Below are 144,179 nucleotides of genomic sequence, written 5' to 3'. Positions count from 1 at the left end.
AATTCTAATGTACTAATTAGTTTCTCTGTGCCACAGGATACATATCTTATCAAGCATTAAAAAGAATAACATAATCTTTATTAGGTTTGTTTAGGGAAAAAAAAATCACAAAAATGTTAAAGTGGTCTTCACAGATCTCTAGCACTTTGTGGCAGATTTCACCACCCCTTGAAGCTATTGTATTACTGTGTTTACCTATTCAAAGGAAAACCTTACTGCTACAACTAATGGAAGTTTAATCATACAGTAATTAATTACCAGTATGCCTGATCTTCCTTGGTGTATTGGCTAGGTTACCTCAGTATTTAATAATGACTAGTGGAGTCATTACTTTTAAATACTTTGGGCTAGATTCACAAAGAGATACCACGGTGTATCTCCTGATACGCCGTCGTATCTCTGACTTCGGCCCGTCGTATCTATGCGAATGATTCATAGATATGCCTAAGATCCGACAGGTGTAACACCGTCGGATCTTAACTGCAATTAAAAAATGGCCGCGGGGGCGTTCTCGCTGATTTACACTGAGAAATATGTAAATCAGCGAGATACGGCAATTCACGAAGTACGCGGACCCGACGCAGTGTTGTTACGACGTTTCCGTAGCGGTTTTCCCGGCGTATACTTACCCCTGCTTCTATGAGGCGCAGCCAATGTTAAGTATAGCCGTCGTTCCCGCGTCGATTTTTGTTTTTTTTTACGTCGTTTGCGTAAGTCGTTCTCGAATACGGATGGACGTCATTTACGTAAGCGTCGAAACCACTGACGTCCTAGCGACGTCATTGGGAGCAATGCATGCCGGGAAATTTCGTGGACTGCGCATGCGCATTTAAATCGGCGCGGGGACGCGCCTGATTTAAATAGTACACTCCCCCTAGCCGCGGAATTTTAATTCCGCCGGGGGATTTACGATCCGCCGCCGCAAGTTTGGAGGTAAGTTGTTTGTGAATTACCCACTTGCCTCTCAAAGTTGCGGCAGCGGATCTTAAATCACATAGATCACGCGGATCTAAAGATCCGCTGATCTATGTGAATCTAGCCCTTTGCTTGTAAACATATGTCTTCCAACTTATTGTGTTTTTTTAAAATTCTTCCTTGCTTTAAATTATTGCGTTTTTTAATATAAGCATGGGACTAGCCATATTCAGTATTGTATTGCAAAAAAATGTTATTGGGCAACTCCACTTTCTTGGGAAAAAAATGCCAAATAAAAAAAATAATAATATAGCGTATACAATTGCGACACAAGTCATATTGAAATTGAATGTTATTAACTTTTCAATTTGCAGCACTGTCATTGTTTGTAAAATGCAATGGACAATGACTATCTGGGGTTTTCTGTACACAAAATGTCCTGCTTGTATGATTGGCTCACTGATTTTCCCAGAAGTCTACACTAAGATACAAGCTATGATTAAGCACCATATCTGGTGTGAAACGCATTAGCTGTCTACATATGATGCTTTGATTTCTACTTTTTACAAAATAAAGATGAATATTTGGAGTGCGGCTATCCAGCATCATTTTTTTGTCTCTATGCTAAGATACAAGTCAGATTTCAGGCATCCCCCTATAACAAAAAAAATTTTTTTTTGGTGAGATACTCCCAATAGGAAATCACGTCTAAAGGGATGCAGATGGCAATTTTCCTCATTAGAGCCCTGCAGGTGCAGCAGCTGATTGATAATTATAAAACCACTCCCATTACATTAATTTGGCACATGGACACAGACAAACACACCGTGATTTCTTCAGAAAAACAAACGGTAGGAATCTGCAATACAGATTGTTAAAATCCTTGCAATGTACATAGAGCACCCAGAGGGGAATGTTTTTTTTCCCAACAAAAGTTGAGTTACTCTTTGAAGCAACAATTATAGCACTTTGTAAAATTCTGATTTCCAGGTTTCCTTGTAGTGTTTGACTGCTACTGCTGGTAAGTCATGCTTTGTACTGTAACACCTACTAACCATCATACCTTTCTCTAATGACAGCATAAGTTGAACTTGCTAACTGATGTTATTTCATTTTATTTTGCCATAAGTGTTTTATACAATGTACAAAGATAAAAGGTTTCTTAACCCCTTCAGCTCCACAAGTGGCTTAATGTACAGAATAATATCTCTTTGAATCAGTGGCGGTGCGTCCATAGAGGGCGCACCGCCACTGATTACAATACATAGATTCATGCATTGCATGAATCTATGTATTGTTGCCGCAGCCGCCGAATATTCAGTGGTGAGCGCCGACCATCTGAATAACGGCAGTTTGTTGGCATGGCACAGTGGCTGCGTTTGATGGCATGGCACACTGGTGACAATTGATGGCACAGTGGCTGTGTTTGATGGCATGGCACAGTGGTGACAATTGATGGCACAGTGGCTGCGTTTGATGGCATGGCACAGTGACTGCGTTTAATGGCATGGCACAGTGGTGACAATTGATGGCACAGTGGCTGCATTTGATGGGCCCAGTGGCTGCATTTGATGGGCCCAGTGGCTGCATTTAATGGGCACAGTGGCTGAATTTGATGGGCCCAGTGGCTGCATTTGATGGGCACAGTGGCTGCATTTGATGGGCCCAGTGGCTGCATTTGATGGGCACAGTGAGGCTGCAATTGTTTGTTTTTTGTTTTTGTTTTTTCGTTTGCGCCCCCCCCAAAAAATTTGGAGCACCAGCCGCCACTGCTTTCAATACTTGAAACATTACACATCCGAAGTATAATAAATGAAAAATTATCTGCAATTCATTAAATAAACATGATATATACAGTATATTACCAAAAGTATTGGAACACCTGCCTTTACACACATATGAACTTTAATGGCATCCCAGTCTTAGGTCGTATGACTAAAACCTGCACAAAGCAAGGGCCATAAAGACATGGATGAGAGGGTTTGGGGAGGAAGAACTTGACTGATCTCAAACCCGATAGAACACCTTTAGATAAGTATTTTAACCATCCCAGAACAATTATTGCCAAATCCCTGTGTACATAGAAAAATTGGGACTTTAAATTGGCAACTAGACTATAGATTATATAGAAATCGTTTTATTTATAAATGAAAAAAATAAAAAATCAACACAAGATGATTACTAAAACATATATTGACATAAAACACAACTACGACACATTTTTTACATCACAAAAGATGTATAGGAGTATTTCCTCCATAAAAAATATAGCCAATCTTTGTTTCTCTACAGACGGATTTCAGTGACTGCAGTTTTTTTTTATCTGCATAATCCCTCCCTAATCCCTCCTAAGGGAACACGTGGCTGAATCCTTATATATTTTATATAACACATTGTTGAACAAATCCTTTAATACTTCTTATTCATCCACTTGGTCCAGGTAATTCCCCCCCCCCTTTTTTTTTCTTACCAATTACACAATTGATATTCACTTAGTTCCCTTTGTAACACACAATCGGTCAGTTTTGTATATCATATTTTATCACAACACACACATACAATACACCCTATATCTATTCGGTCTACACACACCTGAGCACCATTTCATCAATCACCACATATTGTGCTGTTCATATCTGCACATCCCTTTCTCAATTTTTTTATTTATTTATTTTTCATCTTTCCTTTCACATTCCCACTTGATTCAACACCATTCTGGTTTTTGCACCTCACTCCCACTTATGCAACCATTCACACAACACAACCCCATTACCCACACATAGTTAATCCCACTTATCACTCATTTTTCACCTTTCCTTTTGGGCCCGTCCTGGGCGTTATATATATATGTGTGTATGTATATATATATATATATGTATGTATATATACTTTTCATCTAACATTAATACTTTTTTGATTAACATATTTATGTTTATTTTTTTATAATTTTTCTACATGGTTTTTGGTGTCACCCCTTTGGTGGATAGTCCTCTTCCATTTTTGGTTGGCCCTGCGCCCCTTGGCCCCTCCCTGCCCATCGGCCATCGGTGGCTGTTGCCTTGCCCCCCTTTTGTCCCGGGGTCCTGCCTGTCGTCCCTTCCTTCGCCTGCCCTTCCCCCATTTTTGGCTGTGGGGCTGCAGGTTACGGCCTCTTATAGGCCAGGGGGTGATGTATTCCTCGCCCTGCAATCTTTTTGGTCTTCCCATTCATCTGACCATCCTCCTATCTGGATGGGCTATCTAAGGGTTGTTCCTCGGCATTTGGTTACTGGATGACTGCCGTCCTTGACCTCTGACCATCACCTGGGTATGTATAACTTGGCAATGATGATATTATATGTCATGTGTGTACTGTTTGCAAAGAACGTGTGTATAATGCCTAATATATACGTATTTTATTGTAGCACTTATGGTCGCAAACCTCGTTGCCCCTGAAGAAGACGGCAACTTTTGTAAAAGGTCGAAACGCATTGGGACCTTGCGTCTTTAGTAATCATTTTCATGTTGCATTAACCATAAATGGTTACTTTTTGTATGTATTCGCCCTTGTTTTATGTTTCCTCTTGGAGCTCATGTCCTGATTCTAATCAGGTTTTTTGCTATATATCTTTTTGATACCATTTGAACATAAATAAACTTTATACTTTTATACAAATGTTTCACCCATTGTTATCATTTTGATCTTTTGCTGCAATTCAAAGTCCCTAGGGGTACTTTTTCTTTTTTCTAAATTCTATCAGGGGTGTGCAGCGTTTTTTCCACAGTTGGTATCGCTTTTCCTTTGCAAGCAATACACTTTAACCTTGTAGTTTTACAACCAGCCTTCAGGACAATATTAGGGAAATTCAATGATTGTTCACAGCTATGTGACTGATGTGGGAATACTAAGTCCTGGCAATCGTAATAGCCCCTGTGCTAGAATACTTTAAATGTTCATTTTGCATTAAAACTTTCTAAAGGGATTTCTAAATATACAGTATATTACACATTGACTGGAACCAACTCCATGTAATCCATCATTGTCTTTTTCTCCATTGGGGTTTTTGTTACTTTTAGGTTTTGTCTCAGTAGAAGAAAATGTCCTTGGTAATAAACTAATCTTTTGGAAAGTATTTTAGCTGTTCCTCCATTTATTCCTGATAATGCATTAAGCCAAGGTTACTCCAATAACCAACTTCTTTTGTTCATTCCTACAAGTGTAAGTCTCCCCCTACATTATCTGGTCTAGTTAATAAATGCAGGCTATTTCTGCTAAGCCCTTTTCCATTTATGTAGCTGGCATTTTTGCTAAAATGTACATCAGTAAGTAGCATGACAGCACTGTGCTTCTTATGTGTCCTTTAAAGGACAGATGTTACAAATGGAAAAAACTCAACTTTGATATAGAATTTTTTTCAAAATGTGCCTAAATCCTTTTATCACTTATCCTAAAAGGGAAATGTGAACATGTCTCTGTAGCAGCATTATCCTGGTCTGAAAAGCAAAAAGAAGCATTCATTGTATTGATGGCATACAAATACAGAATATATGGGACATAAATGCATAAAAACCTTTGTAGTTCTTTTGATACAGCAAATATTGATAATGGTAAAGCAAATTAGAAAAAAGACCATTACCAGAATCTATACTGGAATCCAGTCATGGCACATTCCATTCTGCTGTATTTTTTACTGAGGTTGATTTGCTAAAACTGGGGAGTCCGAAATCTGGTGCAGGTCTGCATGACAGTCAGTTAGCTTCTAACTTCAGTTTGTTCAATTAAGCTTTAACAAAAAAAAACTGGAAGGTGAATGGTTTCTATGCAGAGCTAAATCTGAATTTGCAATCTTCATCTTTAGTAAATCTCCCCACTACACCAGCTTTTTTCAACCAGAGTGTCTACAAACCTTGGGGTGCCTTGGAAAAATGGCTAGAAACTGCCCAAAAATTGTACACAAGCCAGCAGGTGGATCAAGCCTGCCTATCAGTTACATAAAGTCACAGGTTTTCACTGTGCACCATTTTAACCTTCTACCCGCCAGTGTCCTTACAACCAATGACCTCATCGGTTGATAAGCAGAGCATTGGGCACCTTCCCAGCACCCTTGTTTGCCCCCTCCTCTGCCCCTCTCCATCAGCACTGGGGTCACATTATCTGAGTGAGGGAGAAGAGAGGGAGAAGTGAAACATTGAAAGTCAGTAAAATTGAGAACGTCATCTGTGACGAAACGTCACCTGGAAAGCACACAGTGACACCACCACACCGCTCTTAGAGGAAGAGCTTCTGTACTTGCCAGCCGGCTAATTTATATGGTTTTAAACTTTGTGTTATTGTAAGTACAATACAAGAAAAAAGATTGTACTACACTAGGTAGTGACATGGCGGACTTTCAAAGGCAATCACAGGGACATTTTTCGTTATAAAAAATATAAATTTAATTACAAAAATACAAAAATACAAATAAATTTCAATAAAATATGTTGAAAAGAGTACATAAATACATATTCATAAGCAATATTTTCTTTCTTCTCGCCGACGCGTTTCGCCTTACGGCTTCTTCAGGACGAGTTTTGAGAGAGATTTTGTGACAATAAAGTATTGCTAATTGCATATGTCAATTGAGTTGATGGCCATCCACATGCATCAAGGACCATTGGAATCACAGGTGAAGAAATACCGTGTGATATGTTGGTAAGCCCAATGGGAGGAGAAAAGAAAATCTCCTAGTGATGACAGGAGACCACAGTGATAATAAATTGCGGGTTCTGAAAAATAAAAACAGAAGAACGAACCGGGACCAGTAAGGCAAAAGGCAGGTGGAGGGAGCCTGGAGGAAAAATAGATCCAAACACAGGGCAGCCACACTGCACTGTCCAATAGAGGGCAGACCGGAGGGTTGGAAGCCTTGCAGCCGTGGAGGTTTCGTATGTCCCGGGGGGGTAGCAGCCTGTGCTCCTACCAACATATCACACGGTATTTCTTCACCTGTGATTCCAATGGTCCTTGATGCAACTCAATTGACATATGCAATTAGCAATACTTTATTGTCACAAAATCTCTCTCAAAACTCGTCCTGAAGAAGCCGTAAGGCGAAACGCGTCGGCGAGACGAAAGAAAATATTGCTTATGAATATGTATTTATGTACTCTTTTCAACATATTTTATTGAAATTTATTTGTATTTTTGTATTTTTGTAATTAAATTTATATTTTTTATAACGAAAAATGTCCCTGTGATTGCCTTTGAAAGTCCGCCATGTCACTACCTAGTGTAGTACAATCTTTTTTCTTGAACTACTATTTCGGATGTGGGCAAATGTGAGTGCCTATATGTTATTCCCCTCCCCCTTTTTGTGGATTGTAAGTACAATACTTTTACTTTTATTAAACTAGTCTTGACGTTATTACCCTATGGTCCCTCTCCTTCCTTTTACATTGTTCCAAACGCAATACGGAGCTTGTGCTGCAGCCAAGGAGTTTATGATACGCTGGAGAAGTGTCCTGGGGGTCTGGTCAGTGTCCTGTTATTGCTACCCTGCACGCAAGTTAAAGGCCGCGGCTGGGTTATAGCCAAATGCACGTTTTTCCCTTCTTCTGGTAAGCAGCCATTTGTTCTACGGTGGTGAGCACTTCTTTTGTATCAAGCACTGTGGTGTCACTATACAAGGCATATGGACTAATATGGAACCATGGTCGTTTTGACACATTGATTTTTATTGGTGTATGCTACACACTGAATTTTTATGTCATACAGACTATGATGTACCAACATTTGATGTCATCCTAAGGACTGATGTGACTTTTTATTTTATTGGCGCAGCTTTTCTCGTTTTTATTGGCTCTAATTTGCTATTATTTGCTGTGTGTATCCCAATAGTGCTGCTGCCTTTGTTTTTTGTTTTTTATTTCTTTTGTCTAAGCGCAGTTTTCTTTCTGTTTACAATTGAAAGTCAGTACCAGTGTGCAAAGATGTTTTCTTTGGAAGAATAAATCACCGCTAATGTTGGGTGTCCTACACGTATGGGTGTTGCTGCATTATGTACAACTATTAATTTTTGTTTTTTAGAATGGAGCGCCTTGAGATTGTGTGGAATTGTAAAGGGTGCCTTGACTGAAAAAAGGTTGCAAATCGTTGCTCTACACTTTTACATCTATATTCACTGTACTGTATATCATATACTTGTCATTGTCTAGTTTTCACTCCCAGACTCACCATAGATTACACTAATTAATTGTCACATATCTTTCTGTGTCCAGCAATTAAAGTCTACACCTTAGAATTAACAATGATTTTTTTTCTGCTAATATCACCCACCAGTAATCCACTAACAAAGCGTACATAAAGTATACATATGTGTGGGTGTGTACATATATGAAATTTATTGGAAACACAGCTAAATTCAGTATCAATAACAGCTCCTGTTTGCTGTGCACCTGCAATCAATGCAAATCAATGTGGATGGAGTTTAAGTGATATCAGCAGAAAGTCAAACAATTTCTTGCAAAGTAGTTACGACCATGAAAACTCTGACATCTGTGATTTTATTGAGCATAAACATACATATTACACAGGACATTATTTACCACTAGGCACAGTAGGGGTCGATTTACTAAAACTGGAAAAACTGGTGGAGCTCTGCATAGAAACCAACCAGCTTCCGTTTTTTTTTTTTTTTTGTCAAAGCTTAATTGAACAAACTGAAGCTGATTAGCTACCATACACAGCTACACCATATTTTGCACTCTCAAGTTTTAGTAAATCAACCAAAATAGCACTTGCCTATAGGTATCAAAAGCAAAAAGGTGACTACTAGAAAATGCATAGATGTGAATATTTACTGTATGATTATTGGCAACACATTTTTCCACCATCAGTAGCAAAATAGTCATCTCATATTAGGCCATATACACATTATCACAATTAGGACCAGGCCTAAGCAAAGGCAAATGAGGCACCCACTCATCTGCAGCCAGGATTTGCTGTCCATTCAGTAGCCATCAACTGGCTTTAATTAAACTGATGTAATATATATATATATATATATATATATATATATATATATATATATATATATATATATATATATATATATATATAGATATATATATATATATATATATATATATATATATATATATATATATATATTTAGCAGTCTGCAATATAAAAGCTTCTGCTGGATGTCTGTCTTGCTCTGGGCATGAGTGCTGCATGTCTCCTAGACGCAAGCTCTAGTGTTGTGTCTACGACCCTTCTCTGCTTGGCCATACACAAAATACACTGTTATACTTTTAAAACTGTACAAATGCATTCATTGATAAATCCTAGGCTAGGGGCAAAGAGGTGACCCAGATGTAGTGTGGAAATTGTTTGTAAAGCCAAAACTTTTTTCAGTTTTCAATACAAGACTGGAAAGGGCATAATCTGGTGGAGCTCTATCTAGAGACCAATCAGCTTCCAGGTTTTATTGTCAAGACTTAGTTGAATAAGCTGAAGTTAGAAGCTGATTGGCTACCATGCACAGCTGCACCAGATTCTGAGTGTTTCCATTTTAGTAAATCTTTCCCAATGTGAGAGAAAATCTATATGAAGTAAGGTGAACTCCCCTCTAAGGCTAGGTTCACACTGCTGCGCTGCAAATTTGTTCCGTTTTTTGTCCTGTGTGAGGTGCGAATTTACCACAAATTTACATCGATTTTACCGCAAATTTCAGGAGTTGAACATAGATGCGATTGATGTTCTAGCCAATGGAATCATAATGTTAAAAAAAAAGGTGTTAACTTCCTGTGTACTTCCTGTTTTTTTGTGGAGAGTAGTGTGGTGAAATTCACACATATGTGAACCATCAATGCGATTCCAGAATGATTTACATTGAAGTCTATTGAGCTGAATTCGCATTGCACGCAGATCAAACTCGCACAGGACCCTTTTTGCACGCAGCTTAGATTCGCACCGCACTGATGTGAACGGCACTAATGTAAAACAATGTTATTTAAATGACTTGCGAATTTCAGCGATCGCAACGGCTCAAATTCGCAAAAGAATTTGCAGCAGTGTGAACCTAGCCTTAGACAGTTTCCACATGTACAGTGATCCCCTTTGGAAGATTTATCCTCACCAAGTTCTGGTGAAAAGTGTAGAATTATGTATTTCCCATCACATTTTGTTTCAGTGAACCCCACAATGGGGAACACTGATAATAACAACAATACAAACTTGACAAGGGTTCTAATCCTTCCACCTAAAACTAAAACAAAGTTTTGTCTGTACATATGCATTAACTGCAGTAAACAAAAGTTATTTCACCCAAGTGCTAAACAAAAATGGCTTAAGACTAGCTCTAAACATAATGTACACATGGAAATGCTTTACACACAGCAAACACTGGGGGAGATTTACTAAAACTGGAGCACTCAGAATATGGTGCAGCTCTGCATGGTAACCAATCAGTTTCTAACTTCAGCCTGTTCAATTAAAGGGGTTGTAAAGGAAATAATTTTTTTTTCTCTAAATAGCTTCCTTTACCTTAGTGCAGTCCTCCTTCACTTACCTCATCCTTCAATTTTGCTTTTAAATGTCCTTATTTCTTCTGAGAAATTCTCACTTCCTGTTCTTCTGTCTGTAACTACACACCGTAATGTGAGGCTTTCTCCATGGTGTGAAGAAAGCCTCTTGAGGTGGGAGGGGGCGAGCAGGCAAGTCAGGACACTCTCTACTTTGCAGATAGAGAAAGGAGCTGTGTGTTAATGGGCGTCCTGACACTCCTGCTCGCCCCCTCCCCCCTCAAGAGGCTTTCTCCACACCAGGAAGATAGCCTTGCATTACGGTGTTTAGTTACAGACAGAAGAACAGGAAGTGAGGATTTCTCAGAAGAAATAAGGACATTTAAAAGCAAAATGGAAGGATGAGGTAAGTGATGGAGCACTGAACTAAGGTAAAGGAAGCTATTTAGGGAAAAAAAATGTTTTTCCTTTACAACCCCTTTAAGCTTTGGCAATAAAACCTGGAAGCTGATTGGTTTCTATGCAGAGCTGCACCATATTTTGCAGTATCCAGATATTGTATAAAGATTTTACTACAACCACTAGATTGATGTCTGTATTTACCTTGGCCTTATTTAGCCTTCCTGCTAAAGTTTTTTTGCAGATGCATACTTTGTCTGTTGTAAAAAAAAATGATGTTTGTTTTATTAGATCATTTTTCAAGTTAGATTTGCAATGAAATGACCAGTTTTCCTTATATTCATCTAAAGAATCTTAGAGATACACACGATCTGATTTTCCGTGGACAAAGCGCAGGACTTTCGTCCGAAGAGCGTTGGCCATGAATTGGTTTTGCATATAAATGGCAACACAATTTTTGGCCAACAAACACAAAACAACGTTGTTTTTCAGCTCTTTAATGCCACCCTTTGGGCAACTTCTGCTAATGTTGTGTTATGGTTAGCATTGCTTCTGAGCATGCGTGTTGGTACCTTTGGAGTTTTGTCCGACGGACTTCTCTACACACAATGGGATAATCCGACAACACACATTTGTTGTCGGGAAAGTTTAAAGCATGCTATGCAATATTTGTTGGCGTAAAATCCGACAACAATTGTCCAATGGAGTATACAAACGGTTGGATTTTGGGACAACAGCCTGTCATCACTAGTGTTGAGCAGAATACGCCATATTCGATTTCGCGATATATCACGAATATATAGCCGAATATTCGAGAAATATTCGCTAAATTCGAATATTCGTGATATTTTATCGAAATGAAATTTTTGCGAAATTTTGCTATTGCGAATGCGAAAATAATTGCGAAATTTTGACAACAGCGGAAGGAGCACTCTGATTGGCTCAGAAAATTTGTGATATTTTGCACTCTGATTGGCTCAGAATATTCGTGATATTGTATCGAAATTTCGCAAAATGCGAATGCGATATTGATGGCGAAATTTCGACAACAGCGGAAGGAGCACTCTGATTGGCTCAGAATATTCGTGATATTTTGTACTCTGAATGACTCAGAATATTCGTGATATTGTATCGAAATTTCGCAAAATGCGAATGCGATATTGATGGCGAAATTTCGACAACAGCGGAAGGAGCACTCTGATTGGCTCAGAATATTCGTGATATTTTGCACTCTGATTGGCTCAGAATATTCGTGATATTGTATCGAAATTTCGCAAAATGCGAATGCGATATTGATGGCGGAATTTCGACAACAGCGCTAGGAGCACTCTGATTGGCTCAGAATATTCATGATATTGTATCGAAATTTCGCAAAATGCGAATGCGATATTGATTGCGGAATTTCGACAACTGCTGGCTCTGATGCAAAAGAAGGGCGGAGAAAATAATCGCGCAATATTCCTATTGCCGAATAATCGCAATGCGAATTTTCGGCAATATAAAATGATGGCTTCAGCTACTCGGCCCAAGCTCTCTAATCATACCAGCAATGCTTTTAGACGTCGATGGAGATCTCTAGGATGTGATCTGTTCTAAAAATAAAATTGAATCGAATATTCGGAATAGCCATATTCGAGCCGAATATTCGCAATACGAATATTCGTGAGCAACACTAGTCATCACACAATTCCCACCGGAAAATCCGATCGTGTGTATGAGGCTTAACATTCACCAAACATCAACAGTAGGTGAATCTCCCCAGTGCATGTGTTTTAATGACAGGGATTGATTTACCATCTATAAATGTTTGTAGAAAGTCAAATTGACTGCAATTTACCCTTTAGGCCTCGTACACACGACCGAGTTTCTCGGCAAAAACCAGCAGGAAACTTGCTGGGAGATATTTTTTTGCCGAGGAAACCGGTCGTGTGTACATTTTCGTCGAGGAAACTGTCGAGAAACTCGACGAGCCAAAAAGAGAGCAAGTTCTCTATTTCCTTGATGGGAATGAAGAAAATTGGCTTGTCAAAGTTTCTCGACAGCCTAACAAGGAACTCGACGAGGAAAACGATGTGTTTCGCCCGTCGAGTTTCTCGGTCGTGTGTACGAGGCTTTATTGTTCTGGGTGAGAAAGCTACAGTGTATATGTTTGTTTAGACGAGGATGAGCCTTAGAACGCATGTCAACAAAAATCATACTCCTGTTGCAGGGGATGCCAAACAACTGATTTGTATCTTGGGGAAGACTTCAGAGGGCCAATTATAAAAGTCAGAAATTATATTTATGTGGTCATTCTGTATATAAACAGTGTTTGTAATGCCTTTAGATTGGCCATATTGCAAGAAAGCAACATTTGAATTTTGGAAGGTTTTAGAAAATGACTGTGTATACAGATTAAAACGGGGAAGTCGTTTTAAAAAACGATTAAATCACAAACTGTCTTGTGCAGCAATTGTATATGTTACATTTTTTTTTTACTTTCCATTAAACTCTGTTTTGATAAGATATTAGCCACACTAGGAATCTTTTGCTTTCAATGAGTCAGATGACTGACAGGTTTGTATTTTGAGAAGCAGGGAGGTATAACCATTACTAGCACAGCAAAGTAGGAAGCGGATTATTAAATGGCTCCCAGGGGCATATCCATGAAAAATAATGCCTTCCGCAAGCACTAAAATTGCACCCTTGTCCAAACATCTGTCACCCATATTTGACATAGCTTTACCATAAAATCAACTCAAAAATGCAAATCAAACATGTTAATCGTTTAATTAACCCCTTCCTGCGTTCCCAGAGTTCCTTTAAATGGGCTCGTACACCTGGTGCCTAGTCATTTTCTTAAAAAAAGCTGGTCCCACCAGTTTCCAATCATTAGTACAGACCAAGAGCTGTCGTTGACAGCTGTGTCTTTGTGCTGGGAGTGCACATTGAGTGCACTCTCGCACAGTAACCTCTGCGGCATGTGGGCACTAAAGCCCATCCTCTTTGCCACTACACACATGCGTTATGCGGGTAGCAAAAGTTCAACATCATATACATAGCAGATAATGGTGGATTCACTAACCCAGTGTGCTGTAAGTTCAGTCTTATCCACCGTTGCTTGTGTGTAAGTGCAGATTCCAGCCATTAGCCTTAGCAATGTTGGTACTGCATTGCTGTGAATGTACTCTCCCTTGTCTCTGCAGTCTCAGGAGACCCAATCACATTAGGAGCCCTTTTTACATCAGATCCCCCCCTTTACATCAGAGTCCCTCTTCACATTTGGAGCCCCCTTCAAATCAATATCTTGAGAGCATCCATACATCGGAGTCCCCTTATATCAGGGTCCTCACATCAGAGTCCTTAGCATCCCCCTCTGAGTATCCTCAGAGCCTCTTTGCAATAAATTCCCTAGAGCCCCCCATATCAGAGTCCTTAGAACCCAATTCACATCAGAGCCCTTTTACATCAATTTAAAATGTCCATAGAGCCCCTTTACATCAGAATCCTCCAATCCCCTTTACATCAGTGTCCTCAGAGCCCCCTCCTATCAGTGTCCTCAGAGCTCCCTCACATCAGTGTCCTCAGAGCCCCCTCACATCAGTGTCCTCAGAGCCCCCTCACATCAGTGTTTTTTTAGAGCCCCCTCACATCAGTGTCCTCAGAGCCCCCTCACACCAGTGTCCTCAGAGCCCCGTCACACCAGTGTCCTCAGAGCCCCATCACATCAGTGTCCTCAGAGCCCCATCACATCAGTGTCCTCAGAGCCCCCTTCCATTAGTGTCCCCAGAACCTCCTCACATCAGTATCCTCAGAGTCCCCTCACATCAGTATCCTCAGAGCCCCATCACACCAGTGTCCTCAGAGCCCCCTCACATCAGTGTCCTCAGAGCCCTGTCACTCCAGTGTCCTCAGAGTTCTCCAACACCAGAGTCATCAACCCACCCTCACAACTCTAGTACAACTGACAAATGGCAAGTGTCTGTGCACATGAGATACCTTCTATATGGCAGGTGGATAGGGCTGATTCAGGAACAACTGTACCTTTTACACAAACAGCAGTCTGCTGCTGTAAAGTAAGGTCATAAAAATACATAATTATAATTATAAAAATTTGTTATCGTGGTAAAAGTTACACATATAATTTATTTAGTGCAATATAGTTTTGTACAATATGTTTATGAGCCAAATTCTTGTTAGTTAACAATAACATTTTGCATGTCACAGTTTCATTGTTAGACTGTTGCAATAGTCCTGTACTGTAATAATACTGTAGGGAAAGCAAAAGGAAATTAAACTTTTATCAAAATTCTTTTTTTCCCCTAATGCCCCGGTCACACCAATTGCAACAATGAAATCATGCTACTTCACTTGAAGTAACACAATTTCAAAGTAGCATTGCAGTGCTACTTCACGTGCGACTTGGAAGACATCTGTGCGACTTCATGCTCAGATGTCTATGCAAGTCACACCTGAACTTGCAAAAAATAATGCAAGAACTACTTTCAAAATTGCACAGAATTAACCACTTTCAATGCGGACAATAGGGTGTGACTTGTCATGCGAATTTAAACTGTCAGTGTGACTAGGAGCTTAAAGTAATTTTTCAGCCTAATTTTGTATAATGTAATGTCTAACGCAGATTGTATTACAGTTCTCCTTTCATCTAGATCTGGGGTAGGCAACCTGGGGCCCTCCAACTTTCGCAGAACTACAAGTCCTATCATGCTTCTAGGAGTAATTGTAAATGCCAGCCTTGCAATGCCTCATGGGAAATGTAGTTCCACAACAGCTGGAGGTCCCCAGGCTGCCTACCCCAGATCTAGATGATCTGGTCCCCCGGTGCTTGGCCTGCTCTCCATTTCTAGGGTGGCTCCTTCCACTCATAGCGTTGTATTTTAGCCACCCTAACAATTCTGAGCTGGGATACACATTTGAGGTCACGTAATGCATCCTGGGACATTCAGTCCCAATGAATATATCCTGGCAAATGGTTGAGTATGCTTGCCTGCTCCCTGACAGGAAGTTTCGGGAAGTTCAACACAGGACAGTGGAGGATGCATGGGCATGATAGAGAAAAATACGTTGTTATAACCTAAGCAGAATACAAATGATTACTTTGTTCTGCTAATTTAATCAATACTGATTGGTTTATTAAAAAAAAAAAAAAAATTGCAAAAGGTTTGTAAAAACATACAGCCACAACCTTGGTTGGTTGGTTGCCTGGTTATTGTGAGGAGAATGATGTCAAACATTTTTCATTTGTTCATGAATACTGTATTTGTCTGATGGTGCAGTACTTTTGCAAAGAAAAACATGGAAATACTATAAAACATTTGTACAAACCATAACACTCCCATTCCCACAAGGTGATAGTGAGTGTATTTTAAGTTTGGGTGCCACAAGGGATTTGGATGCATATTTTGGAAGTGTGATACCGTATTTTCCGGCGTATAAGACGACTTTCTGGATGCAAAAAAATGCATCCAAAGTCGGGGGTCGTCTTATACGCCGGGTACAGTCTAAGTACTCACTTTTTTCCCCAGCGCTGACAGACCCCCATGCTGCGATCGCGATCGAGAATGATTTCAAAGCCGCGCCTTCACTGCAGAGTGTTCTGTGATAGGATGAACAAAAATCTTCCCAGCAACGCCTCTGTTCTTTGTTCCTCCTATCACAGATGCCTTCTCATCCTCGGACGAGATGAGAAGACGTCCGTGATAGGCGGGAAACATAACAGAGGCGCTGCTGGGAAGATTTTTGTTCATCCTATCACAGAACACTCTGCAGTGAAGGCGCGGCTTTGAAATCATTCACGATCGCGATCGCAGCATGGGGGACTGTCAGCGCTGGGGAAAAAAGTGAGTGTTAATGCACTGGGGGGGGCAACAAGTTCAGGCACAGTGGGGGCAAGTGATGGCAATGTGGGGGCATGTAATGGCACAATGGCAATGTGGGGGCATGTAATTGCACAGTGGCACAGTCTGGGCATGTAATGTAATGGCACAGTCTGGGCATGTAATGTAATGGCACAGTGAGTAATGTAATGGCACAGTCTGGGCATGTAATGTAATGGCACAGTGAGTAATGTAATGGCACAGTCTGGGCATGTAATGTAATGGCACAGTGAGTAATGTAATGGCACAGTCTGGGCATGTAATGTAATGGCACAGTGAGTAATGTAATGGCACAGTCTGGGCATGTAATGGCACAGTGAGTAATGTAATGGCACAGTCTGGGCATGTAATGTAATGGCACAGTGAGGCATGTAATGTAATGGCACAGTGAGGCATGTAATGTAATGTAATGGCACAGTGAGATTTGAAAAAGCCTGTTTCTGTCAGCGGTTCTGGCTCCCCCTCAGCTTCCAGAAAGACAGTAAGAAGGGGGTAGTCTTATACAGTGAGTATATCCCAAAATCAAAAATTTTCCTGGAAAATTAGGGGGTCGTCTTATACGCCGGGTCGTCTTATACGCCGGAAAATACGGTATATGTGATAATTTTATTGTTATATATATTTATTTGCATATGCACTTCGGTGTGGATATATATATATATATATATATATATACTGTATATATAATGTGACAGGAAGTCAGGTAAATCTGTGGGTGTTGTCACAGACGGGACATACATTTCTGCCTTGTTTAGACAATACACCAATTGTTATTAGGCATCGGCTGCAAAAGTAGCCAGAAAAGGTCTAAGGGCGTTGGAAAACTTCCGCTGTTCAGAATGAGGCAATTGAGGCCTCTATAAGTAATCCAGATGATTACCACTGAATTGCTGCATCCTGAAGCTTTGTGAGTAAGGATAGCAGTGTACTGAAAGTCTTCTGCGGAGGTGAGAAGGTGATTGATTTTTCTGTGTGATAAAAATCAAAAGACTATTGTTTTTCTGCTGTATGACCAGCAGTGTCTGCCCAGCACTAGGCTGTGCCAGACTCCATAGATGGGTTCCTGTGTGGTGAAGATAGACGCCCCAAGTGGCCAGGGTTTATTTTATGTTTGCTTTTGTTTATGCTGTTTGGATGCTTGCACTTGTTTCCAGCAAGATGGAAGAATAAACCAAAATCTTTGTTTTCAACCGTCTTCGACTGCCTGTATAAATTCAGTGTGTAGTGAACCCATCCAAGGGGTCACACACCCCGCTACCGAGCTAACCCCTTACAATATATATATATATATATATATATATATAGAGAGAGAGAGAGAGAGAGAGAGAGAGAGATGCATATATATATATAGATAGATAGATAGATCACATTCAAACAGTCCAGACATGTATGTGATATTGTGATGTAATAGTGACTGAACATAAACGTGCTGTTTGAAATGCTATGTGCTGAAAATCCATTCTTGTATCGATCAATATATACAGTATATTCTGTACCAGCCTGTTTTTATTCAAGGGATTGGTTCATTATTTTGATCAATGTAAGCTGAGAAACTTAAAAGGACTGTGTACAGACTTTTCCTAAAGCACATGATGTTCTGAAAGAGTAGATCCTGCAAGCCCTCCTGCATGGCTAATATTCAAATGCTAATGTGCGCACAGTTTTCAGTGCAATCATGTGCTCATTAAATTTTATATTAAACAGAGAAATGAAATGGGTGAAGCCTTGAAGCTTATTTTTTTCCCTCAGACCAGACATGTAGAGCTGAAAACATCCTTCATCAAAATGTTCTCATCCTCCTTCCATATGCAATCAGACTTGAAAGGATCTTTAAATATATATGCCAGTTTTGAAGGCTATTCAAATTGCTACTAGCCACAAAGCCACTGTATTTTTATTTAATTTTTTTCATTCTAAATGTCATGTTAACTCTGAAAACTGTCATTTAACCAGTTTGCAGCTGTGATTCATCTTTTATGTACACTAGCAAAGACTGACTTAGGATCAGTAAGTGCATCACTGCACTAATTATCTGAGAGCTCTAATTTAAGATGTACACAATAATGACACACATTGGAATTGTAAGGAAATGTTACATTTGGTTTCAACCTAAAGGAATACACTGTTTACAAAGGGCTCATTATTTTAGTCTGTAATGGATGCATGTGTTAGTTGCCATAACAATTAATATTTGTTAGATTATTATTATTAACCACTTAACCCCCGGACTATATTGCTGGTCGAAGACCAGAGCACTTTTTGCGATTCCGCACTGCGTCGCTTTAACTGACAATTGCGCGGTCATGCGACGTGGCTCACAAACAAAATTGGCGTCCTTTTTTTCCCACAAATAGAGCTTTCTTTTGGTGGCATTTGATCACCTCTGCAGTTTTTAGTTTTTGCGATATAAACAAAAATAGAGCGGCGATTTTGAAAAAAAATAATATTTTTTACTTTGTGCTATAATAAATATCTCCCAAAAATATATTAAAAAAAACTATTTGTTTCCTCAGTTTAGGCCGATACGTATTCGTCTACATATTTTTCATAAAAAAAAATCGCAATAAGCGTTTATTGATTGGTTTGCGCAAAAGTTATAGCGTTTACAAAATAGGGGGTATTTTTATGGCATTTTTATTAATATTTGTTTTACTAGTAATGGTGTCGATCAGCGATTTTTTTTTCGGTACTGCGACATTATGGCTGACACTTCGGACACTTTTGACACATTTTTGGGACCATTGGCATTTTTATAGCAATCAGTGCTATAAAAATGCATTGGATTACTATAAAAATGCCACTGGCAGTGAAGGGGTTAACACTAGGTGGTGGGGAAGGGGTTAAGTATGTCCCTGGGTGTGTTCTAACTGTAGGGGGGTGCCCTCACTAGGGGAAATGACCGATCTTCTGTTTATACATTGTATGAACAGAAAATCAGCATTTCCCTCCCTGACAGGACCGGGAGCTGGGTGTTTACACACACAGCTCCCAGTCCCCGCTAGTGACCAGCGCGAGAGCCGACGTAGAGCTACGGGCTCTCGTGCAGGGGAGCCAACCTGCCGCCGTAAAACGACGGCGGCAGGTCGGCAAGTAGTTAATATTGTTTGTGCTTTGCTTTAAGGGGTTAGGATGACCTTGCTAATGAGAGTTTACAGCACTTTACAACACTGTAGCTGCTGACTTTTAATAAGGACACTTACCTGTCCTAGGCTCCCGCGATGTCAGCCCCCCCAAGGGCCGATCGCTCGATCCTGGCAGCTCCCGGTGCCACCACCCTTACTGCGCATGAACGAGTCTCGCTGCCTTTTTGTGAATGGGCGGCTGCTTTCTGGGATACACACAGTTCCCAGAAGGCAGCGCTCCCCATTCAACAGAAGACAACGCGGGGAGGGTGAAGGAGAAGACCTGCAGCGGTATTGGAAGAGGCAGATTAGGAACTTCCGCCTAGCAACTGCCATTTCTGGTAAGTAAAACATTTTTTTTTCTATTTTTTGGTGTATTTTTTTTTTTTTTGGAGTTGAACTTCACTTTAGGTCATGAGACCATCTCTCTCCCTTCCCTCGCTCTCAGTATTAAAAACAGTCAGACAGATAGGTTGAAATATAGATAGACTGGTATAGAATATTGTGTATAACAAACATATAAAGCAGGTTTTCCAGTGGATACGGAAGTTGGTCAAAGGCAAATCAAGGCAAAATGGAAATCAGTAAAACAAAAACAGTGCAGCATATTAATATCGATAAAAAGGTAAACAATATGCACCAATGGCAAAATATTGTAAAAAATAATAAAGGAATTAAGAATACTGTCTATTCAACTCAAGCAGAATAAAAAGCTCTACTACAATTTGGTGATGGAAATTAAATTCCCTGCCAAGGACATATTATTAATTAGTATTCCAGTAAAAGTATTAAAATATTATTTTCGGGAAAGCATAAAATTCTTAGCTGTCTTCCATATTATTGTACCGCATAACAGATGGCATCTTTGAGAGGAAAGATGGCTCCCAGCAGACCTCATTTTGAGTAGAGATCACTGGTAGAGGCCTGCAATTACCTATTCCTCAATCTGTCACCTGAGTACCCTGAAAATCTATGCAAACTCTACCCAAGTAAGCTCACCAACATTTGTGTCAGGCCCCGTACACACGTCCGAGGAACTCGACGTGGCAAACACATCGAGTTCCTCGTCGAGTTCTGTGTTGAAGCCGCCGAGGATCTCGGCAGGCCAACTTTCCTCATTGAACAACGAGGAAATAGAGAACATGTTCTCTATTTGGCCCGACGAGTTCCTCGTCGGCTTCCTCGGTGAAAACTGTACACACGACCGAGTTTCTCGGCAGAATCCAGCTCCGATCGAGTTTCTGGCTGAATTCTGCCGAGAAACTCGGTCGTGTGTACGGGGCCTGAGAGTTCTCTGGCTAAGGTCTGGCTCATGAAACACCACACTTTAATTTGTAGGAGGCAAGGAGGGTTTATCAAATGTTCCCCCAAAACTTGAGAGCTACATTAGCAGATCTTGTGGAGTGGGAACCTTGGCAAGGTAGTTACCTTAAGGTACTTGCTACACAGCTTGACAGTTAAATAGGTAGGCTTGTAATGAGTACATGTCTACTGTGAGAGATACAGTGCCTTGAAAAGGTATTCATATGCCTTGACATTTTCAAAATGTTGTAATGTTACAACCAAAAACGTAAATGTATTTTATTGGGATTTTATGTGATAGACCAACACAAAGTGGCACATAATTATGAAGTGTAAGGAAAATTAAAAATGGTTTTCATATTTTTTTTACAAATAAATATGTAAAAAGTGTGGCATGCATTGGTATTCAGCCCCCTTTTACTTTGATACCCCAAACTAAAATTGGGTGGAACCAATTGCCTTCAGAAGTCTCCTAATTAGTAACTAGAAACCACCTGTGTATAATTCATTATCAGTATAAATACAGCTGTTCTGTGAAGCCCTCAGGGGTTTGTTAGAGAAACTTAGTGGACAAACAGCACCATAAAGGCCTAGGAACATACCAGACAGGTCAAAGTTAAAGTTGTGGAGAAGTTTAAAGCTTGGTTAGGTTATAAAAAAAACATCCCAAGATTTGAACATCTCACGGAGCACTGTTCAATCAATCATCCGAAAATAAAAAGAGTATGGCACAACTGCAAACCTACCAAGACATGGCCGTCCACCTTAACCGATAGGCCGGGCAAGGAGAGCATTAATCAGAGAAGCAGGCAAGAGGCCCATGGTAACTCTGGAGGAGCTGCAGAGATCCACAGCTCAGGTGGGAGAATCTGTCCACAGGACAACTATTAGTTATCCACTCCACAAATCTGCCCTTTGTGGAAGAGTGACAAGAAGAAAGGCATTGTTGAAAGAAAGCCATAAGAAGTATTGTTTGCAGTTTGCGAGAAGTCATATGGAGGACACAGCAAACATTTGGACGAAGGTGCTCAGGTCAAATGAGACCAAAATATTAATTTTTTTGACTAAAAGCAGAACGCTATGTGTGGCGAAAAACTAACACTGTACTTCACCCTGAACACACCATCCCCACTGTGAAACATGTTGGTGGCAGCATCATGTTGTGGGGATTCTTTTCTTCAGCAGGGAGAGGAAAGCTGGCCAGAGTCGATGGTAAGATGGATGGAGCCGTATACAGGGCAATCTTAGGAAAAAAACTGTTAGTCGGCAAAATACTTGAGACTGGGGCGGAAGTTCACATTCCAGCAAAAAAACGACCCTAAAATACAGTCAGAGCTAAAATGGAATGGTTTGATCATTGGTCATTTCCATCCAATATGACAGAGCTTGAGCTATTTTGCAAAGAAGAATGGGCAAAAATGTCACTCTCTAGATGTACAAAGCTGGTAGAGACATACTCAAAAAGACTTGCAGCTGTAATTGCATGGAAAATGTGGTTCTACAAAGTATCGACTCAGGGGGGCTGAATACATATGTACGCCACACATTTCACATATTTATTTGTTAAACATTTTGAAAACCATTTATCAGTTTCCTTCCACTTTACAATTACGTGCCACGTTGTGTTGGTCTATCACATAAAATCCCAATAAAATACATTTACGTTTTTGGTTGCAACATGACAAAATGTGGAAAATTTCAAAGGGTATGAATACATTTTCAAGGCACTGTACTAAGACCCCTTTCACACTGGGGCGGTTTGCAGGCGCTATTGCGCCAACAATAGTACCTGCAAACTGACCTGAAAAAGCGGCTGCTGTTTCTTCAGTGTGAAAGCCTGAGGGCTTTCACACTGGAGCTGTGCGCTAGTAGGACCGCTCCAAAAGTCCTGCTAGCCGCATCTTTGGAGCGGTGTGTTTACCGCTCCTCCACCGCTCCTTCCCATTGAAGGCAATGGAAAACCACGGCTATACCACCGGCAATGCGCCTCTTTTATCTTTATTGGTCTATTAAATATACCACTAATTTTCTGTTCAATAAGTGTAAAACACTAACCTGATGATTCTGTCAGAGGTGTATTAAGGACTTTCAAAGCTTTATTTCTGAAGAATTGAAGTGCTGTTTTCAACTTTGTTCAACTACATTTCATCTCCTCTTTGAATAGCTCTGTTTTTAAGTTGCCTTACAGACTGCACCAATCAACTTCATTCATAATCTAGTGAAAATCTATGCTATAATTTTATTAAATGAATTTTGCATATAAATAGCCACACATGAAATTAATGAATCTATTAGGCTATTGTGAATTGATCCTCTTTTTTTCAGCGAGGGGTCTAGGTGAGGTGTGAAGAAGGTTGGGCTAGTAAATAATAAAGTAGAAGTAGAAGTAGAAAACCCCCTTAAAGGGACTTTCGGAGCCCATCATTTTATATGTTGTGCAGATAGTGGTAGAAAATGACAAAAATGTAATAATTAAAATCTAGAATCCAATGTTTATTCAACAATATAGTTAAAAGGTAAATTGCAGCTGGTGTATTGTCATATCAACAAACAAGCGTGATATTGTAGAACATTATTCACTTATTGATTCTTTCCTTGTTTGTTGTTAATACAATACACCAGCCGAACATTTACCTTTTAACTATATTGTTGAATAAAACATTGGATTTTAGATATTAATTATTGCTTTTTTTTGTCATTTTCTACCACTATACACAACTATAACTACAACTATAACCTAAACCGCGGCTGCTGTTTTTCTGTTTCTCCAGTGTGAAAGCCCAAGGGCTTTCACACTGGAGCGGTGCGCTAGTAGGACCACTCCAAGTCCTGCAACATCATCTAGCAGGCAGTGCACACATTTGGAGCACTCCTCTTTCTTCCTCTTTTGTTAAATGCACCTACCACAAGAGAAAAATAAATAAAAAACATAGGAGAAAACTAGCATCCATTTACATATTTTTTTCTTTGAATTGCTTTAACCACTTCAGCTCTGTAAAGGTTTTTCCCCCTTCTTGACCAGGCCATTGTTTGCGATGCGGTACGGCTTTAACTGACAATTGCGCGGTCGTGCGAGACTGTACCTAAATAAAATTGATGTCCGTTTTTTTCCCACAAATAGAGCTTTCTTTTTGTGGTATTTGATCACCTCTGCTGTTTCTATTTTTTGCACCATAAGAAACTTTCTGCTATAAAACATATCCCAATTTATACAAAAAAAATAGAATTTCTTCATAAATTTAGGCCAATATTTATTCTGCTATGTGTTTTTGGTGAAAATAAATCCCAATAAGTGTATATTGATTGTTTTGAGCAAAGGTTATCACGTCTACAAACTATAGAATAGGTTTATGGACGTTTTATTTATTTTTATATTTTTTACTAGTCAAGTCTGACACTAAGTGAAATTTTTTGGGGACCAGTGACACAAATACAGTGATCAGTGCTAAAAAAAAATGCACTGTCACTGTACAAATGTTACCGGCAGGGAAGGGAATACCATCAGGGACAATCAAAGGGTTGAATGTGCTCCCTATGAGTGCTTTCTAACTGTAGGGGGAGTGCTTTGACTAAAGGAAAACTGAAATCCGTGTTTATGCTTAGCAGAAATACAAGATCTTAATTTTCCTCTCTGGCAGAACGGCAATCTGCCTTGTTTACCACCGTTATGCCTCTCTACGAACGATCACTGGGTTCTCCAGAGCCAAAGAAGAAGATCCCATACAGGTATGTGATTTTGCGCTTAAGGGCCGCCTTGTCGCAGTATATGTACATGGGGCGGACCTTAAGTGGTTAATTTGGGTTTTTAGACTGATCAGATTTTGGTATTTCTATAACTGTTTGCATTCACAGCATTGCTGTAAAATAAAATGAAATGCAGAGACACAGGTTTTCTCTTAGATGAGCTAGTCTTCTTTAGGCAAACACATTGGTGATTTAAAGCACCTTTTAACCACTTTAGGACCTCTCACAGTACATTGTACTGTGGACGGGCGGCTCCTACAGACACTGTGACATACCTATACATTCCGAGTACATGGTGCGTACATCAGCAGGTCCTAGCCAATGATTCATTGCTGAGACGTGCTGATCGGCTGTGTCCAATCACAGCCCAGAACCCTGTTTTGACAAACAGCACATGGGGCTCTGTACAGAGGGAACAATCTCTTTGTTTCTTCTCCCTGAAAAACAGGGTGAAGGAACAAAGAGATTTTTTGTAAAAAGTAGCACATTATACATACATTAACACTTTTTGGGCACACACTTAACCCTGAGATGTTAATCCCTTCCTAGCCAGTGTCATTAGTACAGTGACAGTGTATCGTATTATCACTGATCATTGTATCAGTGTCACTGGTGATGTCCATGTCCATTAGTGTCAGATTGCCTTATTATTTATATATATATATATATATAAAAAAAAAACAGTGGTGATCAAATAGCACCAAAAGGAAGCTCTATTTGTGTAAAAAGAATTATATAAATGTAATTTGCATACAGCGTTGCAATTACCAGTTAAAGTAGCAAAGTGCTAAACAGCAAAAAATGGCCTGGTCATGAAGGGGGTAAAACCTTCCATAGCTCAAGTGGTTAAAATAGAAACATTAATTCAAGGGTCAATCTGAGTTGTATGTAGAGCAAGATCCGGCAACCTATGGCCGGTGGGCTGCTGCTAAATGTCTGGCCCGACATTTTTTGTAGAGCTGGCGAATGGCTTTCTTGGGATTACAACCAATGCGACTAATCAGTTACCCCAAGCCCCCTCCGGGAAGTACAAACGACCATCCGGCACGTGCATCAGCTGGCCAGAGACCCGAATGAACCCGGAATAGGCTTCGATCAGGTCTCAGATCTAGTAACCCGGAAGCAATGTCATGACATCACTTCCGGTTTACAGAAGACTTAAACCTGCAAAGATTAAAAAAAAAATTACAGTATTCAAGACAGCCAAACTTGGCATTTTGAATGCTTTTAAGTGCAAAAGAGGAATTAGGGATCTCTCCATAAAGAGTACCTATTACTGTCGCAAGGGATATTTACATTCCTTGTGACAGCAAGAAAAGTAATCAGAAAAAAAACGAAATAAATTAGGGGACAGTGTAAAAAATTTAATAAATTAATAAGAAAAAAAAATAATAATTTAAAGTTCCCATCCCTCCGTGCTCATGTGCAGAAGCGAACGCATACGCAATTCACGCCCGCAAATTTAAACCACACATGTGAGATATCGCTGCGATTGTTAGAGCTAGAAAAAAAATTCTAGTACTAGATCTCCTCTGCAACTCTAAACTGGAAACCTGTAGACATTTTTAAAACATCGCCTATGGAGATTTTTAAGTACCGTGGTTTAAAGCATGACATGTTAGGCATCTTATTATTATCTTAACTTATTAGCAGAAGAATGTGGCCCTCCATGCATTTACATATATTGAATCCGGCCCTTGGAAGTGGAAAAAGGTTGCTGACCCCTGATGGTGGTTGAATAAGTCTTACTATATGTGAAAAAGGTGATTGGTGTGTCCTCTATTGGATCTGGCACCTCAGCCCTATAAAATGGTATAGGGTTGTGAAGAATGAGGGGATTATAGCGGTGCCTAAAAAAGTCACAAAAAGATATTCAAAAACCAAAATGAATGCAACATTTTATTAACTAAATAATTTGATTAAAAGCATAAACAGTAGACTAGAAATGACACTGATTATCACAGTATCCTGACATGTTTCGGCAAATCATTGCCTTCTTCTTCATTTTGGTTTTTGAATATCTTTTTGTGACTTTTTAAGGCACCGCTATTATCCCCTCTTTCTTTACAACCCTAAGGCCCCGTACACACCATAGAATCCATCCGCAGATAAATACCAGCAAATGGGTTTCAGCGGATAGATCCTATGGTGTGTACACGCCAGCGGATCTTTTTCCGCGGATAAATCTCCCCTGGGATGGATTCCAGCAGATTGGATATTTGCTGACATGCACAACATATCCATCTGCTGGAATCCATCCCAACGGATGGATCCGCTGGTCTGTACAGACTCACCGAATCTATCCGTCCGAAGGGATCCCCCGCATGCGTCGTAATGATTTGACGCATGCGTGGAATTCCTTATATGACAGCGTCGCGCACGTCGCCGCGTCATAATCGCGGCGACGGCGCGACACGTCATCGCCAGAGGATTTCGGCGCGGATTTCAATGCGATGGTGTGTACACACCATCGCATGAAAATCCGCCGAAATCCACAAGAGGATTTATCCGCGGAAACGGTCCGCTGGACCGTATTCGCGGATAAATTCTATCGTGTGTATGGGGCCTTAGTCTTACTATATGATTGAATTCTCCTGCAGCGAGATCTCCTTGCTTTAAATTCCAACTCTGTCGCTGTACACCTGGGAGTTTTGGGCCTTCTTGCTGGATAGAGCAGGGTCCCTTCACGATGGCCACAGCATGGTACAGACCCGCAAACACTCCAATAACTGTGAAAAACTGAATTATTTGGATAGACTGCAACTTTAAAACATGCTCAAAACAAGTATTGACCCCACCCTGCATCCACTTGGTTCATTTTTTTCCTCACTTAACAGAAGGCATGTAGAGATTTATCCCTTTTTTATTTCCCTGGACTGCATTTCCAGATTTTTTTGTCATGTTTCTCCCCAAGTTTGGAGTAAATAAGGGGCTGGCGGGGATCTTCATATGGGGCTGTAGACTTTTTAGGGGCTATCTTTTTCAGTATTTCAGTCATAATTTGTAACCATAAGTAACATTTCCATGTGCAGTATCTACCAGTAAGTAATTAATGTGAACAGGAGAGGAGAACTAAAATCCAAGAGTGAATCACACACCACTATTTGCACATAAACATTAGCCTCCAAAATAATGGAATGAACCCTGCTTTGTTAGCCAACGACATGTTCCCTCTGACTACCATGTAACATTTTGAGGTATTATGGATACTAAAATAATTTTTTTTCTTAAAAACAAGCTTCCTAAAAAAAATATTTTTAGTTTTGGAAAGAGGAAAGAAGCGTTATGCCCGTACACACGTACAGGTTTCCTGGTGGACTTTTTACCACTGGGAAACCCGAGAACCAGCTCAGCAGCTTTTTCCCCTCAGGCCCCGTACACACGACCGAGGAACTCGACGTGCCAAACACATCGAGTTCCTCGTCGAGTTCAGTGTGGAAGCCGCCGAGGAACTCGGCGGGCCGACTTTTGCCATTGAACAACGAGGAAATAGAGAACATGTTCTCTATTTCCTCGCCGAGGTCCTCGTCGGCTTCCTCGGCCGAAAGTGTACACACGGCCGGGTTTCTCGGCAGAATTCAGCTCTGAACCGAGTTTCTGGCTGAATTCTGCCGAGAAACTCGGTCGTGTGTACGGGGCCTTATACACGACTGGTTTTGCTGGCAGGAAAACTGCCGTGAGAGCTTTGGCCGGCAAACCCGGCTATGTTTATGCTCCACCGCAGTGTTTCCCATAGGAAAACTGCCGGGAATTGCGTTGGTTTTCCTGTCAGGAAAACTGCCATGGAGCATACACATGGCCAGTTTTTCCGGCCAAAAACTGTCATGGCAGTTTTCCCGATGGGAAAACTGGTCGTGTGTACGAGGCATTAGAGTTTTGCAGGTTTTTATTGTCCCGTACTTTTGTTTACAGGAGACCTTCTGCAGAAAAAAAATGTTTTGCTGGAGTTGGGCTTTAAGCTGCTAATATCTGTTATAGCCTGTGAAATTTTAATAAAGACATCTTTGTGACAAATTTTGATGCAAAAAAATGGGAAAGAGTTGAAAAACAGGGGAACAGGGAGCAGGAAACCAGAGCAGGGACATAGAAGTGCAGTGTCTGGAAAAGAGGAGGAAAACAAACTGGAAGGTGAGTGGTGTTTGGGTGCAAATGAGCATTGAGGTGTCAGGGATAGAAGAGGCAGGGATAGAGGAGGGGAGTGAAGAAAGGGTCAGAGCAGTGCACACTGGGAGAGAGTGGAAAGGAAATTCAGGGACATGGGAATTGTTTGCAAGGTTAAAGAAAAGACAGATGAAAACGAAGAAGGGGGAGGAGGGAAGAGTTGGTCAAATCAGTGCAAAGATAAACTAGAAGAAATTATAGAGAGGAGAGCCCAGCAGTGTCTGGACCTGGAGAGCAGTCGTTACTTGGGATGAGGTTTGTTCCATTGCAGGTTTAGACCAGAGATTTCCATGTTCGATGTTTGTGAACCAAAAAAAAAATGTGTCTGGTTTGCCAGCCCGATCATCCTGCAGAAGCAGCAGGATGTTATTAATTTATTGACAGGATTACTACAGACATTGGCACTATCCCGCAGCATGTTGGCTTGTAGGTTGTGTTGCAATGCCGTATCGCGTGTTGCAACATGCAGCAGTTAAATAAAAGTAGTGCATGTCCTAACTTTTTCAGTGCACCCCTTCGCAAAGTGACGTGCATTACAAATTTGTTTACCTATTTGCTTGCCTCGAGACCCTAAACCAAAAAAAAAGCCAGAGGGATGAGAGCCCAGATACCCATAGCATGCTAAAACTTTTATTAGTTGCCACCTTTTTACGAAGTTGCTAGCTGGTGAAATATTTTTCCCTGGAGGGGGACGTTGGCTTGTCCCCATTTCACATTAAGGACTCATTTACACTTGCTTCAAAATGTGGCATTTGACATGCTTTTTTTAAAGAACTCTTAATGCCAATCAAAGCACCTCTCACAAAAAAATATTGGCTACCTTACAGTCCTGTTCCTGCATGTCGGTTTCTTGGTGTTTCTAACCATCTCCAAAGCCTCCATAGAAGATTGTTAGCAGCACCTGCAGCATTAGAGGGGCATTTATGCAGAGTGAGGCTGGGTTCACACTACTACACTACTTTCATCCTACTTTGCTCTGCTACATTGGTCCTACATTTATCCTACATTGGTCCTACATCCATCCTACTTTCATGAACAGGATACTACTTTGGTCCGACTTCAATGATATTCAATGGGCCTGAAGTAGGATCAATGTAGGACCAAAAGTAGTACAGGGAGCATTTTCAAAGTCGGACCGACTTGTGTAGGACGCTACAAGACGCTCTCATAGGGAAACATTGAACACAGAGCAAAGTAGGATGAAAGTAGTGTAGTAGTGTGAACCCAGCCTTAGGCTGGGTTCACACTACTACACTACTTTCATCCTACTTTGCTCTGCTACATTGGTCCTACATTTATCCTACATTGATCCTACATCCATCCTACTTTCATGAACAGGATACTACTTTGGTCCGACTTCAATGATATTCAATGGGCCTGAAGTAGGATCAATGTAGGACCAAAAGTAGTACAGGGAGCATTTTCAAAGTCGGACCGACTTGTGTAGGACGCTACAAGACGCTCTCATAGGGAAACATTGAACACAGAGCAAAGTAGGATGAAAGTAGTGTAGTAGTGTGAACCCAGCCTTAGGCTGGGTTCACACTACTACACTACTTTCATCCTACTTTGCTCTGCTACATTGGTCCTACATTTATCCTACATTGATCCTACATCCATCCTACTTTCATGAACAGGATACTACTTTGGTCCGACTTCAATGATATTCAATGGGCCTGAAGTAGGATCAATGTAGGACCAAAAGTAGTACAGGGAGCATTTTCAAAGTCAGACCGACTTGTGTAGGACGCTACAAGACGCTCTCATAGGGAAACATTGAACACAGAGCAAAGTAGGATGAAAGTAGTGTAGTAGTGTGAACCCAGCCTTAGGCTGGGTTCACACTACTACACTACTTTGATCCTACTTTGCTCTGCTACATTGGTCCTACACTGATCCTACATTGGTCCTACATTGATCCTACATTGGTCCTACATCCATCCTACTTTCATGAACAGGATACTACTTTGATCCGACTTTGTGATAGTCTGACTTGTTCTTTAACCAATCAAAACAATCCCAGAGTGAGATAAATTCCTTTTACTGCTGCTGTAATCACAAGTCGGATGTCAAAAGTCGGATGGTTAGGACAAGGCTCCTACTTTGATCCTACTTTAATGATATTCAATGGGCTGATGTAGGATCAAAGTAGGACCAAAGTAGTACAGGGAGTAGTTTCAAAGTCGGACCGACTTGTGTCGGACCAGTTAAGACAGCTCTCATAGGGAAACATTGATTTTCACACGTCATGCTACATGAGCTCCCAATGTAGGACCGTTGTAGGACAAGTGTGAACCCAGCCTCAGCTTTGCTTTGGTTTGGTGGTACTGGAGGATATCAATAAACACTGATTAGGATACCTATGGACTTTTTAGGCACTAAATAAAGAAAAAGTTAAAATTCAACAACTTGTTATTTACATATAAATCTTAAAATCCAAACTAACATATGCTTTAAGATCTTTATTTTTTTATATTTTTTTATATTATTTTTAATAATGATCTTGATGCATAGGTTAGTTTGGATTTTAAGATTTATATGTGAATACAATTTGGAAAATAAAAATAAAATCCATGGGTATTTCAACCAATGTTTATTGATATCCTCCAATACCTCCAAAACAAAGCAAAGCTAACTCTGCATAAATGCCCCTCTAATGCTGCAGGTGCTGCTAACAAGCATTGTGAAGGGGCACATGTTCAATATTATTGGGTCTCCACAATACCACCCTGTGGCTACCCATTTAACAGGATTGAAATATCCCAGGATGCAGTCACTTCCGGTTCTGGAATCTCACAAAAGTGACCACTAATATGTTTGTAAATATTTTATTATATCTTTTCATGTGACAACACTGAAGAAATTACACTTTGCTACAATGTAAAGTAGTGATTGTACAGCTTGTATAACAGTGTAAATTTGCTGTCTCCTAAAAATAACACGCAACCATTAATGTCTAAACCGCTGGCAACAAAAGTGAGTACACCCCTAAATGAAAATGTCCAAATTGTGCCCAATTAGCCATTTTCCCTCCCCAGTGTCATGTGACTCGTTAGTGTTATAAGGTCTCAGGTTTAAATGGGGAGCAGGTGTGTTAAATTTGGTGTTATACTTCACATTCCCATCGCACACATTCCTGGATAAGCTCTTGGGTTTGGGTGCTCGTAGCAACAACCAGCTGGATACTGGTGCACGTTACAGTAGAAATATTTGCCAGCACACCATGGAACGACGTAAATAGTGTCCAAACGGATGATTTATTGCATGATCCCAACACAAAGAGAGTGCAACGTTTCGGAGCCTCGCAGGGCCCCTTCGTCAGGTATGTGACGGGGGGAGGGTCATGGTCTGGGGCTGCATGAGTGCTGCCGCCACTGGGGAGCTACAGTTCATTGAGGGAACCATGAATGCCAACATGTACTGTGACATACTAAAACCGAGCATGATCCCCTCCCTTAGGAGACTAGGCTGCAGGGCAGTATACCAACATGATAACGACCCCAAACACCCATGACCACTGCCTTGCTAAAGAGGCTGAGGGTAAAGGTGATGGACTGGCCAAGCTTGTCTTCAGACCTAAACCCTATTGAGCATCTGTGGGGCATCCTCAAATGGAAGGTGGAGGAGCGCAAGGTCTCTGACATCCACCAGCTCCGTGATGTCATCATGGAAGAGGACTCCAGTGGCAACCTGTGAAGCTCTGGTGAACTCTATGCCCAAGAGGGTTAAGGCAGTGCCGCTCACTTTTGTGAGATACAGTATAGTCTTGCAGTGTCTGGTGTAGACATCACATCGCAATATGGGAACACTGTGACGGAAGGTGAGTGAGGACCGGAGGGAGGGAAATAAGCGGCAGAGGATTAGCAGAGTTGGGGGCCCGGAGTGGGAGAAACTAGATGTCACAGGGAGGTAAGCAGAGACTGGAGAGAGAGATGGGGGATCAGCAAACCAAAGGATCAGCAGAGCTGGGGGTTACTACTGAGTGGGGGATCAGCAGAGATGGGGGGCTACTACTGATTGGGGTTCAGCAGAGCCTGGGGTAATCAAAGCCCTCCTAAAGAAACCCAACCTCGACCCCAAAGACCCAAACCACCGCAGACCGATAACAAGCCTTAAGACCATCTTCAAGATTATTGAGGAAGCAGTAGTACATCAACTACAACTCCATTTAGACATCCACAAACCCACTACAATCAGGCTTCCGCCCAGGCCATGGCACAGAAACGGCACTTCTCAAAATATGGGATGACACTCTCGAAGCAGCAGATGACGGAGAATCGTGTCTACTGGTACTGCTGGACCTCAGTGCAGCATTCGATACAGATCACAAAACTCTACTCATTCTTCTTAAAGAAGTAGCCAGAGTCACAGACTCAGTCAGGAATACGCACCATTTCCTGCGGAGCCCCTCAAGGATCACCCGTCACCTGTGCTTTTCAACATCTACCTCCGCCCACTCCTCAAAATCATGAGCAAACAGGACCTGTGCTACCACTCCTACGCTGATGACACTCAACTTTACTTTCGCATCACCAAAAAAACCCGAACAATATCACGGATTAGAAAAATGCCTCACATTGTTCGATGATTGGATGACTGAGAGCTCCTTCAAACTCAATGGATCCAAAACAGAACTTCTCCACGCAAACCGAAAGACGAAAGCTAGGACCTCATGGACACCACCCACCATCCTTGGACAGATCATCACCCCAAGCACCAAAGTCAAAAGCCTCAGAGTCTTCTTTGGCTCAGAGATGTCGATGGATGCACAAATAGGATCAGTAGTCAGTAGATCCCACTATCTTCTCCGCCTACTGCGTAGACTCATCCGCTTCATCCCGGAAGAAGATACATCGGTAGTAGTCGGAACAATCATCAATTCTCGACTACGCAAACTCCCTCTATTAGGACTACCTAAACAGAAAAGGAACAATTGCAAAAAAGAAGCAATTGATGGTCGGAATTTGAAGGCAAGACGGAAGTATATAAAAAATATAAATTTATTACAAAAATAGAATTTTAACAAAAAACAATAGAGATAATAAAACCATATAAATAGAATAATATATATGGACAATATCCTCTGTCTACGCGTTTTGCCATTGGGCTTCCTCAGGACGAGCAGAAGAGATTTAACAATGTAAAGATATATTTCAAAATCTATAGCCCCATAGTGGATATAGCCATCCAGGGTATCTGCAGAGCATTCCACAAAAGCATATAGAAATATAAAAAAAGGGATGTAGAAAGGTCCAAAAGTATCGGAGAGTCTCCAAAATCCGTAGCCAAGATTGGTTGAGCCTACAATAGGAGTCCAAATAAACCAGGAAAAAGGGGGAGCAGAGAGCGTCACCAGTACATATACATGGAGCAGACCAAATCTGAAAGAAATCCAGGTAAAAGTTTGTGGACCGGTGCAAAACACGATGTGTCGTGGACAGGCAATTATATAGCATGTATCCAGATACTGTTTGTGTAAATACCAAACAGAACAGACAATATAGTCTATGAAGCCACACACCCTTGTAGGTCCATACAGCAAAGAGTGCCCCGTGGTAATAGCCCGTGAATTTTGCCCCTGTACAAATCATTAGTAAGACCTCATCTGGAATATGCAGTTCAGTTTTGGGCACCAGTTCTCAAAAAGGATATCGGAGAACTGGAGAAAGTGCAGAGAAGGGCAACCAAACTGATAAGAGGCACGGAGGAGCTCAGCTATGAGAAAAGCTTAGAAGAACTAAATGTATTCACTCTTAAGAAGAGGAGAATAAGGGGGATATGATCAACATGTACAAATATATAAGGGGTCCATATAGTGAACTTGGTGTTGAGTTATTCACTTTACGGTCAAAACTGAGGACAAGGTTTCATCTCCAAATACGGAAAGGTTTCTTCACAGTAAGAGCTGTGAAAATGTGGAATAGACTTCCTCCAGACATGGTTCTGGCCAGCTCAGTAGATTGCTTTAAGAAAGGCCTGGATTATTTCCTAAATGTACATAATATAACTGAGTACTAAGATTTGTAGGTAAAGTTGATCCAGGGTAAATCCGATTGCCTCTTGGGGGATCAGGAAGGAATTTTTTTCCCTGCTGTAGCAAATTGGATCATGCTCTGCTGTTTTTTTTTTGCCTTCCTCTGGATCAACTGTGGGTATGGAGTTGGGTGTATGGGATTGTACTGTGTTTTTTATTTTGTTTGTTTATTTTTTTGTGGTTGAACTGGATGGACTTGTGTCTTTTTTCAACCTGACTAACTATGTAACTATACAGAGGATATTGTCCATATATATTATTCTATTTATATTGTTTTATTATCTCTATTGTTTTTTGTTAAAATTCTATTTTTGTAATAAATTTATATTTTTTATATACTTCCGTCTTGCCTTCAAAGTCCGACCATCAATTGCTTCTTTTTAGCAATTGTTCCTTTTCTGTTTACAATATTTACGGATGTGGCTAATGTGAGTGCTCTCCCCGTCCCTGTTTCCCCTTCTGTGTTTTTTTATTCATTAGGACTACCTAAATACCAGATTTCGCACCTACAAGTCGTCCAGAACACGGCAGCCAGACTGGTAACGGGGGGAAAAAACCCTGGGAATCAATCACCCTGTCCCTGAAGACCCTCCATTGGCTCGCCGTAAAGGATCGGTGACATTCAAGACCCTCTGCCTCACCCACAAATATACACAAGGAAAGGCCCCTCAATACTTATGCGGAAAAAAAAAATGACACCACCAATCGCATTCTTCGATCAGCTAACCAAAACCTCCTCCACTTTCCCAAATCCCACTACAAATCTAGCGGAGAACGAAGATTTTCAGTCCAAGGACCACGGCTATTGAACGCTCTTCCCACAAATATCTGCATGGAAGAAAACCATCGGGCCTTCAGGAAAAAACTTAACACTCTCATCTTCTGAAGAACGTCACCGGATGGAAATAATCGCCTTGAGGCGATTTATTTTGCATTTGTAGCCCTATACAAGTTAAGCCCCATACACACTATCAGTTTTCCTGATGGTTTTCTCTTCAGGTTTACCAAAACCATCTAATATGAGGTCAAACCTTAAGCGTTTCAATTTGAATGCAATCAGGCAGGTCCTTGTACTACATGGTTTTGGTAAACCTGAAGAGAAAACCAGCAAGAAAACTGATAGTGTGTATGGGGCTTTACTCACTCACTCACTCACTCTGGGGTACTACTGAATGAGGTGTCAGCAGAGCAGGGGGTACTACTGAGCAAGGCATCTGCTAAGCGGGGTACTAATGAGCTGGAGATCTGCTGAACAAGGGTGCTAAAGAGCTGGGGGTCTGCTAAGCAGGGGTAGTACTAAGCTGGGGATACTATTGGATAGGGGTTCTACTCAGTTTCTTTAAAAATAATAGAAAAAAACACACAGAGGCCATATGCCAAGCTTCAAAAAAGCATCACAGTAGTATCAAAAACACATTACAAATGCATATTGAAGCAGTAGGCACTTTAATGTGTGTTAAAATCAAAGCAAGTGTAAATGAGCCCGTATGTAAACCCTAAGGCCCCGTACTCACGACCAAACATGTCTGCTGAAACTGGTCCGCAGGCCAGTTTCAGCAGACATGTTTGGTCGTGTGTGGGCGCGAGCGGGCCGAATTCCAGCAAACATTTGCCCGCCGGGCCTTTTCCCAGCGGACAAATATTCCTGGACTTGTTTTAAAACAGTCCGCTGGAATCCTGCCCGCTCGGACATGTACGGTCGTCAGTACAGACCTACCGTACATGTCCAGGCGCCCGCCGTCCCTCGCATGCGTCGAATGACTTCGACGCATGCGTGGAAGCATTTTAAAGGCAGGCCGCCCACGTCGCTGCGTCATTGTCGCGGCGACACCGCGTCATCGACGCGGCGACACCGCGGACACGCCCCGCGTATTGTTTACGTGCGGACTTCTGTACGATGGTGTGTACAACCATCGTACAGAAGCCCTCTGGCAGACATGTATGGTGAAAACGGTCCGACGGACCGCTTTCACCATACATGTTTGGTCGTGAGTACCCGGCCTTCGGCTTCATTTCCATGGACGTTTTAACAGCCACTTTTTTAACCTTTTTTTACAGCTTAAAACCACCTGTCTATGTTTTTTTTTTTTTTTTGAGCTGGAGCTCAAAAACGCAGCGGTAGCGGTTTTAGCGTTTTTGCGCGTTTTTTAACGCCTGCCGTTATTACAGCTCTAACGCTGGAGCTTCAGAACGCACTGGTCCTGGGTTTTTTTTTGCAGCTTAAAAACGGCTCAGCCATCTACAGCTCAAAAACTTCATGGTGGGCATGAGGCCCTAGACTAACATGGAGAGCCGTTTTTAAGCTGCAAAAAACGCTCAGAAAAGTGACTGTAAAAACGTCCATGGAAATGAAGCCTAAAAATGAACTTCTCCTATTTGTTCCATTTTGGTTTGCTAAATACACAATTGAAAGTGTTTTATATCTGTTTGATATGCAGAAAATAACTGGAAGGAAGGTGGCAGCACACAACATTTCTGGCACATCAACAGTTATTTTCTGTACGTTGTGTTTAAAAGGATAGAACTTAAAGTGTTACTAAACCCAGGACACTGCATTCAATATATATGGTCTCCCACAGTAAACAGGACACGGACATGCAAATATTATAGTATATTTAAACTGCTAAATACCTTTTCTCATAAGCAGAATATAGCAGTCTTGTGACTTCTATTAGTGTCTGGCCGAGCACTTGTTAAAGCTTGTAAGGGTTGTAGGAGTTTTTTATTCTGCTCCTACTGTACTATGAGGCTGCAGAACCCCTGACTTTCCATCTGGACAGTGCTGAATGAATGAATGAATGAATGAAAAACTTATAAAGCGCGGCGCATGCGAACTGAATCGCTTCTGGGCGCTAGTTGTTCGTGTCTCATGACATCAAAAGAGCAGAGTTTTGATTCGTCTTCTGAAAGTCAGGTGGTTTTCCTCCAACCGAATGCTGGTTGGTAAAGCGTTCCATAGTCTAGGACCCTGAAAAGCAAACCTTCTTTCTCCTTTGGACTTGTATTTGGTTTTTGGTACCCTGACCAGATTTTGGTCGGTGGATCGCAGAACGCGATTCGAATTGTGAGGTTCTATCTTGTCGCAAAGATATTGCGGAGCCTTCCCATGGATGCACTTATGTGTCAGGCAGAGTGCTTTAAATGCAATTCTGTCTTTTACTGGCAGCCAGTGAAGGGTTCTCAACGAAGGTGAGATTGATTCCCATTTTTTTTTCCCAGTCACAAGTCTGGCGGCCGTGTTTTGTACGACTTGCAGACGAGAGATTTGGTACTTTGGGAGTCCGAGGTAAAGGGCATTTGCATAGTCCAGTCTGGAATTCACGATTGTTCCCACCACGACTGCTACGTCTTCTTTGGGGATAAATGGAATAAGTCTGCGTAGTAGGCGCAACAGATGGTGCGCTCCGCTGACTACTGACCCTATTTGTGCGTCCATTGTCATGAAGGTGTCGAAGATGACCCCGAGACTTTTGACTTTGGAGCTAGGGGTGATGATTTGGCCCAGAATGGGCGGGGGTGTCCAGGTTGTTGCCAGTTGACTCTTTCGGCTGGCGTGAAACATAAGGAGTTCTGTTTTTGAACTGTTGAGTTTAAGATAACTCTTAGTCATCCAGTTTTCTATCAAAGAGAGACATTTCTCTAAACTGAGATGATGATCCTTTTTGTTGCAGATGCGAAAATACAGTTGCGTATCGTCTGCATAAGAGTGATAGAGTAGTTCTTGGCTACTGATAATATCAAAGAGAGGGCGAAGATAGATGTTGAAAAGCACCGGTGACAGGGGGGATCCTTGGGGGACTCCACATGACACCGTGCGCTTTTCCGACGTGAAACAACCCAATTTAACTGTTTGTGATCGGTTTTCAAGAAAGGAAGAAAACCATGGTAAATCACCTTCTGCGACTTCTGCTACCTTGGCTAGTCGCATCAGTAACAGTTTGTGGTCTACCGTGTCAAAGGCTGCGCTTAGGTCCAGCAGAATCAGGAGACAAGATTCTCCTTCGTCTGCGGCCTCGAGGGCATCGTCCCATATTTTGAGTAAGGCCGTTTCTGTCCCGTGTCCGGGACGGAAGCCTGATTGTAATGGATCCAGTAGATTGTGGGTATCTAGATGCTGTTGCAGCTGTTGTACCACTACTTTCTCCATTATCTTGGAGAGAACATTTAGGCCTGTTATGGGACGGCGGTGAGTTGGGTCCTTGGGATCCAGGTTAGGTTTTTTCAAGATGGGCTGGATTGTGCCCTCTTTCAACAGGGATGGCACTGTGCCTTCCTTAAATGACTGGTTTATAAGCTGTGTGATGGGTGGTGCCAGGATGTCGGCACATTCCTTCAGCAGTTTGGTGGGGATGATATCATTGGGCGATGTGCTGTTCCGCAAAGCACCAATGATATTTTTTGTGGTATCGATGGAGATCGGTTCCAGAGTGAACTTTGTTGATTGTAGAGCGTTTCTGTGGGTGTTTTGTGGTTGATTGACGGTGGGGTTGAGTGCTGATTGGCCCTGTGCTGATTACATGCACCCACCAACAAAAAAAACCCCTCTAGCAATACACACCAAACGGAGTATGTGCAGAGTGCCCCCGAATGCTCTGTACTATGATCAGATAAATTGCGGACAGTAAAAGAAGGGGAGGGTCAGAGAAGACAGGATCAAACAGCCTTTTTACACAATGCGGAGGATTAACCCCTTAGGCTCCACAGCGAGTACAACAAGCATGCTGTACTGCAAATACGGACCGATTTTACTCTTGCAGGTTTAATAACACTCTAAGGCAGTGTTTCTCAACTCCAGTCCTCAAGGCGCCCCAACAGGTCATGTTTTCAGGCTTTCCATTATTTTGCACAGGTGATTTGATCAGTTTCACTGCCTTAGTAATTACCACAGCTGTTTCATCTGAGAGAAATCCTGAAAACATGACCTGTTGGGGCGCCTTGAGGACTGGAGTTGAGAAACACTGCTCTAAGGTAATGTCCATGTATTTCACAGATTACTATGGTTTTCTTTTTTATTTTACCTTGACATACTCTTTTGCATAGTCACTGGAGTGTGTAGGCCTAGTGTCTTTTAACCAAATAAAGATATTTTCGTTGGCTTCAAAACCTTGATATAAAAATGAAGTCATAGGTGTAAGCTAAAATAGATTCTACAATAGGAATAAAAATTGAATGAAATGGAAACAGACAATAGGAGCTAAGTGAATGCATATCAAGTGCTCCTCAAGTGCTGCCATCTATTCAAATTAAGATGATTACTGCCTTTTATAAGCATCTGCGAGATGTTGACACACAGGGAATGCTGTGTGCTGTATCTAATTTAGCGCGACCTTGAAAGACATCACTAAAATACTAAAAGACACTTGTGTGTATTGGGCTGATAGGTAATGCTTTCTCTGCTCCCCACTCTGAAAAAAATGTAATAAAGATTACATGCTAGAGTACACAATCACAATACAATCACAGTTTAGAATTAAAAAATGGACTCTGCCAGCATAGAGTATTTATGTTCTCCTGCTGTACATAAGGGATTTCTTCTTACAAGCCAAAAACATCTTGTAAAGGCAGGTGTCTCAATACTTTTGGTAATATAGTGTATTTTGGGGCAGAAACTGAATAAATTGATCTGTCCTATAAAATACTGCATATTAGGTTGGCACTGAACGTGAACAAAATATAAAAAGCATGTCAAGATTTTTTACCTTGCCATATGTTCTTAAAGTATATGACTAGCGTAAACCTTTTTTGTTTTAGATTGAGTGGGGAAGGATTAGAACCACTGTCAAGTTTATATTACAGGGCAGAGAGTGTTTTTTTATTGTTCAAGTTTTAAAGTGTTATTGTAAATGCATTTTTTATATTAATATACCCTGTTAAGTAGATTTTACACTATGTGGAGTACACACAATAGGCTAACCAGAGGACAACGGTCTGAAGGACCGTTGTCATAGGTTAACCGATGAAGCTGACTGATGGTCCGTCGCGCCTACACACCATCAGTTAAAAAAACGATCGTGTCAGAACGCGGTGACCTAAAACACAACGACGTGCTGAAAAAAACGAAGTTCAATGCTTCCAAGCATGCGTCGACTTGATTCTGTGCATGCGTGGATATTTAACCGATGGTCGTGCCTACTAACGATCGTTTTTTTCCCATCGGTTAGGAATCCATAGGTTAATTTTAAAGCAAGTTGGCTTTTTTTAACCTATGGCTAAATAACCTATGAGGCCTACACACGATCGGTTTGGACCGATGAAAACGGTCCATCAGACCGTTGTGCTCTGGTTAACCTATCGCGTGTACGAGGCCTTAAGGATTACTGTTATCTTGAGAGAGGGCCAGCAGATCTGTGATGATCTTTACAGTCTTTTATCCATGGGTTCTTTATGACTTCTCTTTAGTTATAAGGTTATTTACAGCTCTTAAGCTTGCATTTTTACCAATATGGTGGTGGTTTGATGCATGGGTTCCTAAAACGCATATATACATATATTTTGGCGGGATGATTTTGATATGAACACTAAATAGAGGACTTATCTCATTACGTGGACTTTCACATACAATTTTTGTTCATGTATTATATGTATGTGTGATTATTATTATACACATATTTGGAATTGTCTATAATTTTTTAGCGCAGCTCAATGTGTTGAAATTGGAGAACTACTGTGACAAATATCTCATAGTAGAGCTGCTGCTTCATATTGTTGTTCACTGTATGATTGATTTATTTTTTTACTTTTTTATACACAAGTGCAGTTTCTGTGTTTTTAAATTATGGAAGATTATATTATTCTGTCTCCCCACAATGTAAAGTACAGTAGATTCACCCTATTTGTCCTAGTGACCATTGTGATGGGAAATCAAAACATTTTACAGCTGTTACTAGACCAGGAACCTTCTAATGGGGGCATCTGTTCCAGTGATAATTTTTTGAGGTAGGAATTCTCCTTATTAGGAAGGGATCTGCTCTCAGGCTCCGTACACACGTCCGAGGAACTCGACGTGCCAAACACATCGAGTTCGTCGTCGAGTTCTGTGTTGAAGCCGCCGAGGATCTCGGCGGGCCAACTTTCCTCATTGAACAACGAGGAAATAGAGAACATGTTCTCTATTTGGCCCGACGAGTTCCTCGTCGGCTTCCTCGGTGAAAAGTGTACAGACGACCGAGTTTCTCTGCAGAATCCTGCTCCGATCGAGTTTCTGGCTGAATTCTGCTGAGAAACTCGGTCGTGTGTACGGGGCCTTACTTCCTGTTGCTTTTCTTGGACAGAAAGTGACAATTCCCCAACAGTACTGATAGGGGTTTTAATGCTTTTATACTCTATCCAAAGCTAAAATATAGCAAGGTCAACTTACTCAGTAAGCCTAAAGCCCTGTACACACGATCAGACCTTTGACCGACCAAACTCACATTGGAATTCCAACATAATTCCATCAGAGTAAAAGAGAACATGTTCTCTATCTATGGAATTCTTCGGAATATCCAATGGAAAAACTCCAATGGGCATACACAAGGTCGGAATTTCCGATGGACAAAAGTCCGATCGCGTGTACGAGTCATAAGGTTACACTGCTCCGATCAGATTTTGATCTGACCTTTATGCCACGTACACACCATCACTTTATGTGATGAAAAAAAACGAAGTTTTTAAAAACGTCAATTAAAATGACCGTGTGTGGGGGAAAACGTCGTTTTATGTCTTGTGAAAAACGACAAAAAAAATTGAAGCATGCTTAAATTTTTTGTGTCGTTTTTCAAAACGTCGTTTTTGGTTTCACAAAAAATCACTGTGTGTAGCAAAAAACAATGTTTTTAAACCCGCGCATGCCCAGAAGCTAGTTATGAAGCGAGCTTCAATGGAAAAGAGTGGTGAACGTAACCTCGCTTTGCTAGAGCATTGTGAAAAAACGATGGTGTGTAGGCAACGTCGTTTTTGAAAATTGAAGTTTCAAAAACGTTGTTTTTTACTTCACAAAAAAATCGTTTTTTTCCATCACATAAAGTGATGGTGTGTACGCGGCATTAGTGCAATTATGTGATGCAACTTGGATGTTCCTTGAATATGATTTGCATATTTTATGGGGCCAGAATCGTTCTGGAACCATACCAAAGTAGCACAGGTCCCTTTTCCGAAATCACGCTGTGCTACATTAATGTGAACAGGTACCATTAAAAACAATCATGATTTCCATTGTCATGTGATTCTGTGTGACTCAGATTGCACCTGAAATTGCACTAATGTGAACCAGGCCCTAGGACCCCCTCCCTATGTTAGGCTAGGTTCACATCTATGTGGCTGTGCGAGACACGTTTGCGCAGGAATGGCAACCTATTCATTTGAAAGGGCTGCTGTGCCTGTGTTTCATGCAGAAAAAAGGTTCCTGGACAATTTTTAACCACAGTTTGAGGAAAATCGCATGGTTATTTTGCATCAAGCAGTTTTCCGGTAACTAAAAATGCACTCCGGTTTTAGATACGTGGGGATGCCGTTCAAAATGAATGGCGGGTGGCTGCGGGTGCGGGAACTTGTGCGATTTTCCCACCTAGCCTTAATGTACAAAAATAATAATATACAATAAAGACAAATTAAACAAAATAACAATAAATAAATAAATAACAATAACAACAAAACATTAAAAAAATATAAACATGTGGGGAGATATATATCTTTCACTTGGCTACCACTCATAGTGCCTGGTAAAAGGGGGATGTCATCATCCTTCCAGGGAGATCCTGGGGAATGCCAAGAAACCCAAATATCATGAAAAGACACTATAGCACTGCAATGTAGTGTCATCTTGCAAGATTTGGGGCACTTGCCATTCCCCCAGCTCTTGTTGGGAGGATGATGACATCACCACCCACTGAAGGAAAGAGAAGGGAATGTTATAGAAATATTGGGTATATAAAAAAAAACTTATACTCACCTAGGTGGATACAGCATCAATCCGATGCTGCATCTGTCCCTCACCACTTCTGCAATAAGAACTTAGCAATCAATCACAGCTGACTGCTCTGTTCTCCCCTCCACTCTGAGCAGATTGTCAGTCATCAGCTCTCTGCTTTGCCTCTCCAGCACTCCCTGGAGCGGTGGGCTGCAAGGGAGAGGGTGCAGCTGGCTCAGTCTCCCAGCGGCGCAGCTGAGAGGCTGAGCAGGCTGCCAGTCCAGGCATGTTGGTGGATCCTGACTGTAAAGTCTGCATATTTTCCCAGGCTGAACCAGCTGAGTGACGTCAGCCCACAGCAGGCTTTAGCCCGCTGTCGGCTGAAAATGGGTCACAGGAGTGCAGAACGAACTGCACTTCTGTGATCCATAAGAGAAGTAGGGCCAAAAAAAGCTTAGTTCATACTACTTCTTTAAAGGGGTTGTAAAGGTACAATTTTTTCCCCCTAAATAGCTTCCTTTACCCTAGTGCAGTCCTCCTTCACTTACCTCATCCTTCCATTTTGCTTTTAAATGTCCTTATTTCTTCTGAGAAATCCTCACTTCCTGTTCTTCTGTCTGTAACCCAACACCGTAATGCAAGACTTTCTCCCTGGAGTGGAGTGTCATGCTCGCTCCCTCCCTTGGACTACAGAAGAGTCAGGACGCCCACTAACACACAGCTCCTTTATCTGCAACGTAGAGAGCGTCCTAACTCTCCTGTAGTCCAAGGGAGGGGGCGAGCACGACACTCCACACCAGGGAGAAAGCCTTGCATTACCGTGTGTAGTTACAGACAGAAGAACAGGAAGTGAGGATTTCTCAGAAGAAATAAGGACATTTAAAAGCAAAATGGAAGGATGAGGTGAGTGAAGGAGGACTGCACTAAGGTAAAGGAAGCTATTTAGGGAAAAATAATTGTACCTTTACAACCACTTTAAAGAAGTAGTATGGACAAAGCTTTTTTTGGCCCTACTTCTCTTATGGGAAAAATAATTGTACCTTTACAACGCTTTTAAGTATATTTAACCATAAAATGACTTTATATATCCCACGGATGCTTTTACTTTCCTGAAATGAAAGGCCAGTTTTAACAACCCCTGCCATGTTTAGTAGTTTTTTTCAGGAATAGCCAGTGATATTTTTTATACACTCAGAATACACTTAACTCACTTTTAAGTGATTTTTATTTTACAATTGTTCCACACTATAATTCATTATTATTTCCACTGTTATATTTCGTCAGTTATCCAACACAGATCACATCGAACACAAATGAGGTCTAAAGTTTGAGTCACAGCGGACCACATCTCCACATAAAGACAAATCTTCAATGTTGTGTCGACCTGCCAGGAAAAGAGACAAAGATAAACAGCACAGCAAACATGTACCTGCAATGCACTGCTTGCCTATTAAATATTAACGGCTTCAATTACATTTACATAAACTGGGCAGCCGTGGACAGAACTTCCACTGCTGCATTTTGGCGCTGCTGTCATGGAAAGAAGCCGAAAAAATCATGCGTCTAGAATGGACAATGAAGCAATCTCAATCTCCTCTCTATGGTGACCTGAAGACGATCGCTCATCAGTCTGGAGACATGATTGTAACACGACATTCGGTGGCCAATACTGCTTTTCTTCCATGTCTTCCAATGTAAACACTTGTGAACATCATAAATAAATTATGTCTTCCTGTCAATCACATTCTTTAACTGAAGCTGAAGTAGAAAAGGACAAATAGATGAATGATAATGTACAGCATTGAGGAGATGGCATAGCGATCTTTTTTCTTAAATATATTCATATATTTATTCATTTTCTCGATGAGGTGGTTCCCTTCCTAGAAGTCTGTTTTAGCTGGGGGTTTCATGTCAGCCGTCAGATACAGGTGGGGTGACCCAGCCGTACTTCTCATGGGTCTTCACCAAACTCTTGAATGTTGCTTCTGCTTCCTTTCGGCTAAAGGCCTTTTTAGATTTTCCAGCTTTCCTGCAGATACGACCCTAGGGAAAAGAATGAAGAATCTCTTTAAAAACTACAAAACTCAGTAACAGAACAGTAATAAATCATCTTCTTTTATGTAACAGTAATAACTATCCTTCAGAGAAATGCCGCTGAAAATCTAGGTTGTTATGAATGTGATTATTTCCTGGCAGTCATTATGAACCATCGTACTTTCATGACATTTAAAGATGATAGGCATAATTTGAAAATTGTACAAGAAGTGGATAATCCAATATATTATCTGCATGTGCTTACAACAAGCCAAACTGTACTAAGTAAATACCTAAAAAAGGAAAAGTCATACTTTAGCGCACACATGGAGCATCATCTAGTTTCGTAGCTGCTAGTTGATAAAAAAAATCCTCCTTTGGTATCTTAACTGGTTGCCGACCAGCCGCCGCTCCCCTGCGCGAGAGCACGTAGCTATACGTCGGCTCTCGCGCAGGCCACTAGGGGCGCGTCCCCCCGCTCCCCCGAACTCCTGTGCGTGTGCCTGGTGGGCGCGATCGCCGCCGGGCACACGGGATCACTCATTACAGAGCGAGGACCTGGAGCTGTGTGTGTAAACACACAGCTCCCGGTCCTGTCAGGGAGAGAAATGCTGATCTTCTGTTCATACAATGTATGAACAGAAGATCAGTAATTTCCCCATGTCAGTCCACCCCCCCACAGTTAGAACACACCCAGGGAACATACTTAACCCCTTCCCCGCCCCCTAGTGTTAACCCCTTCACTGCCAGTGGCATTTTTATAGTAATCAAATGCATTTTTATAGCACTGATCGCTTTAAAAATGCCAATGGTCTCAAGAGAGTGTCAAAATTGTCCGCCATAATGTCGCAGTACCGGAAAAATCACCGCCATTACTAGTAAAAAAAAAATATTAATAAAAATACCATAAAAATACCCCCTATTTTGTAAACGCTATAACTTTTGCGCAAACCAATCAATAAACGCTTATTGCGATTTTTTTTTACAAAAAATATGTAGAAGAATACGTATCGGCCTAAACTGAGGAAAATTTTTTTTTTTAATATATTTTTGGGGGATATTTATTATAGCAAAAAGTTAAAAATATTCATTTTTTTCAAAATTGATGCTCTATTTTTGTTTATAGCGCAAAAACTAAAAAACGCAGATGCCGAATCGCAAAAAGTGTGCCTGGTCTTTGACCAGCAATATGGCTCGGGGGGTTAAGTGGTTAAATAATGACATCACACCCAAGATCCTAAAAAAAATGTATCTTGATTTTTTTTAGCTCTATTAAGGGTAAATAGACTGGCCGACAGAATCCTCCATCCTCTCCACTGACATCAATGAAGGGCACTATTCCTCTCAATAAAACCAAAAATGGGGCCAATTGACACCAATGATGGGGCCCAATCCACCCCCCCCCCCCACTGACACCAATGATAACCCGCAATGACTTCCACGAAAACAAAGTATAGGGCATTATTTTTTTCCGCGCTTATTTTAGGACCTTTTATACTTCCTATGGCCACAGTCTGGCCCCCCTAAAAACTGGCCCTTTGTTTAGAAAGTTTGGAGACCTCTGCTATAGTGTGTTATAAGGTTTCATCTGTAACCCTTTCCAGATAGCACACAGCTAAATCGTTCTCACCATGAAAATGACATATATTCATGTATATTTACCATATGATTCACCTTTGGGTTGATATATAGCAAATCAGCCTTAGAAAGCAAGCAAACATTAGCTCATTACTATAGGCTTGAATAAATCTCTTCACCGAAAAGCATTGGGAAACAACAAGAAAGGAGCACACAGAGACGCTGCATGTGCAGCTTACAAGAATATAGAACTCAACAGGGAAATAAATACTTCCATTTTTTTCATCCATTTATGCTTCCATATGAAATTGTGCCATTGAAGAGGAAATCTACCATGAACCTACAATAGAACATTATACCACAGTTTAGAAATATGCAAGTAGCTTTTTAAAAGAAGAATATCGCTACAGGCCATACGTGATACTAAGGCATTAGAAGTGTATATAATGTTACAGTCTAAAGTTACATCTTTGTAGGTTTATGGAAGAGGGGTGTTATTTTTTTAAAGAAGACCCTTAGGCCCCTTTCACACAGGGCGGATCCGCTCAGCGGTGTCCGCCAGCTCAGCAGGAGATCGCTTTGTTGATCTCTGCTGAGCCGGCGGATGACAGGACCATCTCTGCTCACTGAGCAGGGACGGACCTGTCAGAGCCCACTGATCTCTATGGGGAGATCGGACAGCATGTCTGTTTTCATCAGATCTCATCCGATAAGACAGATGGCAGAAGTACCGCCATACGTCTGCCTTGGGCGGATTGGTGTCAGTGGACACATCTATGCTGACATCAGCCCGCCCATATGAGTGAATCGATAGCCCCCTCGGATTCGCCTGAAAAACGGACAGGAGGATCCGAGCAGGCTTATCATGTGAAAAGGGCCTTAAAGCTAACCTTTGTTTGGATCTCATTCTATAGCCCCATACACACTATTAGATTTTCCGCAGATTTTTGTCTTCAGATTTACCAAAAACATGTAGTGCAAGGGCCTGCCCAATTGCATACATATTGAAACACTTAAGGTTTGACCTCCATATTATATCGTTTTGGTAAATCTAAAGACAAAAATCTTCATAAAATGTAATAGTGTGTATGGGGCTTAAGATAGCAAGATGATAAAGCAGAATACAGCTACAAATGGAACTGACCCCTTACCAGGCCACTCCTATAACATTCGATCCATATCCAAAATGGTCTGCTATTGTATTCCAAAGTATACTAGCAAGTATACTAAATGGGATTAGTTCATATTTTGGTATTAAAGCTGAACTCCAGAAATGATCTTTATTGCATATTTACATTTTTACAGTTTAACCATTGTAAGTATGCATATCTCATACCTGAGAGGCAGCTGACAATTATTGTAGCAGTTGCCATTGCTACACTTACACTTTTTCACTGCGTTTTCTCTGATATATTACCACCCGCCCAACTTAGACCTCATTTTTGTACATGCTTTATTTTGTTGAGCTAATTTTATAGCTTGTTGGCCGTGTATGTTACCAGCAGGGCCGGACTTACCATTGGGCTTGACTGGGCTCAAACCCATGGGCACCGCCCAATAGGGGGCCCCTGACGTTTACGTTTTTTCAATAATATGCCAGTCATTTAAAGTGGTTGTAATGTAAACCCTCATACATAACATTGTCTTAAAAAATAGCCCACGACACAGGCAGCTGATCATTTGCATGACGTCACCGTGCTTGCGTACATTAGCCCTTCTAAACCGGCATTTAAAGCTTGCCGGAATGCAGTCTGTGAGAACTTCCCCTCTGTCCGGCACAGGGGAGAAGTCTTGTGGTGTTTAGCTCCTTCCTCTCTTCCTGATACTCACCCATGTGAATAAAGAAGACGTCACAAAAGGGGAGTGAAAGAAAACAGCAGCCGCAGACACAGCAACGAATGGTTACGGCGCAACGGCGCATGCACAAGATTACTGACAGGGACACAGTAAGGGCGGAAGCGACGTCATCATTTGAATCACATAACAGCAGTACGAATGGTGCTTGAGATACCCGGAAATACAGAGAAAGAAACTATCCTAAATTGTATTTTTGAAATATTCTTGGTTTGTATTGCAACTTATGGTTCAAAAAAGGAATAAAAAATAAATAAATAAAAATAGTCACTCGCTTAGCACTGCTGCCATTCACAGAACACCTTTTTTTTTTATCAAAAATCAAGGCATTTTCTGAGATGGAAAAGAGGTGACCTCAAAATCTTCACCTTTTCCAATCAGAGAATGCATAAACTCACTGGTAACTTTATTAGGTACACCTGTTTAATTGCTTGGTAACACAAATTGCCAATCAAATGGCAGCAACTCAATGCATTTAGCTATCTTTTTTTTATAATCAATAAATTTTTTTTTTATTTAACATATTCCATACAGCATTGTACATTTTTGTGTTCCATAACTTACTTACTACACAAATAACTTAAACATTGCATGGAAAATCTAACATTTTCGTATCCAAAAACTTGTCAATTATTCTACCCCCCCCCCAAAAAAAAAGAAAGATAAAAAAGGAAAGAAAAAAAAATTGAAAAATGTTTTGAAGTATAATCCTCTTCACCCCTCGCTGCATTGGCCTATGTCTGCTCTGTCCCTACACCCTCCATCTCTTCTGCTTGAATCGTGTGTCCTTCTATACCCCGCGAAAAAAAAAAAAAAGGAAGTGGCATAAAAAATAAATAACAAAAAAAGTGGCATAGAAAAAAAAAGACCACCATCCAACTTCCACAAGACCACTGTTGGCCTTTGTGTCTGTTCTTATTTTGTGAAAAAAAGGACAAATTTGAATGATAAATACATAATAATTGTTGACCTAGTGACTAGTGTTTAGTTATTAGTCTCTCGTGTTTATGTGTGTCGGCCCTCTTGGCCTTTCTCCCAACTAGTGTAATATAGTGCAATTAATAATAATAATAAAAAAAAGAGAGAGTTTTACCCCTAAAAAATAAAGAGAGGGGTAATCCCCTCATTTACTTCCGTGTAGTTTATTTGTCCTTCCCCCCTCTAAAAAAAAACCTCATAAGAGGCCTAGTGGACATGGTGTTGACATGTATATATATATATATATATATATATATATATATATATATATATATATATATATATATATATATAATTGTACCTTATGATGAAGAGAGTCTCTTCAACTATATTTACTTTCTAGTAGTCCTTTTGATTTACTTCCCACTTTGAATGAGGTACCCATCTCCATACTCCCTCCCCCCCAAAGTGATACTAGTGAGCTGGGAGAGAAAAGCAAAAAATATATTTTTTTTTTATATATATTTTCTTAGTGACCGTGTTCCACCTCTATCCTTGTTCAACTTTAGTCCCTCCTCTCCTATATTCCACCTACTCCATTTACCAACCCCAAGTCCCTCCCTACTACCCCTGTTTCACCGTGGTTGCACTCCCTCTCTCTCTCCTAGTTTGGGGCGGACATCCTACTCCACACTATCAAGGCTATAAAAAAGATAAAAAAGGAGGGCCCTCCAAGGGAGATCAGTAAGGAGGAAAGATAAAAAAAAAAATAGAGAATCTAGATAATTCCTCTCTGGTCAATGATCTAACTCTTTATTCTTTCATACTTTGATCCATATACAACTACCCTGGGGATCTCACATATCTGTAACATCCCCTATTTTCCCATTCCATTTCTCTTGTCCCTAGCCCATTTCAGGTGCATATTGTATCCAGCCTGCCCACGTCATCTAAAATTCCCCTTTTTTGTCCTTCACTACTTGAATCCACCTTTCGGCTTCCATTATCCGATTAACCTCCTGCTAGTGTTGGGCAGATGATCTGTTTCCAGAATCTGAGGATTAATAATTTTGCTGCATTTAGCAAGTGTGGTACAATACTCTTCCTGTATGTTTTAACCTCCCTGGCGGTATGATTCTTTCTGAAAAAACATGCTGAAAGCGGTACAATTATTTGCAAGGAAATTTGGTGTTTTATACTGTAGGCCTGTGATTTTTAGGAATAACTCACTTAAATCTGACCAAACAAGAGTCTAGTAGGCATCCCGGGTATGACATTTTTTTAAAAACAAAATTTTAAATTATAATATAATAAATAATTATAAATAATTATAGCAAGTAATAATATAATTAAAAAAAAATATTCAATAATGTAATTAACTCAAAATCACTGAAATTTGCTCAGTTGCAGAATTGTTGCTGTCATTATTTTATTTTTTTATGACGAATTTCCCCGCAAATCGCTATCGCACAATTCTGCAAGTGATTATAATTTATTATCGCTGTTTTCTAGCTGATCTAAAACCATTTTTGACATAAAAAGACACTTTTGGTTGCTATGGACAATCTACAGTTTCCAGGCAGAAAGAACAGTTTTTATTATATAAAATGACATGTAGGACACTGGGCAGACCACTAGGGACAAGGGGTGTGTGTTTTTTTTACATACAGTACTGTAATCTATAAGATTACAGTATACTGTATGTATAGTGTTTGTTTACTTTTTTGAATTTGGCGCCGATCTCCGCTTCCGTGCGTCGTAACGTCGCAGGGAACGGAGATCGGCGGCACAGGAGGACGCTGTGTGAATCGAGCGAGGTCCCGCTCGCTCACACAGCGTGGTGACATCGCTGGATCCAGGACAAGGTAAGCCAGCGCAAGCTGCAGGCTCTGCATATCTACCCCGAGCGTGACTCAGGGTTACCGATTTTGGTAGAAAAAATCAACCCCGAGTCACGCTCGGGGATACCGCCAGGAGGGTTAATAGGGCCAGGCGTTCCATGGAATAGGAAACATAGGGGCGTAAACTCCATAGGTGTAGGGGTCAGTCTCTCAATCCACGGTGCAATTGCTTCCCAGAATATTTTAATTCTGGGGCACTCCCACCACAAGTGGAGATATGTGCCCCTTTGCTCACACCCTTTCCAACACCGGGCATCTGCTGCTGGGTACATCTGGTTTAACCTTACTGGTGTCCTATACCACCTTGTCATAAATTTATAGGCCATTTCCTGAACATGCAAGCTTATAGTAGTGGAGTAAGTTGATTTAATCATTTTTTAAATTTGTTCATCTGATAGCATCATATTTAATTTTCTTTCCCATTCCCTAATGAAGTATGGTACTTTATTCTGTTGGGAGCCTTGTATCAGTCTGTACATCTGAGACAACAAGTGCCTTGCATCCCCCAAGTGCACACATTGATCCTCGAACACCGTAGTGGAGCTTAATGATCTCAGTGGGGGTTTCATCTTGTTGAGGAATCCTGTCATTTGATAATATCTCCATCTTGCTAAGGGTATATTCCCTAAAGCTGTGACCAGGTCCGGATAGGCTGCTAGGGTTCCCTGCGAAGTGAACCTACCACATGTGACATCTCCCCCTGGCCCAATGCCCCCAAGAATCCCCCCCGCTCCCCCGGCGGGAACCATGGGAATCCCTCCACTGGAGCCAGGAGGGACACCCGGGGTGAGTATTCTCCCATTTTATTCAACCTGTCCCATATTGACAAGGGCCCAGATTCAAGAAGCACATGGTTGCGCGGCGCAAGGGCTTACTTGCTCCGGTGTAACGAGTGCTCCTGATTCAGGAACCTCGTTACACCGACTGCAGCCTAGGATGTGACAGACATAAGCCTCCTTATGCCTTCACATCCCAGGCTGCATTCTTGCGTTGGCCGCTAGGGGGCGCGGCCATTGTGTTCGGCGTATAGTATGCAAATTGCATACTACCACCGATTCACAAAAGTTGCGCGGGCCCTGCGCACGCAAGGTACGGAGTTTCCGTACGGCCACTTTAGCATAAGGCTGCTCCTGCTAATAGCAGGCGCAGCCAATGCTAAAGTATAGCTGCGCTTCCCGCTCGTGAAATTTAAATTTCACGTCGTTTACGTAAGTGAACCGTGAATGGCGCTGGACGCCATTCACGTTCACTTAGAAGCAAATGACGTCCTTGCGACGTCATTTGCCGCAATGCACGTCGGGAAAGTTTCCCGACGGAGCATGCGCTGTTCGCTCGGCGCGGGAGCGCGCCTAATTTAAATGATTCCCGCCCCCGGCGGGATCATTTACATTAGGCGCCCTTACGCAGGGCTATTTAGCATATCGCCCGCGCAATTTACGGAGCAACTGCTCCGTGAATCGCGGGCAAAGCGCAATATTTGCGTGGGCGCAGAGAAAAATTTTTGCTCTTTGCCCACGCAAATATTGCGCGATTCTACCTGAATCTGGGCCAAGGTGTTCAGGGTCAAGGGAGATGTCCACTTCGCAAGTCCCCTTTGACATACTCGGAATCCAAGGGGCCCCTGCCAAGTTCCTCCCCGCTATTGTCTTTTCTAGTGGGACCCACCTTTCATTAGCTGAGTCGTGGCACCAGTTCAAGATTCGAACCAACGACATTGCCTTGTAATATACTCATATGTCTGGCAGACCCATTCCTCCCTCTACCTTACTTCTACGCAGGATGTCATAGACCAGCCTTGGTTGCTTGTCATTCCACACAAAAGCCTTCCGTATTTGTTTAAAAAAAAGTTTCTGGTACTTTAATTGGGACTGTATGTAATATGTATATAATTCTGGGTAATATACACATTTTAATAGCACTCACTCTTCCAAACCATGTCAGATATGACGACACTGGAGAAATGACACTTTGCTACAAAGTAGTGAGTGTACAGCTTGTATAACAGTGTGAATTTGCTGTCCCCTCAAAATAACACAACACACAGCCATTAATGTCTAAACCGCTGGAAACAAAATTGAGTACACCCCTAAGTAAAAATTTCCAAATTGGGCCCAATTAGCCCTTTTCCTTCCCCCGTGTCATGTGACTCATTAGTGTTACAAGGTCCTGGGTGTGAATGGGGAGCAGGTGTGTTAAATGGTTAACTGGTGTTATCGCTCTCACTTTCACATACTGGTCACTGGAATTTCAACATGGCACCTCATGGCAAACAACGCTCTAATGATTTGAAAAGAAAAATTGTTGTTCTACATAAAGATGGCCACGACCCTGAAACTGAGCTGCAGCACTGTGGCCAAGACTATATAGCGGTTAACAGGACAGGTTCCACTCAGAACAGGCCTCGCCATGGTCGACCAAAGAACTTGAGTGCATGTAATCAGCGTTATATCTAGAGGTTGTGTGAATGCCAACATGTACTGTGACATACTGAAGCAGAGCATGATCCCCTCCCTTCGGAGGCTGGGCCACAGGGCAGTATTCCAACATCCCCAAACACACCTCCAAGACGACCTCTGCCTTGCTAAAAGAAGCTGAGGGTAAATGTGATGGACTGGCCAAGCATGTCTCCAGACCTAAACCCTATCCTCAAACAGAAGGTGGAGGAGCACAAGGTCTCCAACATCCACCAGCTCCGTGATGCCATCATGGAGGAGTGGAAGAGGACTCCAGTGGCAACCTGTGAAGCTCTGGTGAACTTCATGCCCAAAAGGGTTAAGGCAGTGCTGGAAAATAATGGTGACCACACAAAATATTGACACTTTGGGCCCAATTTGGACATTTTCACTTAGGGGTGTACTCACTTTTGTTGCCAGCGGTTTAGACATTAATGGCTGTGTGTTGAGTTATTTTGAGGGGACAGCAAATTTACACTGTTATACAAGCTGTACACTCACAACTTTACATTGTAGCAAAGTGTCATTTCTTCAGTGTTGTCCCGTGAAAAGCTATAATAAAATATTTACAAAAATGTGAGGGTGTACTAACTTTTGTAAGATACTGTATATCATCACTTCTGTGAGTGTTTTTAACCTTTGCTTATCTAATAAACACAGTTACTGCATTAAGAAGTACCTTCTTTCTTTCATTCATTATGAGATATGCATACTTACAATGTTTCAAGCTGGACCGTTGTATGTATGCAATGAAGATCATACCTGGAGAGTTCTGGTTTAAGTCTTCCTGGAAATACGTAGGCTGGTGACGTTGTGCCAAATCATCATGGAAAAACCCAGAGACTCACAGACCGTGCTCTAATCACTTCCCAGTAGTACACTTTCAATCAGCCTATTCTAAAACTGCATTTTTTGATATGTATCATACTGCTGCTTTTCTACGAATAAGGTCCAGTACATAGATATATAAACTTTGAACATCTTAACTTTCCATTTATGGCATTTTTTGTTAGTGGCACTAATGAAAGTATATCTTAAACACATGATAGGAAACAATTCTTAGATGTTAGGGATGATTTCTTCTATAAATAACTGTGTGTAGGATGTGTGGACTAGATGTTGCTGTAGCGAGACATAATTACTGAATCTGCTGCTCATCTGTGCTCTCAGGTCTACCGGCTCAGCTCTGGTAACATGCAGCACTTTATAAAAAGAAGACAGACTTAACAGAAAGAAGTCCTATCTAATAAAACATTAGAACACTGTGTTACCACATTTAATAAAAAATTGTCCTTGAACATCTACAGAAGTGATTTACAGAAATGTGCTTCCTTTGCTCAAACAAAAGCAGTGCAAAACTCATATTGCAATGTGACAATCAGACCACCATTTAAAGAGGAAGTAAACCCTCTTAAAATAATCCGGAAAAAAAACCACCTGTAAGAGAAATACATAATGAGCTAGTATGCATAGCATACTAGCTCATTATGAATTACTTACCTGAGATCAAAGCCCCTGACGATGTCCTCGATCACCTCCTCCGCAATCTCTCCCGGAGTGAATTCCAGGTATCGGCGATGTGACTGGCCGAAGCAGCGATGACGTCACGGCACGATTGCCTTCACTAACGGCATGCACAGTGCGCCTGCGCCATTGTCCCTTTTTTGGAAAACCTACACGGTTAAGGAGATATTTCTTGGACCTACAGGTAAGCCTTAATCTAGGCTTACCTGTAGGTTAAAGTGGTCTGTAAAGCCTCGTACACACGATCAGTCCATCCGATGAGAACGGTCTGAAGGACCGTTGTCATCGGTTACCCGATGAAATTGACTAATGGTCTGTCGCGGCCACACACTATCGGTTAAATAACCGATCGTGTCAGAACGTGGTGACGTAAAACACAACGACGTGCTGAAAAAAATGAAGTTCAATGCTTCCTAGCATGCGTCGACTTGATTCTGAGCATGCGTGGATTTTTAACCGATGGTTGTGCCTACTAACGATCGGTTTTGACCTATCGGTTAGGAATCCATCGGTTAAATTTAAAGCATGTTGGCTTTTTTTTAACCGATGGTTAAATAACCTATGGGGCCCACACACGATCGGTTTTGACCGATAAAAATGGTCCATCAGACTGTTGTCCTCTGGTTAACCTATCGTGTGTACGAGGCCTAAGGGTTTACAACCACTTTAAAGAGACACTGCCATTAGGGCAATTTCACACTGTGGCATCGGCAGCAAAGCTTTACTGTTGTTTTAGCGGCACGTTGAGGGCGCTTTTAACCCATTTTGGCCACTAGCAGGGGTTAAAAGCTCCCCATTAGCGGCTGAAAAAGGGTTTAAAGCACCCGCAAAGCGCTGCTGCCGAGGCGCTTTTGCAGGGGCACTTTAGGAGCGGTAAATCTATCCTTTAACCATTAAAGGGGTTGTAAAGGTACATTTTTTCCCCCTAAATAGCTTCCTTTACCTTAGTGCAGTCCTCCCTCACTTACCTCATCCTTTGATTTTGCTTTTGAATGTCCTTATTTCTTCTGAGAAATCCTCACTTCCTGTTCTTCTGTCTGTAACTCAAAACAGTAATGCAAGGCTTTCTCCCTCGAGTAGGAGTGTCAGGACGCCCACTAACACACAGCTCTTTTCTTTATCTGCAATGCAGAGAGCGTCCTGACTCTCCTGCTTGCCCTCTCCCCCCTCAAGGGAGGGGGCGAGCACGACACTCCACACCAGGGTGAAAGCCTTGCATTACTGTGTGGAGTTACAGGCAGAAGAACAGGAAGTGAGGATTTCTCAGAAGAAATAAGGACATTTAAAAGCAAAATGGAAGGATGAGGTAAGTGAAGGAGGACTGCACTAAGGAAAAGGAAGCTATTTAGGAAATAAAAATTGTACCTTTACAAGCCATTTAAGGCCTCATGTACACTGCTGCTGATAAACGGTCGTTTAGGAGCAGTTGGGCATTTTTTTCTGCTGCCCCTGAACTCTCCTCTATGTTATCTTATCAGTACATGTACACAGAGTAGGGTGACCACATTTCCAAACTACCATTCAGGGACACCCTCCCTTCCGAAAAATCAGCTTGTGCTGTAACGAATCACAGCACAGTTATTGAACACAAGAGGCGGGATTTATGATTTCTCCAATCACAGCCAGGGGGCGGGATTGTGCTTCCCCAGGCATTCCCGGCCAGGACAAGTACTGTTAGTGAGTAAAGCGGTGATGTGGTGGTCTTTTTTGGGAGCATCAGATTGGTCCGGGCAGGGGGGGTGGTTGTTGTGTCAGTTTTATTCCGGGACACTGTATTGTCCTGGAATTAATGTGCCTGGGACAGACCTGCAAAATGTGGGACTGTCCAGGGCAATCCGGGACATGTGGTCACCCTAACACAGGGTAATTTATAGTCGTTTCCAGGCAGTTGAGGTTAGAAGCATTTTTTGCAAATGCGGCTAAACGCGGCATGTAAACGCGGCACAGCAAACATTTTTAAACATCTGTTACTAGCTGTCAAGTTCCATCATTCAGGAGAGGTTTTAAATCGTCCTATATACATGAAGCCTAACACTGGTAACCCATTAAATTTATACGGACCTTGTCATAATGTTCAATAATGTTGTCCAATTTTAAGTTAAGTATGTATTTTAATTGTTATTCACCAACATCATCATACATAGCTGTATCTACGGGCACAGCTTGTATCATACCATACTCTGACTCCAAATGCAATTCTGGCCTTTTAATTATTTTCAAACACCCACATAAGAGTAATGGAATATTTCCACAAAATCAGAAAACCATCTGGAGATATTGCAAGAAACTGAGTAATGAAAAGCTGCCGGAAATTTGATCTAGGTTTTCCTAAATTGTGAAAGTGCTTTAAAAAAAAAAAAAAAAAAAACTTGTTTTATAAAAATGTGTTCATTAGAAATGACATTGAATAATAAAAGTTCAAGAGCAGTGTTACTTTGATGGTCATTTACCAAAACATTCACTTTCTACCTTTAGCCAAAAGTATTGCAACTGACTGATTTACTGAAAGAATAGAACGCATACACTTAGAAAATTGAATGTTCATGTATCTTAAAGTGGATGTAAACCTCACATATACCCACGTGCCCATTTGCAATTTTTTACATTTACGTTCCGCTTTAAGCAGCTTAAGTTGTTTTAGAAGTGTGCTAGCACCCAGTACCAGTAATGATTGCCCTGACCCCCTCAAAAATGTATTTTAAATAACAACTACTGATTACTTTCCAGTTACTAATAGCTACTAATCACATTTCAGTTTAAATAGGATCACTCTCTATAATTTACAACAGGGGTCTCCAAACTTTCTAGAGAAAGGGCCAGTTTACTGTCCTTCAGACTTTGGGGGGGCCGGACTGTGCCCTGTGAAAGTAAACAATGCCCAATCTTTGGTATTAGCAGGAGAAATAGTTGGTGTCAGTGGGAGGCATAGTGGCCCATTCTTGTTGTCAGAGGAAGGAATAATGCCCCATTGTTGGAGTCATTGGAAGGAATAGTGCCCCATTGTTGGTATCAGTGGGAGGAATAATGCCACATCCTTGGTGTCAGTGGAAGAAAGAGTGCCCAAATGTTGATGTCAGTGGAACAAAGAGTGCCCAAATGTTGGTGTCAGAGGCAGGAAAAATGCCTCAAGGGCCGGATAAAGGGGCCGCAGTTTGGAGACCACCGATTTACAACAATAAAGTAGGAATAAAGATAAATCTTTTTTTTTATTTTGGATAGAGGAAGGGAGGATTATAACCCCTGTCGGTTTTTCTTCCTTGCCATCTGTGTACCATTGGCGAGGTTTCCGTTCTTGTCCCATAGCCAAAACAGTAAGTAAGGAGACATCCCTCCAAAGTGTGTGAATTCCTGGTTGTCACCAGGGTCACAAGAACTAGTGTCCCCCACTGGAAGATTTCCCCTCGATTACCGTTCTGGTGACTGCTCACACTTTGGGATTTCCATTCACTCTTATGCCGCGTACAGACGATCGGACATTCCGAAAAACCGTGGATGTTTTTCCGACGGATGTTGGCTCAAACTTGTCTTGTATACATGCAGTCACACAAATGTTGACGGAAATTCCGAACGTCAAGAACGTGACGTACAAGACGTACGTCGAGCCGAGAAAAATGAAGTTCAACAGGCAGTGTGGCTCTTCTGCTTGATTCCGAGCACGCGTGGAATTTTGTGCGTCGGAATTTCCATCAACAAAACTTGTTGTCGGAAAATTTGAGAACCAACTCTCAAATTTTTGTTGTCGTAAATTCCGACAGCAAATGTCCGATGGAGCCTACACAAGGTCGGAATTTCCGACAACAAGCTCCCATCGTACATTTGTTGTTGGAAATTACGATCGTGTGTACGCGGCACTACAACAGTAAACAGGAGAGAAAGAGAAAGGCTGAATATCCCGAATGGGGGCACAGAGGTTAGCTGTTGGAATCCCTCTGCGCTTTATCCAAAACTAAAAAAAAAGGTTTGCTTGCCTTATACTTTATACTTTGCCGACTATAGCCCAAAAAACACAAAGATACTAATTATGTCCTAGTAGATGAAAACAGCAAACGTGGCCTTTTGCCATAGATCTTGTAAAAATAGTTCTCTTAAAAGTATATTTTTTTACTTTTGCACAGTGAGTAAAATCCATTGTTGTTTTGTTTTTAATGTGATTTAACGCCAACATTCATTCTGTAGAAGGTGGACTATTTGCGGTATGGTAATTCTATCCACTTGAATTACATTCATGTGCAGTTAAGCATTTGATATTGAATATTTGAGATTTGTACTGCCAGGCACTTCCTTTTGCCTACGGCATCTGTATTAGTTTCTTTTGACAAGATCATGAAACATCTTTGTAGCAACACAAAGATTCTCTTGGGGTTATGGTGCCATTCACGCCATGTTATTCTTTGAGTTAAGTCTCCCCTTGCCATCCATTCATCTGTCATAGAATTACATTTCTTGTATTAAGTAATGACATCCCTTTTACTTGATACACTGTGCCAGAAGTTCAATAGATAATGGCTGCATTTAAAAAAAAACATGGCTTGGGAAAATTCACATTAAAAATGTGTTCAACTATATTAGTCTTGAGGTATGTAAATCAGTCTTGCAACTAGTGTGTTTGCTTACATTGTTTTACACATCAGCTTCCTGCAATTTTCTGCAGAGCCAATTCTTGGAAGGGCTGGGGCCCTAGACGCCAATCAGGGAGGATGGACCCTAGACTTCAATCAGGGGGGCGGACCCTAGACTTCAACAGGGGGGATGGGCCCTAGACACCAATCAGGGGGTAGACCCTAGACTCCAATCAGGGGGTGGACCCTAGACTCCAATCAGGGGGTGGACCCTAGACTTCAAACAGGGGGTGGAGCCTAGACTCCAATCAGGAAGGGTGGGCCCTCGACTCCAATCAGCCTCTTCTGAAATACACAGTGTTGTCAATCTAAAACCATGAAGATGCTTATTGACCAAACCTTGCACCCAGTACCAGGGGGGAATGATCTGATATATTCCTAGGGGCATACGAAATTGAGACCGTCCTGTCTTGTGCCCCTGCATTCCCCAAGCAAAGATCTATGCGAGACAGGCAGTGATAGGTGGCTGAGTAGCATGAATACACCAGTACCCCAGGATTCCTCTCCCTCCAAATGTCCCGTAGGCCCAGCTCTTCAATCAGTTTGGCGAAAGGAGTCAAACCCCCTGTACTAGCCCCCCTCACCGACCTGTGAGAAAATCTATCCAGACACCTATCGAGCACATTGTTGTAGTCCCCCAGTACCCATATAGGAACATTAGAATGCGGAGCTATAAACTGGGAAAGCTTAACCAAGCACTCGGAAGTGTATGGGGGGGGTATATAAACATTAGCAATGATACAGCAAATTCCCATTATTTTACATAGCAGAAACACATATCGCCCCTGGTCATCGATAACCGACTGTATCAACTCAAAGGGAGTAGTATTGGCTATCAGAATGCTAACACCTCTGGAAAATGTAGAGTGGGTGGAGTGAAACTAAGTGTGGTACGAGCCTCTTTTAAGTGCAGCTAGAGTGCCCGGCTGCAGGTGAGTTTCCTGCAGACAAACAACCGCCGCCGCATGTTTCTTCAGAGCTGTAAACATGGCCACCCTCTTCACACCGTCACTCAGCCCCCGTACATTCCAAGAGACAAAGTTCAACACAGATGCCATGATTGAAGTGAACATCTAAATAATATACAAGGCACTTTAAGAACATGTAATGTAACAGAGTAGCATATGGCCCAAGGCTCAAAGGTACCTTCCCTTTGTGCCACGACTTCCTATCACTATTCCAGCAGTAAATATACAACCCAGCACAGGTAAACAATAACATACCACCCACAGTTCTCGTGTGTAGAAGTCCATGAATATGACATGTCACAGGCACACCTTTTCCCGAGTCCTCGGGTAGGTACTGGCAGCAGGCTGAAAAGAACACAAAATCAAAAGGGGACAAGAAAAACAGAAAAAAAATGTAAAAAATAGGAAAAACAAGGGAAGGGGGCAGCGAAAACAAAACACAGCTTTGCTGCACAAACTGATCCTCGCAGGACAAGTGGGGAACTGGGGGGGCCCCAACGTCTCGGTACAAAGCAACGATCGAAGGGACTTGCATCTTTGTCTCTCACATCAGGACGCAACAAAACAGTTTCTTCCAGAGTTCCGACAGTCCGCCTGATCAGGAACTGTAAAACATAACAAGCTATAGATGTGAACCCCCTCTTGCATCTTGACCATTAACAGGGAAAGCTCTGGACAACAATGGTGAGGCAGGCGAAGCTCAGCGGACAGGAGGGGGCGCCCCTCTTAGTGAATGTTCCATTCTATCTAGCCAAGCAGATGCCGCGGCGGGGTTTTCAAAAAAGTGGGTTTCGTTGTTGGCAACAATGCGCAATTTAGCAGGGTAGAGCATAGCATATACCACTTCATACTTCCTGAGACGCCTTTTAACATCCGTGAACTGGGCCCGCCGACGTTGTACCTCCGCAGAGAAATCGGGATAAAAGGATATCCTAGTATTATCTATTTTCATAAGGTCGCCCTTGGTTCTAGCGCACTGTAGAATGGCATCTCGATCTTTAAAGTTCAGGAGTTTAAAGAGAAATGGGCGGGGGGGTGCACCAGGCCTCGGAGGCCTAGCTGGGACTCTATGAGCCCTTTCCACAGCAAACATTTTTGAAAAGGTCTGGTCTCCAAATGTATCGGTCAGCCAGCCTTCAATGAAGGCCACTGGGTTTTTGCCTTCTGCTTTTTCTGGGATCCCTACCGCCCTTATGTTGTTCCTCCTCAATCTATTTTCCATGTCCTCTAAACGGGCAGTATGACCAGAAGATTGGGACTGTAAGTGGTGCATTTCCCTCAGTAATGGCGCCACATCGTCCTCCACATTGCTCATCCTCCCCTCTAAATCGGCGGTGCGGTCACGGAGCTTTTGCATGTCATGTCTAAGCAGATTAACTTCCAGTTTCACCCCCTTAATTTCCGTGGTCAAAGCAGTGATGGCCACTTTGCAGGATGTAACTGCTGACAATACATCCCTCAGTGTGGGTTCTGCCGTAGGCCCTGAGGGGCCTGGCTCCTCGGTGGTAGCAGGGAGGGGGGCCTGTGTACTCACTGCGTCCCACATGGCGGCATCCGCGGTATCCTCGGACCAGATCAGCCCAGAGGTCTCCATGTCCTCGCGCTCCGATCGGTCTGCGTGTAGTTGGTCCGACCGAGGAGGGGGATCCTTAGTCCCCGGCTTGGTGAATAGCCGTATAGCCGCCTCCTTAGCCGAGCGCGTGGAGCGGGCGCCATCTTGCGCCGCATGGTCCGCCGTGTTCGGGAGATCTTTTCCCCTCCGGGACATGTCTGCGTGTCGTCTCCGGTTCTCCACAGGATATCAGACCTGCTTGGGTCCAAGGGAGTAAGGCAGCAAAGTTTGCGGGGTTGTAGGATGAGTGTAGCAGGATTAATTACAGGATACTCGGCGGAGCTAGAGCTCGGTGCGTCCTACTCCATCAGCTGCAAGCCACGCCCCCCATGAAGATGCTTATTGGAGGGGAGTTGAGGGATTACTTTATCAGTAAGCTGCTGCTCCTTTATTGTCCAATCACCCGACTGAGGGTGTATTATGGACCAAGCTTTATATATAGTAGGCTAAAGCCTGGTACACATTAACAGTTCCAGTTGGAGCTGCTGTAATAACCATCCAACATTAGTACAGCGATCGTTCCTGCTGACCTGTTGTGTTCTGACAGGGGGACAGCCCCACCAGAACACTCCAGTTAGCGCCCTCTGCCATTGGCTTAGAGTGCTGACCAGGAGTCTGTCAGCTGCTGGTTTTCTGTCAGACAGACTGACATACACACAAGCCGAATGCCAGGCAGTATTTTCTGAACCGGCAAATGTCTCCAGACATTCGGCCCATGTGTGCTTAAAGGGGTTGTAAACCCTTGTGCTTGTTCACCTTAATGCATCCTATGCATTAAGATGAAAAAACTTATGTCACTGACCAGCCCCCCACCCCTTATCTGAGCTCGTTCGTTTCCACGCCGGAGACCCGCAAACCCTCTCTGGCCAGGGTTTCGGCTCCTGATTGGATAGATTGATAGCAGCACAGCCATTGTCTCCCACTGCTGTCAATCAAATCCAATGATGTGGGCGCCGGGGAGCGGGGCCAAGTCCGACATTTTGTGTCTATGGACGCAAATGCTGGACTCAAAGCGCACCAACGCGGTAACCCCCAGGGAGAGCACGTCCCCTAGGGGGTTTATCGTTGCAGGGAGGAGCAGCGAGAGCCGCTGGGGGACCCCAGAAAATGAGGATCGGGGCCACTCTGTGCAAAACGAACTGCACAGTGGAGGTAAGTATGATATGTTTGTTATTTAAAAAAAAACAAGGGTTTACAACCACTTTAACTGCAGTGGAGGATAAGGACCTGGCTATGCAGTCTACCAAGGGTATAGGACAATTTTACTATACCCATTTTAACTGGATTTAACTGCTTGCCTGGAATTTGCCTGTCGTTTTAGAACAAAACATGTTATAAAAACTCTATAAAAGGTACTTTTTTAGTTATTCAGGTTTTAAATAAATTTACAGTGGTGATGTTAAAAGAAACCTTTATTGGATGAATATTGTAGGCTGTCTTTGCATATGTTCCTTTGCAAATAATAACTGCCTGCCGCTGACTTCAGTACTCAATGATCCAGAACAAGTAAAGAGTAAGTCAAAGCTCCTAATCTATATAAATGTTCCAGGTCTCAGAAAGCATTGAATTTGGATAAACATGACAGCCAGACAATAAACATTTTCAGAAGGACAGATCATCCAATACAGCGTATATATTTACTCTGTCTCCCAGATCAGTAAATTCCAACATCCCAAAACAAATCCATCTCTTATGCAATTTTTCATCCACCTCGTATAAAGTATTAGGCTGGGTTCACACTAGAACAAGCAGCGGCTCACAGCAGGAGTCTTGTGCGTCTCCATTCACCGTTTCAGGTCCGATTTCAGCCCAAATTTTGGACTGAAATTGGACCTGAAATGGACCAAAAGACGCACAAGGCTCCTGTGCAATTCTGCTGGTCAAAGTCTCTCCTGCTATGCGAATTGGACACGGGGAAAACCCACATCCAATTCGCATAAGTGTGAACCCAGCCTTAGTCTTAATCTTCCAATACCAGACAACCCACGACATTGTAAATGCAGGAAGATGATAGCCATAAGAAATAAAGAAATGCCTGATTTCAAACAGCAAACTAAAATGTATGCAAATACTGTACTCTGTTTTCTAGAATTGTGAAGTAATATGATATTCAAAATGATACTGTATAATACCTTAGTAATACTACAGAAACTCAACTGTTTTACAGATAAAAAAAAACACACGACAGCTGCCTGCCTTTTTAATGTTATTTATTTAGTTAGAAGTCATTGACTGACATTTAAGTAAGATGTTGCAGCTGTGATACATTCCTTGATAAGTACTTTTTCCACAGTCTCTCACAAAGCAAATGATCTTACTATTCACTGGAGATTTACCAGGACAATCCAGGTTAATGCACTTTTACTTTGCTGCACATTGCCAGCAACAGCCATTAGCAAGAGGGATTTCTTGTAAGCAGTGAACTAAATGGTGTCGGGCCAGGGACCTCATAACATTCACTGCATGATCGAAGTTAGCACTAGCAGGACAAAGGTAACATCAAGTATGTAAATAGCATTGTTTGTCATGTTTATCCTTCACCAATATGGTTGCTCAAGAGCAGCGGTCTCCAAACTGCGGTCCGGGGGCCGAATGCGGCCCTTTGTTTGCTTTTATCCGGCCCTTGGGGCAGTATTTTATTAATGGATACCAACGCAGGGGCACAGTTCCTCCCAAAGACACCAACAATGGGGCCCATTCCTTTGAATGACACCAACAATGAGGCCCAATGACACCAATGATCGGCACTATTCCTCCCAATGACACCAACGATGGGGCACAGCCCCCCCAATGACCTCAACAATAGGGCACTATTGCTTTTACCAACACCAAAAATGGGGCATTGTTTACTCCAACTGATGCTGGGACAATTTCTATGATGGCCACAGTCCAGCCCCCCCTATAGTCTGAAGGACAGTAAACTGGCCCTTTATTTAGAAAGTTTGGAGACCTCTGCTCTAGAGCATTAGTGCTCAACCTGTTGCCCTCCAGCTGTTGCAAAACTACAAGTCCCATCATGCCTCTGCCTTTGGGAGTCATGCTTGTACCTGTTAGGCCGCGTACACACGGTCAGACAAAACCGATGAGAATGGACTGAGGTTCAGCTTCATCGGTCCAAACCGACCGTGTGAATAGCCCATCGGTCTGTTTTCCTTCGGTCCAAAATGTTAAAACATGCTTTAAAATCGAACCGATGGCCCGCTGCCCGATCGGTCCAAACCGATGGTTAGTACAGAAAGCATCGGTTCAAAACCCGCGCATGCTCAGAATCAAGTCGACGCATGCTTGGAAGCATTGAACTTCCTTTTATTCAGCACGCCGTGTGTTTGACGTCACCGCGTTCTGACCCAATCGTTTTTTGGAACGATGGTGTGTAAGCACATCAGACCATCAGGCCACTTTAGCGGTGAACCGATGGAAATGGCCTGTCGGACCATTCTCATCGGTTTGGAACGACCGTGTGTACGCGGCCTTAGACTTGCAATGCGTCATGGGACTTGCAGTTCTGAAACAGCTGGAGGGTCACAGGTTGAGCACCCATACTCCAGAGTGTGCATGCATTCAAAGTGCATCAACACTTATACTCTTTGTGACTTAAAAGTATAATTTCTGACAGATGATCCCACATGCTGTACTAATGCAGCCCACACGATTGAGGTTGAGTATTTCAAGTTGTTCATATTTTTTAAAGAACACCCAGGTTCACAAGCACCTTTTTTTTTGGTATGGCATGGCAAAAAGTAAGTTCCTAATATAAAATAACGAATTACAATCATATTCTGATGCAAGGCCATTTCTCATAACAACTGGTGTTAAATCGGCACTTTGCCCAACTTTAATAGCCTTGAATGGAACCTAATCCCCTGTGTTGCTGCTCTCTCAAGCTCCTTTTTCTATTTACGTCTCACCATAGGTTTTAAAAGTCCTGAACCAACATCCCAAATTTAGAAGCAATATTAACCACTTAAGGACCCCTTCACGCTGATATACGTCGGCAGAATGGCACGGCTGGGCACAATCCCGTACCTGTATGTGTCTCTTTAAGTCCAGCCGTGGTCCGAAGCTCCATGACCGTGCCCGCGGGACCCGATCGCTGCTGGTGTCCCCCGATCGGTCACCGGAGCTGAAGAACGAGGAGAGGTGTGTGTAAACACACCTTCCCCGTTCTTCATTGTGGCAGTGTCAGTGATCGTCTGTTCCTTGATATAGGGAAAGACGATCACTGATGTCCTACGTCCAGCCCCGCCCAGTTAGAAACACATATGAGGTCACACTTAACCCCTACAGTGCCCCCTAGTAGTTAACTCCTAAACTGCAATTGTCATTTTCACAGTAAACAGTGCATTTTTATAGCACGTTTTGCTGTGAAAATGACAATGGTCCCAAAAATGTGTCAAAATTGTCCGATGTATCTGCCATAAGGTCGCAGTCATGAAAAAAATCACTGATCGCCACCATTAGTAGTAAAAAAAAAATATTAATAAAAATTCAATAAAACTATTCACTACTTTTGTAAATGCTATAAATTTTGCGCAAACCAATCGATAAACGCTTATTGCGTGTTTTTTTTTACCAAAAATAGGTAGAAGAATACGTATCGGCCTAAACTGAGAAAAAATATGTGTTTTTATATATTTTTGGGGGATATTTATTATAGCAAAAAGTAAAAAATATAGATTTTTTTTCAAAATTGTCGCACTATTTTTGTTTATAGAGCAAAAAATAAAAACCGCAGAGGTGAACAAATACCACCAAAACAAAGCTCTACTTGTGGGAAAAAAAGGACGCCAATTTTGTTTGGGAGCCACGTGGCACGACCACGCAATTGTCAGTTAAAACAACGCAGTGCCGAATCGCAAAAAGGGGCAAGGTCCCGGATTGCATAATGGTCCGGGTCTTAAGTCGTTAATGGCTTTAAACTCTATCTTTATGTCTTGCGTCACTTCAACCAATGTCTGACATCACAGTATTTCTGTAAGTTATTTTGTTTTATTGTTTTTATTAATGACACTTGTAAAGTGACAACACAAAAAGAAAAAAAAAAGAAAGAAAAAAAAAAAGTAAGAAAAAACATAAAGAGTCACACAACAGCACAAGTGGTCAGCGTTGCCCTGACTAACCATAGAGGAATAGCTCAGGAGAAGAGCCAACTACATTTCCACATAAAGAATTATTTTCTTTTTTCAATAGAGTTATATGCAACCGACTATGGCATTCAGATATACAATCAACTCTTCACAAATAAATGCCCAAATTATAAACCTGAGGCGTTGCATGCAGTTTTATGGTATTGATAAACAATTGAACCACATATTCAAAGAAAGACAGCTCTCACTCAGGCCCCGTACACACGACCGAGTTTCTCGGCAGAATTCAGCCAGAAACTCGATCGGAGCTGAATTCTTCCGAGAAACCCGGCCGTGTGTACACTTTCGGCCGAGGAAGCCGACGAGTTCCTCGTCGAGCCAAATAGAGAACATGTTCTCTATTTCCTCATTGTTCAATGAGGAAAGTTGGCTCGCCGAGATCCTCGGCGGCTTCACACAGAACTCGACGAGCAAAACTATGAGTTTTGCCCATTGAGTTCCTCGGACGTGTGTACGGGGCCTCAGATGCAGTAGATGCATCATTCATCCATCCTCCCCACGCTTTGTCAAATTCTGCCGGTACCCCTCTACTAGCATACGTAGCCTTATAAAGATGTGGGGCTTTGTTTATTAGAGCCTTCAAGGCTGTGATGGTTGCAGCATTAAATTTTTTTCAATAAACAATAATACGTTTTCTGGCATAACAGAACAAGGTTAGGAGAGTTCATATAACCTTTGTAGGGGCTAAGGGGGCAACCACTTTAGATTATGAAGTACCTCCCCCGTCGGCGCCATCTCTCCATGAGTCACTTCCGCATATTGTGGCTCCGGCGCTGTGACTGACCGGAGCCGCGATGACGTCACTCCCGTGCATGCGCACGGGTGGCGCCACTAACGGCATGATCGCCGTTAGTAACGGCACGCTTATGTGCGCCGTAGACATTGGTGCCTTTCTTTTGCAAATATCTCCTAAACCGTGTAGGTTTAGGAGATATTTGTTGCAACTACAGGTAAGCCTTAATCTAGGCTTACCTGTAGGTCAAAGTGGTCTGTAAGGGTTTACAACCACTTTAAGGACACTTTTTTATTTTACTGGAGTTTGGCTTTGAGGTGAACTAATCCCATAGACAAATATTAAATCACTGAAAATATAAATGGTGGGGCATGTAGTATTGGAGCTGCAAACACAAGAATTGATGCTGAATAGGCCGATCTACTGTTTCCCACATGCAAGGAGCAGGTCTCACTAATTTCTGCTTATTTATGTCCTTCTTTCAGTTATTTCAAATGTGGGCAGTATGGTAACTAACTGCAGGTAATCTGAAAAACATTTTCAGCATTGTGCAGTTTCATATGGCTGTCATGAAGTGGAGATAGGGGTAATCCTGGGTCATATAGAAGCGTGATCAAGAATCACTCATCATAATGTTCTAATATTCTATAACATAATGATGTGTTCTTTTTTAATGGGAACGATGCTTTCATATGGAAACACAACTCAAATTTTTCACCTACATAAGAGAGATGAAATGTGCTTCCCGTGTGCAAAAAAGGCAGCTGTTTGATTATTCCAAGAATACCACTATTTAGGAACGTTGACCAAATGAAGACACAAACCAAGTGCACAAGGAATAAACAATTTTGGATGTTCTCTAGTATAAGGAGTTATGTTTCTAGCTCACATTTATCTTCCAATTTTATGGTGTTTTGATGTTCTTTTCTATTCTGCAATGATATACATCATACATTATATACTATGTCTATTGTACACTGCTGGGTTCATTCTAGGGTTGCACCGATACCACTTTTTTAAGACCGAGTACAGATACTTTTTTTCAAGTACTTACCGAGGACTGTCAGTAGTTTAATTTTTTACAATTTTATTTTTACAATTAATTATTTTTATTATTTTTTTACAAGTTATCTTTTTTTTTTTTTACAATGCTTTCTTTTTTTGGGGAAGGGTGGACTGTGTCAGTGTTTTTATTATTTTTACAATTTTACCTTTTAAATATTTATTACAATTTTATCAGCCCTGTTGGGGGGGTGGGGGGGTGGTGAGATATCAGGGGTCTGACATCTCCCTTTTGAGACAGGGGACTGAGGACACAGATTCCTCAGTCCTTTTCTTAGCAGCCTCAGCTGCACTGAAAATGAAGGAACAAGAGAGTCTCCTCCCCATTTATAAACTGAGACATTGTAAACACAGTCTACTCTGCTCAGTTATGAATGGACAGAGTCAGTGATCACAGAAATGACAGATTTACCGGCTCCTTACTCTGCTCTCCACCCTGACAAATCCGGGATGGGGGGGAACGGAAAAGCACGGAGGACATGGAGGGGGACCAGAGGAGAATGGAGGACATGGAGGGGGACCAGAGGAGAACGGAGGACATGGAGGGGGGCCAGAGGAGAATGAAGGACATGGAGGGGGACCGGATGAGATTGGAGGACATGGAGGAGCACAGAGGAGGACAGAGAGGGGGGCCAGAGGAGCACAAAGAGAAGGACACGGGACAGTCAGGGATGATCAGTTTGGCGGTGGGGGGAGTTACATGCACTGATCTCCCTGTGTAGATTTCAATAAAGCAGCTGAAAGCCGCAGGGGGGGGGGGAAGCAGCAGCTGTCAGCTGCTTTACTGAAATCTATACAGGGAGATTGGTACTTGGAACTCCCCCCACCGCTGCACCGATCACCCCTGACTGCCCAGGTATCAGGTCAAGCATGGGAGCATTTGCACGAGTGCAAGTACTTGTGCAAATGCTCGGTGCCAGCATTGATACTAGTATCGGTGCAACACTAGTTCATTCACACTGAGAAATCAGTGCAGAACGCTGCAATGAGGTTTAAACTAATGGGATCTATCAGGACATTTTCAGTCTTAGTAAAATGGAGATTTTACCTTGGGAGGTGTGTCATGTATTAGACCCATTAGTACTGGCAGGGCTGCTGCTTACGCTCTTTCACGCAGCTGAGGTTCTCCCAAGGGTGCTTTGCTGGCCTGAGGGGCCAGACAGACCTAGCAGCTTTGGAAGTGATATACTGTCTATTGGCTGACATGGTCAATTTGGTTATGTACTAAATGTTACTCTTATCGCTAACAAAAAACAAATAAAATCACACAAAAAAAAATAGTTACCAACAATTCATCCTATATTCTCCACACACTGAAAATACATCTTTTCATCCTTTTTTGTGTGTGAAACTTGTCACTTAAAGATACACAGACATTTAATGAATCGTGGTGGAAATAAGAAACACTCTTATGTTAAATATTCTCATAAAACACACACAAGGCCAGTAGTAGCACCCAGAAGATTAAACAAAACTATCACTTGGGGCACAAGGACAGGCATCAATGAGCAAAATCAGAAAAATGATTCCAAACTAAACAAAACTAAATTTACTTTATATTTTTGAAAATGCAACCAATTTTATGAGGTTCATCTATAAAAGAAGCCAATATTTTTCTGCTTTTCCTCGTGGGAACATGGATACATCCTATAGTTTTCCATCAGTATCAAACTACAAAATTCCTCATGGAAGATCAGATCATTCCAAACTTCTTTATTTTCTCTAGAGATAGCATCTCACAATGTAATGCTTTGACAGTTGAGATGTACCCACCTGATTTGTGGGATGAAATGAGTGGGGCGCCTAACTTATAGAAAACTCAAAATACGAATACAGTAAAACCTTGGTTTGAGAGCGTTTTGCAAGTCAAGCTAAATTTGGACTTGATATAAGAGTAGCGTCATCAGGCCCGGATTTACTCCCTTTGCCGCCCCAAGGCCAGGTCCTTCAATGCCGCCCCTGCCTGCGCAGTACAGCAGGGGGGACATTATCCGCCGGGGGACTTTTTCTTTTTTCGGCAGGACACTGAGAAGCGGGGGGGGGGGGGAGGGTGTTGCTGCCGAAAATGAATGACAAAATTACATTGAGAACCGGGAGGGGGGTTGCTGCTGCCAAGAACTATCTTCCCTTCCCAGAGGGGTACCCTTTATTCGACTCTCAGGAAGCAGATCCATCTGTTGTCCTCTGCTTAGTGTTGTAGAGTCTGGCAGGTTATCAATGACCTGGTTAGGGGCTAATTATTTAGATAAGGGAATGGGTTTAAAGGCACTACTAGTTATGCTACAGTACAAAAACAAAAAACAACACATTATTAAAGGGGTTGTAAAGGTTAGTTTTTTATTTTCTAAATAGGTTCCTTTAACCACTTTACTACCGGCCGCCTTTAATTGACGGCGGTACTATAGTGCTCTTGTTCTGGGAGGATGTCATATGATGTCCTCGCCTTGCAGAGTCACTAGGGGGCATGCGCGCACCTGCCGCGTTACTGGGAACCCGATGCGCGTGCCCGGCGGCCGCGATGTCCGCCGGGCACCCCCGATTGCCCAGTTACTGAGCAGGACCGATCTCTGTGTGTAAACACAGAGATCCATGTCCTGTCAGGGAAAGGAGACCGTTGCTGTGTCGATTGTATATAGGGACACAGATCGGTCACCTTCCCAGTCAGTCCCCTTCCCCTACAGTTAGAATCACTTACTAGGGTACACATTTAAGCCCTTAAACGGCCCTAGTGTTAACCCCTTCCCTGCCAGTCACATTTACACAGTAATCAGTGCATATTTATAGCACTGTTCGCTGTGTAAATGTGAATGGTCCCAAAACTGCAATATCGCAGTCAAAATCGCCACCATTACTAGTAAATAAAATAAAAAATGCTATAAATCTATCCCCTATTTTGTAGCCGCTATAACTTTTGCGCAAACCAATCAATATACGCTTATTGTGATTTTTTTTTACCAAAAATATGTAGAAGAATACATATCGGACAAAACTGAGGAAAATATTTTTTTAATATATATTTATTATAGCAAAAAGTAAAAAATATTGCTTTTTTTTAAATTGTCGCTCTTCTTTTTTTTATAGCGGAAAAAAAATAAAACCACAGAGGTGATCAAATACCACCAATAGAAAGCTCTATTTGTGGGGAAAAAATTATTAAAATTTCATTTTGGTAAAGTGTAGCATGACCGTGCAATTGTCATTCAAATTGTGACAGCGCTGAAAGCTGAAAAATGGCTTGGGCAGGTAGGGGGTGAAAGTGCCCTGTATTGAGGTGGTTAAGCTAGTCTATTGTTGGTTCACTTACCTTTTCCTTCGATTTCCTTTCTAAATGTTTTTTTTTCTTTGTTTTCTTTGTCTGAATTTCTCACTTCCTGTTCCTCCTCAGTAAGGTGTTCAGTAAGCTGTTCTAAATGACTTTCCACCGCTCGGATGATGGTGGAAAGCTTACTGAGGAGAAACAGGAAGTGAGAAATTCAGACAAAGAAAAAAAACATTTAGAAGGGAAATCGTAAGAGAACCAACAATGCACTAGCTTAAAGGAACCTATTTAGAAAATAAAAAACGAACCTTTACAACCCCTTTAATATAGAACCTTAAACTCTTACGAAATTCAGACAACCATTGATGGCAAATAAAGTGTTATTATTGTACTTAGTGATACAGGTACCTAAAAAAAAATGTGTTGTTGTTATTGTTACATTTTTAAATACCTGTTTCTTATTTTTCCTGATAAAATAAAATTGTTGTACAGATTTATAGGTGTCCATTTAGGTGGCTATTTATATATCATATAATGAAATCAACATTTCTAGAAAACAACTGCTGTTGACTGATTCAGTTACACAACAATCTACCTAGAGAATGTATATTGATGTCTTCCTATGAAGCTGTTAAACGTAAGCAAAAAAAAAAGGGTAAGCTCCAATAAAAACAATGTATAATGCCTTGTACACGCAAGCGTAAGCTTTTCATTGGATATTCCATCCGTGTGTATGCCCCATCAGACTTTTTCCGTTGGAAATTAAGACGAAATTAGATAGAGAACATGTTCTCAATTTTTCCGATGAAAAAAATTTCTAGTGGAATTTCCGTTCGTCTGCATGCAATTCCGACAGACTAGAAACTATGCATGCTCAGAATCAAGTTGATGCATGCTCGGAAGCATTGAACTTAATTTTTCTCAGCTCGTCATAGTGTTGTACGTCACCGCGTTCTTGACAGTCAGAATTTGGTGTGACCGTGTGTATGCAAGAATTCCGTCTGAACTCCGTTGGAAAAACCATTGGGAGTTTATTCTGACGGGAAAACCGGTCGTGTGTACAGGACATTAGGCTTTTTGTCTTTAGTTGCAGCTGGTGATATGACAGTAAAGCCAACCATAGATGGATCTCAGCGGGTTAAGTAGAGACTAGCTAACATTTGATTAATCTATGGGCAGGCTGGTTGTACTAAAGTCAATCCATTGATCGGCTTCAGTACAATCAGCCTGTCAGATTTTTCGCATTGGATCTGCTATCAGTGATCATTGTGTTCTGCTGGCAGGAAAGGCTCCTCGCAACTGACCCTTCCCCCGCCTTTTCACCAAGTAGCAGAACTCAAGAGTGCTAAAGGAGTGATTCATCTATCAGCACTGGCCCAGATTCAGGTACATTTGGGCTTTATTTGCGGAGGCACAGGCAACGATTTTGCCCTGCGCCCCCGCAAATATTTTGCGCTGCCCTCAATTCACGGAGCAGTAGCTCCGTAAATTGCGAGGGCGCACCGGCAAAATTGCCCGGCGTAAGCGCGCGCAATGTAAATGATCCCGCCAGGGGGCGGGAATCATTTAAATTAGGCGCGCTCCCGCGCCGAGCGTAGAGCTCATGCTCCGTCGGGAAACTTTCCCGACGTGCATTGCGGCAAATGACGTCGCAAGGATGTCATTTGCTTCAAAGTGAACGTGAATGGCGTCCAGCACCATTCACGATTCACTTACGCAAACGACGTAGATTTTAAATATCGCGACGCGGGAACGTGGGTATCCTATAGCATTGGTCGTGCCTGCTATTAGGATGTGTAACCTTACGCGAAACCCGACGTACGCAAACTACGTAATTTGCGTATGCAGGGCTCGCGCAACGTTGTGAATCGGTGTTAGTATGCAATTTGCATACTATACACAGATCACAATGGGAGCGCCCCCTAGCGGCCAACGCAAGAATGCAGCCTAAAATCGGCGTGGCATAAGAGCCTTATGCCACGCAGATTTTAGGCTGCAGTCGGCATAGCGATGTTCCTGAATCAGGAGCATTCGCTACGTCGGAGCAAATAAGCAATTGCGCTGTGTAACCTATGGTTACACAGGCGCAATTGCTTCTTGAATCTGGCCCACTGACTGTGTTAATGAGGAAATTAAGCTATTTTCTCTTAGTGCTAGATGCACTAGCAGATGGACTAGCAGTATAGATATACTTTAAGCCTCACATTTAAAAAATAAATGTTGATCTCAGTTGTCAACAGACATGCACTGAGTTACCAAGACGGCAGAACAATATACGTGTAGTCAGGAATGTATTATGTCATTTTGAATAGTGATATAAAAAAATGTCAACCAATTCAATGTACAACCAATTTAGTTTTGAGTAGGGCAGGGTTTGATTCCATTCAGGTTACAGACCTGGCAGGATGAGAACTTCTCTTTCTACAACACAGCTCTGACATCTGTTGGCTGGTTAAGAATGGATTCTTTGTTATCTACATAAGTCAGTCCTCTAAATATTCATTGTAGAAATCCACTAGCAGGCAAATGAAATGGAAATCGTGTATAGCCTGTAATTGAATGGACTAAGTTTTAAGTGAACCTGTATTAATATTAAAGTGGTTGTTAAGCCACTACAGTATAACCATACAATCCCCTCTGGCTGACAGCTATAGCAGAAGGAGCTGAGAATTTCCACTGTCAGCCGGGGAGGAGAGAGAGCCGAGCTGTCACGTGAGCACCGAGAGACCCTCTAATTTAAGGTAGAAATCGGTATAGTTTTTATATAACACAGACACTTAGACACATAATGTTATTTTACAGAGGGGATTGTATGGTCATACTGTAGTTATGATCGCAGCAGGAGGGGAGGGCTGGGAAGTGGACAGGGCTGACGGGCAGGTAGAGGATGGGGAAGAACAGGGAGGAGAGCTGCTGATGATAGAGGACCACAGTGTCAGGGCTCAGCAATCATGATAAACCGTGGTCAGTTTACAGGGGGAGGCCAGAACCAGGCAGGATCAGCCAGGTATTTTATATGATATAGGGGGCCAAATTACACAGCACAAGCACTGTGCTGTTTTTCATGCTTTAAAGGAACAGGAACAAATGCTTTAAAGTATAACATGATGTATCATTTTTTTTCAGGGTTCAAGAGAAGACCTAGAACCTCTCTCTCTCGATTACAGTCTATAACCCCACTGGAGAGATCCCCCTCTACTTGCTGACCAGGTTAGAAGGAGGTCAAACACACATGTGAAGAAACTTAGAAGCTTCTTAAACCGAAAGCACACTATATTTGCTCATCTACATGAGCACCTACATGGTTCTAGGGTTCTATTCTATTCAAACCTAAAAGAAAAATGTTTTGGCCAGAGTTATATTTAAGCAATGCAATCTAAATTGTAACAATAGAGAACACGTTTGTGCTTTTGCATGCTCTTTTTTCTGAAAGTCAGTATTTGCATTGGGCTAGACCAAGATCACCCCCCAAATGAATGTGCTCAAGACTGGTAACTTACTGCCAATAATACAAACACACGGGAGCCACTCGAACCTGTAACTGGCCTTTGCAGCAAGAAACACATGTAAAAAAAAAAGTTCACGATAAAAACATGGGGTTTAGTTCACATACATTTGCAAATATATGCAGAAGCTGCAGAGGCCACGTCATGGCATCCCAGTGTACTGCAGTCCTAACTCTATAATTCTGATAGAGTAAGGGCAGGTATGCCTGAAGAGCGTCCACCCCTCCTTAAAGGTATAGGGACACACTGGACATTCATTAATAGCACAATGATGTGTCCCCTCACCGTCCACCTCACTTACTGCCAATACACCAAGCACCGTACTGTAGGAGACTTTGGAGGGCTGTGCATGCAATTTCCCATGCTGTATAAAAATATCAATTTCCCATGCCTGGAAATTCTTCAAGGGTAAGATAAAAATGCCCACGACCCTTGGTGCCTTATTTAAGTTTTCAGGCATATTTGTCTTTCTTTTGGGTTGATACAAGTTTACTTTTAATTAAATCACTATACAGAAGAAATATTTTAAAGCAGACTTTTAGCCCCATGTGTATCTGCACCATCTGCTTCTGGTGCTTGGTAAAAAAATCTGTTCTGCTGCTTAATTTAGCAGTAAGCACAATCTTTCACAAGACTCACTGGCCCAGATTCAAGAAGCACTTGCGCCCGCGCAACCATAGGTTGCGCGGCGCAAGTGCTTACTTGCTCCGGTGTAACGAGTGCTCGTGATTCAGGAACCTCGTTACACCGAATGCAGCCTAGGATGTGACAAACTTAAGCCTCCTTATGCCTTCACATCCCAGGCTGCATTCTTGCGTTGGCCGCTAGGGGGCGCGGCCTTTGTGATCGGCGTGTAGTATGAAAATTGCATACTACCACCGATTCACAAAAGTTGCGCGGGCCCTTCTCACGCAAGGTACGGAGTTTCCGTACGGCGCCTTTAGCATAAGGTTGCTCCTGCTATAGCAGGCGCAGCCAATGCTAAAGTATAGCTGCGCCTCCCGCTCGCGACGTTCGAATTTCACGTCGTTTGCGTAAGTGAACCGTGAATGGCGCTGGACGCCATTCACGTTCACTTACAAGCAAATGACGTCCTTGCGACGTCATTTGCCGCAATGCACGTCGGGAAAGTTTCCCGACGGAGCATGCGCTGTTCGCTCGGCGCGGGAGCGCGCCTAATTTAAATGATTCCCGCCCCCGGCGGGATCATTTACATTAGGCAGCCTTGCGCCCGGCTGCTTAGCATATTGCCCGCGCAATTTACGGAGCAACTGCTCCGTGAATCGCGGGCAAAGCGCAATATTTGCGTGGGCGCAGAGAAAAAAATGTGCTCTTTGCCCACGCAAATATTGCGCGATTCTACTTGAATCTGGGCCACTGACTTGCATACGTCCCCTGTGCTACACTGGATGTGAATCACTGCTGCTGTGTAAGCAGTATGTAAGTGGTGCGTAATCAAGTGCTGCCTTTCTCAACCTTTACAACAGAGAAGAACCCTTGAAGTAACTTTCTGGTCTCAGGGAACCCCTGCTAAATATGACTATATCCACAATTAATGATATATCAGTGAGAAGAATCATCCTTACACTTTGGGTTATTGAGATTACCTCCATATTTAACGTGTATACTCGAGTATAAGCCAAGAATTTCAGCCCTTTTTTTAGGCTGAAAATGCCCCCCTCGGCTTATACTCGAGTCAGTGTCCGTTCCTGCCAGCGGTGCCCGTAGAAAATATGGCTGCGGGCCGACAGCGCAACTGCGCATGCGCCGTTCCGGAATCTGCTGGGCTACGACCAACTCGTACAAGCTCGGCCGGGCGCTGTGGGCGGTCGCATGCCCAGTGATGTAATGTCACCGCCTGGCGCCATTTTTGAATGGCCGGTGCTCGTTCCTGATGGTGCCTCGCCACAGCAGGAATCCGGGGAGGTTGATGAAGCACATGCCTCTGACCCCTGTACCATGTCCGCACATGCCTCTGACCCCTGTACCATGTCCGCACATGCCTCTGGCCCCTGTACCATGTCCGCATATACCTCTGACCCCTGTACCATGTCCGCACATGCCTCTGACCCCTGTACCATGTCCACACATGCCTCTGACCCCTGTACCATGTCCGCACATGCCTCTGACCCCTGTACCATGTCCGCACATGCCTCTGACCCCTGTACCATGTCCGCACATGCCTCTGACCCCTGTACCATGTCCGCACATGCCTCTGACTTATATTGCAGAGGAATAGAGGGGATAAGTCTGACCAGGTCTAATATTGGATGCTGGTTGCTTATAACACTAAAGAAATTTACCGTACCAGTAGCTGCTGCATTTCTCACCCTAGGCTTATACTAGAGGCAATACGTTTTCCCAGTTTTTTGTGGTAAAATTAGGTGCCTTGGCTTATACTCAGGTCTGCTTATTGTGTATGTGGTATCTTGCGCCAAAAAATTAAACTTAAATAAAATAAATAAACTGAAGCTGCTACCCAAAATAATCAATTGATTATAGCAGTGGGAAATGTGGGGAGTGGGTGCGCTAGCAATAATAATTTAGTGATACATACTTATGTCATAAGCCAAGAAATAAATATATAATACTAAAAACACCTGGTGGTACTAGATGATCTAGTACAAATGTCCATACATGCAGTGCTGATTACTGCCTGTGAAATAGCAATATTTCTCTGCCACATATAATATGTGGCCTCAAATAATGTGAATAAGTCCAATAAATGCATAAAGATGAAAAAAAATCCATAAGCAGTCCTCAATGATTAAAGACAGATGCATGCTTCTAGTCAAATGAGTAGTGTTCCACCTTCACCATTTAGCTGACACACACCCGAAGTGAATGTATAAAGATGGCTCCTTACCAAATGGAAATACCCCTTATTTTGATACCAAAAAAGGGAACATTTAAAGCTTTGACAGGTTAACCTGTATGATCAGATGCATCCTGGCAGTGATAGTTCTTGCAATCAGAGATATCCCAAGGTATGCATGTAAAACAGAATGGTGCCAAACATAGTGTAACTTGTTTATTTTAAAATTATAAAAATGTATACAGAGGGAGCCAATTGGCCGCTTACTATTTGAGGTGCCTCAAAGCCGGCACTGAGGCTCGATTACGTTGGGTCGGATGGTAAATCCTGGGCGCTGTGTGTTACACTCGTGTCCCGAGCGTGCGTTCCACTTCAGCTGGAATCTAGGAGCCAGCTAAAAAAGTTAGGAGCCAGGAACGCGGCGCCCCGAGCTCGAGTGGAGATTTTAAAGGAGTAAAAGAGGGCGCCAGATTCCAGAAGGAAGCATAGGACTGCAGAGGGCCGCAAAGCCGCGGTCTCAATTACGTGCCAGGGGGGGGGGATGCGCACAGAGACAGGATACCCCAGCTGTGCTGCCCAGGCGCCAGGTCGCTAATTCTAGTCGTAAATGCAACCTTGCGCCCGGGGTTTGACGAACCCTGAACTAGATTCATACCTAAAATGTATATGTAAAGTAAGTTATGTACCACTTTTTATAGGTTTTTGGAGCCACCATCACATTAATGTCTTAGCTAGCAGGTAAGTGAGCTAAGAGATTGTTTGTATATAGCTTGCCCTCATTCTTTTCCATCTCTTGTACAGCACAAGGCATCCACCATGATTTTTTCATACAGCCAACAGTTAGCCACAATTCTGCCTTTTATTACATTTTTCTCTTGCCTTGAATAAATATTAATTTGTACAGGCAAATGTATACCAACTGTCCTTGCCCCAATTCTATTTAGCACATTATAATGTTTCAATACGTTTAATGCCATCTAGATTAAAGCAGTTGAAACCTATAGAGAAAATGTAACTGGTTTTTACATATTTGTTGCCCATTCTTGGTTATCACTTGCAGAGATGATTCTTCTTTATCTGCTTCCTTTATGCCAGCGCTATTAGTCTTTGATACACTACTGACTTCAGCGGGAAACTAAGCTCCACTTCAATACATGTATGCGATAAAACAGATCAAGGTTACTCATTCTGTAGGTAAAGCTGGGAGGCATTTAATACTCTATGTGTGCTAACAGAAGACATTTGGCTATTGTTAGGTTTGCTGAAAATACTGCGGTTTAATAGTGATGGAATCCAGGTGGGCTGGAGACAATTAACCCCTTTAGCAGTGAAAGGTCTTAGAACTTACAAGACAAATTGAAACATATTCAAGCTTCTGTGATACACAGGAGTGATTGTGGATCTGACGGACTTATGCGTGTACATTGGTACATTGATCATGCTTAAACAAGGATCTCATGCTCTTAAAATTTACAATGTGAAAGAATTCAGGAGCACAGGAAGTACAGTACAAGCACAGAATTTACTTCACAAGTGTGAAGCATTTCTAAACTCACATACTCTATACGAATAAAACCACATCAAGTGGTAGCTATCATTAAAATAGAACGTACAAAAGCTTGTATTGTCCTGTACAATCGCGTATCTTCGTGCTCATGCACAGAAGTTCAGCCACTAGCTAGTTTACAAGATTCCATACACTGATGCTTGGAAAAGCCATTCCAATGATAAATACCTGTACATTGGCTGCCCTTTTTCCTATGACAAGATAGCATACAGGGTTTGTGGATAGGTCATTTAGGTAGGTAAAAGCAGCATTTGTTGCTTAGATAGAAAGTCACATTTTTTTTTTTTTTTTTTTAGGGGTTTATTCATCTGTTGGTAAATAGCATTGACATGCACATGTGAACATAATGAAATTATAGGAAATAATAAAGAAAAGCAATATTATATAGACATTTACTTTAGCATGTATGGCAAGCTAGGGCCATATACAGCGCTATGAAAGGGTATTAATTAATATACCAGGCCTCCCATTTCCTAGAAACAGGATCATGGCCCAACTGGTAAATATTGACATCTACTTCCAACCTATACCAACTTCTGACGGGCGGCGCAAACTGAGACATTTTCTGCAGTCTTTACCTCCACCCGACAACTTCAAGCGAAAGTTAACGATATTTGAAGAATATTGTAATGAGAAAGGATTACTTCCCCATGTTCTCTCGAAGATGTATGATCTGTTGATCAGACCACCAGAGGATTTCCAATTACCATTTTTATGTAAATAGGAACAGGAACTAGGTAGAACTTTCTCAGAAGAACAACGTATCAGTATAATAAATAATATATTTGAATCCTCAATGTGTACGAAGATACAGGAAACAAATTATAAAATTGTTTCCCAATGGTACCAAACCCCAGTTCTTCTTCACAGATTTTTTCCAGGGGTTACGGTACCTACTGGAGATGCTGTGTGGAATCTGGGACCCTATTGCATATTTTTTGGTCATGCCCTAGTTCGGAGAATCAGTCAGTTCTGGGAAGAAGAGATACCCGAAGACCCAGCCTTCTTTCTATTACATGAAACAAAAATTCCAGTTAAGAGATATAAGGAAACAATAGTATGCCATCTCCTGAATGCGGCTAAAGCATGTAAACCTGGCACTTGGAAGCAAATGCAACCCCCATCAATAGGACTTTGGCTTAAGAAAGTAGAGGAAATGAATCAAATGGAAGAACTGATATGGACAGCACAACAGAAAAGTGAGAGCTATCGGAAAACATGGTCCGCATGGAATCTATTTATTAAGTCAAAGCAGGGGGAGACGCTTATGGGAGCAGTATAGAGGAGTATTATATTCTTGACGAAGGAGGTCGGGGAGGAGTGGGAAGGTAGGGGGGTTCCCTGTAAATATTTGTCTTCTCCTTGTTTTTCTGTTTGTTGTTGTTGTCTTGTTTCATTGTGTGTATTTGGTGTTTTGGAGGGAGAGACAGAAACAGATACCGTATTAAGAATACTGGACTAGACTGAGTCAATAAATGCATGACCAAATGGAGATGGAAACTTGGAGAGATAAATAAGTGGTTTTCTTTTTTTTTTTTTTTGTGTGATCTTGAATAAAATGTGTGTAAATTCTGAAATGTAACCACTATCTTGATGAGGAATAAGTTAACTATGTTACTATGCTACTATGTTGATGATGTATGGAAGATGTCTTGTTTTGTTGAAATAAAGAAAAGATTTAAACATGAAAAGGTATTAATAACTCTTGAAATTTTCCAAATTTTGTCATGTTACAACCAAAAACGTAAATGTATTTTATTAGGATTTTATGTGATAGACCAACACAAAGTGGCACCTAATTAGTAAATAAAGGCCAAGGAATACACCAGACAGGTCCCAGGGATAAAGATGTAGAGAAGTTTAAAGCAGGGTTAGGTTTTAAAAAAAAATATTCCAAACTTGAACATCTCCCAGAGCGCTGTTCAATCCATCATCTGAAAATGGAAAGAGTATGGCACAACTTCAAACCTACCAAGACATGGCCATCCACCTAAACGGACAGGCCGGGCAAGGAGAGCAATAATCAGAGAAGCAGCCAAGAGGCCCATGGTAACTCTGGAGAAGATCCGCAGCTCAGGTGGGAGAATCTGTCCAGAGGACAACTATTAGTCGTACACTCCACAAATCTGGCCTTTACAAAAGAGAGTGGCAAGAAAAAAGCTACTGTTGAAACAAAGCCATAAGAAATCCTGTTTGAAGTTTGTCAGAAGCCATGTTGGGGACACAGTAAACATGTGGAAGAAGGTGCTCTGATCAGATGAGACCAACATTTTATTTTTTGGCCTAAAAGCAAAATGCTATGTGTGGCGCCACTGTTAAACATGGTAGTGGCAGCATCATTATGTGGGGTTGCTTTTCTTCAGTAGGGACAGGGAAGCTGGTCAGAGTTGATGGGAAGATGAATGGAGCCAAATATAGGAAAATCTTAGAAGGAAACCTATAAATACAAAAGCAATGCGCTTTAGAATGCAAAAATATTCAATAGTAGTGCTGCTACCTAAATAACAAACATAACAAGAGATGAAAAACATAAATATATAAACAGTTGATATATAATATAATCTGCAGTAGCGCTCTTAAATGTGTCTAAAATATATAAATGAATAATGAGAAAGTCTTGTGAATTCACACCAAAAAGACAGTCCTTATTGAAGAGTGCAAAAACCATATGATGACATCAGTTCCTCCACCACAGTGATGAATGAGAGATCAACTCCCGTTAAGAAACAAGCTCACCAGATGATCTATACATAGATCATTAATATCATCTATGATCTATACATCGATACAGTCGATTCAGTCATTTATATCAGGGGTCTCCAAACTGCGGCCCGAGGGCCTGATGTGGCCCTTTGCTAGCCTTTATGCAGCCCTTGGGGCACTGTTCCTCCAACTGATATGAGGCACTATTACTTCCACTGACACCAAGGGGGCACTATTTCTTCTACTGATATCAATGATGGGATACTATTCCTTCTACTGATAGGAGCCCTACTCCTCCTTCTACTGACCACCAACCCTGAGGCCACATTTATTCTCACCGGAGCTGGGCCCGGGACATTTTCTGCCCCCACATGCCACAATCCGGCCCTCCGAAAGTCTGAAGGTCAATAAAGTGGCCCTTTGTTTAAAAAGTTTAGAGACCCCTGATTTATATAATCTATGATCTATACATACAGTCTCTGTGTAGCCACACCCCTAAGACTGTATGTTGAAGCTGGGAAGGCGTTCTGATGTCTAGTGAATGAAGCAGTGGGGGGATCGCGACACAGAGCCGCTCAGCATGTCTTGTACTATGTTACAAAAAGGCTGGTTTTAACAGTATTTGATGTACATGCAATAATATTGTAAATTAATCAATATCTCAAATGATTTTACACTACCGAAGGCTCCATTTCTCCCACTATTTTCTGCATGTGGTGTCAAACCCGGGCATGTAAACAGAATGTGGTGGTTTACAGCAGCTGTTCAATATAATCTTTGAGCCTGTTTGCCAAACAACAGAGTGAATGGCAACATCATCTGATGAGCTTGTTTCTTAACGGGAGTTGATCTCCTATTCATCACTGTGGTGGAGGAACTGGTGTCATCATATTGTTTTTGCACTCTTCAATAAGGAAATCTATATTTTCATTATTATGGAAATATTTTGTCTTTTTTGGGCACATTTAAGAGCGCTACTGTGGATTATATTTTAAATACACTGGTATATATCTATATATATTTATGTTTTTCATCTCTTGTGGGGCAAAGCATATTCATGTGTTAGAATGGCCCAGTCAAAGTCCAAACCTAAATCCAATTGAGAATCTGTGGCAAGACTTGAAAATTGCTGTTCATAGATGCTCTCCATCCAATCTGACAGAGCTTGAGCTATCTTACAAAGAAGAATTGGCATAAATGTCACTCTCTAGATGTGCAAAGCTGGTAGGAACATACACAAAAAGATTTGCATCCGTAATTGCAGCGAAACATGGTTCTACAAGATATTGACTCAGAGGGGGCTGAATACAAAAGCATGCCACAATTTTCACATATTTATTAAAACCAATTTATCATCACACCTTCCACAACCACAATTATGTGTCACTTTGTGTTGGTCTATCACATAAAATCCCAATAAAATACATTTACGTTTTTGGTTGTAACATGAAAAAATTTGGAAAAAGGGGAAGAATATTTTTTCAAGGCACTGTACATCAATGTGATTAGCAAGATAGATTCAGGGACTATGATTGCTACACATGTGCATGCTCATGTAGTGCAGCATACCTGGAACAATGGCAGTCAATTTACTAAAGGGTTTTGGGAATCTTCACTCAAAAGAATTGTGTGAATATTCACTTTTCCAAAATTACACCATTTTCATAATTGTCCAATTATGTAAAATGTAAATTTCTGTTTACTTTAACTACTTCCCGCCCGCCGTATGCAGAATGACGGCCGGGAAGTGGTTCTGTTATCCTGACTTGGCGTCATAATGTCCAGCAGGATAACATGCCGGCGCGTGCCCCTTGGGGCGCGCAGCGACTGCGATTGCGGCGTGTCAGTCTGACACACCACATCTCCAATCGTGGTAAGAAGCCCCAGACAGAGGCTTCTTACCACGTGATCAGCTGTGATCGGTTCGCGCTGACACAGAGGTGATCAAATACCACCAAAGGAAAGCTCTATTTGTGGGAAGAAAGTGATAAAAAATGTATTTGGTTACAGTGTTGCATGACCGCATAATTGTCATTCAAAGTGTGACAGCGCTAAAAGCTCAAAATTGTCCTGGGCAGGAAGGGACGAAAGTGCCTGGTATTGAAGTGGTTAAATACCCAGTTATGTGCAGATGCTTTTCACATGACTGGATACTTGAAATGAATATTCACACTATAAGAATTCTCATCTCTTTTAGTAAATGAGCCCAACCTTATCGTGACTTAAGGCTGTAGTTTATTGGGGATTTGGCTTTTTTTTTTTAACCACTTGACCACTGGGCACTTAAACTCCCTTAATAACCAGATCAGGGGTCAAGTCCTGGGGAAAAAAGTGTGGGAACTCCCACCCAAGCACCACTCCCCCACCAAAAAAATAAAATGACACGCTCATATGCGTAATTACTAAACCGCATGTTTTTTTTTTTTCGATCCACTGTACCTTTATGTTACTGCCCGCTTCCGGTATATGGATTCATCAGGTAGCAAGTTCTTTCTAAATCCCACGATAACTCGCGGCAGACCTCCGCAATGTCTCCTGGGAACAATGACAAAAGCTCCCAGGAGACATTGCGGCATCGAGGAAGTGACGGAATACCCACATACTATCTGATGAATCCATATACAGGAAGCGGCCAGTAACATAAAGGATTACTAAGGTTCCCCTGCCCCTGACAGTAAATCGAGCTGGGCATCGCCGCTTAGTGAAGGATTGGCACGGGCGGTTCGGCTGCTCTAGTCCTGCAAAGGGAACTGAGTTCCTGCTGTGAAAAAAGTGCAGGAACTCCGTTCCCACGCGTTCCCGCAGGACTTGGGCCCTGAACCAGATCAATTTTCAGCTTTCGTGCTCTCACATTTTGAATGACAATTACTCAGTCATACAACACTGTACCCAAATTAAATTTTTGTCCTTTTTTTCCACACAAACAGAGCTTTCTTTTGGTGGTATTTAATCACCGTTGGGTTTTTTATTTTTTGCACTATAAGAGAAAAAAAGACTGAAACTTCTGTAAAAAAAATATTTTTTCTTAGTTTCTGTTATAAAATTTAGCAAATTAGTATTTTTTCCGAGTATTGCAGGGTATTTCTGAGGAGCGCGATTCTGGAAGGCCGTTAATTAACAGCCTCAAAGAGTTAAGCAACCGCCCTGTAGTCGTACTTTGGCTATGGGCCAGTTGCTAAGTGGTTAAAGCCCATAAACTGAACTCTATGTTAGCCTATGTGCCCATGCACACCTGGGCGTTTTTTTAGTATTAATGAGCTTTGGAGTTTATTGACTTTTTTCTCAACGCGCGAAATTTGCGTTCAAAGTGCGGGAAAAAACGCAAAAAAAAGCAACATGCTGAAAAACGCTCATAAACGCTGGCACCAGCGTTTTTTAATCCATTGAAAAAAAGAAAAGTAAAAAAAAAATAACTACACTGAAAAACGCTGATTAAAGCTATTGCAAAAACGCTAAAAAACTTTGAAAGGCTCCCTGCAAAGCTACTGGCGTTTTTTATAGCTTTTTTTAGCTTCAGTGTGCATGGAGCCTTATACTGTTTGGATAAATCATGTTCCATACCTCAGTTATAAAGCACCCAGTATTTTTAACAAAATATATTGTTTTGCAGACCTTAGCAATAGCCACTATGAAAAATGTGACATATATGTATTGCTAGCAGCAGACATTCACATTGACCTATTTTGCTTCCAGGCAAAGGGATGGTATTTCAAAAAATATATTGTGTTTCTAGGGCACCTGCTTGTTTTGCTACACAAAGAGTAAAACATCTAAATCTGATTTATGTTTTACAGCTTTGCCTTGGCTTTTTCGAAATCTGCTGCTGCTTGTAATTTCCCGTGGGTGCAGGATACCTGACACCACATGTAGAGGAATATATTTTAGTTTTATGTATTAACAATCTTTGCTAGACCCTTTTTTCCAGTTTAATGAGACATAAGTGAGACTATGATTGCATGGTAATTTAAAAACCAGCAGCCATTCATGGAGAGATTTCTGATTGATTTTGTTCACAGATCTAGCTGTGTCTGTTGTATACCCAAACCCATAGCATTGTATCCTCTCAACGCATATTCTATTCAGGAAAGGTAGGGTGGTCCTCAATCTGAAGCTTGCAGAAAAATTTATTAGAACCAACATCAGCGCCATTTATAATGCCTTATGCCACGTACACATGACCATTTTTCTCATCAGGATAAAAAAAAAACGTTTTTCCCGACGTGATCCCTCTCCAGCCTGCATTGCATACACACGTTCATGCAAAAAAACATCTGACCAAAGCGTGGTGACGTACAACACGTATAACGGGACTATAAAGGGGAAGTTCCTTTCAAATGGCGCCACCCTTTGGGCTGCTTTTGCTGATCCTTGTGTTAGTAAAAGTTTGGTGAGAGACAATTTGCGCTTTTCAGTCTTCGTGCTTTTCAGTCTGTTATAGCGTGACGAATGTGCTATCTCTATTCTGAACGCTAGTTTTACCAGAACGAGCGCTCCCTTCTCATACTTGATTCTGAGCATGCATGTTTTTTTCCCCTTGGAAAAGCATACACACAACCGTTTTTCACGACGAGAAAAAGACTAACGGGAACCATGACGAAAAAAAAGAGAGCTGGTTTCAATTTTTTTTCGGGCAGTTTTTTAGTCGATAAAACTGCTAGGGAGCATACACACAACCGATTTTCACGACCAATATAAAAAATGTCAGTTTTCTTGTTGTGAAAACCGGTCGTGTGTACAAGGCATTACAGCTCATTGTTCTTCATTGTTTCTCTCACATCTGTGTGCAGCGCTACCCCTGGAGGAGCCACTGGTTAGATTTGGGGATCGGCGTATTTAAGTTACCTCTATATTGTTTCTAGGGGTGATGGTGCCGAGGAGAGCAGTAATAGAATGTCCAGATCGTTGGTTGACGTTTTCAAATGCTTTATTTCCTGGTCAAACACGACCAACATGTCAACCTAAAGTAGACAGGATAGTTTGGTGAAGGAAGAACAACTTCGCAGAATCAGGCTATGGATAGAGAAAGCAGTCCTGCCTTCTATAATTGTATTAGTCTTGTCGCCACTCCAGCCGGAGTGGGTAAAGTGCCCCCAGGCCCCTCTCACAGGCCTGGCAGCCAGAGCGCCACTTAGAAATTCTGGAAGGAACAAGCCTCTGCAACAGACTTGGCTCTAATTGAATTAGAATGCTGAGATAAGACCTCTGCCACAGGCCCAGTGCTTGAAAGTTTGAAAGGTATTGCGAATCCTCCCAGTATGTCTTTTGGGGTCACCGACTGACATAAGTTTTCAATGATCCAGACTGTTCATTATTGAATTTACGGTGTAAAGCTTTTGGTTTGCTGCATGTTGTTTTCAGAACATGTACTGCAGCATCTGTCAAAGCTGATGATGATTTTCGACTGCTGTGTTTTTGTGCATGGCATTAAAGATGGCAAGTCTATATGGATACATAAATAAAAATTTCAAGTTTTACTGCTGCTAACATGGATGTAATATAATGTACACAACAATGGTGTGAAGGTCCTGCTGCAATTAACTAAACGTTGGAGAGTGAGGCAGCTCTCTCTGTTCCTTTATACAGCCTTTTATTTAGTTTTTTCTTTACTGCGAAATCCCAAACACGTCAAATACATTTTAACCTTTTACCTGTGATTTTACAACCCCATTTACTTTCCAAAAGACCATTTTGTTTCTCATTGCAAAGATCAACAGAAATTTGGATTTTGCACATCTGGCACAAGGACAGCCACTGTATGTACAAGTAAAGGACCTGGATTTTTGGGCTTGGGGCTTGTTTCAATGGGCAAATGCAGATTTCTTTTGACATCAGTTTGTCAAGTTGCATCAGTCAACATTTATGCATTTTATCTGCGGTTAACCTGCTATTGACCTTCTTCAATACACGTTTGCATTTCAATTAACTTGTACAGGGAGAAACAGTTCTGATGTACAGGTCTAAGCCCCCATTCACACCTAGGCGTTTTGTCACCTGTAGTGTGACGCCGCAGCCGCCAGAGGGATGATTTAACATTGCCCTCTATGGAGATGGTTCACATCTCCACGCCGAACGCCTGCCGCCTGAAAAAAGGTCCCGGACCTTTTTTTCAGGCGGCTTTCGGCGTTCGGCATAGGAGATGGGAACCATCTCCATAGAGGGACAATCTTGGGGCACATCTAGGCGGACAATCGTGGCGTTTTGTCGCCGCAAATCGCGGTACAAAACGCCGCTATTTGTCGCCGCAATTCGCGGGACAAAACGCAGCGAATTTGTCTGCCTAGATGTGAATGGAGCCTATAAGCGGGCACTAGCTCTGGTAGAAGTTTCATGCACTCCCCACCTATAGAAGTTTGCTTCAAATACCAGACAATTCATGCAACATTCATTTCTATGTTCTGCCACAGAACTCAATGGTTTAGTAAAATCTTTTCCATCCCGTGTTTGGGGGCACTTGGTAGGTGTCAAAACACTTGTCAAGAGTCTACTTTTAGAGCCTGTATATCCTAACTGCACTTTAAAAGTAACAGCTATATTCAGGAGGAGCTTCACAACATGATCAAAAAAAACATAGGCTCAATTCTCAAAGCTAACACGCCATTATAAGGATCCTCTTTTAAAGTGGATGTAAACCCACTCTCATCCTTTCTAAACTACTGCCATAGTGCTGATCTATAAGGATATACATGTCTCCTGCAAGTATCCTTACCTGTCAAATGTCTCCCCTCAGTCTGTTATGAGACCCGAAAAACTGCAGATTCTGTGGGTGGGTCTGTTGTCTGGAGCTCGGTGGGTGAAGTCGTGATGTCAGTAGACTCCCCGCCCACCTCTACACTCCCCTTGTCAACATGCATTTTTTCCCTATGTATTTCTTACACTGAATTCTGCTATGATCACTAACATCCAGACAAAATCCAGAAAAGTAACCACATGACTTCAGAAAAGGAGTGGGGGTGGGAATTAAAAAATAATGCCTGTCTGAAGGGAGCGGAACGGACCAAGGTTTTTCTCTGTAAGTTCATTTTATTTCACTGAACAATAAACGAGGATTGCTCAGAGCTGGATTAACTCTTTGTGGAAAGACTGGGCACAGATGATAGGAAATCTTATACTGTACATTGTGACATAAAAAAAATTATAATTTGGATTTACATCCACTTTAATAAAAGTGAAACTCTAATGAGGTTTAAAAATGACAGTTACATGGCTAAGGTCCTCAACATTTGTGAACTGTACCTTATGTTACCTATTAAACCAACAGTAAATAAACTACCTTGACAGTTGAAATGACATGCAACTATTCTCAATCAAAACATAAATAATTTTGTCATTTTTCAGCCTTTTTTTTTTTTTACAGTTCTTGCACTGCAACTAGAACCAGCTGGCTCCACCTGTGCCAATGGAATTTCTAAGAAAATATCACGCGTTTTAGCTCAAAGTTTATAAATGTGCCTCAGCTGCCCCATTTCCAAACATGTCATGGCTGGCATAAACTTCTGTACCCGTACTTCACAAAAAAAAAAAAGAAAAGAATATACTGTAAACTGTGGTAATTTTTCCACAGGAGGGAGAAATGACAGTTCATACATGACCAAGACTATTGTAAGACTATTGCCCTGCTGTAGGTTATTGATGTGTTATATAGAGATTACCTCTTTTGATATTTATTTCAAACAATCTAAGTTGGGCCAAGAAAGCTCAATAAGTCTAATTTTGTAAAGTCTAATGCCGCGTACACACAATCATTTTTCGGCATGAAAAAAAAACGAAGTTTTTCCAACTTCATCATTAAAACGACGTTGCCCACCCACCATCGTTTTAAAAAAATGCTCGAGCAAAGTGCGGTGACGTACAACACGTACGGCGGCACTATAAAGGGGAAGTTCCATTCAGATGACGCCACCCTTGGGGCTGCTTTAGCTGATTCCGTGTTAGTAAAAGACAATTCGCGCTTTTCTGTCTGTTACAGCGTGATGAATGTGCTTACTCCATTACGAATGGTAGTTTTACCAGAACGAGTGCTCCCATCTCATAACTTGCTTCTGAGCACGCGCACGTTTTTAATGTCGTTTTAGCCCACACACGATCATTTTTTACAACCTGAAAAACGACATTGTTTAAAACGTTGTTAAAAAATGCAGCATGTTCGATTTTTTTTTGTCGTTTTTCAGAACCCGAAAAATTATGTGAAGCCCACACATGATCATTTTAAATGACATTTTTTAAAAACAACATTTTTTTCATGCTGAAAAATGATCGTGTGTACGCGGCATTAGAGCTTTCTCCTATTCTGGTACCCATTACCATGGAATGCCTTTTATTAGTAACATTTTCCTTTAGAGAATTCCCCTTCAGTTTCACAGGGAATATTTTATCATGCCTGGGCTTATTAAACCCTTTTGTTGTGTGGTGCAGGCATATTTGACATTTTTACTAATTGTTATCAGGCTTCACGCTCTCTGAAATTATGTGTCTTCCCTTTCTCACCCGATGTTGAGTTTTGTTTCTTTCATAGCTTTGCTATAATTAGGTTCAGGCAGTGGTGTTCGTGTAATGTGCTTTGATGTGGATGTCTTCAATATCTCAAAATACTTGAGTATAATTTTTCTTTAACATCTTATTTTTAGATTTGATTCCAAATGTTAATTAACTGTATAATTCAAAATATGAATTAAAAATGTATGTCAGTGTATTGGTTTTGACGTGTTGCCTTTGGGCGCTACAATAGTAGACACTTTGTCATTTGTTGTTTTGTTAAAGTAAACCTTTTACAAATGTAGATAATTCCAACCTAGCATGATAAAAATGCATAAGCAGGGGTTACCTTTTATGCTCAAAACTACTGGAAAATCTAGGGTGTAAAAAATGATACATCTCCGCGTTACATGCACAATTCCTCATGTTTTGTCTCTTTAAAACTACTGCAAGTACATAGTGGTGTCTTGGAGATTTTCAGTCACTAGCAGAATTTTAGAGACCTTCTTTGCCTATGGTGTATAGTAAAATTGCTATTTTTTCTTTTGGTATCTACCAGTAATATTCAGATTATACATAGCTCTAAAGTACATTCATGTCTCAGTTTTAATTAAGGTCTCCAGAGAATTTAAATATTTGAATATTTAAATTTCCCCATGTCAGTGAAGCACACTCTTTAACCATATAAGCGTTCTTTTAGATAGGCGGTAAGCTTACCACCCTCTGATAAACAATAAGTGGTGGAACGCTTTTTTAGGGGGCGGTAAAGCAAAGATTGACAGGCATTCGTGAGGCACTAGTGCAGTTCCTAATGCTTTTTTCACTTTTTTTTTTATTGCTGAACAGTCATTTTACATTGCAGGACTGCACTACAACTGCAAGTCAAGCATTTGGGCCAAGGTTGCGGTAAGGCCCTATTGCAGATTTTTACATAGTTACATTGGTCCAACTGCGAGCATTGCTCTGAGGAAGGGGGCACGTCCCCGAAATACATCAGCTGGCAGTAGGAAATCCATTTGAACTAGAGGAGCTGACCTTTGGGTTTTTGGACAATTTACAACATTAACATTTATACTCCCTTTGTGAGTATATATCATTGTTTTACATCTTTCAATAAAGTGCTGTGGATAATGCACTAGGTGTTTTCTTCCCTTTTGTTTTATTTGTTTGTACAGTTGGAAGATTCCCCAGTCTTACAAGGGTAGGTAGTATCGTCTACCATTCAGTCTGGATTGTACAGTGACCACTTTGAATTCCAGTCCAGCCTTTCTGGAGGTCCCTAGGTGTGTATACCAAACCTGGCCGATCCCCTGGAAGCTGGAAATCACTGAAGTATACATCACTACCCCAGTGATCTCACTTCCATGACTAGTACCGAGTGTCAGGCCTCATTCTGAACACAGTAGGTCGGTCTCTAAACATGGGCACCGTTCCAAGAATGCTTTGCATTTTATGAATGAATACAGGGCATTCTCTGACTGGACGATGTGTAGAGGAGGGGCAATGATGTCACACTCTCTGCCTCTTCCAATACCTGGAATTCCTATTTAAAATAAAAACAGGTATTGCTCACAGGTCAGAAGCCCCAGACTCCCACTGGCATTCATGACCTGAACACAGCTGCAGTGGCAAGTAGCTGCCCTCAACCAAAATGCACATATTCTGCTACCACAGCTGTATTTGAGTTTTGGCAGCCAGAAAGAGCCTGGAACTGCTGAAAAGTAAGTTTTTACCCAGGTATTTTTAGTAACTAAGATTTTAGAACAGCTGGGAGTATTTTACAATTTACATATCTAGAATGCTAAAATAAATCATTCATCAGTTTAACTTGATCATAATCCGATAGTGAATAAAACTGGTGATTGAGCTGAGCTATATCTAATTAACTGCTAGAGATGTGAATGATATCACACAGCAATATTTTCCCCAGCAGAAATCATGTTGCAAAATGTTCCCCTAACAACATTATCATATGAGCTTAAAGAGAAAATTGAACTCTGGAAACTGTGCCCAAAAATAGGAAGTTGAAGACCAGCCATCTGTGCTCTTCTCAGTCACCTGTGCAGATTACCTCGGGAGATCCAATCACCAGAGCATTTTATGCAGATTTACCAGTTTATTTCATTATTATGTAAGTTGCCAATTGGCTGTTTAATAAATCCATTATTTTACTGCTACACTTAGTCTGGCACCCCCCCCCCTTTTAATGTCATACAGGGTTTGCTTTACTCTATGGTGAGCTGCCACTAGTGTGGTGTATAATTCCTGTTGATCCATTTGGAATTTATGGACCTTTTATACCAATAAGTTACTATCTGTCACTCCAGCACCATTCACCTTTCTTGCATAACCTGTGCTCTTCATGCAACTGATCTTTCACCATCACTGATCTACCATGCCTTGGTCTGCACTGTGTGTGGGTGGGCATCTTGGTAAAGGCAGAGCTTTGTTTCCTTGTGTCAAAGCCTCTAGCACAGTGGTTCTCAACCTTCTAGTGCCGTGACCCCTTGATAAAATTTCCCAAGTTGTGGGGACCCCTTACAGTAAAATTGTTTTCATAGTGCGGGTTGTCTGCACCCAAGACAAGACAAGTAATTTGCGCCCCTAACCCACGGAAATTTAGCGCTCCCAGAGTCCCCTCCACTCGTACAGTATTAACACCTCATATGGTACATTTTAGGATGTTCCCCTCTTTCTCTTTGTTCTCCTATTTTTCCCTTTTATCTCTCGCTATCCAATTTCTTGTTTTTCCCCCATCCCCCTCTCTAGCCGTCCTTCTTGTTTTTTCCCCCATCCCTCTCTCTAGCCGTCCTTCTTGTTTTTTCCCCCATCCCTCTCTCGATCCTCATTTCTTGTTTTTACCCCCATCCCCCTCTCTCTAGCCGTCCTTCTTGTTTTTTCCCCATCCCTCTCTCTAGCCGTCCTTCTTGTTTTTTCTCTTATTCTTTCTCTCCCTTATTCTTTGTTCATCCCCCTCTTTTCCTCTCCCTTCCATGTAGTCTCTATTTTAATTCCTTCTCTTACTCCTTGGTGGGTGGGGGGTGGTTTGAGTGGCAATGCTGGGGGGAGTTCTGATCGGCCAACTTAGGTGCTCTTGATGAAGGTCATCGGCTGATCTGAGAACTGTAGTGGGGACTTTTAATGGCAACTCTAATCACAGGTAGTGTTACCCAGTGTGTCTGACTTTGTGGTGTCTATCAGTCACCCCTAGGCTGAAATCAGGAGATAGGGTCTCCTCCAGCCCCTCCCACTTCACAATACTCAACAGTCAGCGGACCTCTAGTCTCTGCCCCCAGCCATGCCGTGAACTGAATGGGCCTCTGCCAAGAGGCTGAGTGGGCGGCCTTGTGCTCCAGGAACAGCCCAGTTGGGTGGCCACCGGCTCCAGAGACAGCTGCAAGAAGGCTGGGAGAGTGGGGGGGGGCTTCAGGAATAGCCCAGAATTTGGTGACCCCTGGCAAATCATCATTTGACCCCCGAGGGGGTCCTGACCCCCAGGTTGAGAACCACTGCTCTAGCAAGAGCAGTGAGCATCACAGTAGTTACATCCTCAAATCCCACTTAAAACCTGTTATTACTTGGCCTTTCTGCATAATACTATTTTGTTTCCAATCACTGAAAAGGGGATGCTGCAGTTTATAAATTTTATGTTTGCAATTAGTGTAAATAAAAATGTTAATAACTGTATATAGCGAGTAAACTAAAGTCATATATTAACGTGCACCATAAATATGTGAAAAAGATAAATGTCAGACAAAGGTGAATTGCAGGTTCAAGTGTGATACAGCGGATCATAAGTTCAAAAAATCCAGGCTTATTCATCTCTTAATTACACTCAAGGGAGTGTTAACATAATGCAGACACAAGATAAACATTAAGAAATCATGACACGTAACGCATATAAAGGTCCAATTAAGGTTTAGCAGATTTTATAACTACCTGCTTCTGGTATGAAAACACTGCAAACATCATTTTACTGTTAGCTACTAAATTGTGAAAAAGAGCCATACAGAGGTTATGTAGTGCTCTTTCACACTGCTGCAAATTGAATTTGCGATTTTTACGTGGTTTCAGGGAATGCCTGTGTAAACTTGAGGTCTTTGGACCTCGACTTGCATCAAAGTCGGACCAAAGTAGTACAGGGACTACTTTGAAGTTGCACAGATATGAATGGTACTCATTGGAAATCATTGGGTATGACTTGTCATGAGGCTTTTCAGTCCCAAGTCGCAGAATAAGTCACACAAGTGTGAAAAAGGCCAAAGCCCGATTCACACTAGTGCGATGCGAGAACCCTGTGAACCCAATGCGGGTTCACGCATCGCACCTAAATCCCACACTTGTTCACACTGAAATCTGCGAACCGCTGCGGGTGTCAATGCAAAGTTAACATTGCGATACGATTCCAGTGCGGACCAAAAAAAGGGTCCCTGTACCACAGAAGGAGCTAAATATATGATGGGATGTCCGTGTGGATTACAATTTGTAGGGCAAACTTCCAGGAATTTGGCAACTAAAATACAGGAACACATGTATAGTATTAAAAATGGTTACACTAAACATAGTGTCGCTAAACATATTAAACTTAAACATAACTGTGACCCTAAACAGCTACAGTTCTGAGTGATAGAAAAGTTTAATAAACACTGGAGAGGGGGACATTTTGTGAGATGGCTTAGCAAATATGAATCATGGTGGATTTACTAAACAAAGGTGTTAAAGCCTCATGGTTTAAATGTTGAGTTTAAAGGGGTTGTAAAGGAAATATTTTTTTTTCATAATAAGCATCCTTTACCTGCATACATTCCTCTTTTCACTTCCTCATTGTTCGTTTTTGCTCAGAAGTTGCTCCATTTCTTCTCTGTTCTGTTCACTTCCTGCTTGTCTGATTTTACTGACCACCGTGAAGAAAGACTTTACTGCGGTGGTCAGTAACGTGCTCACACCCTCCTGGGAACTACATCTGTGTGGCAGGACGCTCTCTACGTGTTAGAGACTTCAAGGAGGTGTGAATTACTGGGTGTGCCGCAATTCATACTGGAAAATGTAGTTCTTACATGAACGAGCGATGCAAACCAGGAAGTGAATGAGAGAACAGAAACTAGAACGCCGGAGGTGATATAGATTAAGGAATTTAATAGGTATTTACTCGTTTTTTAACAGAATCATTACACTATTCTGTCTGTCTACCTTGCAGACATTAATTTAAGGCAAAAAAATGTTTTCCTTTACAACTCCTTTAATCTAAACTGCTTCATTAGTAGCACCTAAGTATTAATATATATTGTATCTCTAAAATAATTTAAGTTAATCTAACACATTGGCTCTTTCCTTCCATTATCTTATAAGTATTGTTGATGATGAATTATAAGGTCACAGTTTTTCATGGCATTGGGCTCAAAATTTAGTAATTAAAGTGGCTAAATACATTTACCGTATATGTAATGTATTTTTATACATATCGTTTTTATTTTTTCATATTCTTATTTATGCTAATGTATTTACTTATATAAGTGCTATCTGTTTTAATATCTTAGTTTTAAGTCTGTTTTTAGGTTTATGTGCAGTGTTGTCATATAATGGATTGTGCTACATTATTAGTTTGGCTGCTATGGTTTACTATCTTTGGATTGGCAGGTATACTATAGCCGCTGTAGAAAGCTGCAATGCTTATATGCTGCTATGGTGATCTTTTGCGCCTTGGTCTTCCTAAGCATGATGCGTCATTGGCCCTCCTGATCCTTCGGGAAGTCTGGGTAGGATGCCATGCATCAGTAAGACGGAGCAGTGTGATGTAATTACAATGGACATACCTGAGGCGCCATTTTTTATACTAGCTAGTGTTTGACGCTCTTATATTATAAGTGCTGAATATTATAAGTGCACTTTTACCTTTTTTTAATAAAAAGTGAGTGGTTTTATGCTATAAAGTTCTCTTTTGGTTTATGGATTTCCCTGGATCAGAGTTGCATTTAAGGAAATAGAGGATGACAACAGCCCTTTGAACGAGGAGACCAGCAACCTTGAGATGGGTATCTGGGGAGCATATACATTATATTTAAGCATTGTTTGACCTCCTGTTTATAAAAATAGTGGGGTCCATCATATGAGGTGGTGGGCACATCTTAAAATATAACAGTGGTGGTGCATGGATAAGCTTAAAGGGGTTGTAAAGACAAAAATATTTTCCTCTTAAATTAAAGTCTGACAGGAGCTGATAAAGTAAAAAGTAATGTTTTGCATTATAACTAGTTTGATACCTGTTGAAATTGAGCTGTTTTATTCACCTCCGTCACTCCTGAATCATTATTCTCACTGACTTCCTGGTTTGCGGTGCGCATTCATTCTTGCTACATCACGGCCTAATGGGAACTACAGTTCCCATTAGGCTTAGCCTCCATGCCTGTGAGGGATAAGAGAGCATCTTCACGCAGGGCTGTAGTCATAGGGAGGGGGTGAGCACATTCTGCTTTCCACCATGCAAAACGGCTCAGATGCTGATGGAAAGCAAGAAGAGGAGTGACAGGAAATGGCATTTTCAAACCTGGATTACTGTATTTTGGAGGTCAAAAGGAAAAACGAGGTAAGTGATATTTAAATGCTTTAGCTTACAGCAATCAACTGATCTAATAAAAAACAAACCTTTAGTGTTCCTTTAAAGGCCAAGTGAAGGTTTATAAGTGCACTTTAATTGTCAGACACAGAAAAAACTTTGTTATTTGTATATTTTAAAGTTTCTTGCACACATTGATAATTTTGGACTGGTGAAATCATATTGTATAAGGAGATTTTGATTTTTTTTTTCCATGTTTATTTATTTTGCACATTATTTCTTATTTTTATGTAAACACATGTCACAATATGTTAACAAATATATTGTAACTTTATGCTTATTATTAAGGGCATCCCACCCTTGTAAATTTTTTCTTAGTACATATACGGTACTCAGATTGATTGGGAAAACTATTTGATACATCAAATTAATGCTGCATATCAGGACTTTTTAATCGTTATATTTGTAATCAACGCATTTTTTTCAGCAAATTGTTGCTGGATGCTATCCCATTGTCTTTGTTTTTTTTTTTTTGGTAGCATGGAGGATTTGTGGTTTTATTTGCTTGTTAAATATTCTCATCTTGATTCACTCCTATGACGTATTTCTTTCTAGGCATGTGCTCTGTCTCTCTGCATCTCTTCATGGTCCAATCCATAATAAGGCCTTTTTACTTGTACCTTCCTCTGGTTGGTGCCTTCATCATCCTCTCGCAACCTATATCTTGTCCCAGAAGTATGAGGGATTAAAGCGGTGGTTCACTTGAAAAAAAAAAAAGGCTTTGAGATGTATACCAAAATACTGCAGGGGGGGGGGGGGGTTTGCTCAGATCACATGCCTGGGCTATTCAAGCTGAAGTGGGTGCAGGTACTTGTCAAAACTAGATGTTTGCTACCCCCCCCCCCCCCCCAAAAAAAAAAAATATATATGGGGTTAAAGCATTACTTCCTCTTTTGGGTATTCTCAAAAGCCACCTTGGTGTCAGGCCCTGTACACACGACCAGTTTCCTCGGCAGAATTCAGCTTCCGACCGAGTTTCTGGCTGAATTCTGCCGAGAAACCCGGCCGTGTGTACAATTTCGCTGAGGAAGCCGACGAGGAGCTCGACGAGGAAATAGAGAACATGTTCTCTATTTCCTCGTTGTTCTATGGGAGCTCTCAGCCCGCCGAGCTCCTCGGCGGCTTCAGGGCTGAACTGGCCGAGGAACTCGATGTGTTTGGCATGTCGAGTTCCTCGGCCGTGTGTACGGGGCCTCAGTCTTTGGTCATTGAATTTCTGTTCTGAATCCTGACTTGTGCATCCTGAACTATTATAACCTTCCACCTATGTATCTACCTGACTTCTTATTATTGCTCAATATGTATATAGTTGTTTATACTAAAAAAGACAATTGTATCAAGATGATGAATCACACCCAGCTCTCGTTATTAGGTAAACTCCTGTTGGCTCATCCATGCAGTCTGAATGTGGGCTCTACCAACACAGCAGGGAACTGGCAAGGGGTTTATGCTACTTTGCTAGTTCTTTCGAGCAGATGTGTTTGCCTGGGATGTGAACAGTCACTCCCTGTGGACTGTCAGATTCAGCTGGGGTAAACCAATATGCTAACTGCTAGTCTTGGTTAACAAGCTGATAATTGTTTTTGCCAGTATGTTCTGCACAAACAAATTAGCTCATTCTGCAAAATTTTGAAGACAAGACCAGATATGACACATTATGCAATCACTGTCGCTGTCCTTGGTGGTCACTGTCCTTGCTAGCATATAATTGTTATTTAGTTGAAGAAAAAATTAAAGCCCATCTCCTGGCACAACAATAAAATGTACCCTTGCAGTGGGGCCCTTTCATACTACAAGGGTTAAATGCCTGATTTGTATAAGGGTGCTGGAATAAAGGAGAAATACCATATCCTGTGTACCAGTAGGCTCCCTCCAGCAGTGCAACCGGTTTGCTGCAGCCTCCTTTCTCAAGCCTGTGGCCACATGCCCACCTCCTCCATATACAGTATAATGCAGGGTTAAAGTGGTTGTAACCCCCCCCAGAAATGTTTACATATAGGTAAGCCTATAATAAATAAGGCTATATGTACTAAAGATATCTCCTAAACACTTTTGGGTGAAACTCCGCTTTAATAATGCCTCTCACTCTACCCCCATAGACATAATCTGCATTTAATTCTTGCAGTGCAGATGGCCACACTGCAAGGGTAGAATTGAATTAATTCCCGGAGTTGGCTTTAAGACATAATGTGGACTATTCCTATGCAATCCTTGAAGGACTGAATTGAGTGACATAAAATGACTTATGGCTTAATACAACAGCGCTACCTTTAAAATAATACAGCAATCTTAAGCCGGGACCACGTGAAAGTTGTCAGTCAAATGTGTTTGATTAAATTCTTGTTCACTTAGGCCTATTGCTCCCTGTGCACATTTGCCTATTACAATTACTGTGAATTTTGTTTACACTGTACCTTAGGCACAGCAAAGCTTAGTTGTACCCCAAGGAAGAAATACTGATTGCTCTGTAATTTTATCCATATTACAGTAACTCCATAAATCCCCAAAAAATCTACACAACAAAATACTTTGCAAATGACAACTGTGCTTTGGGTAACTGGACTATAAATTTATGATCCATTTGCCTACCTTTGCATCACATACTGCCACATTATGAAAAACTTACCTTAGAAAGAAGCCCTACCGACATCTTCACCTGGTCTTCTTTCTGTGCTTTCTGTCATGCACCTGAGTGGCCAGGTGCATGATGACGTCACTCCCGTGCATGTGGGTGGGAGTCGCAATTTCTGGCAGGGGCTCTGAAGGCCCGGCACTGTAAGCCGACCTTATAGTGCATGTGCCCATGATGTCATCGGCTGCATGCACTCTGAATATCCCCTAAACTGTGTAGTTCTATAGGAAGGTCTAATGCTAATGATTTATCTATTACTACAGGCATACCCCACTTTTAAGTACACTTCTGAATAGAAACCAATGAGCTTCTAACCCCAGCTTGTTCAATTAGGCCTGGCAATAGAATCTGGAAGCTCATTGGTTTCTATGCAGAAGTGAGCCTAATTTTGCACTCTCCAGCGATAGTAAATAAACCCCATTGCGTACTTAAAAGTGGGGTATGCCTGTATTGTACTATTACAAATTCCATGTCGATATTACTATATCTTCTGGGAGATAATAATAGCTACATCTAAATCATTATAGCAAGTTACCTCAAGTATGCTACTATAATTACCTGAGCTATACCGGCTCTCATATGTGTGCATTGCTACATCTATAACTATAGCTCATGTCTACAACTTGATTTACCTGAGCTATACTGCCTCTCATATTCTTCTACAAATAAATACCTCAAGTATGCTACTATAATTACCTGAGCTATACTGCCTCTCATATACAAGTACTTCTACTCAATTAAAGTACTTACTACAACTTCTCTTACTACGTGCCGACATGAGTACAAATCCTCCTAGGCCTTGTCCTAATTGTTGAACATGTTCTCTCTAACTTTTCTATGCTAGGGGTTGATGTTATTCCATAGCATCTCCCCCCAGTGGCCTTAATACATCTCTACATGCCAAAGTGATATGATGTAGAGAACCCCCCAAACTCCTGTTACGAGGAAAGACGCCGGGGGTCCTTACTGATAATCACATGTAGTGGTGTATTGGGATATTGTCCTTAAACTAATTTTAAACGCTAAGCTCTGGTCGCATGATGTAATGCATCCATGCTTAGTAGCTCAACGCCTTTCTTTATGTGACAGAGAGATGATGTATAGATCCCCCAAACTCCTGCTGCGAGGAGTGACGCCTGGGGCCTAATACTGAGTTGTCGCATAGAGAATCGCATTGAAGTCCTTGCTAACTGCAGTTGTGGTTCACTTCGTTCACCAGTGCTGTTACACAATGCTTCCGAGCATACGTCGACTTGATTCTGAGCATGGGTTTTTTCTCCGTCGGAGTTGCACACAGACGATAGGAATTTCCTAAGAAAGTCCGATAGGGCCCACACACAATCTGAATTTTCGATAAAAAAAGTCCATCTGACTTTTTTCATCGGAAATTCCGATCATGTGTACGTGGCATAATGGAATACCTGGGTGCTGATGTCACCCACAGGCCAACTACTTGTTGGTTGTCCCTCCTCTCCCTGAATCACATGACCATAGTGAAGTGCCCTGAGAAAAGGTAAGTATAATTATCTTCCTTATACAAGGTAGTTAGAATAGAAGTTAGGAAGGGGGTGGGAGCAGTTTTATGCGATTGTAATTGTAAAGTTCATTTTTTTTTAAATAAACATGTCATACTTACCTGCTCCATGCAATGGTTTTGCACAGCGCATCCCCAATCCTATTCTTCTGGGGTCCACTCCTCCTCTCTTCCTAGTGCTCCCATAGCAAAAAGCTACTTGCTATAGGGGCGCTCATGCAAGCTCGATCCCAAGCGAGCTGTGTGCATCTATTTACACACACAGCATAGCACCGCCCCGATCCCCTCTCCTTCTTCACAAGATTGGATTTTCAGCAACAGAAGCCAATGGCTTTCATTACTGTCTCAATCTCCAGCAAGGAGAGAGAGTCCAGCGTTGTTGCTCTGGGGCACAGGGCTGAGGTAACTATTTTGGGGGGGAGCTGATTAAGGAAAGTTTTTTGCCTTATTACATTACCTTAATGCAGAGAATGCTTTAAGCCTTTTCAACCACTTTAAGCATGGTTAGTTGTAGCCTGGGCTTCCACTTTAAGCAAATTAAACTTCAGCTTTAATAATACAGTATTTATATTGTTTTTTTTTTCTTTAAGTCTTTTATTTGATACACTGTTTAAATTAATAATGTTTTAGATATTTTTTTCTAAAATATTATTTTTTGCTTTGAATATTGTACTATCCTATTTAGTGTTTCTTTCTATTTACACAGTGAACGCACAAAGAAAGGGATAGCACACAGTGAACTGTCACTGTCAGTTGTTTACAAGCAAAGCCATATGCTTACCAGGTCATTACTAAATGTATGCTCACATGATTGGGAACCATGCTGATTGGTTATCGATCGTGCAAGGGAATATATCTACAGATTGCAGATTAATGGTTCCTCAGATTCAATCTAAACAAAATGGCTGATATTTAAATGATCAAACCAATCAAAATTGAATTAAAACTAAATGGATTTAGGTGGGAGAGTTTTCCAAACAGAAATTGCTGTCATGCTCCAGCCCACCTTTTGTGTGCAATTTGGTGATTCTGAACTTTACATGCTGGTGAAGCATTCACTTACTTGCTGACCCTCACACAAAAAAACCTGATTTAAAAATATACAAGTACTCAAAAGTTTTTCACAACCACAGCTCTAATAGGAGGTATTGAGTATGAGTATAAGTAGTAGTGGTCAAATAAAACCTGAGCCTACTTTGCCCAGGGTCAAAGAATGCATAACACACAGAGTGCAGGGGTCAGGCGTGCATAATGCACAACAGAGTGCAGAGGTGAGGAGTACATAACACACAGGGCTTGATTTACTAAAGGCAACAATACTGTGCACTTTGCAAAGTGCAGTTGCACTATGCAAGTGCATTTGCTTCAGAGCTTAGTAAATGAGCAGAAGCTCTCCTGGCGTCCATCATCCAATCATGTGCAAGCAAAAATGCAGGTTTTTTTACATTTTCCTTGCATATGATTGGGTATTTTTTGCAAAGAGAACCTTTACCTCATTTACTAAGATCTTGAGCAACTGCATTCTATTTGCCTTTAGTAAATCAACCCCACAGAGTGCAGGGGTCAGGAGTGCATGACACAAAGAGTGCAGGGGTCAGGAGTAAGTACCACACAGGGGTTGATTTACTAAAGGCAAAAACTTTTGAAAGTGCAGTTGCACTCTGCAAGGTCTAGTTGCTCCAGCGCTTGGTAAATGATGGAGAGCTCTGCTGACTTCCATCATCCAATCATCTGCAAGGAAAATTACAAAAACAGCATTTTTGCTTACACAAATTGATTGGATGATGGAAGTCAGCAGAGCTCTCCATTATTTACTAAGCTTTGGATCAACTGTCCTTGCAGAGGGCAACTGCACTTTCAAAAATGCACATTATATTTGCCCTTAGAAAATCAACCCCAAAGTGTGCACTGGACAGAAGTACATAACACACAGATTACAGAGGTCAGGAGTGCATAATGCAGAGTGCAGGGGTCAGGAGTACATAACACACTGAATGTAGAGGTCAGGAGTGCATAACACATAGAGTGCAGGGGTCAGGAGTAAGTAACACATAGAGTACAGAGGTTAGGAGTAAGTAACACACAGTGTACAGGGGACAGGAGTACAAAACACACTGATTGTAGAGGTCAGGAGTGCTTAACGCATAGTGTGCAGGGGTCAGGAGAAAAAAAAATACCACAACCCCAATCGCGTTCTTCAATCAACCAATCAAAATCTACTTCAAATCCCCAAGGCCCGCTACAAGTCTAAAGGAGAACGAAGATTCGCAGTCCAAGGACCTTGACTGTGGAACGCGTTACCAACTAACATCCGAACGGAAGAAAGTCATCAGGTCTCCAGAAAAAAACTCAAGACCCACCTCTTCTGAAGGCTAAAGAAGAAAATGGATACCAAGCGCCTTGAGGCGATTCAGTTCGCATTTGTAGTGCTATACAAGTTATTCACTCACTCAGAAGTAACACATAGAGTGCAGAGGTTAGGAGTAAGTAACACACAGTATGCAGGGGACAGGAGTACATAACACACTGATTGTAGAAGTCAGGAGTGCATAACGCATAGAGTGCCAGGGTCAGGAGTAAGTAACACCCAGAGTGCAGGGATTTGGAGAAAACAGGGAATAATTGCAACCTTACACTACACGGACGCTTCAGAGCTTTGCTGCTTCAAAATGGTCCAGCATTTAGGTGAAACAGGGACAAGGAAAGCTGCTGTAGGCATACTTGCTAGCAGCTATATGTGACACAGTCACTTTAGGCGCAGTTACTATGTTTACTGAACTTCATTTAAAGCTTATTGAATGCTTTCACTTGTTACCTTAACCTCCCTGGCGGTATGATTCTGTCAGAAAAAACATGCTAAAAGCGGTACCATTATTTGCAAGGAAATTTGGCGTTTTATATTGTAGGTCTGTAATTTTTAGAAATAACTCACTTAAATCTGACCAAACAAGCTTCTAATAGGCATCCCGGGTATGACATTTTTTTAAAAACAAAATTATAAATTATAATATAATAAATAATTATAAATAATTATAACAAATAATAATATAATTATAATAAAAATTATTCAATAATGTAATCAAATCAAAATCACTGAAATTTGCTCAGTTGCAGAATTGTTGCTGTCATTATTTTTTTTTTTTTATGACGAATTTCCCCACAAATCGCTATCGCACAATTCTGCAAGTGATTATAATTTATTATCGCTGTTTTTTAGCTGATCTAAAACTATTTTTGACATAAAGGGACACTTTTGGTTGCTATGGACAATCTACAGTTTGCAGGGAGAAAGAAACGTTTTTATTATATAAAATGACATGCATGACACAGGACAGACCACTAGGGACAGGGGGGGTGTGTTTTTTTTACATACAGTACTGTAATCTATAAGATTACAGTATACTGTATGTAAGGTGTTTGTTTACTTTTTTGAATTTGGCGCCGTTCTCCGTCCCCGTGCGTCGTAACGTCGCAGGGAACGGAGATCGGCGTCACACGGAGGCACTGTGTGAATCGAGCGAGGTCCTGCTCGCTCACACAGCGCGGTGGCATCGCTGGATCCAGGGACAAGGTAAGTAAAACATGCCTGTGGATCTAGCGAGGCAAGCCCGAGTCTGACACGGGGTTTCCGCTCGCAGCAGGAAAATCTAACCCCGTGTCAGACTCGGGAAGACCGCCAGGCAGGTTAAAGGGGCTGTAAAGGAATTTTTTTTTTCCCTTAATAGCTTCCTTTACCTTAGTGCAGTCCTCCTTCACTTACCTCATCATTAAATTTTGCTTTTAAATGTCCTTATTTCTTCTGAGAAATCCTCACTTCCTGTTCTTCTGTCTGTAACTCCACACCGTAATGCAAGGCTTTCTCCCTGGTGTGGAGAAAGCCTCTTGAGGGGGGAGGGGGCGAGCAGGAGGGTCAGGACGCCCACTAACACACAGCTCCTTTTTCTATCTGCAAAGTAGAGAGTGTCCTGACTTGCCTGCTCGCCCCCTCCCCCCTCAAGAGGCTTTCTCCACACCAGGAAGAAAGCCTTGCATTACAGTGGTGAGTTACAGACAGAAGAACAGGAAGTGAGCATTTCTCAGAAGAAATAAGGACATTTAAAAGCAAAATTGAAGGATGAAGTAAGTGAAGGAGGACTGCACTAAGGTAAAGGAAGCTATTTAGGGAAAAACATTTTTTTTCCTTTACAACCCCTTTAAATTGCCCATTAATGTATGCATTTCACTAAACAAATATTCAGCAAGATAAAAAAAAAAACAACATCAACGTAACAATAAGGGACAAGAAAATGAGTCAGGGTTATAGCGGTTCTAAAATTGGCTAATACGTGTTACATTTTAAAACAGCAAGCTCTATTAAAAAAAAAAAAAAAAAAACCTTAATCATTCATATGTGCTGCTGGATCAGCTCTAGAAGGTATTTTCACGTACGGCCTATTAGGAAGCTGCATCTGCAAGATGGGAAACATTACTACAGAGTTGTATTAAGATCCCTCAATGGAATCTAATGTGACACACAGGGAATCATAATAATGTATCTTGTAGTACTGATGTAGGAGAAAAAATACAGTGTACCTTTGTTTTTGAATTTTAAAGTCGTTGTAAAGCTTTGTTTTTTTAAATAAAAATAACTAACATGCCAATACTTACCTGCTCTGTGCAATGGTTTTGCACAAAGCAGACCTGATTATCGTCTTCTAGGATTCTAGGATCCCTCGCCGGTACTCCAGGCTCCTCCTCTTCATAGGGTGTCCCCACTTCCATTGACACAGACAGCGGGAGTCGCCACCCACTCCCGTTTCACAAGATTTGATTGACAGCAGTGGATGCCAATTGCTCCTGCTGCTATCAATCTGTCCAATGAGGAGAGAGACAGCGGCGGCACCCGCTGCGCTTGTGCACATTGCTGAATCGGATTGGGCTCAGGTAAGGAAAAGGGGGGGGTCTGGGGGGGCAGAAGGTTTTTCACCTTAATGCATAGAATGTTTTAAGGTGAAAAACCTCAAGGCTTTAGAACCACTTTATTGGCATGTAATAGCTTAACACATAATGACTAATGTATAAACATATGCATAAGTATTCATTTTTTGTATCTAAACAGGAAATATAAATTAAACTATCGTTTTCTTTTTCACTAAATTGATATATACAATAGATTCAGGGATGGGAGAGAGGGCAGGAGGGGAAGCTGCCCTGGGCACAGTGGTTTTATCTGGCTGCCCAAATGACAGAAGTGACAGCAGTGCCACTACTGTCAGACAGAGCAGGTAATGCAATACAGCAGCTGCTGGGAGAAGTATTCTGCTTTCTTCTCATTTCAATAGCAACCTACTCTGGGCACAAGGGAGCAGAAATAAGCTGACCCTTGCTAAAAAATAAACCTCCTTCCCAGTACCGATGCCTGCTGGGTGTAAGGGTTCATTCCTTCTGCTCGTATCATGGGACATATCACGTGACCAGAGTCTGGAAGAAGGATTAGCTGCCTTCATTCCCTGGAGGGCACCGTCCTGAGGAGGTCAGGTGAAACAACACAGTCAGCCCCATTGCTTCTTTTTTTCGGAAGGCACTGTACTTTTTTTTTATCTCTCCTTAACAAAATCCAGAGTTTGTTATAATTTAACATTTTTTAACCTGCAGTTGTTTTTCAAATCAAATACATAGCTCCTAACCACTTAAGGACTGGGAGGATTTGCCCCTTTAACCACTTAACCTCCCTAGCGGTATGATTATTTCAGATTTTAGGTGCTGGAAGCGGTACCATTATTTGCAAGGAAATTTGGCGTTTTATATTGTAGGCCTGTAATTCTTAGGAATAACTCACTAAAATCTGTCCAAACAAGAGTCTAGTAGGCATCCCGGGTATGACATTTTTTTAAAAACTAAATTATAAATTATAATATAATAAATAATTATAAATAATCATAACAAATAATAATATAATTATAATAAAAATTATTCAATAATGTAATCAACTCAAAATCACTGAAATTTGCTCAGTTGCAGAATTGTCGCTGTCATTACTTTTATTTTTTTATGACGAATTTCCCCACAAATCGCTATCGCACAATTCTGCAAGTGATTATAATTTATTATCGCTGTTTTCTAGCTGCTCTAAAACCATTTTTGACATAAAAAGACACTTTTGGTTGCTGTGGACAATATACAGTTTGCAGGCAGAAAGAACAGTTTTTATTATATAAAAGTACATGCAGGACACTGGGCAGACCACTAGGGACAAGGGGGGTGTGTATTTTTTACATACAGTACTGTAATCTATAAGATTACAGTATACTGTATGTAATGTGTTTGTTTACCTTTTTGAATTTGGCGCCGTTCTCCGCCCCCGTGCGTCATAACGTCGCAGGGAACGGAGATCGGCGGCACACAGAGGCACTGTGTGAATCGAGCGAGCACGCGCTCGCTCACACAGCGCGGTGGCATCGCTGGATCCAGGGACAAGGTAAGTAAACACTGCCTGTGGATTCAGCGAGGTGAGCCCGAGTCTAACTCGGGATTACCGATCGCAGCACAGAAATGTAACTCCGAGTCAGACTCGGGAATACCGACAGGGGGGTTAAAGGGTCACTAAAGGAAAAAAATGTTTTGCCTAAAATTAATGTCTGCAAGGTAGACAGACAGAATAGTGTAATGATTCTGTTAAAAAACAAGTAAATACCTATTAAATTCCTTCATCTATATCCCTCAGGGGTTCTAGTTTCTGTTCTCTCATTCACTTCCTGGTTTTCATTACTCGTTCATGTAAGAACTACATTTCCCAATATGAATTGCGGCACACACCTCCTTGAAGTCTCTAACACGTAGAGAGCATCCTGCCACACAGATGTAGTTCCCAGGAGGGGGTGAGCATGTTACTGACCACCGCAGTAAAGCCTCCCATCATGGTGGTCAGTAAAATCAGACAAGCAGGAAGTGAACAGAGAAGAAATAGAGCACCTTCTGAGCAAAAACGAACAATGAGGAAGTGAAAAGAGGAATGTCTGCAGGTAAAGGATGCTTATTATGAAAAAACTTCCTTTACAACCCCTTTAAGGACCGAGCTTCTTTCTGAGATTTGTTGTTTACAAGTTAAAACGTTTTTTCTTTTTTTGCTAGAAAATTATTTAGAACCCCCAAACATTATATATATTTTTTTCTAATGCAAGAAAAAAATAATATAGCGTATACAATCGCAACACAAGCCATACTGTAATTGAATGTTATTAAAAACGACCTTTCCTTTTCAATTTTCTGTAAATGCAGTTCAATATGGCTACATTGAGTTGTTCTGTACACAGAGTGTGTACTGAACACACTACAGAAACATAATTTCCTGCTTGTGTGATTGGCCCACCAATTTTCCCAGAAGTCTGCCTACTATACAAGTCAGAATTCAGGCATCCCCTGCAACAAATATGTCATTTTTGAGATATTCCAAAAGGAACACATATAAAGGGATGCAGGCCCAGCAGATTTCTTTATTAGTGCTCTGCAGCTGCACAGCTGACGGATAATTATGAAATCCCTCCCATTAGACCCACTTAGCCCAGAGGCACAGACAAACACAGAGGGATTTCTTCAGAATAACAAGAGGTAGTGGGAATCTGCAACAAAGGTTGTTATAATCCTGCCGATGTACATTGATCATCCAGGGAAATGTTTTTTCTCAACAAAAGTGGAGTTACGCTTTAAAGTGGTCCGGTCATAAGAGAAAAATTGAGGCTGCAACTGCTGATTCTAAACACTTCACCCACTGCCACCATGAAAAAAACCCTGCCCTCTAAATACAGATTTTTTTTTATCTATTTAGCAGTTAGGCCTGATTTACACTTGTACAGGTTTCAGTTTGCATATTGCAGTTGCATTTCTTTTTTTTTTCAATACACATCGTTAAACCATTGAAGTCCATGGATAGAAAAAAAAAAAAAACATGGCCCTTTCCATAAAATGCATAGATGTGAACTACATCCATAGGAAACCATGTTAAATGGACTGTATTGTGTTCCTGCAAAACTGAAAACGCACTAAAAATCCATACGTGTGAACCAGGCCTCAATAAGCAAAATTAACAATTTCCATGTCGACAAAATGTCACCAATGTTAAAATAAATAGTTTTGTAGCGAGCTCAATTTCCCCTTTTCTTGAGTTGTTCTGACTTTTGTTGGCTACATGCTTTTACAAGACTGAATTTAGTAGTAATGAGCCGAGGAACTATCATTTTTGGAGGGGGGGGGGGGGGGTAGTGAAGGCAGCCATATTTTCTCTCATAGTGTTTCTAAAATAGGTGGAAATTCCATTGCTGTTCAAGATCACTGTAGGTCATAACCTGTCTAGACTTAGGCCTCGTACACACGACCGTTTTCCTTGGCAAAATCCATGAAGAAAAATGCTGGCAGAGCATTTTTGCAGAGAAAAGCGGTCGTTTGTATGTAGGAGCTCTGACCAATCCCCAACTAGGATTGGCAGGGGGCTCTGTCAGCCTGCTGGGGGGAGTTGTCGGCTGGGTGAACTGAAGGATGGAGTGCTAGACTGTGTGCAGGAGAAACACCCCCATCTGGGGGGGGTGAAACCGGCGGAGGAGTTTGGGAGCTGGGAGGGAGCCTCTCCTTAAACAGTCATGGAGAGGTGTCCTGGAACAGGAGCTGGAGAAGCAGTTGGTCCGCACGTCCAGCTAAATCCTTCAGGAAGGACTCAGGGCAGGAGTCAGTGAGTGAAGCACAGTGGAAATCTGGAAGAGGCACGCCAGGGTGAGCTGGGAGGGAGCCTTTCCTTACACTGTCATGGAAAGGTGTCCTGGAACAGGAGCTGGGTGTAGAGCCAGAGGAGAGACTGTGGTGTTGTCGGGAACACTGGGATCAGTAGTCCATCATCAAATATTTTTCTCAAGTCACGTCCACGGACACAAAAAGGGCTACTGCAGGGCCCTGGCCTATTCAGGATCATCAATTGAAACTACAAGGACTTATTCAGAGTGAGGACTAGTGGGCTGAAGATGGCGGGACAGGAGTACTAATCTGTGACAGGAATGGTGATATGCAGGAGGAGAAGTGTCCTGAGGTAAAGATCTGCAGGGAGAGTGCAGAGGCGGGAAAGTTCTGAGGTGAAAAGTCTGTCAGGATTAGGGTCTGCAATTTTATCCCATCTGAGGAGTGTAACGTATGAACTGCTATAACATTCTCAGTTATAGCATGAACCGCTATAACATTAAAAGTAATAATTCATTCTCTGGGCATCCCATGTCCCTATTCCCCGTCCAAGTTAATCCCCTAATAAAAATAACAAAACAAGCAAAAGACTTTTCATTGACTTAAAGAGTGTGTCTAATGGATGTCTGGCAGCAGGGTGATATCAGTGGATGTAGTAACTCGTAGCAACCCCCCGCTACAGGTACACATGTCAACACTGTTCTGTACATACAAACTGAGATCTCTCTGTCATAATTCCAGTTTCCCTACTTTGCAATAATGTGAAATAATAAAAAAAATCAACACAGAGTGGCCTTGGCATATGTGTTGATATGTCACTCACAGGAATCTGACCAATAGTGTAAAGGGGAGGTGTCAGAAACTGCCTGGTGGTTTACCTCAAAAGCATATACCATTAAAGCAGAGTTCCACCTCCAAAAAGGAAGCTCTGCTTATCTGTCTCCTTCCCCACTCCGGTGCCACATTTAGCAGGTATCCATTTTTGGCAGGTACCTGTCCCCACTTCCGTCTGTACCTCAGAAGTTCGGCCCCCCTTCTCCTCCCCCTGCCACCGCGCCAGTTAGAGAGCGCATGGGCAATAGGGAACTGGCTGTGAAGCCACAAGGCTTCACTGCTGGTTTCCCTTAGAGCAGTGATTCTCAACCTGGGGATCGGGACCCCCTCAGGGGGTCGAATGATGATTTGCCAGGGGTCACCGAATCCTGGGCTGTTCTTGAAGCCCACACCGCTCTCCCTGCCTTTTTGCAGCCACCCAGCAGGGGTGTCCCTGGAGCCTGTGGTCGCCCACTCAGCCTCTTAGCAGCTGCCTATTCAGTTCACGGCATGGCTGGGGAGCAGAGACTAGAGGTCAGCTGACTGGTGAGGAATGTGAAGTGGGAGGGGCTGGAGGAGACCCTATCTCCTGATTTCGGCATAGATGTCACTGCTACGAGACACCACAACGCCGGAGACACAGTGAGTAACACTACCTGTGATTATAGTTGCCTTTAAAAGTCCCCACTACAGTTCTCAGATCAGCAGATGACCTTGACCAAGGGTACCGAATCATCTCATCCCACCCCCCCCCCCCCACCAAGGAGTAAGAGAATGGATAAAAATAAAGAATACATGGAAGGGAGAGAAAAAGGGGGGGAGGAAAAAAAGAATAAGGGAGAGAAAGAACAAGAAAGACAGCTAGAGAGAGGGATGAGGGGGAAAAGGGTGGGGTTTTAATACTGTATGAGTGGAAGGAACTCAGGGAGCACTAAATGTAAGTGGGTTAGGGGAGCAAATTACTTGTCTTGCCTTGGGTGCTGACAACTAGGGGTGCAACGGATCAAAAAACTCACGGATCGGATCGATCCTCGGATCAGGAGTCACGGATCGGATCATTTTCGGATCAGCAAAAAATTAAAAAGGGTCCGTTTTCATTGGTCAAAAAATAAAATAATGTGTTTTTTATATATACATATATATATATATATATATATATATATATATATATATATATATATATATATATATATATATATGTGTGTGTGTGTATATATATTTTTATATATATATATATATATATATATATATATAAATATATTTTGCTGTAAAAACATCAAGATAGTACTTTTAACGAGTCCCAAACAGCCTCACCTGCTTCCTCTTTAATCCACCCCTGAATTGTGCTCTTTTTCCCCCCCTCCTCTCACACCAGTGCTTCACTGTCTCCAAGTCTGCTTGCCAGAGCCCAGTGCACAGCGTGACACGCCTCCCCAGGGAGGCGTGTCACGCTGGGCTCTGGCAAGCAGACTGGGTGGAGCAAGATGGCCGCCGCTCCGGAGCTAGGCCGAAGCCGGGGACTTTCCTAGGCCTAGGCTCCGGAGCGCTCCGCGGATCGCGGGGTGTGCCGATCCGAACGGGGTGGCCCGTTCGGATCACGGATCGGTGACGATCCGTTGCACCCCTACTGACAACCCATGCTACGAAAATAATTTTACTGTCAGGGGTCCCCACAACTTGGGAAATTTTATCAAGGGGTCACGGCACTAGAAAGGTTGAGAACCACTGCCTTAGAGACAATGGTGGCGGCAGCACCCAAAAGCCGATGAAAACATCGGCTGGGGTGCCAACATTGCTGAATTCCAGGACAGGTAGGTGTCCTATTATTAAAAGGCAGCAGCTACAGTATGTGTAGTTGGTGACTTATTTTTTTTGTGCAGGGGTATGTATAGTAGCCAATCAGCTTCTAACTTCAGCTTGTATAGTAGCCAATCAGCTTCTAACTTCAGCTTGTTTTTTTGACAAAAATGGAAGCTGGTTGGTTTCCACGCAGAGCTGCACCAAATTTTGCACTCTTCCGTTTTAGTAAATCAACCACAATGTGTAAAAAAGGTTATATGACATGTCTGCATTTCTTTTTATGATGGGAAAATACATTTTATGGCTTATAACTACACAGAGAAAAGCTTCTTTTTCCCTCTGGTGCCTATAGACACAGGACTATTTTGCCTAATGGTAAATCCATCCCAGATTTAAAAAGACTGTCTACTACTCAGTGTAAAACGTTGATGCCAATGTAGTCTGGCCTCTTGAAATAGCTGCGTAGGGACGTTTTATAACGCAGTTATTAAGCAGCTAAACCTATAAACATAAATGTAATATATCGTAGCGTATCAGTCCTTATATGTGGTGGCTGCATTCGTTTTCTTTTTCAGGTTAAGAATATTTCCACCAAAGACAGAAAACACCTATTGATCTTGCCAGAGATGCAACATCTTTGTCTTTCTATGATACACGAGGCCCAATTTTAATGAGATGACAGAGGAGCCTGTATATTACCTTGTGTATATGAATTGTGCATTATTTTTTTATGTGTTTTACATGTATGCATTTAAAGTGCCTTCATCAAACAAAAAAATATAATTATACTTTTAGCTGGAACCCTCAATTTATCACAATCTTTTGCTACAGATAACAGATCTAAACAGGATATCTGCTGTGGATCAAACATTTAGTGAGATTGGTGCATTATGTCCCAGCGCTTGTAATTGAGTACCAGGATCCAAGCCAAAATTTAACAGATAACTGATGAAAACAGACAAAAACACTGTTTGATCTCCAAGACAGGGAGTGAAGAAAAATCTCCCCAGGGGGACACAAATATAAAAAAAAAAAAAACTTTACAGGGGTTCCAACACTTCCCCACAAAAAGAAAAAAGAAAAAAAAAACGTGATGGAAAAGATGTGGAGATTGTCACTGCTGACCTTAAAAAATGCTAGCTAACTGGATGTCTCTGTGTTTAATACTTGAAGGCCCCTTTCACACGGTCGGACCGTTCAGGTCCGCCTGTCAGTTTTGTCGGTGGACCTAAACGGCCGCTCCATTCTTCTCTATGGGGCGTCTAATGTCAGCGGAGACATGTCTGCTGACATCCAACCCAATCTGATTAAATCAGATGTCGATACGTCGCCATCCATCCATGGCGGATCAGGTGAGATCTGAGACAGCGGCGCTGGACAAGCCCCTCCCCGCTCAGTGAGCAGAGAGGGACTTGTTATCCGCCGGCTCAGCGGAGATCTGCGGAGAGATCTCCAGCTGAGCTGGCAGACCGCTTAAAGGGGATCCGTCCCCATGTGAAAGGGGCCTTAGACAGTGTTTCTTTTTTCAGTGTTTCTTTTTCCAGTCAAGGCACCCTTTAAAATTATAGACAATCTCAAGGAACCCTTGAAAATTATGGATAGCCTCGAGGGGCCCCATTCTAAAATGTAAAACTATTCTCAACGCAGCAACATCCACATATAGGACTCTCAACATTAGAGGTGATTTATTCTTCCAAAGCAAATACTATTTTGACTAGTATTCCAATGTTTCTCTTCTCCCTTGATTTCTCTCCATCAGTCGGCTAATGTGACCCCAGTGCTGAGGGAGAAGGGTGCAGGAGGGTCAAACAAGGATGCTGTGGAGGCAACAGACATCCTCCTTATTAACTGATGATGTCATTGATTGTTAGGATGCCAGTGTCTAGAAAGTCGTAATGGGTCATAATGAAAACCCATGGCTTTGTGTAACTAAAAGGCAGGCTTCATCCACCTGCTGGCAATTTTTAGGCATTTTGCCAAGGCACCCCTGGAGAAACTTTAAGGCACCCCAGGATGACTAGGCGCCCTGGTTGATAAAGGCTGCTTTAAAACACTGACTTTCGAGTCTCTATGACAGGGGTGCCCAACCAGTGTCCTGGGGCCACATGTGGCCCGTGGAGCCCTCTAATGTGGCCCGCGACCTCCTGCTCTGAGATGGAATAGAATAGAATACTGTTATTAAAGGTAAGTTTATTACTAAAATCACAGTGTATATATGGGCATACCTGTTCTGCAGTGGTTACTGGGCTGCTTTCAAACAGTGCACCTGCGGGTTACCTGCACTGAGCCATAGGCCCCTTTGACACAGTCAGTCCAACCCAATTGGACCCTCCATTCACCTCTAAGGAGCAGCAGAAGTAAATGGACTTATGTCCGTTTACAAACACCTACCTCCAATCCGGTCCCTCGCTCTTCAAAATGTTGGGCACCCCTGCTCTATGACCTTATTCTGATTTGATAATACATTTTCATTAAGGTGGTGTACTAATTCATAACCCGTATTAACCCTTACTTTTAGTTTATAGATTTAATATGAGTCGCTGCTGGTTTTATCTGGTTTATTTGCTTAGTGCTGCTGGTTTTGACTTATTTGCTATTCTAATATAGGTTTATTCACTTCCTTGTTATTGCGTTTATGTTTTGCTATAATTAGAGAAAACTTTTGAAAAAAAGAATTACACTATAAAAAACAAACAAACAAAAAAAACAATGACTTGGAACAAATTTGCAGTTTAGAAATATGTATACTTTTTAAATAGATACTTAAAAGAGTTGTAAAGGCAGAAGGTTTTTATTGCATTGGGATAAAATGCCTTCTGTGTGTAGCAGCCGCCCCAGTACCCCCTAATTCTTACCTGAGCCCCAACTCTCTCCAGCCATTTCCACAAGTCCTTTGGTCGCCTGGGACTCTCCCTCTTGATTGGCTGAGACACAGCAGCACCACCATTGGCTCCCGTAGCTATCAAAGTGAGTTAGCCAATCAGGAGAGAGAGGGGGTGGGGCTGAATGGCAGCACCGTGTCTGAATGGACACGTGGAGCTGCAGCTCGGCTCGGGTGCCCCCATAACAAGGGTGCAGGAGAGAGGGGCCAGGAGCAGCGAAGAGGGAAGTACCGTATTTATCGGCGTATAACGCGCACCGGCGTATAACGCGCACAACAATTTTAAGAGGGAATTTTCAGGAAAAACGAATTTTTTGTGAACCTTTTGGGATCAGCTACAAAGCAGATTACAGGCTCTTGCCTCTCAACTGGTCAGTTCCAAAATGATATATCCAGCCATATAAAAGGATACAAAGAACAAAAGATAGTGCTCTCCTTATAAAAAGGAATAATCCCTTTATTAAATGTTAAAACCACACTTACAAAATGAAAATGAAAGAGGCAAAAACCACTAACACCAAGTGAGATGTCTCCCACAGTTCACCACTTCCAGCTGGGTCTGACTGAATTTGTGCATCAGGCTGTTACTTAAATCCACTCTGCTAGCTCAATGCTTCAGTGCACCTGTGCGTGTGCGGTCTCCCTCCTATTTAAATCTATGCTATTTAAAACTATGCAGCATACAGTACCTCGGAGGCGAAGGAGGAGGACGAGCGCCCGCCGGAAATCACCGCGGGAAATCACAGAGCCGTCATCTCCACTCGGCTCTACGTCACACACGCACAGTCCCGCCTCCGCCATCGGCATTGGACCATCTTCAGTGACAGACAGAACACTGGTCCAATGCTGGTGGCGGAGGCGGGACTGTGCGTGTGAGACGCGAGAGCCGAGAAGAGATGACAGTTTGGTGATTTCCCGCGGGCGCTCGTCCCCCTCCTTCTCCTCCGAGGTATGCTATCGGCGTATAGCGCGCACCCGGGATTTCCCCCCTATTTTCGGGGGGAAAAGGTGCGCGGTATACGCCGATAAATACGGTAAGTATAACATGTTTATTATTTAAAAAAAAAAAAAAACAAGACTTTACAATCACTTTAACATGTATTTTGCTGAGTCCAAGACATGCCTATTAGGCAGTATTGAGGAGGATAGAGTGCCTGTCGGTGCCCTTGAGGTGGTGCTGAGATCCCTCTTCCAGGCAAGGAAGTTAATTGCGTGGAGGTGGCAGGCCCAGACTCCACCCACTGTCAAATCTTGGGTTGAAACCATTAACACAATGATCTGGAGCGAGAGAGTGACACTCACTAGACAGGGCAATTATAGAAAGTTTGTGAGGATGTGGAAACCTTGGCTAGACATAACAGGATGTTCTATATAAGAAGAGGACGTCTTTTAAATTTAATACATATTTCAACCCGCTATTGGACATCCCTTTATGGGGACGATTAATTTAATGAAGCAAATTAACCTAAAAAACCGGCCCAAGGTGTGATGGGAGGGCGGATGGGTGGGTGAGGGTTGGAGGGGTGGTGGGGGGGGATGGCGGACATAAGGGAAGACAATTTGAAATTTAAGAGGCTTTATCACTTAATTATAATAATACAGAGATAGGGGGTGGGGAAAAATGTATGCTTGTGTATGTACTATGTTAAGTCTATGCAACTTGGTGTATTATTTTTTATACTTCATATATGCAAACAACAATAAAAAATGTTATAATTAAAAAAAAAAAAACATGTATTTTGATCTTTGGTCTAAATGTAGTCATTTAATTTTCTAATTTGTGTCTTCTAATGATACATTTGTCAACACAAAAATGTCAGGTTTTGTTCTAGAGCTTGATATAGGCTTTCCGCACTATTGTACATTGGCCATCTGTGGTTTTGGGGCTTGGAGAGACAGTTTTTGGGGCAATGCCACAATAGTTACCCTATTACTAGATGAACAGCCTTCATCTACTGCTCTTGGCATCACTTCCTCACTGGTCAAACTTGTGTTTTGTTTTTTTTGCAGGAAATTATACAAGAGTAAATATGCCTTTAAAATGTATGCATGACCAAATTTTTCTTTTTAGTTTTAGAGTATGGAAGGGTTACCAAAACTGTCAATGCATGCTTTGTTGTCTGTGATCTATTATGCAGATGTCCCTTTGCTTTGTCCCTGTTTTGGGGATGCTAAAGGAGATGAGAAAAAAAAAGCAGAATTTCTCTCTTTTAAGCAATTGTCACAGAAACAAGTATCTCATTGGTTATATTTCCCTCCACCTCTTTCTCTGGTGACAACTATTTCCCATCATTTTCTGCCCTATTGACAGTGGTCACAGTACAAATATAGTTTCAATCTCCCCAGAAGGCCAGGCACAGAGAGGCAATATAAAATTGACAGGGGATCTAACCCTATCACACTCTATCCAAATCCAGAGAAAATAAATTGGCTCTACATACTGTGTACATTAAAGTGGACCCTTTACAGGTCTGAAAAGATAGATTCCAGACATGTAACAATATGCAGCAATCATATGATTTTTCAAAAAAAGGTCTATCATATACCATTAAATATTTAGTTCCATTCCAGTGACTTGGCCTAGGCTGAGATGATGCAACCAGTGTGCTGCAGGAGGCTGAAGCTTTTCTTCAGTCTTCTTTCCCCTAATGCTTAGCCTGCAAAATGATAACTCTGCAGCAAGTCACAAGGTGAGAGCAGATGCTGATCTGTGCCAGATGATGTGAACAAAACTGCACAAGCAGCAGGATTTTGACTCCAGCATCTCATTCTAGACAGTAAATGCTGACCCTTCCTAAACCAAAAACGCTCTCTCTCTTTTGGAAAGAAAAGTAGATAAAAGGTATTGTCTGGGAGAGTACTATGAGCTCTTTGAGATGTAATACATACTTGTGTCATGCTTCTATAAAACATAAAGCGGACCTTCACCCGAAAAAGGAAAGTTTCCCTTGTTTGTCTCCTCCCCTTCTTCCTCTTGTTTTTGACAGGTACCCGCTCCCACTTCTGCCCAGATTGCCTAGGCAATCCAAACAGAACTTCACCCTTCCTCCATTCACCCATAGCCTTCTGAGACACATCACAGGTCCCAAAAGACTGCAGGATCATTCACAAAGCCAGCATGGTTTGCGCATGCACATAAAGAATCCGGCTTAGGTGAGGACAGTGCTGGATCCCAGGACAGGTAAGTGTCCTTATAGGAAAAGTCAGCAGCTATAGATTTTGTATTTGCTGAATTTTTATGTTTGCTGGAGTGAGACTGAAGTTCCTCTTTAACAAGCAAGCCCTTTAGGCTGTATTCATACCTGAGCGTTTTGTCGCCTGAAGCGCGACGCTCCAAAACGCTAGAGGGTAAAAAACACATTATTCTCAATGGAGATGGTTCACATCTCCACTCCAAAACGCCTGAAGCCAAACGCCTGAAGCTCAAACAAGTTCCGGACCCTTTTTTGTTGCGCGAATCGGGCGGTTTCGGCGTTTTTGAGCGTTTGTATTTCCCATAGAAAGTAATAGAAACGCTCGATTCAATCGACTAGCGCGACAACGAGCGTTTGCTACGGGCGTTTTGTCGCTTTAATCAATAGAACATTTCACCCAGGCAGAAAATAAAAAAAATCTACCAACATAGCAACACGTGATGAAAAGATGATAATTTATCCTATTGGCTAAAATAAAAAACGTCAAAGTACAAAAACGTTGGACGACGATGTATGCAAACGCGCAAATACGCATGAATACGCGCGACAAAACGCCGGAAAAAAAACGCCCGAAAAAACGACCAAACAAGCTACGCTCAGGTGTGAATAAAATGTAAAGGAGAAGTATGGCCAAAGCTCAATTGGACATACTTCTTCTCCTGTGTGTAAATATTTTATTATATCTTTCATGTGAAAACACTGAAGAAATTACACTTTGCTACAATAAAAAGTAGTGATTGTACAGCTTGTATAGCAGTTTAAATTTGATGCTCCCTCAAAATAACTCAACATACAGCCCATAGGTGTCCGCAGCCTATTGCATTAGGGCAGGGGTCTCCAAACATTTTAAACAAAGGGCCGGTTTATTGTCCTTTAGACTTTAGAAGGGTCGGATTGTGGCCAGCAGGAGTAGAAATTGTCCTAGCATCAGTGGGAGTAAACATCACCACATTTGGTATTGGGGGAGGAATAGTGCCCCATTGTTGGTATCCTAGGGAAGAATAGAGCCTTCATTATTTGTGTCGGTGGGAGAAATGGTGCTTCATTTTTGGTGTCGGATGGCAGAATAGTGTCTTGTATCAGTGGGAGGAATAGTGCCCCAAGGGCCGGGTAAACGCAAGCAAAGGGCCACATCCGGCCCTCGGGCCGCAGTTTGGAGACCACTGCATTAGGGTGTGCACCCCAAAGCTCAAACACACATGTGCCTCAGTTTTACGGGGCAGTGAATGAATGGGAAGTGCTCTGTGCTGAGCTGTTCATTTACAAACTTAAGCATAATAAACACATTTTACCATGCTTCAGTTATGAATGAACACGGTGAACAAGTGTGTTCATCGTGTTCATTTAGAAAAGGATGGGGCTGGTAAATTACATATTTACTAGACCCTTCCCCCACTCTCAATTTTGAAACACCCCCCACAGCAGCTGGGGGAGGAGGAGGGAAGTCAGCAGCACTGTGAGGCCAACATAGGGGGGGAACCCGGACAGTAGGGGGAATCGGCACCACGTGTAGTGATTAGGGTGTGTCCAGGCACAACCCCCTGCGCACGCCTATGACACATCCATTATTAGCTAAACCGCTGGCAACAAAAGTGAGTACACATGAAAAGATATAATAAAATATTTACAAAAATGTGAGGGGTGTACTAACTTTTGTGAGATACTGTTGTTCTTCAGTCTTGTGACCTTTATTCAGCTGACAGTGGGCTAAAGTCCACTGTCGGCTGATATTACAGAGCCAACAGGCTCTGCAGGGATCCCAAGATGCCTGATCAGCAGCTAGCTCAGCCTCTCAGCATGCCTCTGTGATCCTGAGCCAGTCGCTTCCGCCCCCTCCACAGTCCGTCCCTTCAGTGAGCGCTGGAGGGGCAGAACACAGAGCATTCAATGCTGCAGCCATCTAGGTGAGTATGAATGTTTATTATTTTTGATTCTCGCACTTCTCTTAAAAAGACAGGTAAACAGATCATTTCCACATGCGCCCTACTGATTTATGTGAAGTATGTGTTCTAAAAGGCCCATTTAAACTAGATTAATTATATGGCCATTTAAGGGAGTGTAAATATATATATATATATATATATATATATACACACACACACACACACATATATATATATATATATATATATATATATATATATATATATATATATATATATATATATATATATATATATATATATATATATATATATCCACACACAGTATTTATATACTGGAAAAGAATCAGCATGTTTATGATCAATACCAGGGCCAACAATTATAGAAAATGTATAGGATGTCAAATACCAACAAACAACACATTGAGGTTGATTTACTAAAGGCAAATTGACTGTGCACTTTGCAAAATGCAGTTACACTCTGTAAGAGCACTTGCTTCAGAGCTTAGTAAATGAGCAGAAGCTCTGCTGACTTCCATCATCCAATCATGTGCAAGCAAAAAAGCATTTTTTTTTTCTTGCATGTGATTGGGTATTCTTCGGAAAGTGAATCTTTACCTCATTTACATTTACATTTTATTTTAAGTTCTGGAGCAACTGCCCTTGCAGAGTTAAACTGCACTTTGCAAATTGCACAGTCTATTGCCTTTTGTAAATGAACCCCATACTTACTTTAGAATTGCAGATGGTCCATGTATTGTAGATAAAAACATAGATAACAAGGTGTAACCCTGCTATAGGTATGCATTTATGCTGACTTAAAGCTAGATTCACATTCAAAATACATCACTAAAATGAACCGTACATCATACCAAAATTAGCATAAATTAACATTATGCTGCAAAATGGATTACTTTTCCACTTATAGCATTTTAGTAACTGTATTCATTCATAAAATAATCATTCATAACTCAGTTCTGTTTCTACACCAGTTAATGTCCGTATTCATTCTATCTATGTGTCTTTTTTTTTTAATCGTGTTTATGCATGCAATATAGGCAACAGATAATCATTAAAGGGGTTGTAAAGGAAAAAAAAATGTTTCCCCTAAATAGCTTCCTTTATTTTACTGCAGTCCTCCTTCACATACCTCATGCTTCGATTTTGCTTTTAAATGTCCTTATTTCTTCTGAGAAATCATCACTTCCTGTTCTTCTGTCTGTAACTACACACCGTAATGCAAGGCTTTCTCCCTGGTGTGGAGAAAGCCTCTTGAGGGGGAGGGGGCGAGCAGGAGTGTCAGGACGCCCACTAACACACAGCTCCTTTCTCAATCTGCAAAGTAGTGAGTGTACTGACCCTCCTGCTCGCCCTCTCCCCCCTCAAGAGGCTTTCTACACACCAGGGAGAAAGTCTTGCATTACTGCGTGTAGTTACAGACAGAAGAACAGGAAGTGAGGATTTCTCAGAAGAATTAAGGACATTTAAAAGCAAAATGGAAGGATGAGGTAAGTGAGGGAGGACTGCACTAAGGTAAAGGAAGCTATTTAGGGCAAAAAAATAATTATCTTTACAACCCCTTTAAGGTCTGCATTTAAGGTAAAAATGTTAAATCAAATGGAGAACGATTGTGAACAGAGGTCACTGAAGACATGTCTAAAGACATAAATGGAGCTCTGGAATATCTGCAAAAAAAATGACAATCTATTTATGTTTTACAACTTACCTACAGTACCATAATATGGCTCACCCTTACTGAATTTTAATATAGTACTATGACCCAATGCATCTCAACATTTATTACACTCCTTTAATGAATGCACTTGCTGCATACATTTCATGATAACAAATATTTGCTTATAACATGGTGGTATGTAACAAGGAAATTCATCGCCATATGTTCACCACCTACTGGCACTATGCCTATTGATTGCACTTTAACACAAGAGAAATATATTGTGTGTGTGACTTAGAAATGTGATTTAGAACATCTGCTTTTATATCAGTGTAACCAGTTTAGGACTCATGCACCATCTTATGCATCTTATTGTTTATTAATTTAAATATGTTGCTTTGTTATGTTTTGTAAAATGTGCGATAGGAAACATTTGTATTATTGGTAAACAATGGTATGACGTCTATGACTCCTTGATGTATTCTGATTGTATTCTCAGCAATTTGGTGGTACAATGACCTAAGGGTGAGAAAGCCAGCTCTATATTGTATTCCTTAGGGCTCTATAACCACCTCAAGCAGATGCTATCTGAAAAAAACTCATATATAAAAGCTAGACGGTAAATTTAATTCTGGGGTCAGCAAATGGTCATTGGCTGATTACAGTCAACTCAATCTCCTGAAGCTCAAAGTGATTATTTGAGAACAATGCTGGGACCAGCATGTCAACAGTACCCCTGATGACTGCATTGTCTTACAAGCAACTGGACATTTACCTTGTTTTATAATGACTAGCCATGCTAAAGCTATAACTTAATACCTGTCAGTGAATTAGTCCCACATTCTAACACATTTAGGTATAACTATAGGCAAAAAAAAAAAAAGCCTATGGAAGTCAGTCATTACAATAATAAATACCTTGTAATTCTGCCAGTCCACAGCTTGACTGTATGATAATGCTATTTCGCCAGCAATTAATTTACTGCAGCATTGTCACCCTGTCAACCCTCATCCTTACATGAAATAAGAACATTGCTACCGCTAAAAGTCCTCACCTCATTGCCAATTGGCACTGCCCATAAAACCCAATAGGTAGCCATACATCTGAAGGATATAGGATCTGAAGGAATCAGTAGACCTTGGTCGCCCCATGTGATGATGTCATAGGGGCAAAGAAGAAGATTTATTCTTCCATTAGGAAGGTAATTAAAAAAAAAACTAAATTAAATTTACAGGAAGAAGGCAAAAGCATTTTTCTTTTTAATTATTCTGTCCATGATAAACATAAGGACACCCACCTGGATTGCAGCTCTAGAGGAATAAAGACCTCAGTGGCCCCATGTGATGATGTCATGGGGCAAAGAAGAGGATTTCTTCATCCATTAAGAAGGTAGATAAAAAAAGCCAGATGGAATCTACAGGGGCAGAAGGGTTTGGCAAAAAATGAAAACACATTGGCCAAAAAAGGCTTTTAAAAATACTGTCCATAATAAAGACAAGGGCACCCTCTTCAGTTCCAGGTCCAGTGCAGTAAAGCAGCAGCCCCATGCAATGATGTTATTGGGGCAAAAAGAGGATTTATTCATTCATTAACAAGATACTGGTAAGTAAAAAAACAATAAGTTAGATGAAATCTATAGGGCAAAGAGGACTTGGCAGTAAAAAAAATAAAGAAAAACACATTGACCAAATAAGGTCTTTAATGATTCTGTCCACAATATAAAGGCATTCTCTTAGATTCCAGCTGCAGTGCAAAAAATGACTTCAGTGACTCCATGTGATGATGTCATGGGGCAAAGAAGAGGATTTCTTAAAGCTTGTTTCTTAAAGATCTACAGAGAGAACAGGACTTGGCAGTAAAGAAAAATCACCTTGGCCAAGGAACATCTTTAAAGATTCAAAATAAATAAGGGCAACCATCTGGATTCTAACTCTGGTGGACCTCAGTGGCCCCATGTGATGATGTCATCACCCTCGTCCTCCATTAAGAGGGTGAGTTAAAAAATGTGGATATAAAAAGCTATGAAAACTATGGGGGGGGGGGGGATTTAGCAGTAAAGAAACACACCTTGGACAAAAAAAGGTCTTTAATGATTTTCTCTACCATAAAGAAAATGGCTTCCTCTTTATTTCCAGCTCTGGTGGGGGTAAGGACCTCAGGGGCCCAATGTGAAGATTTCATGGGCAATAAATATGATTTCTTCATTTATTCATCCAAGAAGGAAGGTAAAAAAAAAAGAAGCTAGATGGGATCTGCAGGGAGAAGGTGACTTTGCAGTAAAGAAAAACACCTTGGCCAAAGAAGATCTTTAATGATTCTGTCCACAATATAGATTACGGTTATCTCTTGGATTCCAGGTTCAGAGGAAATAAAGATTTTAGTGGGCCCATACATGATGTCATGGGGCAAAGAAGAGGATTTCTAAAAGCTAGTTGGGATCTACAGGGAAAACGGGACTTGGCAGTAAAGAAAAACACATTGACCAAAGAAGATCTTTAATGATTCACAATAAAAGATAAGGGCACCCATCTGGGTTCCAGCTCTGATGGACCTCAGCGGCTCAGACACCTATGGACCTCAGACCCCTATGTCTTGGGGGGGGGGTGGGGGTTACTTTATCCATTAAGAGAGTGAGTAAAAAAAGCTATGAAATCTATTGGGAGAGGAATTTGGCAGTAAAGAAACACACCTTTGCCAAAGCAGGTCTTTAATGATTTTCTGCACGTAAAAGAGAAGGGCTTCTTTTTGAATTCCAGGTCTAGTGGAGTAAAGATCTGAGGGGCCCCAATGTGAGGATGTCATGGGAAAAAAGGAGAATGTATTCATTCATTAAGAAGGTAAATAAAAAAAAATACTAGATGTGATCTGCAGGGGGAGGATGATTTCACAGGGAAGAAAAACACATTGGCCAAAGAAGGTTTTTAATGATTCGGTCCATGAAAAAGATAAGGGCACCCAACTGGATTCCAGCTCTGGAGGAGTAAAGACCTCAATGGCCTCTGGGGAAGATGTCATAGGGACAAAGAATGGGATTACTTCATCCATTAAGACAAGTATAAAAAAATAATTAAATAAGCTAGATCTAATCTAAAGAAACACATCTTGGCCAATTTTTGGCAAATTTAACGTAACAATTTTTTCCAAGGTAAAGAGAAGGGCTTCCTTTTGAATTCCAGTTCTAGTGAAGTAAAGACCCCAGGTGCCCAATGTGAGGATGTCAGGCTGGAGTAAAGAAGAGAATTTTTTCATTCATTAAGAAGGTAGGTACAATTGACATCCTGTCAATTGTACAAAAAAATAGATGGGATCTATAGGTGACTTGGCAGTAAAGAAGAACGCCTTGGCCAAAAAGGGTCTTTAATGATTCTCTCCAGTGATAAAAAAAAAACAAATTCTAATCCAACACAGATGGCAAACAATGTTATATTTATAGCTTGTCCATTGTTACATTTTGCTACAATGTTTACATAAGAAGATGATACACAGGTTTAAACATGAATCAACTATATAAGGCAGTAGGGTTAGTGGTTATCGATGGCTGACGTCATCACCAGGGATTACTAAGCACTGATTATTGATAGCTGCCCTTTGCTTACCTGCCCTTTAACAAGGCTGGCTGCGAACTGCCTCATGACTGCCTCCACCGTGTAGGCACTGGACCATCCTCTGGGGGTAAGGAGCTCCATGCAGATTGCACCACCATCCAGCACATAGCCATTCTCCAATCTGGGGCTCAGCACCCTCATGAAAGGAGGGGAGAAGGGAAAGTTGTCCGGGAAGGTGAGGTTGAGCAAGATGAACTCGGTGTTGGTCTCCTTCATGTCCTGCCAGAGGGTGGAGTCCTTGTCCACCTGATGAAGCTTGACATTCCAGTCGAAGAGGTTGTCATCCACCAGCTCCACCGAAATGAAGTGGTCGCTCAGTTTGCGGATGTCTTGAAGCTCCTTCATCAGCCGCCTGCTCCTCACCTGGGTGCAGTGCTGCCTGTTGGGGGGCACCAGGGGTTGCAAGGAGGAGCCCCCACTTTGCTTGTTGCCCCCTCCCCCGGCTTCTTTTGTAATGGTCGGGGTGCTAGTCTCTTTGGCACTGTTCTTGTCCTTGCCTCCAGCTGTCCCATGCTTGTCCTTGTGAGCCTGCTCAGTCTTTTTGCCCTTGATGTCAGCCTGGCCGAGCATCCCTTCGGTGCTTGTGGAGTTATTGCTGCAGCAGCCACCACCGCTGCCCCCGCCGCCGCCGCCGCCGCTACTCCCACCACCACCACCACCTCCTCCTGCTGAACCTCCTTGCTGCTGCTGCTGCGGCTTGTTGCTGCTGTTCTTCCCCTTGCTGTTCTTCAGAGATCCCTGCTGGTTGCGGTGGTGGTGGTGCTTGGGGTCCTCGGTGTCCCTGTCATTAAGGCGAATGAGTCCTATTTTTCGCAGGAGTGTGGCCATTTTCCAATCTGCTGCACTCGCAATAATCCGCAGGGGACTGGCGATGGAGCGATCACAGATGAGCCCAACTGTCTACAATCAGTGTGATTCACAAGATCGCTGCTACCTTCAGAGTCCATCCATCATCCTCTACACAACAACAAGAGGCGATCTGATTCATTGGCGCTGGGGAACGATGAGTCTGGGGTGACTGGGGGGTCTCATCCTGTCAATTGCCATTCAGTGGTTGGGGGCTGCTGTGTGCATAGGGGGTGATGATCTCATGGGCAATGCCTCCCTGTCATCCTGGATGAGCCTATGTGATCCACACGTCAGTCCGCAGTGCTCCGATCTCTTCTCTCCTTCTGCTGCAGTAAAATAGTAGTGATCGCCTGCCTCCCTGCCAGCCTGCCAGCTCCGATCCCTTCTGTCTCTTATCTGCAGACCTCACAAAAGAGGGGGGAGGGTTGCTGTATAGAGGTGGGAGGAGGAAGGAGTCGAGCAGCTCACATGCACACCACTGGCTACTTTAGAATTAAAAGCCCTATGATTAATGCCCTGGGAACGCCCATTCTTCTAGGACGTCAGGCAAGCCCCTCCCCCTTTCTCCCCCCTCTCTCTCCTTGTCTTCTCTCTGTTACCTGTGCTGCATCCTAAATTGCTGGGTCTGCAGCTATTCTGCATCATCTCAAGGGGGCTGTGTGCAGGAAAGGAAGAGATCTTCCTACATCTCAGGATGCATCTCAGGATACATCATCTCAGGATACATGATCTCAGGGTACATCTCCCTACTCTCATCAATCTGCTTTATTGTGCTTACAACTTCCACCCCCTGACCAGTGCCATGCACCCCCCCAAATCCCACTTCCTTCCCCCTTTGCTGACCCAGATTCTTCATCCTCAGCAATGGGAAAAGTACTGGACTGATCACACTTCACCCATCTGGAAGAAGAGATAGCTTGGATTCTGCAGGTTTCCTTCTGATGACAGATGTGTCTGCTACACAGAAGGTGACATCTCCATGTGTCACCCTTTCTTCTCTTATTTTTTTTTTCTGCACTCCTCTGTAGTGATGAATGCACAGGAGGAAACAATAGAAAAAGGCGGACGTTGTGGTCTTGGCCAGTATAAAAGACAGGTACAGATCACACATAAGCTGCTCTGTGGATTTAGTAGGCGGCAGGGAATTTATTCCTGCATAGAAATGTCTATACACAAACACAGGAGCAGACACAATGCAATATAATGAGCTTGCAATTTTACTCACGGGGGGTACAAGGTCAAAGAGATAAAACAAAATAAGGCACGCGTTTTTGTTTTGTTTTTTATTTCCTTCTTCGTCGATTTTACTCCACGGTCCATTATTAAAAGCATGGTTTTGTTAGTATGATATGCACGTTTAAGTCATTGGAAAGGAAATGACTGCGTCGCTTCCAGCTAGGAGCTAAAATTAGTGATGGAATTATGACTTTCTCAAGGTCAATCCGAACAGGTCATCAACCTACAGCATGATTACGATCAATTAAAGTGATATTAGACCCTCTGTTTTTATATGTTTTTTTCAGAAGCAGATTTAACCATTTACTGAGCATGCATCTTCTCTGTGTGGTTGTAAACCACAGACATAAAATATGAACAAAGCATATCCCTCTATAGTGTGTACTTGACTCACACTAGGTGTAATTTCTATCTGCTGCTTCGTTCTTCTGCTATCAGCATGAGTTACTTCTGAGGCCCCGTACACACGTCCGAGGAACTCGATGGGCAAAACTAATCGTTTTGCTCGTCGAGTTCTGTGTGAAGCCGCCGAGGATCTCGGCGAGCCAATTTACCTCATTGAACAACGAGGAAATAAAGAACATGTTCTCTATTTGGCTCGACGAGGAACTCGTCGGGTTCCTCGGCCGAAAGTGTACACACGCCGGGTTTCTCGGCAGAATTCAGCTCCGATTGAGTTTCTGGCTGAATTCTGCCAAGAAACTCGGTCGTGTGTACGGGGCCTCACAAGTTTTTCTGACACCAAGATAAAAAAGGTGACAGGGGAGGGATCTCCAGCAGATTGACAGCTTCAGCTCTGTTCCTCTGTGTTGTGGAAAGGGTGTGAATCCCCTCCCACCAATCAGCTCTCAGAGCTCTCCTCACTGAGCTCTACAGAATGAGAATTCAGCTCTCCACCCTTTTTTTCTGAGCTCTCAGTCAAGCTTAAACCACTTGCCGACCAGCTGCTGCAGTAATACTGTGGTAAGTTTGCTTGGCTGCGCAAATCGCCGTAGGTGTACGTCAGGCTCATATACGGTGACCTGTAGGTAGGGTTGCCCCCTGTCCATGATTCACCCGGACAGTCTGTGTTTGGAATCATGTGTCCGGGTTTCAGTCTGCCTGAAACCCGGACACATTATTCATACTGGGCTGTGTCTCCCTAAGTAACTGAAATAGTTACACAAAAATCTGTTGCTGTCTGGGAGAGGTAGAGACAGAGAGGAGGGGAGAGAGGAGGGGAGAGGACGAGGGAAAGAGTGAGAGAGAGACAGAGAGAGGGAAAGAGTGAGGGAGAGAGAGAGGGTGAGAGGGAGGGAGAGAGGGGGGAGGGGGAGGGGAAGAGAGGGGGGAGAGGGAGGAAGGGGGAGGAGAGGGGGGAGAGGGAGAGAGAGGAAGGTGGAGGGGGGAAGAGAGGGAGGGAGAGATAGAGGGAGGGGGGAGGAGAAGAGAGGGAGGGGAATGATGTCCGCAAGAGCAGTTTGACCACAACCACTGTTCGCTGTAGCACGCTGCATTACCACTTTCGGTATCTCAGGTCTTTTATAATCCTAGTGTGTACTACGGAAAAAAAATGTGCCCTGTGCCACTAAAGTGTTCAGGTTTGGCTTAAAGAAAAGGTGGCAACCCTACCTGTGGGCGTGCACGTGTTCCCATTGGCCAGCGGGGGAGCCAATAAGCGCGTCCGCCGGCCACCCGCGATCGTTCCCCGCAGTGACAAAACGGGGATCTGCCTGTGTAAACAAAGCAAATCTTCGTTCTGACAGGGGAGATCACACAGATCCCGTCTTTCTGCTATGCAGGAAGACAGATCTGTGTGTTGTTCCAGTGAGCCCTTCCCCCATACAGTTAGAACACACAGTGAGGGAACACAGTTAACCCCTGGATCGCCCCTGTTGTTAACCCCTTCCCTGCCAGTGTCATTAGTACAATAAGAGTGCATATTTTTAGCACTGATCACTGTAGTAATGTCACTGGTTGTGGAATTAAGCCTTTTTAAACAAAAGATGTATAAACAGGAAAAATAGTGACCCTTAAAAAATGCAGTATACAGCAAGAACTGTAAATGATAACAATGATTAATGTATAAAGCGCGGACATATATATATAATGCCGCGTACAGACGGTCGTTTTTTGTGATGAAAAAAAACGACGTTTTAAAAAACGTCATTTAAAATGATCGTGTGTGGGCAAAACGTTGTTTTATGTCTTCAAAAAAACGACAAAAAAAAAATTCGAACATGCTTGAATTTTTTGTGTCGTTTTTCAAAACGTTGTTTTTTGTTTCACAGAAATTGACCGTGTGTGGCAAAAAACAACGTTTAAAAAGAAGTTTTTAAACCCGCGCATGCCCAGAAGCTAGTTATGAAGCGAGCTTCAATGGAAAAAAAGTGGTGAACGTAACCTCGCTTTGCTAGAGCATTGTGAAAAAAACGATGGTGTGTAGGCAACGTCGTTTTTGAAAATGAAGTTTCAAAAACGTCGTTTTATTTCATGATTTAAAACGTCGTTTTTTTTCCATCACAAAAACCGACCGTCTGTACGCGGCATTAGGGTTTAAAATCACGTTACGTTTCAATCTATTTTCATGTCAATGCAGGTTCCCTGTTTCAGGGCTTCTCCTTTCCTCTTGAAGCATCTTATGAAGTAACCCCTTTACTGCTTTTAGTGCTGCTTAAGCTCAGGTTTAGTAACAACAAATCCAGTGATCCATGGAGCAGCATTGGTGCCTGGCTTTTTGGAATTATAACCCCTTATGTTGCCTCCCAGTGGGTGGGCATTAATGCCCATGGGGTGGCATGTCTTCTTTATCACATGACTGCTGTGATTGTCTCTAAGAGCTGTCACATGATCGGGAGGCCATCCTGATGGCTACTGCTTAGAATAGCTCAGAGAGCTATTGGTGCCAGTTTGGTCAGAGTGCTGAAAGTGAGCATGCTCTCAGCAAACAGCCTCCTACCACCGGCATTACAGCTCACCTTTCTTGCAGCCCCATATATGCTTTACGTGGTTGGCAAGAGGTTAAATAATTTTATTTTTTAATGTTTATTTTATTGTGTTCTATGTGTTTTATTTCACATCATTTGGACTGTCTTTACTTATTTATCAGCACAGAGACTTTTTTGGCAAGTTTTTTGAAAACTGCTTGGTTTACACATAAGACTGTTTTACACTGTACGTTTTTTTGCACATATTTATCAAATATTTTATACATATCATTTTTGCACTTTATTGTTTGCACATCGTGTTGCTTGATTTTTGCACTATATTTGTGTATTTGCACAGAAAGGACTGAAGTATTATTGCACTTTATTACCATTTGTTTACATGCACCAAGGGAGTATATATGTACACCTGATTATTGGTTATATATTTATATTAGATTCATTTGAGTGAGCGCCACTTCACCCCCCCCCCCCCTTTAATAACTGTATTTAGTGTGTGAACACTTCTTTTGTTGTGGCTGCTGCTTGTATAAGCATATCATTTGTATACCTGCTGACGTTTGCGCACCAGTAACCCATATCATATAATATCTGAAGACATTGACGCTTTCCACAAACTCAAGGCAGCCTTCCTCTCTGCCCCAATTCTCCTACGTCCGGACATTACGAAACCCTTTTCTATGGAGGCTGATGCCTCTTCAGTAGGAGTCGGTGGCCGTCCTACTCCAAGCTCAGAAGGGCAAGTCTCAGCCTTGCGGATTCTTTTCCAAGAAGTTTTCAGATGCGGAAAAGAACTATATCATTGGGGAGCTACTGGATATTAAACTTGCTCTTCAAGAATGGCGACATCTACTAGACGGTTCTCCCCATTGCATTACCATCTATACTGATCATTAAAATCTGCAGGATTTACAACCCCCAAAACACTTGAACCCACCCCAAGCTCGCTGGGCCCTCTTTTTCGTCCGCTTCAACTTCAACATTACCTTTCGTCCTGGTGCCAAAAACCTTTGTGCCGATGCCTTGTCTAGGTCGTTTGATGTCAACGATTCTGAGAATAACCTAGATCCTGGTCCCATCATCCCTCCGCATCATATTCTAGCCACTACTCAGCTCCGGCCTACGCAGCCTCCTCCAGGTTAAACTTTTGTAGTTTCCGCACTTCGTCCCAAACTCCTTGCCTGGGCACATGACTCCAAGTTCTCTGGACATCCTGGTATACTTCTGTAGCACTACCCCCAAAGGAGCTTCTGGTTGTTTTGGGTGGCACATTTACCTCATGGCTCCCCCGAATTCCTAGGGGTGAATGATGCGTATTGCATTTGATAGAAGTGAAGGAATGTCCGCAACAGGTGCTCTTTGCTGTGCTCTTTATTACCCAGTTGGGTAAAAACAATAAAACTTGTGGTGAGGAAAGTAAAGTTGAAGAAGAAAGGAGAATAGCAAATTCAGGCGTGATGATAGGGAAACAGTCCTGCTTCCAAGCGTAACAATTCTATGCGCCACTCCTGCCTGAGTGGGGTTAGCGTACCCGGACAGGCCTCTCTCACTGACCTGGCAGCCGGAGTATCACTCGAACATTTGTAGGATATGGTCCCTGCCACAGACCATCCTTAGTGAACTTGAACTTGAGGAAAAGTCTCTGCCACAGACCCTCCTTGGTGAACATCAGGGAGATACCTCTCTGATTTGTAGTTGCGGAGGATATCCTCCTTAGCTGAATTACACCTAGATCTCCTTCAACTTGTCGCCCAGGTACCGACTGCCAGGTGATCAATCCTTCAGTGTCCGGCTACCTTGATCCCCGGTGGTTTGTGGAGGCCCTTTTGGACCGCCAGCTTCTCAATGGCGCTCCTCAGATGGACTCCCCACTGAACAGCAATACAGCTTGGGATCCTCAAAGGTGGGAACCCAGTCGCTCACTGGGTCCCCATAGCTGTTCAGATGCTCCAGGCCATTGTGGTCCCAGAACCAGGAACACCACGAGGCATTCCCCCCCCCCCCCCGGCCAGGTAGGCCATAACGCTGGGACGCCGTGATGTGGTCACCCTAAAGGTGGGTGCCACACTCAAAGAAGACCCAGAATAAATGGAGTCTGCCCCATAAATACCCTTCCCCAGCATGCACAGTGAGGTCAAACCCTCCTGATTGGCTGCCACCTACAGCACCGGGGTTGGAAGAACACCCCAGCACAGCAGAATAAGCCCACAGCACAGCCAAGCTGAAACATAGACCCTGTTTAACACATAACAATTTGGATCAGAGTTTAACCACACTCCGATCTCCCTCTAAATTTAACTAGCACCGGTACTGTAAGGTAACTAGGCGCTACACTTCGTAATTGTGACCTCCTTCAGCATCAATACTGGTAGTCCTCTCTTCGTAAGGATGTCAAAGAGTACGTTCAAGCTTGTACGGTTTGTGTACAATCCAAGTCTTCCACATCCGCCCCAGCTGGGTTGCTTCACCCTTACCAGTTCCCGATATACCTTGGCATTGTATTTCCATGGATTTTATCTCAGATCTGCCCCCCTCAACAAGTTCTACAGTGATCTGGGTAGTGGTGGATCAGTTATCCAAAATGTGTCACTTGATCAGGTTTACCTTCTGCTCCTAGTCTTGCCACAACTTTCATTAAGATCTTTTGTCTTCATGGGATGCCTTCACATATCATCTCTGACAGAGGAGTTAAATTTACTGCTCGGTTTTGGAGAGCCTTGCCTTTCATTCCCAGTCCAATGGGCAAACGGAACGTGTCAATCAACATGTAGAACGAGATGACTGAGTGGACCTTTTGCCCTGGGCAGAGTTTGCCTTAAACCAACACTCCAATGCCAGTTTTGGAAGATCCCCCTTCTTCACTGTTTATGGGCAGCATCCATTTGTTCCCTTTCCTGTTCCCATTTCTCCTCTCGTACCAGCAGCAGCTGAAACCCAAAGGACCTTAAACTCAATCTGGGTATTTGTCTCTAATAATCTTAATCTGGCTGCCTCTAGGCGTAAAACGGCAGCAGATCGTCATCGTTGTCCGGCTCCTAAGTTACTACCAGGCAATAGAGTTTGGCTCTGTACCATGCACATCCGACTCTTCATTGGTCCCTTTCCCATTCTCTGTCCCCAATCCAGTTGCTTTCAAGCTCCGTCTGCCCTCTCATCTCAGCAGGGCAGGACTTAGGGTGGTGGGGGCCCCTGGGCTAGAGTGTTGAAGGGGCCCCCTGGAGCCGAGAATTGGGGGGGGGGGGGTCGAAGATGTTGAGCGAGGGGGGATCATAGTTTTTGAGGGGGGGGTGCGCATTAAAGTTGTTGAGAGGGGGGCGCATTAAAGTTGTTGAATGGGGGGTGCATTAAAGTTGTTGAGCGGGAGGGGGTGCGCATTAAAGTTGTTGAGCGGGGGGGGGTGCCTCTCACCTGTGCACGGAATGTGTCAGCTCTCTTCCCTTCAGCCGACATCCACACACCACTCCGGTTCCTCCTGGGGGGGGGTTTTGCAGTTGTTGAGCAAGGGGGAGGTCCTCTCACCTGTGCCGACAGCGGGGGCCACAGACTGTCATTAGCCCGGCTGTCGGCTTTCTTCCCCTCAGCAGCCACAGTCCTCCACACACCGCTCCGGTTCCTCCTGCTTTCGTGCTGCCTCCTCTTGCAGTGCGGGAAAATTAACCCTTTCGCGGGACTGCGGGAAGAAGCTGTCTGTGCTGGAAAGTCCCACAGAATCCGTGCGTGTTGGGAGGTATGCGCAGGGCCGCCATCAGGAATTTTGGGGCCCCTTACACAGCTTAAGGCATGGGCCCCCTGGAGCAGAGAATCAGAGGGGGGGGGTGCTGCTGCCTGAAATTGAGAAGCGGGGGGGCTGCCGCAAATTGAGAAGATGGGGGGGGGCCTTTACAAAAAAAAGAAGAAATAAAGAAATATATATATATATAAATGGGGGTAGCCATCCGGGGCCCTGGGGACCTCTGGGCCCTTTAATAAAAAGAAAAAAGAAAGCTCTGGGCCCTTTAATAAAAAAAATATAAAAAAAATAAACATTTATAAAAAATACATAACAAAAGGGAGGTTGCCATCCGGGGCCCTGGGGACCTCTGGGCCTTTTAATAAAAAATAACAAAATATAAACAAAAATAAAAAAATAAACATTTATAAAAATAAATAAAAAAAGGGGGGGTTGCCACATGGGGCCCTGGGGACCTCTGAGCCCTTTAATAAAAAACAAATATATAAAAAAAGTAATTTTTTTTATAAAAAAAGGGGGGGTTGCCATCCGGGGGCCCTGGAGACCTCTGGGCCCTTTCATAATAATAATAATAATAATAATAATAATTATATATATATATATATATATATATATATATATATATATATAAAAACATTTTTTTTAATAAAAAATAAATAAAAAAATGGGGGGTTGCCGTCTGGGGCCCTGGGGGCCTCCGGACCCCTAAATAAAAAAACAAAACAAAAAATCCCCAATGCCTTCCATGTCTCCCTGCTCAGGCTACTCGTCCTCAATCGCTTCTCTCGCCCCTTCTTCTCACCCTACTCCTGTGGCTGATACCATGGATCAGTATGAGATTAAAGAAATATTGAACTCCAAATACTAATAAGGAAAGCTACTCTATATGATTGATTGGAAGGGCTATGGCCCGGAGGAGAGGTCTTGGGATCCTGCTGCAGATGTCTCAGCCCTACGCTTGGTGACCATATTTCATTGGAAATTTCCCTCCAAGCCAGCCCCCAAACATGTAGGGGAACCTCATAAACAAGGGGGGGGGGGGGGTACTGTCACAAATCAGCAGCGGAGCTGATTTGTGTCTTACCTTTTACTGCTGTAGGTCGGCTGACAGGTGTGGTTCCACAAGATTGTGTTCAGCTCTTGCTGCACTCAGCAGCTATGGGTGTCGTCGGCTTCACCTGTTGCTTATGTAGCACTACCCCCGAATGAGCTGCTGGTTTGTTTTGGGTGGCATGTTACCTCTATTCCTTCGCCGTCTAGGGTATCAGATGAGAGTTGAGAAAAACTTCAATGTCCACACTTTAGGCTTCTTTTTCCTTGCTTTATTTACCCAACATGGTAAAAGAATACAAGTAATAGTTGAAGAGGTGGAAGGGTAATAGGTAATAGGTTCAGGTGTAAAAAACTTTTGTTCGGAAACACTCCTGCTTCCAGCAACGTAACTTTCGTCGCCACTCTAGCCAGAGTGGGTACTGTGTACCTGGATAGGCCTCTCTTACTAACCTAGCAGCCAGGATGTCAACTTTAGTAAAGTCTCTGCCACAGACCTTCCCAAAGATGGAGATGCATTCAGTTCAAAATCCCCTCAGCACAGGATTAAGCACCCGGGTCGCTCTTGAATAAATTCTTGTGAACTCAGAACTGACAGGCGACCATCACTCAGCCTTTCAGTAATAGTGCGTTGTTCGATGAAGTTCAAGGCCTCTCCTGAGATACCAGCCTCTTGCTCGGTGCTTTCCAAGACAGGTTCTTCATCGAGTGGCTTCCTCCCTCAGAATGTACAGCACAGGACCACTCTGCAAACGTAGACCCAGTCTGACTACCGGGCCTACTTAGTAGATCACAACCCCAGATCAACGTGGTCCTGGAGCCAGGAACACTTGAACACACACTCCCGGCCAGGAGGGCCATACTCGGGGGGTGGTGGGACGGCAGGCCAGGATCTGCGACGACGAAGACCACAAACTAATGACGTCTGTCCCTTAAGTACTCCTCCCCAGCATGCACAGCGGGACGATCAACTCCCCCTGATTGACTGCCGAAGGGGAACACCCAAAACACCTTGACGTGACTGCTGCCAGCCTTGGCCTGGAGTGGTAACAACACTCCAGACAACAATAGTGGTCACTCACAGTACAGCCAAGGCTGGAACAGAGGCCCAAATTTAGTAAAAAAACATACAGTCTGGGTCAACTAACTCTCAGACTACCCCCTAAATTTAAAGCAGCACCGGCCAGAAAGTAGGACACGCTACACTTAATATATGCTTCCTTCCTGCTACTTTCTGTCCAGCCTTCCATGTGCCTATCTATTTAAATTCCACTCTGGTTGCTTGAGCAACACTTGTTCCTGAGCGCCCTTCTTGTAAATTGCCTAACCTGACTTCTTGTGAACTGATCTCTTGTGTACCAACTCGGCTAGTTCTCCTGATAATGTTGTCTGCTGCCCACTCTGACCTTGGCTCGCTATCTGACTCTCCTTTTGCTTCATCCATCCATCCATCCCTGTCTGACAGTGTCTTCTGGTACTCTCCTTGTGAGCAGGGTGGACCTGGGGTCAGCACGCAGCTAAGCCCAAACTCTTGTGAGAGTGTCCCTGGCAGAATACTGGCTGGCCCTTAGATTCCACGCCCTGGGGGATTCCATGTCACCTGCTCACCTGTGGGCTCACATCAGTAGCCCTGTGACAACCAAAGACTGGGTTTCCTTTTTTCTTATGCTTTGCCAGACTCTAACTGCAACTGTCTTCAGTTCTCTGTATGTGGCTCTTTCTGCCTTTAGTTTTGCCTTCAGCAAGTGAAATGCTTGCTCAATTGGGGTCAATATCAGGTGATTGACACAGCCATTGCAGAATATTCCACTTCTTTTCATTCTAAAGCTCCTGGGTTGCTTTTGCAGTGTGTTTTGGATCATTGTTCATCTGTACAGTGAAGCGTCGTCCAATCAACTTTGCTGCATTTGGCTGAATCTGGGTGGACAGTATATCTCTAAACACTGCAGAATTCATATGGCTGCTTTTGTCACATCATCAATAAACACCAATGTCCATGCCATAACACTGCAAGCTCCACCATGTTTTACAGATGACATTGTGTGCTTTGGATCAAGGGCCGTTCCATGCCTTCTCCACATTTTTTTCCTTCCGCCATTCTGGTACAGATTAACCTTAGTTTCATCCATTCAAAGAATGCTTTTCAAAATCTAGTCTGTTTTTTTAGATGTTTTTTGGTCTTTAAGTCTAATCTGGCTTCTATTCTTCAGGCTTTTAAATGGTTTGCACCTTGTGGTGAACCCTCTGTATTTGCTCTTGTGAAGTCTTCTCTTGAATGATACACCCACCTCTTGGAGAATGTCCTTCACTTGTCTGGATGTTCTGAATGGGTTTTTCTTTACCATAGAGAGAATCCTGCGATCATCCACCACTGTCATCTTCCGTGGATGTCCAGGCCTTTTTGTATAGCTGTGTTCTTCTTTCCTCAGAATGTACTAAACTGTTTATTTGGCCACTCCTAATGATGCTGCTATCTCTCTGACGGATTTGTTTCATTTAAGCCTTACAATGGCCTGTTTCACTTGCATGGACAGCTCATTTGAACACATGATGTAGGTTCACAGCAATATATTCAAAATGCAAATACCACAATTAGAATCAACTCCAAACCTTTTACATTGCTTAATTGATGAAGAAATAATGAAGGAGTTGCCCACACCTGGCCATGAAATACCTGAAAACATGTAAAATTGTACCTGTGTCCATATATATAGTATATGGGCCTAACTGTGCATCTTTCAGCTTTTGCTTTGTTCCTTCTATGGATCTGTGCTTTCTGTAAATCTCCTGTGCTTCTTGAATATTCATCCATAGGGGTGTATGATAAGTAAGTAAGCAAAGCTCTGCTCTCCTGCCAAGATGACCAATTCAATAAAAAGACATGTGGTAAAATAATCCATGATCAGCACTGGAGAAAAAAACAGCTGCAGGGAGCCTACGAGCAATACTGGTAACTATTTTTTTGCCCTCTGCCTGCCATTTTTTTGCTTAGCTTTCACAGTTCAGGTATTCTCCTGTGTGCTTGTGAAATACATTGATTTAATATAAATAGTAAAAATCAAAACTACAAGATCAGTTTAAAATCTTAAAATCTTAAAATTATTAAGAAAAAATTGAGTCAAAACGAATAAAGTTCACCCTTAATAATCAGACAATAAAATTAAATGGTACACTTAAATGTATCATTGTGTATGGAAATTGAAGGGCATTACTTCACATTTATTTAAAACATTACATTTTTATAATTTGATTTTTTTTTACAGCTGAGTTGTACATATCCAACTGTGTACAAATTTTAGTTGAAAGCTTTGCAATGCAAATTTTTCAGAGTGAATTATTCTTCATGTATTTATTTGCTAATTGCTCACTCTTAGTAAAATACCTCCCGACTGAAATCAAAATCTTGTATACTCCCTTTCCTTTTCAGGTGTCTCTCTTGAAGGTTTGTTATATAGCCAGGTATAAATAACTGTACTATTTAACAGCCAAGTCTTTTTATATTCCATTAAACTTTTTTTACAACCTTCAGGTTATTGCATTAATTTTTCAAATGCTAGTTTTAAAGAAAAGATATTAGTGAAAAACAGGTACAAAAATATATGTTTTTTTCCGAGCGGGGGTTGGTGATAGGCTCAAACTTGGCCATACAGCAAATAATCATACATCATACACAGCTTGCAGCGAATTGCGTGTGTGGCAAAATTGCACCGCGGGAGGGAATAAAGATTGAGCCTACTCAAACTTGAACACACTTGAACACCCGTCCTTGGTCAGTGAGAACTTGACAATCAGCAACTGCTGTGTGGTATAAATAGTGCAGTGGTCAGGACTATATCATATACTTATAGTACAGAGGTGAGGATCATGGCATTTAGAGCCCAACCTGGAGTGCAGGAGTCAGAAGTATGAAAAACATAGCACAGTATGTATAGTACAGGGCTCAGGAGTACCAAACATACAACACACACGGGCCAAGAGTGCAACATGTGCAGAGCACAGGGGCTGGGGTGGGTAGAACAACTTTCCTTCTAAGTATAGCTCTCCTTCCGGTACAGATGTCCCCCAAGTGCAGATCTCACCCAGTACAACTCACCTCCCAGTAAAGATAGCTCCTCAGCACAGATCAACCCCCAGTACAGATCTCTTACCAGTACAGATCTCTTCTCACTACAGATTTCCCACAGTACAGATCTTCACTAATACAGATTTTGCCTAGTACAGATCTCTCCCAGTACTGATCTCGCTTCTAGTACAAATATCCCCCCAAGTACAGATTTGCCATCAGTACAGATCTCCACCTGGTACATGAATTCCTCTAGCACAGATCTCCCCCAATACAACCTCCCTCTCACCCCAGTAGATATCTACCCCAGTACAGATCTTGCCACGTACAGATAACCTAAAATAGCAGAGTTCTCCCCCTAAGTACAAATTTCCCCCAGTACAGCTCTACTCCAATACAAATCTCCCTCCAGTACAGATCGCCCCAGTACAGATATTCCCCAATACAGATCTATCACAGTACAGATTTCCCCAGTACAGACCTGCCCCAATACCCACATCTCTCCCTCCAAGAACATATCTCCCAAGTACAGATCTTCCCCTAAGTACAGATCCCTTCTAGTACAAATCTCACCAGAACAGATCTCCACCCTGTACAGATCTCATCCCAAGTACAAATCTCCTTCAGTACAGAACCCCCAGTACAGATCTCTCTCAGTACAGATATTCTCCAAATACAGATCTCTCCTAGTACAGATCTCCGCCCAGCACAGACCTCTCTCACCAGAACATACCTTTCCCCAGTGTAGATGACCCCCCTCCCAGTACAGATATCCCCCACTATAGATCTCCCTCAGTACAGATCTTCCTCCAGTGCTCCCTCCGAGTACAGATATCAATCCTAAGTACAGATGTCCCACAGTAAAGATCTCCCCCAATTCAAATCTAGCCTCAGTACAGATCTTCCCCCAGTATGGATTTCCCCCAGTACAGATCTCCATCTTCCCCAGAACAGATCTCTCCTAGTCCAGATCTTCTCTCAGTTCAACCCCCCTCCAGTACAGATCCTCCACAGTACAGATATTGCCACATACAGATTTCCCCGCAGTACAGATCTCTCCTTCCAAAAATAGATCTCTCCCTCTAAGTACAGATCTCCGCTAGTACAGCTCCCTCCTCAAACACAGATTCTACCAGTACAAATGTCTCCCTAAGTACAGAGCTACTCAAGTGCATATCTCCAGTGCATATCTCACCAAATACAGATTTCTCCCAGCAAAGAATTTCCCTTAGTACAGATCTCTCCCTCCAAGTACAGATCTTTCCCTCCAAGTACAGATCTCTCCCTCTGTAACAGCTCTGGTGAACGGGAGTGAACCACAACTGCGGTTAGCAAGGATTTCAATGCACTTCTCTGTTATGTGAGAATTCAGTATTGGACCCCAGGCTTCACTCCAATCAGAGAACAGGAGTTTGGAGGTTCTGTACATCATCTCTCTCTCTCTCACATAAAGGAATCCGTTGAGGTACTAGGGGTGGATGTATTACAACATGCGTCCAACCACTAGCGTTAAAAGATTACGATGCATGTGATGATTCTAATGCACTTCTATATGTAAGTGATTATCAGTACTGGACCCCAGGCATCATTCCAAGAGGAGAACAGGAGTTTGGGGGTTCTCTACATCATATCACTTAAACATAAGGAAATGCATTAGGCCACTAAGGGAGCAGGTATGTAATACCTCAACCCGTAGCATAGAAAAGATAAGGCGAACATGTTCAGTAACTTAGGGCATGGGCCCATAAACAAGTAACAACTTATGTTATTAGATTGTAAGCTCTTCTGAGCAGGGCCCTCTTAATCCTCTTGTATTTTATTGTATTGTAACTGTTTTGTCTCCCTTTATATTGTAAAGTGCTGCGTAAACTGTTGGCGCTATATAAATCCTGTATAATAATAATAATAATGTCAAGCACGTAGTAAATAGAAATTGTGATAACAACTAGTAATTGCATAAGAGAGGGATTTATAGCTCAGCTAATTTGGGAGTGTATGTTCCTTTAAGATGTTCCACAGCAAACCGCCAGAAGCACAACAGTCAGTCCCAAGCAGTATGTTAGTTTCTAGCAAGCCAGTTTAAAATACAGCACTTATTTAGAGCAATATATGAGCAGGTCTTTCTGAGGCTCTACAAATGAAACAATTGCTACTTATCCATTTGCAGGGCTTGGAGCTTTGCAGCAAGGGATTCCGTAGTGTAGGGTGTCAGTCAAGGAAGATCTTTTAGGTTGTGCCCAGCTATGGCAGCTTGGACGTAGTGGAAGTGATGGCCATAATGTTCCAGCCTGCCTTGATGTCCAGTGCAGGGGCGTTGGTACCAGAAATGTAGCGTGGTCGATACGGCTG

General features: G+C 42.2%; 1 protein-coding gene across 1 annotated transcript; it reads right to left on the bottom strand.

The window, feature by feature from the left end:
* Positions 1-45,120: 45,120 nt before the first annotated feature.
* On the bottom strand, positions 45,121-129,309 carry UBE2QL1 (ubiquitin conjugating enzyme E2 Q family like 1). The gene is made up of 2 exons (XM_040353521.1): positions 127,970-129,309; positions 45,121-45,966 (listed from the first exon to the last, which is right to left on the bottom strand). Exons 1-2 carry the CDS (start codon positions 128,804-128,806, stop codon positions 45,835-45,837), a joined length of 969 nt encoding a protein of 322 aa, XP_040209455.1. The 5' UTR covers positions 128,807-129,309; the 3' UTR covers positions 45,121-45,834.
* Between the last annotated feature and the right edge of the window lie 14,870 nt (positions 129,310-144,179).

Source organism: Rana temporaria, chromosome 5 (genome assembly GCF_905171775.1).
Source record: "Rana temporaria chromosome 5, aRanTem1.1, whole genome shotgun sequence".
Classification (NCBI taxonomy): Eukaryota; Metazoa; Chordata; class Amphibia; order Anura; family Ranidae; genus Rana; species Rana temporaria.
The sequence above is the reverse complement of the archived record's forward strand: the minus strand, read 5'-3'. Positions and strand labels throughout refer to the sequence as shown.

Excerpts from the sequence above, each read along its gene's own strand:
- UBE2QL1 (XM_040353521.1), bottom strand. The coding sequence starts at position 128,806 with ATGGCCACACTCCTGCGAAAAATAGGACTCATTCGCCTTAATGACAGG. Across the intron at positions 45,967-127,969 it reads CCAGCCTTGTTAAAGGGCAG|GGTCGTATCTGCAGGAAAGC; the intron begins GTAAGCAAAGGG and ends TCTTTTCCCTAG.